Genomic DNA, 144,179 nt, shown 5'->3' with positions numbered 1-144,179 from the left:
TCCAACCAGCAAAACTTTGGTTCCTGGCCTAATGCTCTTAACCACTAGGCTACCTGCCTCATGGGTAACATAGTCTTAATGTTATTAACACATAACACACAACCCATGATGAGGAAACATTACGAGGAAACCCTGAACAGCTTCTACCCCCAAGCATTAAGACTGCTAAACAAGACTGCTAAATAGCTAATCAAATGGCTACCCACACTACCTGCATTGACCCTTTTTTGCACTAACTCTCTTGCACTGACTCTATGCACAAACACTGGACTCTGCCCACACACTCGCACAAGCTTACATTCACAACCCAACACACACACACTACATACACCCACACACACATAACAAGCACACACACACACACACACACACACACACACACACACACACACACACACACACACACACACACACACACACACACACACACACACACACACACACACACACTTTCACGCTCATCACATATGCTGCTGCTACTGTCTATAATCTATCCTGTTGCCTAGTCACTTTACCCCTACCTACAGTGCCTTCGGAAAGTCTTCAGACCCCTTGACTTTTTCCACATTTTGTTAGGTTACAGCCTTATTCTGAAATTGATTAAATCGTTTTTTCCCCTAATCAATCTACAAACAATACCCTATAATGACAACAACAAAAACAGGATTTTAGAAATGTTTGATAATTTATTACAAATAAAAAACTGAAATATAATATTTACATAAGTATTCAGACCCTTTACTCAGTACTTTCTTGAAGCACCTTTGGTAGTGATTACAGCCTTGAGTCTTCTTGGGTATGACGCCTTACAAGCTTGGCACACCTGTATTTGGGGGAGTTCTCCCATTCTTCCCTGCAGATCCTCTCAAGCTCTGTCAGGTTGGATGGGGAGCATTGCTGCACAGCTATTTTCAGGTCTCTAAAGGAGATGTTCGATCGGGTTCAAGTCCGGCTCTGGCTGGGCCACTCAAGGACATTCAGAGACTTGTCCCAAAGCCCCAACTGCGTTGTCTTGGCTGTGTTTAGGGTCGTTGTCCTGTTGGAAGTTGAACCTTCGCCCCAGTCTGAGGTTCTGAGTGCTCTGGAGCAGGTTTTCATCAAGGATCTCTGTACTTTGCTCCGTTCATCTTTCCCTCGATCCTGACTAGTCTCCCAGTCCCTGCTGCTGAAGAACATCCCCACAGCATGATACTGCCACCACCATGCTTCACCGTAGGGATGGTGCCAGGTTTCCTCCAGAAGTGAAGCTTGGCATTCAGGCCAAAGAGTTCAATCTTGGTTTCATCAGACCAGAGAATCTTGTTTCTCATGGTCTGAGAGTCTTTAGGTGCCTTTTGGCAAACTCCAAGCGGGCTGTCATGTGCGTTTTACTGAGGAGTGGCTTCCGTCTGGTCACTCTACCATAAAGGCCTGATTGGTGGAGTGCTGCAGAGATGGTTGTCCTTCTGGAATGTTCTCCCATCTCCACAGAGGAACTCTAGAGCTCTGTCAGCATGACCATCGGGTTCTTGGTCACCTCCCTGACCAAGGCCCTTCTCCCCCGATTGCTCAGTTTGGCCGGTCGGCCAGCTCTAGGAAGAGTCTTGGTGGTTCCAAACTGTGTTCTTGGGGACCTTCAATGCTACATAATTATTTTGGTGCCCTTCACCCAGATCTGTGCCTCGACACAATCCTGTCTCAGAGCTCTACAGACAATTCCTTTGACCTCATGGCTTGGTCTTTGCTCTGACATGCACTGTCAACTGTGGGACCTTATATAGACAGGTGTGTGCCTTTCCAAATCATGTCCAATCAATTTAATTTACCACAGGTGGACTACAATCAAGTTGTAGAAACATCTCATGGATGATCAATGAAAACAGGATGCACCTGCGCTCAGTATCGACTCTCATAGCAAAGGGTCTGAATACTTATGTAAATAATGTATTTCTGTTTTTTTCTTTTTAATAAATTAGCAACAATTTCTAAAACCTGTTTTTCGCTTTGTCATTCTGGTTTTTTTGTGTAGATTGCTGAGGATTTTTTATTTATTTAATCAATTTTAGAATAAGGCTGTAACGTAACAAAATATGGATACTTTCCGAAGGCACTGTATATGTACATAGCTACCTCAATTACCTTGTACCCCTGCACATTGACTCTGTACTGTTATACCCTGTATATAGCCATGTTATTTTTACTCGTTAATGTTATTAGTTTATTCATTGATTTGGATTATTTTGAGATGGGTGTAAGTGGGGTCACCACATAACAGCACAGTTTCCCACAATGAAACACAGAGACTGGTGTCTCAGAAGCTTCATCAAGCAATAGCGACCCGCACTGATTGGGACTAATATTGAACGTAAATAGAGGTCGAAAAGAAGCCATTTTAAAGTTTTGTGACACCTTCTAATGCTGCACTTCTTCTGTCATCACCAAGCACCAGTAAATTAGACCGTCTCCCGGTCAGGAAGCTGAGGTTGCGTAAAAGGTAATTGCATGGTTCAAAAACACGCGTCCATACAGGCTTGTTTACAGTGAGCCAGGAACAGCTGTATGGGGTTCACACGCACACATGCATGCACAGACTGTTTGTGTACAGTGGACCACAGGGCAACTGACACTATTTATCCTACAAACACAACAGCACCAGTGCCATCTCCAGCCCTCTGCATTCCTTCCAACTGTTAACTGTGCGCTTGTATGTGTGTGTGTGTGTGTGTGTTTGTGCAACTCAGTGAATGAGCCTTTCTTCTATGCAGACTGAACACAGAGGGACTGTTCGGGCCTGATGCTGGCTCCAGCCCTGATCCGACACACACTGCTGCAATCTTGACCTGAACATATGGCCCCTTGGTATCCTGAGACACAGCTAGACTCTGACAGCTGGCTTCAACTGTGACAGGCTACAGTATGTACTGGAGTCAAATAGAGAACATATTATACCATAATAAATAATATAATGAGATTGTTTTGGGGAAAAAATTGGGAATTGATTCAAGGAGGGATAATATGTGTATTTCCAAACCACAACTGGACCCAATCTCTGATTTTGTTCAACAATGTGCAAGTTTATATGATGGGAAATGTCCGGTTTGTTCCGTACACGACTCCAATATGAGCAAGGTCACAATATGAACCCTCTTGAAAACTTGATATAAAGTAAATAGAAAAATATTAATATTGATCATTGAGAAGCAAGAGGAGTAAGATAAAATAGATTATTTAATATGTACCCATGGGATAAGCACATTACAGTTCAGCACTGTAAATTAAAATACACTCTTATGCCCTGGATATATCTGCACACTATCACAACAATCCAGAGTCATTACATTTTTCAGGAGTCCACTGTAACTTGACTTACAGTGCCTTCAGAAAGTATTCATACCCGTTGACCTATTCCACATTTTGTTGTGTTACAGTCTGAATTCAAAATTGATTAAATATTTTTTTTCTCTCACCCGTCTACACACAATACCCCATAATGACAAAGTGAAAAAAAAAAAGTATAATTTTTTTGCAAATGTATTGAACATTACATTGAGTATTCACACCCCTTTGCTATGACACTCCAAATTGAGCTCAGGTGCATCCAATTTCCTTTGATCATCCTTGAGATGTCACTACATTTTAGTCATTTAGCAGATGCTCTTATCCAGAGCAACTTACAGTTAGTGAGTAAATACATTTTTCATACTGGCCCCCCGTGGGAATTGAACCCACAACCCTGGCATTGCAAGTGCCATGCTCTACCAACTGAGCTACACAGGGCCACTACAACTTGATTGGAGTCCACCTGTGGCCAATTCAGTTGTTTGGACATGATTTTTAAAGAAACACACCTGTCTATATATGTTCCCAAAGTTGACAGTGCACTTCAGAGCAGAAACGATGTTATGAAGTCCAAGGAACTGTCCGTAGATCTCCGAGATAGAATTGTGATGAGGCATATATCTGGGGAAGGGTATTGAAAGTTTCCAAGAGCACAGTGGTCTCCATCATTAGGAAAATGAAAGAATATGGAACTACCCAGACTCTGCCTAGAGCAGTCCGTCCGACCAAACTGAGCAACTGGGCAAGAAGGACCTTGGTCAGGGAGGTGACCAAGAACCCAATTACCACTCTGACAGAACTACAGAGTTCCTTGGCTAAGATGGGAGAACCTGCCAGAAGGACATCAGTCTCTACAACACTTCAACAATCTGGGCTTTATGGGAGAGTGGCCGGACGGAAGCCACTCCTGAGAAATAGACACATGACAGCACACCTGAAGTTTGCAAAAAAGGCACGTGAAAGACTTTGAGAGCATAAGGCAAAATATTATGTGGTTGTTTGGTCTGAATGCAAAGCGCTATGTCTGGACAAAACTCGGCACAGCTCATCACCCGTCTAACTCCATCCCTACCATGAAGCATAGTGGTGGCAGCATCATGCTATGGGGATGCTTTTTAGTGGCAGGGACTGGGAGACTGGTAAGGATAGATGGAACAATGAATGGAGCCGAATACAGGCAAATCCTTGATGAGAACGTGCTTCAGAGTGCAAATGACCTTAGACTGGGGCAAAGATTTACGTTCCAACAGGACAATGACCCCAAGCATACAGCCAAAGCAACGCTGGAATGTGAAAGTCCTTGAGTGGCCCAGCCAAAGCCCAGACTTGAATTCCATTGAAAATCTGTGGAAAGACTTAAATATTGCTGTTCACCGCGCTCCTCATCTAACCAACAGAGCTTGAGAAGATTTGCAAGGAAGAATAGGAGAAAATCCCCAAATCCAGATGTTCAAAGCTGATACAGACATACCCAAGACGGCTCAAAGCTGTAATCCCCACCCAAGGTGCTTCTACAAAGTATTGGGGTGGAGGTAGCCTAGAGGTTAATTGTGTTGGACCTAGTAACGAGAGTTGCTGGTTTGAATCCCTGAACTGACTAGGTGAAAAATCTGTTGATGTGCCCTTGAGCTAGGCATTTAACTCTAGTTACTCTGGATAAGAGCATCTGCTAAATTATGTAAATGTTTTGACTCAGGGGTTACATAATTTAGCAGACGCTCTTATCCAGAGCAACTAGAGTTAAATGCCTAGCTCAAGGGCACATCGACAGATCCTGCACCTAGTCAGCTCAGGGATTCAAACCAGCAACCTTGAGTGAATACTTATGTAAATAAGATATTTCTGTATTTCATAAAAATATATAAAAAAACGTTTCACTTTGTCATTATGGGGTATTGTGTGTAGATGGGTGAGAGAAAAAAAAAAGATTTAATACATTTTGAATTCAGGTTGCAACACAACAAAATGTGGAATAAGTCAAGGGCTATGAATACTTTCTGAAGGTACTGTAAGTGGGGTAATTACGTTTAGTGAATGTAAATTGGGGGAAAGTATACCTTCAGTAAATCCAGCCCAAACTCCAAAGGATTAAGCTGTCAGACATAATTTATGTAATGGTGAAATCAATCCCAATTAATCTCAGCAACCCAGAACCAACATCTCACGTAAACTACTCAATTAGTTTCTGGGGCAGAGGTATGAGATACGAAACTAGCACATATGCTGGAACCTCAGTAGCTCCACCCCGCTCTCTCCGCAAGTTTCAGGCAAGTCTATGGGCCAAATGCCCCCTCCCCTTCCGAAAATCGAGTCTGGTGTAGGTGAATTGTGATTCGTGTGATTGTGACTTGGAAAGTTTTCAACCCCACATTTTGTTGCGTTACAAAGTGGAATTAAAATGGATTTAATTGTCATTTTTTTGTACATGTATTGAAACATTTTTCAATACATGTTAGAAAGAACTTTGGCAGCAATTACAGCTGTGAGACTTTTTGGGGCCTCATTTATAAACCATGTGTAAGTACAAAATATACCCCAAAATGTGCGCGCTCTAGTTTTCACACAAAAGTTGGCATTTTACAGACACAGCATAAATGAATGCTAAAGATGAAAACATCCTGCCAACACAGTAAATAGACTAGTAGCTTACGTAAAATAGTTGACAGTATTGGGTCAAGACATTTCAGCTTTTCATTTTTTATTAATTTGTAAACGTAAAACATTCCCTTTGACGTTATGGGATATTGTGTATAGATTAGTGACACAAATTATTAATTTAATCAGTCAAGGGGGTTGCATACTTTCTGAAGGCACTGTATAAGAACGTTTTCACTTAGAACAATGTGGCAGAACCTGTTTTCAAACAATGTAACAGGGCGCATTTGGCCGTTTGCAAGAATAATCTGTGCCATTGTAGTCTTTGGAGGTTGCGTAAATCATACCCACTCTTCAACTCAACTCACTTCACATAACTCCACTGACTATTCTGTTCCTGTGGACATCCAACTGAAATGAAATAACAGATTATACACACAGGTAAATAGAGGGAGAGGAAGGCGGAGAGAGATAGAGAATAGAGAGGAAGAGAGGAGGGAGAGTTCTACTAATCCACACAGTATATTTGAAAATGAACTTCAAATGAAACTATTTTAGCTGTATCTTTTTTATTTATATTTCTGTTGACCACATTCTTGTTCATCGAAACCCCTACAAATGTGTGAAAATAATGATCTACTGATGCATCAACACAAGCAGTCAATATACTGTTCAATGATTACAGTGTGTAATCAGTGAGTGTGATTACAGTACAGTGATTAAAGCAATGCATGCCCAGGACACTTTATTAAAAACCCAACAACTGTAGATCTCAAAATCATCTTGCCTTCCAGATTAGGACTGTTTTGGAATCTAGGGGGGATTGTAGACATAACAACTATATCAAATAGTTGATTTGTTCTTCCTAGCTATGGCTGCACCCAGAAGTATCCTGTATGAATAGCAGTTCCTATGCTGTATCTGTCTGGATGTGTTCACTGATGTGTTCACATTATCTATTGTTGAACTGAGGGGGATGCAGCAGTATTCAGTGGATGTCATTCTAGACACCAATACAGCACAGCCCTATCTCATCCTGTCTGAAGATGGAAAACAATTGAGACTTGGAGATACAAAACAGCGTCTCCATGACAAACCAAACAGATTTGATCATGTAGTCTATGGACTAGGAAAGCAGAGCTTCTTCTCAGGGAGATTTTACTATGAGGTACAGGTGAAAGGGAAGACTGACTGGGTCTTAGGTGTGGCCATAGAGTCCATCAACATGAAGATCAACCGGGAAGGGAGAATATGATTTAACCCTGACAATGGATACTGGACTGTGAGGCTGTTGAATGGACTATACCAAACATTGGGAACACAGTTTTGTGTAGTTGTCTGGATGTCCTTTGGGTGGTGGACCATTCTTTATACACACGGGAAACTGTTGAGCGTGAAAAACCCAGCGGCGTTGCAGTTCTTGACACAAACTGGTGCGCCTAGCACCTACTACGATACCCTGTTCAAAGGCACTTACATATTTTGTCTTGCCTAGTCACCCTCTGAATGGCACACATACACAATCCATGTCTAAATTGCCTCAAGGCTTAAAAATCCTTCTTTAACCTGTCTCCTCCCCTTCAACTACACTGATTTAACAAGTGACATCAATAAGGGATCATAGCTTTCACCTGGATTCACCTGGTCAGTCTATGTCATGGAAAGAGCTGGTGTTCTTAATGTTTTGTATACTCAGTGTAGGTATGGAGGTCTTGGTTACCCCTCTGTCCTCTCTATTAATCAGAAGCCCCAGAAGGTGGGGGTGTTTGTGAATTATGAGAAGAGTTAGGTCTCTTTCTATGATGTGGAGGTCAGGTTTCATATCAACTCTATCACTGGCTACACCTTCACTGAGAAACTCGATTCTTCAGTCCAGGCCCTTATGAGACTGGTAGAAACCCAGCCCCATTGGTCATCACTCCTGTCAGTAAAACAGACTCAAACTTTTGTTGACACATGGAAAGGGTCAATATTTTTCTCATGTTTTATTTAGGTAATTTTCTCATCTGAAGTAGTTTAACCATGTTTTTGTGTCTCTTACACACTTTTCCTGCTATGCAATGATCTGTCTGTGAACATTTCCTGAAAAAGAGGGGGAAATAAATGACTACATGAAAAGTAAACAGAGGCATGTTATCCTTCAGAGTCAGCATGCACTCACACACGCACACAAACCTGGATATCCTTGATTATCCAGGTTATTGTACTATGTATACGTAAGCCTTGTACTTAAGAACCAATTGTGTTTAGATGCTGTCAGCAGACTTCTGAGCAAAGTAAACAGTCACATCCTTTGTACTTAAGCTGTCTGAGAATCAGACTTCAATGATAAACCCCAGAGTCAACAACACTGGGCTTTCAATGATATTAGAGGTTAATGACTCAACTCAATGGTCCTGAACCAACTTGATCTTACACAGTTTGGAAACAATACTAGGACACTGGAACCTGCTGAGTCTGCAAACTTTTGCCAGTCCATGGTTAATGAAATCTGATGCAATCTGTTATCTTCTTGTTCCTGAGAACAAATTGCCTCAAGGTCTCAACAGATGTGGATGGTCCAACCTGTTTTGTGAGTTGCAGAATCTAGATTAACCTAAGGCATCTAGCATAGAAAAATACTGAAAGAAGCTGCTACGCCAAAGAAGTTGTTTGCCAATTACAGTTGAAGTCGGAGGTTTACATACACCTTAGCCAAATACATTTAAACTCAGTTTTTCACAATTCCTGACATTTAATCCTAGTAGAAATTCCCTGTCTTATGTCAATTAGAATCACCACTTTATTTTAAGAATCACGTTTTTTATCACATTCCCAGTGGGTCAGAAATTGACATACACTCAATTAGTATTTGGTAGCATTGCCTTTAAATTGTTTAACTTGGGTCAAACGCACTTTTACACTCACCACATACGCTGCAGCTACTGCTCCACGTACTGTAAGCTGCTGCTACAGCTCAGTCTATTATCTATCCTGTTGCCTATTCACTTTAACCCTACCTATACAGTACCAGTCAAAAGTTTAGACACACCTACTCATTCAAGGGTTTTTCTTGATTTGTACTATTTTCTACATTGCAGAATAATAGTGAAGACATCAAAACTATAAAATAACACATATGTCATGTAGTAACCAAAAAAATAGTTCAACAAATAAAAATATATTTGAGATTTTAGAGTTTTAAAGTAGCTACCCTTTGCCTTGATGACAGCTTTGCACACTCTTGGGATTCTCTTAACCAGCTTCACCTGGAATGCTTTTCCAACAGTCTTGAAGGAGTTCCCACATATGCTGAGCACTTGGCTGCTTTTCCGTCACTCTGCGGTCCAACTCATCCCAAACCATCTCAATTGGGTTGAGTTCGGGGGATTGTGGAGGCCAGGTCATCTAATGCAGCACTCCATCACTCTCCTTCTTTGTCAAATAGCCCTTACACAGCCTGGAGGTGTGTTTTGGGTCATTGTCCTGTTGAAAAACAAATGATAGTCCCACTAAGCACAAACCAGATGGGATGGCATATCGCTGATGAATGATGTGGTAGCCATGCTGGTTAAGTGTGCCTTGAATTCTAAATAAATCACGGACAGTGTCACCAGCAAAGCACCCTCACACCATCACACCTCCTCCTCCATGCTTCACGGTAGGAACCACACATGCAGAGATCATCCGTTCACCTACTCTGCGTCTCACAAAGACACGGTGGTTGTAACCAAAAATCTCAAATTTGGACTCATCAGACCAAAGGACAGATTTCCACCGGTCTAATGTCCATTGCTCGTGTTTCTTGGCCCAAGCAAGTTTCTTCTTCTTATTGGTGTCCTTTGGTAGTGATTTCTTTGCAGCAATTTGACCATGAAGGCCTGATTCACACAGTCTCCTCTGAACAGTTGATGTTGAGATGTGTCTGTTACTTATTTGGGCTGCAATTTGAGGTGCAGTTAACTCTATTGAACATATCCTCTGCAGCAGAGGTAACTCTGGGTCTTCCTTTCCTGTGGCGGTCCTCATGAGAGCCAGTTTCGTCATAGCGCTTTTTTTGCGACTGCACTTGAAGAAACTTTCAAAGTTCTTGAAATGTTCCGGATTGACTGAGCTTCATGTCTTAAAGTAATGATGTACTGTCATTTTTCTTTGCTTATTTGAGCTGTTCTTCCCATAATATGGACTTGGTCTTTTACCAAATAGGGCTATCTTCTGTATACCAACCCTACCTTTTCACAACACAACTGATTGGCTCAAACGCATTAAGAAGGAAAGAAATTTCACAAATTAACTTTTAACAAGGCACACCTGTTAATTGAAATGCATTCCAGGTGACTACCTCATGAAGCTGGTTGAGAGAATGCCAAGCGTGTGCCAAGCTGTCATTAAGGCAAAGGGTGGCTACTTAAAATATAAAATATATTTTGATTTGTTTAACACTTTTTAGGTTACTACATGATTACATATGTGTTATTTCATAGTTTTGATGTCTTCACTATTATTCTACAATGTAGACCACTACTCTCCACCAAACCCTCGTCGGCCAAGGCGCCTTGCTCGAGCAACATGACCAAGCCCTGAAGACCCTTCTGGGACACATCAAGGAGTTTTCACAGAGCCTGTCTGACCTACAGGGCAGACCCTTTGCCCAGAGCTCACAACCAATTCCAAGTCCTTCTCCTCCGCTCCGGGAGCCGTTTGTTCCGACTCCCGAGCATTACGATGGCAACCTCGGAGCAACAGCCCTACTCTTATGCTAGCGAAAATGGCCAAGATTTCTGATTGGCTGCCTCCGTGGAGCAGCGCTTTCCTGGGCCACGCCGGTTTGGGAGAGACAGTCCCCCATCTGATTCTCCTACTCCAGATTCACGGAGGAGATTAAGAAAGTCTTCGACCACACGGTCTGCGGTAATGATGCCGCTAAACGACTCCTGTCCCTCCGTCAAGGCCCCCATAGTGTTGCTGAGATGGCATGTGAGTTCCGCACCCTCGCCGCTGAGAGCGGCTGGAATGAGGAGGCCCTTCAGGGAGCATTCCGGAACGCGCTCACTGAGAACCTCAAGGACGAGTTGGTGTCCAGGGATGAGCCTGATGGACTTGATGAACTCATCTCTCTCGCTATCCTCATCGACAACCGTCTCTGGGAGCGTCGGAGGGAGGGGGTAGGTAGGGTTGCATGTCCCATAACATCTGCTTCAGTGCCTTGTCCTCCTTCTCGGACTGCATCCCATCCCCAGGCTCGTCCAGATCCTGAACCCATGCAACTCGGCCGGGCCGTCTCTCTTCAGAGGAGAGGCAATGACGAATCGGCGCTAGGAGTGGCCAGGTTGGTCACTTTGTCTCCACTCGTTCCAGCCGCAGCCTCCACACCTGGTTTCCAGAATTTTCCCCTGACCTGCACTCCATCTCCCGCCTGTGTCTCAATAAATACCTTGGTTACTTCATCCCAGTCTCCTCGTCTGCTCTTGTGTTCCCCTGTTCCACTCCGTGTAACATTGGTGTGCTTGGACCATGTTAGTTTGTTGGTGATGTGGACACCAAGGAACTTGAAGCTCTCAACCTGCGCCACTACAGCCCCGTCGATGAGAATGGGGGCGTGTTTGGTCCTCTTCTTTTTCCTGTAGTCCACAATCATCTCCTTTGTCTTGATCACGTTGAGGGAGAGGTTGTTGTCCTGCCACCACACGGCCAGGTCTCTGACCTCCTCCCTATAGGCTGTCTCATAATTGTCGGTGATCAGGCCTACCACTGTTGTGTCGTCAGCAAACTCAATGATGGTGTTGGAGTTGTGCCTGGCCATGCAGTCATGAATGAACAGGGAGTACAGTAGGAGACTGAGCACGCACCCCTGAGGGGCCCCCGTGTTGAGGATCAGTGTGGCGGATGTGTTGTTACCTACCCTTACCACCTGGGGGCGGCCCGTCAGGAAGACCAGGATCCAGTTGCAGAGGGAGGTGATTAGTCCCAGGGTCCTTAGCTTAGTGATGAGCTTTGAGGGCACTATGGTGTTGAATGCTGAGCTGTAGTCAATGAATAGCATTCTCACATAGGTGTTCCTTTTGTCCAGGTGTGAAAGGGAAGTGTGGAGCACAATATATATTGCATCATCTGTGGATCTGTTGGGGCTGTATGCAAATTGGAGTGGTTCTAGGGTTTCTGGGATAATGGTGTTGATGTGAGCCATGACCAGCCTTTCAAAGCACTTCATGGCTACCGACATTAGTGCTACGGGTCGGTAGTCATTTAGGCAGGTTACCTTAGTGTTCTTGGGCACAGGGACTATGGTGGTCTGCTTGAAACATGTTGGTATTACAGACACAGATAGGGAGAGGTTGAAAATGTCAGTGAAGACACTTGCCAGTTGGTCAGCGCATGCTCGGAGTACACGTCCTGGTAATCCGTCTGGCCCTGCGGCCTTGTGAATATTGACCTGCTCTCCATCGGCTACGGAGAGCGTGATCACACAGTCGTCCGGAACAGCTGATGTTCTTATGCATGTTCCAGTGTTACTTGCAAGCATAGAAGTAATTTAGCTTGTCTGGTAGGCTTGTGTCACTGGGCAGCTCGTGGCTGTGCTTCCCTCTGTAGTCTGTAATAGTTTGCAAGCCCTGCCACATCCGACGAGCGTCGGAGCCGGTGTAGTACGGCAGCTCTACCATTTAGCTCAGTGCAGATGTTGCCTGTAATCCATGGCTTCTGGTTGGGGTATGTACATACGGTCACTGTGGGGACGATGTCATCGATGCACTTACTGATGAAGCCAGTGACTGATGTACTGTATACTCCTCAATGCCTTTGGAAGAATCCCGGAACATATTCCAGTCTGTTCTAGCAAAACAGTCCTGTAGCTTAGTATCTTCTTCATTTGACCACTTTTTTATTGACCGAGTCACTGGTGCTTCCTGCTTTAGGTTTTGCTTGTAATCAGGAATCAGGATTTGCCAAATGGAGGGCGAGGGAGAGCTTTGTACGTGTCTCTGTGTGTGGAGTAAAGGTGGTCTAGTGTTTTTTTCCCCTCTGGTTGCACATTTAACATGCTGGTAGAAATGAGGTAATGTAGCTGGTGATTTTGGACGGATTCAGGCGCAGGAGGGTAAATCACAAAATAATATGTTTTATTCGGCAATACAGCAGTACGCAGCAATGCGTAAAACACTACAGTGCGGTATAACGGCGCACTGGAGAAAACAAGGCACACGGGTGAAAATCCCGGCGATACAAAATACAATATAGCTCCACCGAGCTATAGTCACCTCCACAATAAACAATCACACACAAAGACATGGGGGGCAGAAGGAATACTTATACAGGTACTGATGACGGGATATGAGCCATGTGTGTGTAATAAACAAGACAAAACAAATGCAATGATGAGATGAGGAGCAGCAGTAGCTAGAAGGCCGGTGACGATGAACGCCGAAGCCTTCCCGAACAAGGAGAGGAGGCAGCTTCGGAGGAAGTCGTGACAGTAACCCCCTGCCCCCGACGCGCAGCTCCAGCAGCACGCCGACACCGGCTTCGGGGACGGCCAGGAGGACGCAGAGCAGGGCGAGCCGGATGGCGATGGTGGAAATCCTGCAACAGGGAGTGATCAAGGACATCCCTCACTGGGACCCAGCACCGCTCCTCCGAACCGTACCCCTCCCACTCCAGGTACTGAAGGCCCCCCAACCGACGCCTCGAATCCAGGATGGAACGGACAGAGTACGCCGGGGCCCCCTCGATGACCTCCCGCACCTCAGACTCCTGGAGCGGAACAGCCACCACCAGCCTGAGGAGAGACATGTGAAATGAGGGGTTAATACGGTAATCTGGAGGGAGTAGTAACCTATACGTAATCTTAGTTTACTCTCTTCAGGACATTCAACGGCTCCACAAACCGCGGGCTCTGCTTCCAGCAGAGCAGGCGGAGGGGCAGGTTCCGGGTCGAGAGCCAGACCCGATCACCCGGTACAACGACCGGGGCCTCACTGCGGTGGCGGTCAGCGTTGGCCTTCTGGCGACGCACGGCGCGCTGGAGGTGGACATGGGCAGCGTTCCACGTCTCCTCCACGCGCCGAAAGCAGTCATCCACCGCAGGAGCTTCGGTCTGGCTCTGATGCCACGGTGCCAGGACTGGCTGATAACCTAAAACACATTGAAATGGAGATATGTTAGTGGAAGAGTGGCAGAGAGAGTTCTGGGCATATTCGGCCCATGGCAAGAACACCGACCACTACCCCAGCTGGTCCTGGCAGTAGGACCGCAGGAACATTTACATTTACATTTTTTACATTTTAGTAATTTAACAGACGCTCTTATCCAGCGCGACTTACAGTTAGTGAGTGCATACATTTTCATTCTGACCCCCAGTGGGAAACGAACCCACAACCCTGGCATTGCAAACGCCATGCCATACCAACTGAGCTACAGGGGACTGATTCACCCTTTCCACCTGCCCATTAAACTTGGGGTGAAACCCAGAGGTCAGGCTGACCGAGATCCCCAGACGTTCCATGAATGCCTTCCAGACCCTGGATGTAAACTGGGGACCCCGGTCAGACACTATGTCCTCTGGCACCCCGTAGTGCCAGAAGACGTGAGTAAACAGGGCTTCCGCAGTTTGCAGGGCCGTGGGGAGACCGGGCAGAGGAAGGAGGCGGCAGGCTTTAGAAAAAGTCCACAACGACCAGGATGGTGGTGTTACCTTGAGAGAGGTGAAGATCAGTGAGGAAGTCAATTGATATGTGGGACCATGGCCGTTGTGGAACTGGTAAGGGATGTAACTTACCCGCTGGAAGGTGCCTAGGTGCCTTACTCTGGGCGCACACCTAGCAGGAGGAGACATACACCCTCATGTCCTTAGCCAAGGTAGGCCACCAGTACTTCCCGGTCAGGCAGCGCACTGTACGGCCGATACCTGGGTGACCAGAGGAGGGGGACATGTGTGCCCAATAGATAAGACGATCACGGATAAGAGACGGCACGTACCGCAGCACATCTGGGCACTGAGGTGGAGATGGCTCTGTGTGTGATGCCCGCTCTATGTCCGCGTCCACCGCCCACACTACCGGCACCACAATGCAGGAGGCCGGGAGTATGGGGGTGTTGTCTATGGGCCTCTTCTCTGTGTTGTACAGCCGTGACAGTGCGTCTGCCTTCACGTTCTTAGTGCCTAGGATGTATGACAACCGGGTGAAGAACAAGGCCCACCTGGCCTGGCGAGGGTTCAGCCTCCTCGCTGCCCGGATGTACTCCAGGTTACGGTGGTCAGTCCAGACGAGGAAAGGGTGTTTTGCCCCCTAGAGCCAGTGCCTCCATGTGGTCAGGTCTCTGAAAACAGCCAACAGCTCCCAATCACCAACGTCGTAGTTCTGCTCCACCGGGCTAAGCTTCTTAGAGAAGAAGGCTTAGGGGCGGAGCTTGGGTGGCGTACCCGAGCATTGGGAAAGGACAGTACCTATCCCTACCTCGGACGCATCCACCTCCACTACGAACAGTAATGATGGATTGGGATGTGCCAGTACTGGGGCTGAGGTGAACAAAGCCCTCAGGTTAGTGAAAGCCCTGTCAGCCTCAGCAGACCAGCGGACGGCCCACCCTTCAACAGAGATGTAATGGGAGCTGCGACCTTGCCAAAGCCCCGGATAAACCTCCGATAATAATTGCAAAGCCAATAAAGCGCTGCACCTCCTTTACCGTGGTTGGAGTCGGCCAATTACACTTGAGGTGGTGATGTAGTATCCGAGGAAAGAGACGGACTGCTGGAAGAACAAACACTTTTCTGCCTTGGCATAGAGGTCATTCTCCAACAATCGGCCCAGCACTCTACGAACCAGGGACACATGCTCGGCGCGCGTAGCGGAATACACCAGAATGTCATCGATGTAGACCACTACACCGCGACCAAGCATGTACTGAAACACCTTGTTCACAAAGGACTGGAAGACTCATGGAGCATTCATCAACCCGTACGGCATCACCAGGTATTCATAATGCCTCGCGGTTGTGCTGAATGCTGTCTTCCCCTCGGCCGGTGACGACGAACGTCGAAGCCTGCTCAAACAAGGAGAGGAGGCAGCTTCGGAGGAAGTCGTGACAGGTCAAACGGATTTAAGTTTCCCTGCATTAAAGTCCCCTGCCACTAGGAGCGCCGCCTCTGGATGAGCGTTTTCCTGTTTGCTTATGGCCGTATACAGTTTATTTAGTGCGGTCTTAGTGCCAGCATTGGTTTCTGGTGGTAAATAGACAGCTACGAAGAATATAGATGAAAACTCTCTTGGTAGATATTGTGGTCTACAGCTTATCATGAGATACTCTACCTCAGGCGAGCAAAACCTCGAGACTTCCTTAGATATCGTGCACTAGCTGTTGTTTACAAATATACATAGACCGCCACCCCTTGTCTTACCAGAGGCTGCTGTTCTATCCTGCCGACACAGTGTATAACCCGCCAGCTGTATGTTATTCATGTCTTCGTTCTGCCACGACTCGGTGAAACATAAGATATTACAGTTTTTAATGTCCCGTTGGTAGGATATACAGTGAGGGAAACAAGTATTTGATCCCCTGCTGATTTTGTACGTTTGCCCACTGACAAAGACATGATCAGTCTATAATTTTAATGGTAGGTTTATTTGAACAGTGAGAGACAGAATAACAACAACAAAATCCAGAAAAACGCATGTCAAAAATGTTATAAATTGATTTGCATTTTAATGAGGGAAATAAGTATTTGACCCCTCTGCAAAACATGATTTAGTACTTGGTGGCAAAACCCTTGTTAGCAATCACAGAGGTCAGACGTTTCTTGTAGTTGGCCACCAGGTTTGCACACTCCTCTTTGCAGATCTTCTCCAAGTCATTAAGGTTTCGAACCTGACGTTTGGCAACTCGAACCTTCAGCTCCCTCCACAAATGTTCTATGGGATTGTTTCTAAATACAAGATTCACTGGCACAAAAGGCACATCTCTCCTTCCATGGGCACTGTGCATCATGGCTGGATAGCTCTCAAAATCCATGTCATTATCAACTGCTTTACCGTTAATACCTGCTTTTTGTTGTCTTAAATCTTCCCATTAGCGCTGCACAGTGGTGTGGTGCTTTTTGTTTCGCTGAGGAAGCACAAAACAATTATGTAGTTTGTACTGACAGGTGTAGCCAATTGAATATCCTATCATTATAGAATATGCATAAAAAGCATCCTCCAATTGCAACGTCTGCCTGTGCCCACACATATTATCTCAGGAACATTGTCTATTTTCAATACCCTCAAACACCAAGTTAGGCATAGGCTACCTCATTTCTAAATAGGCCATCATCACTGTCAATCGTGAATGATAATTCTTCACGTTTTACCAGTGAAATGTCCAAACTTCATCTCCATGCCAATCATTTGATTGATCTCAATCAGTTTCATGGGAATATGCATTGAGATCTTCTTGAATGACTGTTTCGTGAGAGAGCAGATGGTGTTAACAAACTATTAGCCTTTCTTGTATATATTTTTTCAATCAAAGTATATATCCTGCCTAGTGGCATGCTCTGTTGAGTTTTGACGCATTATCATTTTTTTTGTGACTATTCTGCTTCAGCTAACCATCCTAAAATCTAATTAGAATATAATAATAACAAAGTATAAGCAATAGAATGGCAAAAGTCTTACCAGACTTGATACATATCAAACAGGGTTTATTAAAAAGTAGTCACTTACAAACAAATACAAGAACATGTTTCAGTTTAATACTATACACAAAATAATTGCTGTTGATGCCGAAAAGGCGTTTGACCGCCTTGAATGGGCTTTTCTATTCAAAACTTTGGAAGCGTTCAACTTTCCTGCTGAAGTAATAAATGTAATACAAAATATTATATAAATGGGCCTCCCAAGTGGCGCAACGATCTAAGGCACAGCATCGCAGTGCTTGAGGCGTCACTACAGACCCGGGTTCAATCCCAGCGGCGTGTGACCGGGAGTCCCATAGGGCGGCGCACAATTGGCCCAGCGTCGTCTGGGTTAGGGGAGGGTTTGGCCGGGGGGGCTTTACTTGGCTCATCGCGCTCTAGTGACTCCTTGTGGCGGGCCGGGCGCCTGCAGGCTGACTTCGGTCGTCAGTTGAATGGTGTGACTTCTGACACATTGGTGCGGGCGGGTGTTAAGGAGTCTGGTTTGGCGGGTCATGTTTCGGAGGATGCATGACTCGACTTTTGCCTCTCCCGAGCCCGTTGGGGAGTTGCAGCGATGAGACAAGATCGTAATTGGGGAGAAAAAGGGGGGTAAAAAACAAACCCCCCAAAATATATATATATGTCCTAAAGCAAAAATATACACAAATAATACATTATCTGATTAAATGACTTTAGAAAGGGGGACAGGGATGTCCTCTCTCCCCCCTCCTGTTAGCACTGGCAATTAAACCGCTTGCAGAAAGAATTAGACAGGACCTAAACGGAACAGGTATCAGTATTGGTAAACATGAATATAAACTACACTTATTTGCAGATGATCTCCTGATATACCTGACCAATATTGAAAACTCAATGCCCCCCTGGCTAAAAAATATTTTCAGAATACTCTAAAATCTCAGAATATAAAATGTACGTGGGAAAAAAATGAAATAATGGCAATAGGAAAAAGAAAAATAATAACTCACGATCTACAGCAATCCTTTAAGTGGACCACAGAAACATTTGAATAATAAGATTGCTTAATAAGTGACAACAAACAACACATACTGTATATTTCAGGAAATGCAATATGAGGGTGGAGTTATATACCCGATGGGTTGGACGATACTTTTCATGTCAATCATCTTGAAAAAATGTATACTTAAAAACTGGAAATCAACCAGTCCTCCATTGTAAACACAATGGGAAGATCTAATGCTTTATTATCTAAATGTTGAAAGTGTGTGGGCGACGGAGAGGGAAAAAATGATGCAGTTTGAGGCCATGTGGCGGAAAGTGATGCGGGCGCTGGAAATGGGGGAGTGAGCAGGTGGGTCTGGGCAGGGGTGATGTTGTGGATGTTTCTGAGTGTCTGTATGTTGTCGTTTGTATGTGTATGTTTTGTATTGTTTAATTCGAAATTATGTGTTTTTGGTGTAACAGTAACATTATAGGCATACTATGCTATGGTATTATATTTAGTTCTGTTATGTAAAATGAAAATTCATCATTATGTGATCTTATGAGACATTGGTTCAGATTTGTTCTAACTTTAGTAAACGAGCACAATTGTGAGAAAAGATAATCTTATATTTCTAATAAAAATAATAGTATGACTATTAGGCGTAGGCAACAGATCTTGTGTAGGCGTCATTGTAAATAAGAATTTGTTCTTAACTGACTTGCCTAGTTAAATAAAGGTAAAGAATGCATAGATTAAACATGCTATCAAATCAATAGACCAAGTAGTGAACATAAATCATTACTATGTAGAATTGCACGAAATTCATTTTAAAACAGCCATAAAATCAAGCTTTTGGTGTGGTGTATTCATGCAGCTCAATACACTATAACCTAAATGCATTATTACCTCCAACTTGGCCCAATTCAAATGTCCAATTGCCCACCCTGACATACCAAGCTAGAACAGGCCCTGCATCTCAACCAACAGCCAATGTAGGCTAAATATCTCTATCAGGACTACAGCAACGTCCAGAGAGGGTCAAGCTCCTTGGGCTTTGCAGTGGCCACTCTGGTTTGGGTGTTCTCAGCAGAATGGTGTCGCCGTATCCAAGTGGTCACAAACTGTATCGTTCTGGGTTCCACTCCGCAAGAGTAGAGAGGGGGTCCGTGGAGTTTTATTAACATCAAACCTCTGACGGGCCGCCGCAGTGCACACACATAGCCTATAGTTCTTCAGCATTCTTGCCACCGCCAGAGAGAAGACAGGGACCATTTACCTACCTCTAGGCTGCTATACATATTTATTTGGTTTGTCATTCTATTGTTTTTCATGGAATTTTAGTGGTAATTAAATATAATTTATTTAGAATTTATCAGAATACATTTTCCAGAAATAGTTTGACCAGCTCTGTGTATCCTCAAATTGAAAAACGTAAGGGAGCACCGCTCCTCTGCACTCCGGCAGCACTACACCCCTGGCGCTGCATGAAATTGTCACTTTTCAAATCAAATCAAATTTGATTTGTCACATGCGCCAAATACAAAAGGTGTAGACCTTACCATGAAATGCTTACTTACAAGCCCTTAACAATGCAGATAAGAAGAATAAGAGTTTAGAAAATATTTACTAAATAAACTAAAGTAAAAAAAAGTAACACTATAAACTTTGATGCTTGTTTTTAAGGACACACCTCAAATATTGCCACCCCTCCCACCTCAGCGCAAGCGAGATGATGTTAGACAGGTAAATTGCCGACCTGCCGTTAGGGCTGGTAATGCCATTGCGACAGTTTTTACATGACGAAATTGCAAACTAGCATGCGTTTGACACTTGCGCCTCCTTAGCGCCGGCCGAAAATAGAGCCCTTAGTGTAAGAATACTTTCATATGCACACAATAATACGATTATTGTGAATAATCCGATTAATATAATAGTTTGATTAAAACATTTACATGCTTTGCAAAAATAACTATTTCCCTAATAATCCTGTTTACCTGGACATATCTGATAGGACTTTGATAAATGCAGAACATCGCCAATCAAAATAAACATTTTACCACAGCGATCATGTTCTTTTTGGGAAGCCTATTTGATTCGTAGTTTGGACATATGAAGTTTGTATGTGAAAAATAAGATGCATACTTTCAGTTTTTCTTCACTCGGCAAAGAGTGAGACTTGCTCTGCTCGTGCTAGCACATATCAAATTGACCGCTGGAACTCTGATTAAGGAGTGATCTTACGCCGATTAAGATAAGCAGGGTAAGGTGTTTACATGACTAATGCCATACTAGGGCTACTGCCATAATCAGTTTAATATCGAATTATTAGTGTGCATGTAAACATACTCATTGTTTTCAGTGAAGTTCATTGGATGTCACCATCAAGCTCTTACTTTATTGTATTGTTTTAGACCATAATCAGCGTATTCTAAGGTCCCTGTCCCACTACCTCCACACTTTAAAAACAGTGACTACTGCTGTTAGTTTCTGTCTCATTTGCCTGTTTTCTCCCTGATGTTCTTTTGGGAGAAGTTAAGGGAGGAGCTGGTCTACTTGGAACAAAGACTGATTGGCTGATTCTAGCACAGCCAGCAATCAGCTGCTCCCTCTCTCTTTCTCGCTGTCTGTCTCTCTCATGGAGAAAGATAGAGGACTCTACTGCCCAAAAGCATGTATTATCATGGGCAGCGCCATTGAGGACATTCAACATTTTGAAGTAGTCAGCTGGGTGGGACTTCCTATGGGTTAAGGAAGGATCACATGATTTCCATCCAGGTAATCAGGAGGGGTCAGCCAATGAATTATACTTGTGAGCAAACATTCCAGAACTGCAGGTGGCAGTAAATTGTCAACCTTAGCTTTATACCTGTTCAAACAACACACTCTAGGTGGCAGTGTGCACCCTTTCAGTTGGTTTGCCAACTCATAGAAGCAGTAGAAGAAGAAAATGGACTACTTCAAAATGGAGATGACCTCAATGGCGCTGCCCCTGCTCTCACAGACGTCATAATGAGACAGATACAATGATGCGATGTCTATCTAAGTCTATGGTCCCTCTCTCCTCTCTCTCTTGCGGGTCCAACTGCTAACGAATAGAAGCAAAACAGACAACAAAGGAATGTAGGAGGAAGAAAAGCATTTCCTTCGATATAAAGACACAGTTTGGGGAGTGAAGTTGGTGTAGGGGTGTAACCAATTTACCATGACAATCTCACTGGAAACATACTGTACTGTTCCATCCAATTGTTTGTCCATGATGTAAGACATAAGCAAAGCAAACACACGCAGAAACAGCTGTGTCAATGTATGTTGGCCAAGGAAGTTATGAAACGCATAGAGCACATCCAGAACACAAGCAGGAAAGCATGAGGGCTGTTTTGACAAGACAGAAAAAGCAGGAAAAAGCAGAAATAAGCACTGAACGTAAAGGCCGTTCATAGGAAAAAATGATGTCTGAAGAGGGGCTTGTTAAATGCTGACGAATCCTGTACGTCGTTACTTGAATATTCCACTTTCACCCTTACGCCACCTGGTGTCAAATAGCACATATGACACCCCCCCAAAATTCATAGTTTCACTGAGGGAGTCTCAGTTACAGCAATTTCAATTATTTCAGATGTGTCTAAAAAATGTATGCAAGCTTCTGTGTGAAATAAAATGAAATATCACTCAACCAATGAGTCTTTGCAAGTAGAGCTACTCGTCACCAACCAACTGCTGTAATAGTAGAGCTAGACAAAGGCCTCTGTGTATAAATCATTTTATTTTCTATAGAACAGTCAAAAACAACCTGAAAGACATATTCCATGGGCATCTCTCTTTATTTGACTGAGGACTTTAATAACAATTTAAGGCACACGTTGTTGTTGGGTTACATTTACAAAGTAAATCTCTGACAAACCAAATAACCAAGTGTAAGTATGGCAGGAGTGACCAATATAAATAAATACAAGCACAAACATATTGGGGGTGATATGCAAAAACACCCTCAAGGGGGATAGAAAAGGAGAAACTGCAGATATAGAAAATATGGCATATAAGCATTGCAAATAAAATAAACTACTATTCAATTGTTTTTATTTTTATTCTATGAGGTATGCACAAGCAATGGTATTTAAAAAGACAACATTTACAAAATAGCCATCAAGGCATGGACTTAATCAAACAGAAATGAAACAAGGCTCCTTGTCTATAATAATACTGTAAAAGGAAACACAATCCAGACATTTCCTGAGCTATCTCCTGAATGGTGTATCTGATATCAATATTATACTGGAATATCATGGTCTGCAAAGAAAAAAAAATACAAAAATAGCAACAGCCTCTAAAAGTAACAAGGTAATGTGTAGCTATCTAAAGATACTGGTACATACAGTGCATTCGGAAAGTATTCAGACCCCTTCCCCTTTTCCACATTTTGTTACGTTACAGCCTCATTCTAAAATGGATTAAATTAAACAAAATCCTCATCAATCTACACACAATACCCCATAATGACAAAGCGAAAACAGGTTTTTAGATATTTATGCAAATTTATTAAACATAAAAAACAGAAATACTTGATTTACATAAGTATTCTGACCCTTCGCTATGACACTCGAAATTGAGCTCAGGTGAATCCTGTTTCCATTGTCATCCTTGAGATGTTTCTACAACTTGACTGGCGTCCACCTGTGGTAAATGCTATTGATTGGACATGATTTGGAAAGGCACACACCGGTCTATATAAGGTCCCACAGTTGACATGTCAGACCAAAAACCAAGCCATGAGGTCGAAGGAATTGTCCGTAGAACTCCGAGACAAGATTGCATCGAGGCACAGATCTGGGGAAGGGTATCCAACTTGACAGAGTTTGAGGGTATCTGCTGAGAAGAATGGGAGAAACTCCCCAAATAGAGGTGTGCCAAGCTTGTAGCGTCATACCCAAGAAGACTCAAGGCTGTAATCGCTGCCAAAGGTGCGTCAACAAAGTACTGAGTAAATTGTCTGAATACTAAATGTGATATTTCAGTTTTTTTCCTAATCAATCTAATCCATTTTAGAATAAGGCTGTAACGTAACAAAATGTGTAAAAAGTCAAGGGGTCTGAATACTTTCTGAATGCACTGTATATAGTCATTTCAAAGGAAAATAAATGTACAACTGTTGCCTAAATGTGTTATACTGTTAGATTTCGTAACGTTACTAACCTTCAGGACCATTTATTTTCATCAAATTATACAAATGCAACAAACAATATTCTTATATAATTGGGGATTATATTTCTATCTTTACCCTTTATATTGTCTAATTCCCAACTAATTAATTCCTCATTTGACAACTTCACAACAGTCGACAGCTAATTTAATTTAAAAGCAACAGAGTTTATACAAGGTAATAGGCACCGTTAAATTAAATTAAAGAGGACATTTGGTTAGTAAAATGTAGTAACAATATGAATCATGATCTTTATAAAAAAAAACAAATTCACCAATGTTGTAACTAAAAATAATAAACATTTCTGTAAATTGTGGTTGAAATGACTTACTACCTATTATTTTCTATCAGATAACTATAGCAAAAGAAAACATCCTGCAGTGCACAGACAGTAAATAACAGCTTTAATGTTTTTTTGATGGAGTTTCTTACTCAAACTATATTTGTCCATCAATGTCCATCTTGAAAATAATTTAGCTCATTTTCAGGCTTCTCTACAGGTTTAGTCTATATATAAACATTAACACCACCAGGATTTGATGCCAATTTGAATATTATTACTTATGGCATAAGGTACACTGTATCTCCTGAAATTGCAAGATTGTACTGTACCTTCATCTGGTCAACTTAAATATGGAATGCATAATGCTATGGGACACACAATCTTTTCAGCACAGACTACCTAGCCTGGCCCCAGATGTGTTTGTGCTGTCTTGCCAAATCCTATAAGTCACAACAACCATAGCAGTTGAAAAGACATCACAAACAGATCTGGGACCAAGCTACAGAATACCCTCTCACAGAATGTGTTATTCTACATGATCCAACCAGTGGAGCTTAGGTAAACACCTATCCTATCACAGAAATCACGTTTCTCTCAACTTCACATATAGAAATCAGAGCCTTTATTAAACCTTAATTGCAGGCCTGGAAAATAGAACTCTGGCAGTTCTAAAATGACCTCACCGCTGCCTGTTAGCCAATAGAGATGCTTTTAAGACAGCCACTCGTGAGTCACGTCCTGTCTGTGGTCTCGAAATGTTATACTATTTTGTGTCATCAGTGCCATAGGTCAGTCCAGTGAATCCAAGCAAGCGGTTCAGTTTTGAGTGACTCTTCAGCATTGAAAGGCTAATGGAAAGGATATGATTAAAAGCTGGTTGAAAGATTTAGGGTCAAACTCAATCATAACTGCCTTAGCAATGTTTAGTGAGCACTGCCCTGATACACTTGTGTCATCATCTGAAAAATTGAAGTATATACCTGTGAGGGTAGTCTATCTGGTATTGGAACAATACTCAAAACCAGAGCCATATATTTGGATTATATTTGTATATAAAGATATACAGTATCTCGTTATTAAAAGTAGTTAACCTACGCCCTGGTTTATCATTCATCAAGGATCAAACATAACGGGTTGGAAAACTATTGTTGTGTGTGTGTGCGTGCATGCATGTGTGTGAGTGTCTGAGGCTTTGCAGTGGGCTGGGCCAGACTACAAAGCCAGATACAGCCAAGGAAAACACAGCTCTCAGTCTAGCAGAACCCCATCCCCAAACCACGGAGGAGGCCAGAGGCTGGGGCAATGGCGGGAAATTGCCAGGGTGGACGCCCCGAAGGGAAACAGGGCTTGATTTGGCTTTTGATCTGGGCCATGTCGTCACTGTATGCCAGCCAATGGGATGGTGGGTGGTGGTCTTCAAACAAGTGAAGAGTGAAGGGGAGGAGAGGGCAAAAAAACTGGTATGCAGCCCGGCTGTGCAGTTATGTTAGGAGAGAACCTCTGGAAATACACTTAAGGCTGTCTACACAGTCACTTTAGGGGGACAGCCCAGCTGAGGACGAAGATAAGTCAAACTGTGGGATGTTGTTAGAAATGACAAACACCCGGGTAGCCATTTCTTGAACCACCAAATAAAGTTACAACAGTGAAGGTTGAACAGACATTATTCGTCATGCATCGATGTACTTGTGAACAGAGAGATTTACAATTATATTTCCAATAGCGCCAAATGGATCATTTCACAACCTAAACTCAATGGCAAAACTTAAGGATTCTTCTTAGTCCTAAATTCTAAGTTGAGATATTTCTAAACTTAGTGTGAAAAAACTGCAGGTGGCAATCTAAATGCTCTTTAATATCTGCTTTCAGTTTAGTGTTCTCCTCATCCGGACTGCCAGATGGTGAAGCATGATTCATCATTCCAGAGAACGCGTTTCCACTGCTCCAGAGTCCAATGACTGCGAGCTTTACACCACTCCAGCCGATGCTTGGCATTGCGCATGGTGATCTTAGGCTTGGTTGCAGCTGCTCGGCCATGGAAACCCATTTCATGAAGCTCCCGACGAACAATTATTGTGCGGATGTTGCTTCCAGAGGCAGTTTGGAACTTGTTAGTGAGAGTTGCAACCGAGGACAGACGATTTTTACGCGCCATGCACTTCAGCACTCGGCTGTCCCGTTCTGTGAGCTTGTGTGGCCTACCACTTCACGGCTAAGCTGTTGTTGCTCCTAGATGTGTACACGTCGCAATAACAGCACTTACAGTTGACCGGGGCAGCTCTAGCAGGGCAGAAATTTGATTTACTGACTTGTTGGAAAGGTGGCATCCTATGTCGGTGCCACGTTGAAAGTCACTGAGCTCTTCAGCACGGGGCATTCTACTGCCAATGTTTGTCTATGGAGATTGCATGGCTGTGTGCTCGGTTTTATGCACTTGTCAGCAACGGGTGTGGCTGAAATAGCAGAATCCTCTAATTTGAAGGTGCGTCCACATACTTTTGGTGATGTAGTGAATCTTATAACCAAATAGAAGGCTCTGCCCAAAACCACTCAGATTTGATTCTACAACAGGACAAATGTCGTATGTGGCTTTGTAATTACTGCAACCAAGTTCGATTGAATTGAGGCCTAACGACGAAGCAAAAAATATATATACATGGTCAATAATACATTTATAGAAGAATAATCAACCTTTTCCTTCATATAGCATAGATCTACCTTATGGAGTTGAATTATGTACACACTTGTCCACCTTTACTGTTGAAGCGAAACTACAATGACCAAAACTTCAAATCAATCTGCTTATGTAGTCAAATGAGTAATATTGGCCTATGATAGCATACTGAATATATTGTAGGAGCACACAAAAAACTTTTTGCGAACACAATATGTCCTCAGCAGTTGTCCTAAAAATAAATATACGTGTTAGGCAAAACCCTCTTTAGTTTAATGGTGACATTTTTATCAATGGAAATATTCAGTGTTTCTTGACCTGAGGATTGGCACAACGTTAGTATGTGATAGTGAAATGTCCAATGATATCAAAACATACACATTTCTTAATACTATCGTGGCAAAAAGGTCTAACACTGAAAAGGAATGATTCAAGAAGAAGGCCGCATTCAAAATGATAGAGGATCTACCTCTCTGTTTCCTATGTCTAAGCATTCAGTCAGCTCTCATACCCAGTACTGGTTCTTTTTTAACGCCGGGTTCGTTGTCCGACAGTGCTGCAGCAACTCCGGGTCGGCGTCTTTGGAGTCCATTTGGGACATGGGGATGTTATTGGCCGGGTCGGTTTTCCGGAAGGTCTCCTGGCTGACCTCTCCGTTTTTGGGCTTGGAGCCGGCCACCGTCTGCACATTGTGTTTGCCCGTCTTGTTGCGACGCACCAGGTAGAAAGCCAAGATGGCTGCCAGCAGGAGGAGGAGCAGGAGGACCAGAATGGGGATGAGGATGGACCACAGGTTGTTCCTCCTGGACACAACTGGTTTCCTATGGGAGTCTTTGTCAGTGGAGGCGGTGGTGGGGGCGTCTCCTCCATGAGGCCAGTCCATGTTTCCCCTCCAGCGGGGGCTGGCTGGGGTGATGCGTGGGGATCCCGCCCCTCCAGGGAGGTCGTTGCTATTGGACCATGCAGACCCGGCGGGGACTTTAAGGAGAGTGGCCGAGTAGACCCCTGAGGCGTTGTAAGGGGCCGTCTTGAAGGAGAGGACGCACTCAGCGGGAGGGACCCCATGGGCCTTGAGCAAGAAGCGAGCCACATCCTGGACTTGGCTGCCTCCTGTCCCATTCAGGATCTCCATGGCCACACGGCCCTCATCCAGTTCTTTCTGGGTGAATGTGTCCACGGGCTGGCCGTCTCCCTCTGGCCCTCTCCCGCCAGCCCTCACGAAGCGGGCGCCTTGTGGCTGCTGAATGACGCTGAAGGTGGGCGACGTCCGGGTCTTGTTGGCCAGCGGCGTGGCATCCAGCAGCTTCTTGTCCAGCAGCACAGTGGTGCCCCGTGGAAGCAGGGGTTCCTGTGCGATGTTGGCCAGAGGCTTGACCGTGATGTTGAGGACAGAGGAGACGTTGGCCGCCCGGCTCCGGGCCACGAAGGCCACGCTGTCCCGGGGCGAGGTGGACTTGATGAAGCGAACGCTCACCCGGCCCTCCCTGATCTGGGTCTGGGTGAAGGCCGACGTGGGCTGCCGGTCCACCATGACGGCGGCATACTTGGGCACGCTGGTGATCTTGTAGAGGACATCTTCCTCATTGGGGCCGCCCGTGGTGGCCCTCAACATCTCCTCTGTCACTAGGGTCTCGTCGTCCCCCTGCAGCACCTGGATCTCCGGGGCTTTGGCCAGCACCAGCGTCCGGGCCAGGACTCCTATGTGGAGCGTGTGCGGCTCGGTGTGGTGCTTACCGTCCGACACAGTGAACTCCATGAAGCCGTCTGACAGGCTTCCGTCACTGACAAACCCCACCTGGCCCTGGTTGACCGCCTCCTGGGTGAACGTGGAGATGTGGTCACCCTTGGTGGCGTCCACCAGCCGCCCGTTGGTGGGCGCCTTGGAGACGGTGAAGCGCACCTCGTCGGGCGTGCTGTCCTCATCGCGGGTGTTGAGATACTTCTGGGTGATCACCGTCATGGAGCCCTGGAGAACCTCCAGAAGAACGTCCAAGCTCACCAGCTCTGGAGGACTAGAGTCCCTTCTCCGGATCGAGATGTTGAAGACCTCCTCCAGGACCACGGCCTGGTCTGGGGAGGGGGGAGGTGTGCCGCGGCCCTGGGAGTTGAGCCGGGCTCGGAAGGAGAAGCTGTCCACGGAGGCTCCAGAGTCGTCGTGGAGGTACTCCAGCTCACCCTGCGCAATGTCCTGCTGCATGAAGTAGGGGGCACCCTGGGGCAGATCCAGGCCCCCCAGGGTGACTCTCCCATGGGCCGGGAAGCGGCGCAGCTCAAAGACCACATCCAGGAGACCTCGCTCCGCCTCGGGGAGGCTGGCCAGCAGGTTGGTGGCGTCCAGGATGGAACTGTCAATCACCTTCCTCTGACCTTGCACTATGTCCAGACCTGAGAAGAAGAAAGACAAATAATATACATTGACGGATAGGGCCACAGACTTCCTTTGTTTATATGACACTTGAAACAACTTTTTTTCCTTTTCTTGTAATGCTTCTTTGTAATTATGCCAACAACAGGCCTGATTCAATAAACCTTCTATAGCAATGTTTACAGAATATTTGTGTTTACAAACTGCTGCCTCTACACACATGCATATCTTAGATTGATAACAGGCAGCCAGACCTGGGTCAAATACATACTGTATGGCAAGTCAGCTTGATTTATCTTACTCAGTAGAATAGAACCAACGGAATAGTCACTAGTGCTAGCTAGTACACAGTTATCTGCATCTTCAGATGTTGTGAAACGTCTTGAATCCCATACAATGACTGACCTGGACACCATTTTCTTTGGTGTCCACCACTTTTGACATGACACCTGCCCAGATCCACGTGGCTCTACCTACCTTTGTTCTTCCAGAGCTGTGAGGAGACGTTGTGGCCAGCTGCGTAGTAGGACACGGTGATGGGGAGGACGTGATGCACAGCTGGGGCCGGAGGGGAGGAGAGCAGGAGCTCCACAGAGTCCCGGACCACCCAGAAGGGCTCCTCAGGCATCTGGTGCTCGTAGAAGACGGCCCCGGACTCCAGCTGTGGGGAAGAGCAGAGGATAGGACATTGTTCATTAAGGCAACGTTTGAAATGTTTAGCAACAAAAATGAGCGTTTCTCATTAGACAAGACCAGGTAGTCCCTCCTTGTTTCAGTATGTAATCTTCAGTTCGGCGCTTAATTAATGAACACGACCCAGGTAGCTGTGCGTTTGTGTGTGTGTGGGTGTGTGTGTGTTTGTGAGTGAGCATGTGTGTGTAAGTGTGTGCGTCAAATATCTCAATTACTTTCACATACAATGAGATCCAAAAGTATTGGGACAGTGACACATTTTTTGTTGTTGTGGCTCTGTACTCCAGCACTTTGGATTTGAAATTATCCAATGACTATGAGGTTAAAGTGCAGCCTGTCAGCTTTAATTTGAGGGTATTTTCATCCATATTGGGTAAACCGTGTAGAAATTACAGCACTTGGAAAGTATTTTACAGTATTTTCAAATACTTATTTCAAATACCTGGGTTAAATGCATGCGAGTGTATTTGAGTCAGTGCATTTTAGTATTTGAAATACGATTTAGCAGAATATTTGGTTTTTACAAATAACCATTCAAATTCTCAAATAAAGTACTTGTTTTGGGCTGTGTATTTCAAAAGAGGTTAAAGTGAAAATAGTGAAAAGTGTATTTTAAATATCAGATACACATGTATTTGAACCCAGGTCTGGTGTGCGTGTGTGTTACTTTCAACCCAGTCAACGTTAAGCTACATGATTACCCAGAAGCACTGTGTCAGTCTTGTCTTTTACACCCCTGTAGTTGGTGTCTGCGTGATGAGGAGGATGATAAACATAACCCTATGTGAGCCGGGAGATTAGAAGGAAAAATTAAGCTCAAAAACTTCTAAATAAACTTTTTATGAAGTGCTTTTCTGATCTAGCCTGTTTTGTAATCTGTTTTATTGATTTGTGTCATGACGATTTGTGTAATTGATTTTTCTTATTGGCTGGACATCTTCATGATCTTCATTTACCATCCTGTACTGTAAGATTAGATCACCACTGAGCACTGGAGGTTGATGGCACCTTAATTGGGGAGGACAGGCTCGTGGCTGGAGCGGAATCAGTGGAATTGGATAAAACACTGTACATCAAACACGTGTTTGATGTCATTCCATTAGCTCCTTTCCAGCCATTATTATGAGCTGTCCTCCCCTCACTGAGGTAGTGTAGAGTGCTGAAGATAGATCTGGGTAACTAGACTGGGAATGTGATGGAAGGTAGACTGGAATGTGCCTATGTGTGCTCGTTTGAGGTGACTGTGTCTTGAGCTGAACTTTTCAACACCACTAAAACGTGTCTGCAACACGCTAATCAACCACACATGGGAGCATATATTGCAGTATGCAGAGTCTATTTTGTATAATTATTTTGATATCCAAGGTAGCCTAGCGGTTAAGAACATTGGGCCAGTAACCGAAAGGTCACTGGTTCAAATACCGAGCCGACTAGGTGAAATCTGTCAATGTGCCTTGAGCAAGGCATTGAAAGTCGCTTTGGATAAGAGCATCTGCTAAAAGGTGAAACATGTTGTTTTGATATCCAAGATAGCTTTTTTTAGATGGAGATGAATTTTGTGATTTACTTAAATTCACTGAAAACCCGCACTAACACAGTTATATTAACAGTATTGCACTTTTCAAGTAGTCTAATTTTGGCCAGCTAATAGCCTTACCACCGATCAAGCAACATTATGGAGTAAACGTTCAAATCCTGTTGCTGCAGGATTATTTTGCTGTGTCAATACTGGTCAAATTAAGATCCTACATTGGATGCATGTATGTAATCTTTTCCCTATCTTTCCTTTTTCCCCCCATCAGCATATACATAAAATATGGACCATAGCCCCCTGGTGACATGATCAGAGGCATTGACATTGGCTTGTCTCATACAGCATTAGTTAAGTATTGGTTTCCAAGCTCATCATAAATTGAAAACCAGATGCACTGACTGGACACTTTTCCCACAGGCAAGGGAAGTAAATGTCTTATCCATTCTTTGGAATGTTCTTATAATGGAAGACGGCACAATGGAAATGACATTATAATATTCTCAGTCATCTGGAGATCCTCTGTCTTACCTCTGATTGAGAGAAGCGTGTGATCTCTTCAAACTGGTTCCTGTCGTTGGCTAAGATCAGTCTTCCCAGGCGAGGAGACCTGACCAATGAGAAGCTTATCTCATTTCCATCCTCATTGGTCACTGCCTTCAGAATGGCACTGGTGATGGCATGTCTTGTTCCTGAAAAATTGTAAAAATGGTACAGATTCACTATAAGAGCTCAAATGCAGGATATAAAACACATACCCTTTCATTGTTTCTCTTAGCTTCTTCTCATTGACACCTTTTAGGCCTTTAAGGCCAGACTTTTTAATAGCTCAGACACCGGTAGGATTGTCAAACGTTTGCCTGCCGACAGTACTTACTTAGCACCTCTGAACAGAGTGTCGGCAGTCAATCTCTTTTGTGTTCACACAGCAAAGACCTTGAAGTCGTCAGCCACTCAGCCTTGTTAAAATACACCAAACCAGAAAGTGGCAGTAGGGTTGTTTGGCAATGCATGTCCATGTGTGTTTCTTAGTTTATGGTGTAGATTCCCATGTTAGATAGCTAGCTGCGCTAATGTTGCTATTTTGTAGAAAGCCCTTGTTGATACTAGCCAGATGGCCACAGCTAGATAACTACCTAGCAAGATGACCAAGAAACAATTGAATTCACTCTCCATGATCCCATACTGCCAGCGCCAGCCCATAGCCAACTGTTTAGCTAGCTAATGTTAGCATATTCGCTAGCTAGCACAACTTAGCTTGCTAGCTAAGGACACGGCACTAACATTGCAGCTAACACAGGCAGCTGTTTCATGGAAACTAATCCATTGTAATTTAATTATGTCAATACTAGCTACAGTGGTTAGTTAGCTTGGAGGAAGTATTTAGTGTTGTGTGCATTGCTAGCTACCATCCCATAGCCTACATTGCATATGAAGTGTGACTGGCTCAAGACATTTAACTGAGGATGTACGGAGAAAATGCCCTATTTTTTCCATTTTGTTGTCACTCTTGCTGGCTCCCCCATCTGGGGGTTCCTGCGCTCAGATTGGCTCAAAGTCAAGTTGTTGGCCACTGACGAGCATTGCCAGGTTCGTTGCTACCGGGTTGGCAGCAGGTACTAGTGATGGGAAAATAAAACTTCATGATGCATTGAGCATTTCCCGCCAATTGTGTCAAAAATAGGTTCATTACCTGAGGCTTTAATCAACACAGTGTGTATTAGTGGCACCTGCTGGGCAAAATAGAACAGCCAAATTATTATAGATGACGTCGCATACGCTGTAGCACGTGTGCAGTGTAGTCTTTTTGTCTTCTACCAAAACCAATACCAGACCAATCAGGTGGTTGTTCGACGAAACGAAGCTTCGAACGTCATTGATCACGTGGTTCTGATAAAGCGGTACAAGCATCGGCATACTGCTTAGAAATAAACTGCTTAGCGATTTCGACACATGCCTCAGGGCTCCGGTTTCAAACGTAACTCGCAGGTACCACTTTTGTTCTAGCAAGAGAAGAAACGGCCTCCCACTGAGATAATACCTATTGGCAGTCTATAGGCAGTGAGATTCTCGGTGTGTTTCATGCTTAAGTGTGGAATGTCTACATGATGTGATTTAAAGAGGGGAAAAGGGATTAGAATGGAAAAGAACAGAAAACAAAGCTAAACATGACACATCCTGAATTGTATTTATTGTAGGCTACAAAATACCCATGGACCTATTTTAATCTGATGTTGAGGCCTATTTGTTATCCAATAAACGAAATGAAAAACAAAACCATGCTGAGACATAATTTGAAATGGCCATTATTTGTTAATCATAAATGTCTGGTCAAGTTGGGTTCACCACTTCATGACCCAGCATGCTTTCGGCAGCTCACCTGGAAAGATCATGAGCTCCTCCCCTGTTTCCATGGTGATGGTGAGCTGTCTAGCCATAACGACGAAGCGGTAGAGAGGAGAGGTGTGCTCCCCATCTGTCACGGTAAAACTGAAGCCTCCAGACTCCAGACCTGAAGGAACAGTTCAGAATAGTACGTGGCATAGGTTGACCAACAGAGTCAAAGATAAAGCTTACAAAGCCTAGGGAGCTAACACGGGGTTTTCCGGTCTCAGACAAGGTATACCAATTGCATCCTTAAAAAGAAAAGGAAAAGCTGCACACTCTAGTAGCTCCGATGAAATAATTGATTTACCAATGTTTCAACAGAAAGCTTTATTCATCCACCTGAAAGTAAATGTGTGGCCAGTGAGGTAGCTGAGGCTGTAGGTAGAAGCTCAAACAGCCTTACCTTCATGGATAAAGACGACTTCCCCATTGTTAATTTGTGCCTGTGTGAAGTTCTGGATTTCTTCGTCAGGTTCCACCTTTAGAGCCACCATCCCATTGATGGTTGACTCGATGGAATAAACCAACTCATTGATGGGGGTGTCTGCATCTTCTGTATTTAACATACTGGTGGTGATGTCCGATTCCTCTCCAGCTAAAACCTGAGAGAGAGAGGAGAGAGGAGAGGAGAGAGAGAGAGAGAGAGAGAGAGAGAGAGAGAGAGAGAGAGAGAGAGAGAGAGAGAGAGAGAGAGAGAGAGAGAGAGAGAGAGAGAGAGAGAGAGAGAGAGAGAGAGAGAGAGAGAGAGAGGTGTAAAAGTTAATTATTCCTCTACCAACAACAGCTCCTGTTATCTGAAGATTAAGCATGTGGGTCATTGGGAATTAGTCTCCCTGAGTTTAGTGCTGGCTAAAAGGAACATTAATTGAAAGAAATGGGCCAGATGTCCTGAAAGACAGTCTTACATAGGCAGAGTCAGAAGGGAGAAAGCTGGGAATTATACATATTGATTCGTTCAGGCTGGTTATTTTCTTCGCTCCATCCATCTCCAGTCTCCAGATAAAGAGCAAAGAAATATAGCAAATAAAGGAAAGAAATCAGAAAGTGGGAAAAATCTGAAAGACAGAAGCCCAAAGAACAGAGCTTGATCTTGATTAAGCAAAGGGATACATCTCTATTAACTTTTGGTGAGTCTATTTTCAAAAAAGCATATATGTAAAACAAGATGTGCATTATATTCAGCATTATATTCAAAGGTTTTAAGTTTAGAATGTTTATCATACCCATTGTGATATACTCAACCAGCAACTATGAGCATTTTCCAACTACTTTTAATAGATATGTATGAGCATACTATTTGAAGAGTTTTATATACCCCCAAAATTATATTATATGTAAGCCTTCATACAATTGAATGTACTCTATGTACAATGTAAATTGACGAATGCAGCCTGTTCTATGTCAAGCTTATTCTTTCCTACTGCTCGCTGGTGGCAATACTGTGTCGGGTGGCAGGTAGCCTAGCGGTTAGAGCGTTTGGCCAGTACAAGGTGAAAAATCTGTCCATTGCCCTTGAGCAAGGCACTTAACTAATTTGCTCCAGGGGCGCTGTACTACTATGGTTGACCCTGTAAAACAACACATTTTACTGCACCTATCCAGTGTATGTGACAATAACGTTAATATTTTTGGGGAGGGATGTGTACACCATATAATTAGTTATTCCATTAACTCTCCACTAGATGGCAACATTACCTCACTTTCACCCAAGAAATTGCCCTGAGTGATTTTGGCAAGTTAAATCTAAATTGTGCTGGAAATTGATTGTTTATATAACAATCAATGGATTTTACTCCTCAGGAAGATGGGTTGCAAATTAAATTTCATCTGACAAAACGGATGTCTTATTTCTTTTGAAGCCAAAAATATGATTCAATGTGTCAATGTTTTAATTGTATCCGTCCCCAAATCCCAGTAAGGAGAGAGGGAGAGAGAAAGCGAACAAAGAGAGAGAGAGAACGAGAGAGAGAGATGAAATGAGAGCAAGGGAGAGAGAGAAAGAGAGAGGGGGAGCGAGATTAGATCAAAAGAGAGGGAGAGAGAGAGAGAGAGAGAGAGAGAGAGAGAGAGAGAGAGAAGCGAGAGAGAGAGCGAGAGAGCGAGGAGAGAGCGAGAGAGAGAGAGCGAGAGAGCGAGAGAGAGAGAGAGAGAGAGAGAGAGAGAGAGAGAGAGAGAGAGAGAGAGAGAGAGAGAGAGAGAGAGATACAGAACATATGAGAGAGAGAGAGAAGGAGAGAGAGATAGACAGAGAGAGAGAGAGAATATCCTAATAGAAGCCAGCTGTGGCGAGGGCCTGGCCAAGCAGGATCTATGGTGATCAGAGAGTCACAACCGGACCATGTTGTGTGTCATGCCTGATCATCTGCTGTAGGTTACTATGCTCACATTACCTGCCCTAAATCAGAAGCAGTGCTAGGGAAGCTAAGGAGAGAACCCACAGGAGGAGCTGGAGCTGGTATGAATTAACACTAGGCCTGCATGCGGACAGAGACATATAATTATATTACATTTTGTGGCCGTGCGAGAGACGCTGCGATTGGCTGGTTCCCTGGCATCGCCAAAAGCCTGAAGTCTTGTCATCGTCTCAGTTTTCCCAAAATACGGGTTACCGTGGATACGCCGAACCACAGGCCAGAGTAAAAAAAGCTGAATGACACACTCGGTTTCCAGTTGTGTGTGAGATGATTTTAGCTTTTTCCAGCCATTTTTGGTCTCTACAGTAAAATCTGCATACTGAATTCTTGAAGCACTTAGGCCTTTTCCGAATACCCGTATTTCCGTTCAAAATAGTAGGCATTTTGGATAGGTGAAAAAGGAACATTTTATAGTATGCGACATTTTGAATTCACTGCACACTATTGAGGAAATAATTGTCTTTCAAGACCAACGTGTGTCTGACAACAGCTGATAATCAGCTGAGGGGACGCGCTGTGCCAAAATAAATGAATGGTAGGAATCAACGCAATTGCGCATTACATGACTCATTCTCAGTAAGATGTGCCTAGTATGTTGATATTTGTGGCATACTGCATTTGTTTTTACTAAACAGTAAGTTCTAAATAGTATGTAGTACGATTAGTACACAGTATGCAGTTTAAGTAAGTAGTAGGCAAGCCAGATTTCAGACACGGCTTTACTGTTTGCTTTCAAGAATTCACGGGTAATGCAATATATCCATGACTGAAATTGGAAATGAACCTCAGGTGTAAAATGGTTACTAATATAAAGTGTTGCCAGATGTGTCTAAGGTATTACTTAATTAAGGTATTCATTATCAAGTACAATAATTAGTAAGATGTTAACAAACCAATTATGTCCTTCATAACTAGTGGCACTCTGTAAATCACTTATGAATAGAGTTAATTAGCTATTAAGTTGTTTTCAGGCCACCCACAGAGAGGACTCGGTGATAGCACAGATGACCAATCAAAAAACAGACAAATAAACAAACAAACACTGTCAACTTCTGACAAGTATAACGGTTTTGGAGTGTCCTGAATGTGTGCCCTAAACTGGAGCATAAAACAAATGTTTTTGTCATGGTTCCGGTGAAATACAGTACATTGCAATTAAACAGAGTGTGCACTCATCAAATATACACTTATCAGTAGTCGATTGTAAACCGACAGCTCAGTACCTCCAGTCCCGTGTTGCGTGTCAATTTAGGCGGCTCATCGTTGACCGGGAAGACTGTGACAGTGAAGGTAACAGGGAGGCTGCGGCGCTCTATCTCATAGGCCGTGGCAGAGAGTGTGAAACTGTCCTCGCTGCTTTCCGTGCTGTCATGTAAGTAGTAGATGTGTCCAAGTTTCACCTGTAGAGGACAAAAGGAGCCGCGGGGGTCACACAGACTTGTCAGTTCTCCTGTCACACAATAGTGTTAGGCAAAGACAATTGGCACAATGGACACAGTGCTGTTGTATAATCCCTGTCTCAAGCAAAGCTATAATAGCAATTTGGCAACTTTTGGGCAAAACATTTTGGACTAAGGTGATAATTCATGATGTTGACCACCATCTTATCATGTTGTAAATGTGTTACACTCAAAAATAACAATATGTGAATGCAGTAGTAAATATGAATGTGTGTAAAATATATAATGCACATATTTTGGAGATGGATGGATCAACAATATTCTACCAGTATTTTGGATTGTGAAAGAATGTAGTCCAGAGGACAGACAGACAGACATACAATGGATTACTGTGTATTTCTCTCCTTCTACTGATCAATAACATAGGCTACATGTTAAAGTGTAGGCCACTTCGAACTTGATGTTCTGATATGCAAATACACAGGTGAGGTATAGTAAGACAATACTCTAACAAGCACTCCTGGGCCCGTATTCAGTCTCAGAGTAGGAGTGCTGATCCAGGATCAGTTTGGCCTTTTAAATCATAATACCTAAATAAGACAGGGGGACCTGATCCTAAATCAGCACTCCTACTCTAAGAATACAGTCCTACAGTCCTACTGTTTGTGAATACAGGCCCTGATTATTTGAGGAAATGCATACAGACGCATTGCAGGGGAGTATGACTTGGTGGTGAGAGGGGCCTGATGCGCCACAACTAGGGAGATTTGAATTGATCCAAGATGGAAGCCAACTGACTGGAAAAACACTCGGTTTCATTACTGATCGGAGAAAGTGAGTGGGAAAATCAGCCTCTGCTCAAGGACAATAAACAATTAATGGTTCTTGTTCGACATGTGGCCTTCACATTGTTCCATGGTGAGATACAATGTGGTGTTCTGATATTTTTATTGGGGACAGTCATTCAGCTTTACCACAGTATGTGAGAGAGCTTTGCTAATCCAGGATAGTGCTTGTACAGCATCAGACAGGTCAATGCTCGGCTGCTGTGTGTGTGTGCATGCATGCGTGCGTGATGGAGTGGTATGTTTGTGCATGCTTGCGTGGATGTGCTTTTAACAAGTGGTTTGGATCAGATGGAGGCTCCATGTTTCTAGAAGCAACACCATTCCAGATTAAACTCCTCTCTCTGCACCTGGTTGAGCTTGTTTATCGTACCTTTGGTAGTCTAGAATGTTCTACTTCCAAGTCAGTTTGTATTCAAATCTCTAAACATCACAACAAAAGTAAATAGTGGCTCTTCTAGAAAACGGTTTAAATTCGGACTTTTCTCACACACCTTTCATCATGTAATGTACTATGTTCCAATGTTACAGTACTATTTACTCTATGTTCTGTTCCTATGTTACATGTACAGTACATGCAAGTAGCTATTGACATTCTTGTGACCTCTTTAATTCCTGCTTATGATGACTACCAGTCTATAATGAGAAGTGCCAACCAATTTAGCTACAGGAGTAAAGCTCCCTCATTCTCCTTTTCTACACTGCATCTCCTACATGCAGTAAGCTACAGTACTCTGACATAACCTCACAAACGTCCCCTGCGTGACGGAGAGTTTATCACGAAAATGTATTTTCGCAGCAATTAAGCCAATATGAGTTTGGCGGAGCAGTGGGCCCGTCCAGTGGTGCTCAAGCATCGATGAGCATGAAAAGAACCACTGCTCCCACATGAGTGAGTCAAGAAATTCAAAATCATGTCCGAGCACATCCGTCTTTAATTTACGAACAATTACGCTCTGGTTCTAATCCCGCCTCAACCGAGTCAGTCTGCAGATTTACTTCTCAATGTTGAACTCATTTGGAGAAGTGTTGTGTTTTGTCGTCTAAACTTATTTTGTCATCCTTGCATAACAGGAAAAAAAACCAGACTGAGGATGTACAGAGAGAGTGCGTTCAAAAAATACACTGACCCAGAGAGAAAACGTGTCCAGGATGGCAGACGATTATGTGTAAGTTTCCCCCCCACATTTTCTCCCCTAAAACCAAAATCAGATTAAGCTGAATAATGGCTATGCGCTTGTCCCAGTTGAATTGAAACACATAGTGGGGTCTTTGAGAAAGTCTGTCTGGGAGCAAAGCGCGGGAGGGCTGTGTGCACATGCCTTATTATAGGAATATGCGGGCCAGTTTATTTTGGCTTTGGGCTTCCGAACGTCACCGTCAGTTTTTCCACAACCCTTTCAGCAGGAGGAGTAGTGTATGAGTGAGGATATGAGCTGAGCTATACACGTAGCAGGCAAGCCATAAGTGGAGTGACTAACAAGCTCCACTAGGCTCCCTAGTACATACAAAATTGCATGAGGCTTTTCCACCACAAGCAACCACTCATGTCTCCTTTTCATTCTTTCCAAGTGCTAGGCCTCCAGACCACCTGGTTGGAGACTAGACAACTCAGTGTCACATACTGTAGTTTCTCTCGATCTAATACTACGGACAGAATCATAAAACAGCAGAGAAGCATCGCACAGAATAGTGAGTAGCTGCTGTGGAAAGAATTACTAAGCAAACAACAGCAATGTGAACTTAGCGTGGCCTTGGTTGTCTTCGCGAACAACCAGCAAGATCAAAGTCAGGAAAGGTGGATATTATTCTGTGAGCGTCTTGTAATTAAGACACAGTAAAAGCTATGGTGCAGATAAATTATATGGCTTGTGGTCTGGTGGGACTCGGTTTGTCTCCAAACAAGCCAAAATGTCATGGGCCTCTCACTCCACCGGGTTACCACCTTAATTTTCTTCCACTCTGCTCACCACTCTCTCTACTCAGCCTAACTAGCTCCACCTGTCCCTGCTCTGCTCTGCTCTAATTACTCTGCCAGCTGCGCTGCATTACCCACTACCTCTCCCAGTATTTAAGGCCCTGTCTTTCAGCTCTCCGGTGTCAGATCGTCTGCAAAGCTCACACCCCGGAACCTGTTTGCTCGCGCTTCTGGCTCACCCTGGTTTTGTGACCCCCGGACCTGCCTGTTTTTGGATACTCTTCTGCCTCAGGAGATCCAGACCTGCTTCTGCCATTACGACTCCTGACTACTCTTCAATCCCGGTAACTCTGACCAGCCTTCTGCCTTGCTACTACGTATTTTGGATTTCCCTTGAACTGTACTGCTGCCTGGTTTCATTCCGCCCTGTTGTGTCTGTGTCTCCCCCAGGACTTCTGGACCACCCACCACCGCTTCATAGGACGTGCGCTGCCACTGGGGGCACAGACCCAGCGCGTGGGCCGGGATCCTGTTACCCCTGGAGCCTTCATTCACACCCTACTTCCCTTTTCCCTTAAGTTTATAAACTTTCTGGTGTGACGTAATTGTGGTCCTCTGGTCGTCTGTCTGAATCGTGACAGTACGATCTGACCATTATGGACTCAGCGCACACTTTCCCCGACATGGAAACCGATGAGCATGAGCAGCAGTTCCAGCAGCAGCAACAACAACTCGCCACGATCATTCAACTCCTCACCAACCTTACCCCAGCCAGTCTGCCCACCAGCCCAGCCCCGAGTTACCTGCCCGGTCATTGCAGCCGCTAGCTCGGAACCAAGATTGGAAACCCCGAGCGGTTCAACGGCGATTCAACCCAGGTCCGGCCATTCCTGACTAGCTGCCGACTTCAGTTCTCCTTGCAGCCAAGGACCTCGCCACGGAGGGGGCTAAAGTTGGGTATGCCATCACTCACCTGACGGGCCGAGCTCGACTCTGGGGGAACAGCAGAGTTCGAACGTCAAACCCCCGCATGTGCAACCTTCGACCTGTTTGCTGAGGAGATGCTGAAGGTGTTTGACCTGGATTCACCACCATAGGCGTCTCGTGAACTGTTCAGTATTCGACAAGGCAGACGTACAGTCGCAGACCATTCCATCGACTTCCGAACCCTGGCTAGGCGAAGTTCTTGGAACACACCATCGTTGGTGGACGCGTTCTTCCATGTTTGGCTGACTATATCAAGGGACGAAGTTGGTCTCCCATGAACTGCCTTCCACTCTTGATGAAGCCATCGCACTGACTGTCAGGATCGACAGAAGGATACAGACCCGTCGTTCCGTGAGAGGGGCGCCAAGGTCCACCTACTACCGGCATTCGGAGAGATCCGACTGGGCTCCTGTCATCTACTGCCACTCACCCAGGTCAGCTTGATCAGTCTGAGCCTATGGAGATTGGGCGAGCCTCCCTCACTCCTGCAGAGCGCCAGCGCACGCTCACCTCAAACCTCTGCCTCTATTGTGGAGGTGATGGACATCGTGTGGTAACCTGCCCTTTAAAGGGCCGAAGCTCACCGGGCGTAGGGGGAGTCCGGTTGAGTTCAATGACCATCCAGTCCTCCGACCGCAAACCCTGCTGCAAGTTCACCTCCGCCTCTCTGACTCAACTCACACCCTGGCTGCTCTGGTGGATTCTGGCGCCGAAGCCAACATAATGGACATCAAGCTGGCACGCCAACTGGGACTGGAGAACCTCCGTTTGACACCTCCTATTCCTGCCCGGGCACTGGACGGACACTTACCGGATCGGTCACTCATGTCACGGCCCCGGTCTCGATGGGTCTGTCCGGGAAACCATCAAGAAACTATCCAGTTTCACCTGCTCCCCCTCTCCAGGCCAACCCCTCATCCTGGGTTACCCATGGCTCCCGCCGGCACAACCCTCAGCTCGACTGGGTGACCGGGGTGATCAGGGAGTGGGGAGAGGACTGCCACCGTACCTGCCTGCTTGCTGCCGCATTCACCCCCTCGGCCAGTACCTACTAACTCCGCTCCTGACCTCTCCAATGTCCCAGAATGCTACCATGGTCTCAGAGAGGTGTTTAACAAAGCAAGAGCCACATCTCTGCCCCCTCACCGACCGATCCGACTGTGCCATCGACCTCCTCCCTGGAACAGCTCCTCCAAGGGGGTCGTCTTTATTCGTTGTCTGCTCCTGAAAGAAAGTCCATGAGGACTACATCAATGGCTCTCTGTCCGCAGGATTAATCCGTTCATCTTCATCTCCTGCTGGTGCTGGCTTCTTCTTTGTGGGGAAGAAGGACGGATCTCTTCGCCTCGCATCGAACTACAGGGGACTCAACGACATCACAGTGAAAAACCGTTTACCCTCTGCCTCTGCTCACCTCTGCTTTTGAGTTGCTCCAGGGAGCCACTGTTTCTACCAAGTTGGATCTCAAAACGCTTACCACCTAGTGCGGATCCGGGAGGGAGATGAATGGAAAACCGCATTCAATACACCAACAGGCCACTACGAGTATCTGGTTATGCCTTTTGGCCTCACCAATGCTCCTGCTGTGTTCCAGGCTCTAGTGAATGATGTACTGCGGGACATGTTAAACAAGTTTGTCTTCGTTTACCTGGATGACATCTTAATTTACTCCAGAAACCTGTCTGAACACACCCGCCATGTCCAGCAAGTCCTTCATCGTCTTCTGGAGAATTCCCTCTACGCCAAGGCAGAGAAATGTGAGTTTCACGTCAAGACAGTGGCCTTCCTGAGATTTTATAGTGGCAGAGGAAAGTATCCAAATGGATCCTGCCAAAGTATCAGCAGTCACTTCATGGCCAGTTCCGGAGAACAGAAAGAAGCTGCAACAGTTTCTGGGGGTTTGCTAACTTCTAGGGAAGTTTATCCGGAACTACAGTACCGAGTGCTGCCCCTCTCACTGCTCTAACCAGCACCAAGCAACCCTTCACCTGGACCCCAGCAGCCGACAAAGCCTTCAGTACCCTCAAGGTGAGGTTCACCTCCGCTCCCATCCTCCAGATGCCTGATGTGGACCGGCAATTCATTGTGGAGGTGGGCGCCTCGGATGTGGGAGATTGGTGCTGTGATTTCTCAGTGGGCTGCGGAGGATAGGAAGCTCCATCCCTGTGCCTTTTTCTCACGTCGGTTGTCCCCCTCTGAGTGCAATTACGACATAGGGAACCGTGAGCTGCTGGCTGTGAAGCTTGCCTTGGAGGAGTGGCGTCACTGGCTGGAGGGGTCCACCATTCCATTTCTCGTTTGGACCGATCATAAGAACTTGGAGTACATCCGACGGCCAAACGGTTGAACTCCAGGCAGTCCCGCTGGGCCCTGTTCTTCACCAGGTTTAATTTCACTCTGTCATACCCGGCCTGGATCACGCAACACCAAGCCAGACGCCTCTCCCGTCAATTCCAGAAGGATGACACCCCCTCCAAGGACCCTGTGTCGATTCTGCCAAGTCCCTGCATCGTTGCAGCTCTGACCTGGGCTGTTGAGGAACAGGTGCTGGAGGCTCTCTCGTAACCAGCCAGGTCCCAGCACTTGCCCAGCTGACCGCCTTTGTCGCAGCCTGAGGTCCCAGGTCATTCAGTGGGGACATGACTCCCCGCCTAGCTTGTCACCCTGGCTCCACCGCGCACTTACAACCTGCTCGCCCAGAGGTTCTGGTGGCCCCTCTCTGAGGAAGGATGTACGAAATGCCCAAGCCTGCCCCATCTGCAACCACAGTCGTCCTGCCAGCCCTCAGCCGGACGTTGCTCAGCCCCTGCCTGTGCCCAGACGTCCCTGGTCTCACATCGCCCTTTTTGTCACGGGGCTGCCCCCTTCAAGTGGCATGACCGTCTCATTCTCACCATCGTTGACGTTTCAGCAAGATGCCCTACTTTCCCCTCCCCAAGCTCCCAACCGCCAAGGAGACCGCCCAGGTGGTCCTGGAACACGTCTTCCGGATCCACGGGACTGCCAAAGATGTTGTTTCTGACCGTGGTCCACAATTCTCCTCCGCTTTTGGGAAGTTCTGTCACCTGCTGGGAGCCACAGTCAGTCTGACTTCCGATTCCATCCCCAATCCAATGGGCAGTCAGAGCGGCTAATCAGGAGCGGCAAAGGCGATGCATGACTTCACGAACCCCCTTGGTCGCAGCGACATGGGTGGAGTACGCACACAATTCTCTGACCTGCTCTGCCATCTCGGTATGTCCCCTTTTCCAATGTGTTTATGGATACCAGCCTCCTCTATTTGCCAGCCAGGAGGAGGAGGTTGCCCATCTGCACTTGCTTTTGCCCGTCGATGTCGCCGCACCTGGTCACAAGCCCGAGCCACACTCCTCAGGTCCGTTGCCAGCTACACTACCGGGGCCAACCGTCGGAGAATTCCTGCTCCCACCTACCATGTTGGTCAAAGGGTGTGGTTGTCATCGAAGAACCTGCCACTCAGGGTGGAGTCGCAGAAGCTGGCACCTCGGTTCATTGGCCCATTCCCTATCATAAGGGTGATTAGCCCAACTGCTGTCCGGCTCCAACTGCCTAATTCCCCTGAGGGTGCACCCCACTTTCCATGTGTCTAAGATTGAAGCCCATCCACGAGAGTCCGCTGGTCCCTGCTGCGCCTGGTCCTCCTCCCTCCACGGCTCGTCGATGGTGGTCTGGTTTACACCGTCCGCCGCCTGCTTCGGTCAGACGGAGGGGTAGGGGTCTCCAGTACCTCATTGACTGGGAGGGCTATGGACCTGAGGAAAGGACCTGGGTGCCAGCTAGTCGGATTGTGGATAGGACTCTCATCACCGCTTTCCACCAACGGCATCCTGATCAACCTGCAATCCGTGGGGCCGCCCCAGAGGGGTCCCTAACCGTCCGGCCCGCTCGGCTTCCTGTCCTGTGCCTGATCCTGTCTCGGGACCTGTCCCATCTCCCGACCACGGCCCTCCGGCTTCCTCCGAGGATGAGGACGTTCACTCGGACCGTTCGGAGGAGTTCTAGCCCCTCCTCCGGCTCCCCTCCTCGCCCGCGTGGTGTTGCTCTTGGGACTTCTGGGGCCGTCCCTTGGGGGGTTCTGTCATGGGCCTCTCACTCCACCGGGTTACCACCTTAATTTTCTTCCACTCTGCTCACCACTCTCTCTACTCAGCCTAACTAGCTCCACCTGTCCCTGCTCTGCTCTGCTCTAATTACTCTGCCAGCTGCGCTGCATTACCCACTACCTCTCCCAGTATTTAAGGCCCTGTCTTTCAGCTCTCCGGTGTCAGATCGTCTGCAAAGCTCACACCGGAACCTGTTTGCTCGCGCTTCTGGCTCACCCTGGTTTTGTGACCCCCGGACCTGCCTGTTTTTTGGATACTCTTCTGCCTCAGGAGATCCAGACCTGCTTCTGCCATTACGACTCCTGACTACTCTTCAATCCCGGTAACTCTGACCAGCCTTCTGCCTTGCTACTACGTATTTTGGATTTCCCTTGAACTGTACTGCTGCCTGGTTTCATTCCGCCTGTTGTGTCTGTGTCTCCCCAGGACTTCTGGACCACCCACCACCGGCTTCATAGGACGTATCGCTGCCACTGGGGGGCACAGACCCAGCGCGACGACGGGATCCCTGTTACCCCTGGAGCCTTCATTCACTCCCTACTTCCCTTTTCCCTTAAGTTTAATAAACTTTCTGGTGTGACGCAATTGTGGTCCTCTGGTCGTCTGTCTGAATCGTGACACAAAATGGATAAGTCAAGCTCCATTTTCAATGAAACGAACAAATCCCTTTTGTTGTTGTATTTTCTCATGGTTCCTTCTTTTCAGAAAGATGAACAAACAAATAACTCTTAAAATGTGGGGAGGGAGTAGCTCAATTCCTGGCATCTACATAGGAATGTTATGTTTTTAAAATCCTTGATCATTTGAATTTGAATAAATATACTGTCTTTATCACAGGGGGTGACACATACCAGAGTCCACCTCTTAACAGTTGATATGGATATATGTGTACTTTTAAATTATCTAATGATTTAGTAATGAATCAATCCATCAAACAACCACCCCCCCCACCTCCCTCCAAAACGAAACCTATGAAAAGCACTCACCTCCTCCCAGGTAAAGAAGGTGAGCGCTTGTTCGTCCCCATCCAAGTAGCGGATATCCCCATGCTGCGGTGGCTCCTCTACGATGAAGTCTACGTTGACCGCACTGTAGAAAGGGTGAGAGATATTCAGGAGCTCTGTGGTAAGGGCCATCCCACCGCCCTCCCTCACACTGAAGTTGAGGGCCTGGATGGGGATGAGGCGAGGCACGATGTCCACCGTCATCCGGAGGTCCTCCACGGTGGTGAACCCGTTGCTGACGTCGGCCGCGAAGCCGTCACTGCCCTGAATGGAGGCAGAGACATAGAGGATGCGGCCCCTGTTGACATCCTCCTGGGTGAAGGAGTGGATGTAGTCGAGGATGGGCGCAGCCGTACTGTCCGAGTGGTTGGTAAGCATGACCACGTGGCCCAGACGAGGAGGCTCCTTGATGGTGAACACCATCTCAGAGGGCAGGATGTCTGGTTGTTCCACCTGGGAGGAGAAAGTTGGGAGACCAGGTTCAGATTCACTTTTAATTCTTGAGTAATTAAATGGTCATACTTACATGGTTGTGTAATACCTATGTAATAGCTATGTATTTACATGGACAGGTGCAGTGTGTGACTACGATGTAAGTAGCCTACACATTGTTACATAGTACTTACAACTTACCATTTAAATACATATTTTAGGGACACTTATGTAAAGTTGGACCAGTTAATTCAGTCAGTACATTCCATATACATTCAGTCAATTTATTCCACCACCACTGTAAAAACCTATTGCTACTAAGATGAGCACATCAATGTATCGTAGGATTTACTATGTCTCCCCTTATGTTGTATGACAGAAGTAGGCCTATATTTACAATAACAGTATACTAAAAGTTTTTCCAACCTATAAATTCTGGTAATGGAATAAACAGACAGTCTCCACTGTCTTTGATTCATTGCATATGAATTACATTCGTTGCACAATAGTTTTTCATCTAAAGCCCTCAAACTTGGTAGATTTAAGAAGATTCAGGGCCTGGCACTTTTGTAGCCTGATTGAAGCGCTTCTGAAAACAAGCACCTTTCAAAATAGGCAAAAGCAGTGTTTCAAAGCTTGATGATTAGTTGATTATTTGAATCAGCTGTGTAGTCCTAGGGCAAAAAACTAAATGTGCACCCCTTGGGGTCCCGAGGACTGAGTTTGGGAAACCCTGGGCTAAAGGAAGATGCTTTGCCTCAGGGATAAATCCTTCCTGTAATAGTTGATTGTTCTACCATCTATAATCACAACATTAGTCACAAATACACATTTTTCCTATGTGAATTAGGCAAGGGGCACTTGCTATGACTCATAGCTATACGGTCTTAAAAAAAAAAACTATTTTTTGGTCACTTGGGAAAGCTTGGTATTGAAATCTAAAAGATCATATTATTTTACACTACTTTTTTGCCTTCACTAAATCTAAATGTTAATCAAACGTATGGCAATGGCACCTCATATTTGTATCAGTATAAATGTTTGGTTTGCAGAGAGCACACAGTAGGACTTTTGGTATTACACAGTAATTGCTAAGAGACTGAAGTAAAAATGTAGAACAGTAAACTGTTTTGCAACACTACATATACACTGAGTGTACAAAACATGAGGAACGCCTGCTCTTTCCATGACATAGACTGACCAGGTGAATCTAAGTGAAAGCGATGATCCCTTATTGATGTCACTTGTTAAATCCACTTCAAATCAGTGTAGATGAAGGGGAGGAGACAGGTTAAATAATGATTTTTAAGCCTTGAGACAATTGAGACATGGATTGTAAATGTGTGCCATTCAGAGGGTGGTTTTGACTGGAGCCGCTAATCGTTGTAATGTTAAGCAGTCATGCACCCACTACATCTTGTCAACAGTCAGAGATGGTTCTCCATCTAAAAGTGAGAATGCACTTCAAGTAAGCTCCAAAAAAGCCATGGTCAATAGGACCACATTTAAAGGCCATCCTGAGCTTTGTTTGACATTTCTCAATAATGCATTCATTGTCTGTACATCTTCGTCCTTCTTAAGTCAATACTGAGAAAAGAACAGAACAAGGCCGGCTGAGAAATTGAACTTTAAATAGCAAGCACTGTTCTCAATATGTTTCTTATTACTTCACAATTCAAGGTGAAAACAGGAATGCAATATGCATTGGAAAAAATGTAACTTCATCATTAGGCTCTCAAGATGAAGTGCACTCGTGTTCATCTTCGAGAGGACACAATTCCAGATATATCCTTAGGGTGTACTTAGTGAGTGTTTTCCACACTAAATATACTATAATTAAGTACATAAACGAGATTAAAACAGAGACGTTGAACAGTGATACTTATTCCTGCTTTCATGTGTGCCTAATTGCACATCACTTCTACACCATGTTAGTGTGATTACTGTATGTCGTGAAACTGACAGTCTGCTCCACAGAAACATAAACAAAAAGTGAACTTCTAAACACTGAACGAAGAAGAATTCTCCAATGAACAGGATGAATAAAAAAACACAATGTACAAGTGTACTAGGGCTGCACTATTAATCGAATTCAGATCGAAATTGCGATGTTAGAGGCTACGATGTTCTCCTTTCTTTGACACTCCGTTAATACAACAAAAACTAGCCTAAGGTACCTCTTCCAATGAGATGCACTAGACTCCGTTCATTCACTCTCTACATGCGCGGCAGGCAAACCGATGTCAACCAAATGCAAGTGTTGTGCAAAAAGTGCCTCAGAGTTATGGCAACAAGACGCAACACAACACATTTATTCAATCATTTGAAGAATAACCATACCCTACTTTACAACGATTGTATGGTACAAAAAAAGCGCCCGACAGCTGCAAAGCAACTCGGCCACAACCAGCCACCTACGTTTAACAGGCATTGATTGCGGATGGGTTTTCAAATGTAACGCCCTACGAAAAAACATCCCGCGCAGACACAGAAATCACGGAAGCTATCACATAGCCAAAGACATGGTTTCTATTTACACAGGCAGCAAAGACCGCTTCAAGAAGATTATAAACAAGTCAAGAAGATGATAAACAAGCTGGACAGGAGATACAAGATTCCATCTCGCACATATTTCTCCCAAGTCGTCATCTCTACATTGTATAACAAAATTAAGCGAGAAGTTGAAACATGTCACGTTGAATAACTGGACCAAACTCCAATGTTTTGGACACAGGCTGTACCCTGCAATCTGTAGGCTACATGTTACATGTTTTTAAGGCACTTTGAATTACAATTTCAATTATAATAATTATTGAGCCTACTTATACATAATTGCACAATCATAAGCTTCCTAATCCATCTGCAGCCTATGGCTGCCTGAATAAATAATTAACTTAGGTTATTTAGGAACTCATAATGATAAAATAGGAACTCATAATGTTATTAATTAATAAATTAATAAATGCACAATATATTTTGATGATCATGGTAAATTTTTTTGTTAATATGTAGGTGTAATAGTACTATCTATCATATTTGTTTCATTTGGTTTTGTATTCAGTTAGCACAGTATGTAGTCATTCATATGATCTCATTTTATTAGTGATGTTCTCTACCTGACACTTGTTTTAACTAAGTCTGATGGAATTACCAAGTTTTCACCCAAGTGTTTTGAAAACCGCAATTCATAATCGCAATTGCAATATCCCCCCCCCCCCAAAAAAAATTGTTATTAGATATTTTATCCAGATCCCTAAAGTGTACATACTGTTGAGGGTGCATGCTTGGGTACTTGCAACTCTAATGACTGCTTCATAAGCACAATTACAGTCTACTAAGTCACTTAGTTGGCGGTATTGTAATAGATTCAAGAACAACCAGTAGTCAAAGGTGGAAGTCAACAATTGGTAAACATAGAAGGGAATATAATGTAAACATACCTTAAGATGATCCTGGTTGATCACGGTGTGCTCTCCCTCATAGGAGATGATGACCTCATTGGTGATGACCTCAGGCTCGGACAGATAGCCTTGCTTGAAGATCTTTATCCTGAATGTGCCCTCCTCAGAAAATCCTTTTGCTTCCACAGTGAAGCCAAACGAGTCCTTGGAGCTCAGACTCTGGTCGTTATGCTCGTAGGACACCACACCCTTTTTCAGATCCTCCTGGGTGAACCGAGAGGCCTCAATCCCACTCACAATGATCTTCCCATCACTAGGGGGCGATGTCACTTGGAACCTAATGTCACTGGCATCTCTTATGTCCATGTTGGACTCGGCACTCAACAGACTGGTGTTGAGCGTCTTTGTGCTTCCATGGTCCATGACAACCATGGTGTTGTTCACCACCCGGAGGTAGGCCTCACCAGCCTGGATCTGCAGCAGGGCTGTGGTCTTGTGCAGGCCATCAGAAACCTGGAGCTGGAAGCGCTCGCGGTCTGCCCCATGGTGCACAAAGAGAACATTCTGGTCTCTCACGTCTGCTTGAGTGAAACGAAAGAGGGGCTGCGAGGGGTCTGAGGTGGAGACAATGTTTCCTGAGAGAATGCCTGTGCGAACAAAGACCAACTGGGTATCATTGAACCCTGAGTCATCGTCCCTGAAGAGGATGTCTTCTGTGGTCAGCAAACGTTGTCCGTTTCGGACCACATTGAAGGTTTTATCAACCACTCTCAGAGGCACGTGGTCGTTCTTGGACTGAATAGATATTCTAAACATGCCACTCATAGATTCTTGACCATCGATTCGGATGTTTTCACTTCCTGCTGCTTGCTCGAATACCAGGAAAGAGAACTCATCATCGCTAGACTCTGAGCCATCATGTTGGTAGATCAGCCTATCTAGATTCAGGTCCTCATTGCTGAACATTCTAATGGCCCCGTCGAACCTGGGCTGTCCAGGTGGGGACTCCCTGATGAGACGGCCATACTTTGGGTCTTGCGTCACCCTGTAAACAAAGTTTGTCGAGACGGATGTCTGAACCCATAGATAGTCTTTGTTCAGAATATTCTCCCCGCCCTCCAAGACAATGAGTCTCTCATTGGTCAAAACAGGGGCGTCTGAATCAGCCTGGATCTTGATTGGGTAGGTGTACATAGGGGAGTACTGATTCTCTGCAAAGACTCTGAACTGGAACTGGTCCTCGCTAGCCACAGCCCTTTGCACCCGGACTCTATAGCTGACCTGGGCATTCCAGAGGTCCTGTTGGGTGAAACTGTCTCCCTCAACTAGCTTCCTGCCGATCATTTGAAGAGTACCCAGTGTGGGGGCCTTCAGAAGGATGTATCTTATAGTTTCTGGGGCTACACTCTTTCCCTTCACTTCTGCCTCAAGTTCAGTGTGTTTTATTGCCTTTTGCTCTACCTCACTCTCAATCTCAAGGGGAACTACTTGGACCATTTTAACCTGGGAGGGTGTGATCTTGATCAAAAAAGTGTTGTTCCACAGGGAAAACTGTCCAAGATGGACATCAAATTGAAAATGATCTGACACAACGTCCTCCAGGTCACTTGAGTCTGTGCTAACATATATCAAGCGTTCTTGCTCCAAATCTGACTGATGAAAAGATGTCACCTGTTTGGGTAAACCATTGCTAGTGAGAACATGCAGTTCACCATATCTCAGAGCCTGTGTGACGTTATACACAATATCTCCATTACGAGGGGTGGCAATGACAGCCAGGTTCTGGATCCCAATGGAAGAGTTGCTTCCCTGAGACAACATAAGGCCAGTATTGGTCACAAGGCTCATTTGGGGCTGTGTAATGGACAGTTTAAAAGTGGTCGAATGACTTATGGATTGTCCGTCAGATACCTGTAGAGTTATCCCACCACTCCCAGTTCTGTGGACAAAATATATATTGCCGTCTTTCAACTGCCTGCATGTGAACTCTTTGATACTTCTCCCTGGTTGCTGGTCATTTTCTAAGTAGCCAACCCCTCTGGGAGGTTCTGAGGTCACAGTGACAATCAATTCGTCACAGCGAGTGTCCGAATCCACAATCTTGATAAGGTTGGGATTCAAGCGAGTGCGACCGCTTTCTGTGATGGAAATGTCTCCTCCGCTTAGTTGTGGTGTGTCATTGACAGGTATGATCTCCACTGGGAGGAGGTACTGGCGGGGATTTTTTAGACATTCTGGAAGGTAACTGTTACTATGGGTAACCACCTCCAACTGGATCTGATCGCCATACTTTTCATTGCCGTCATGGAGATACTTGATCTTCTTGTTGACCACATCCAGGAGTGTAAACTTTTTGGTACGTCTGGTTTTGATGTTCATATCTAGGAGTCCGTACCAAGGATCACTTTGTAGAGTGAAGATGATCTGGGATTGGCGGATTCCCACAGTGTTTAGGTCAAATGTAGGGCTAAGGTTGTAAATATCGAGAAAAGCTTCCTCACCTTCGGGCACAAGCAAAGGTTTGACTTCAAGAAGCTTTGTAATGTTCCGGAAGGCCTCTGGTGTGTCGTCAGTTGGGTAGCAATGTCTTTCATTAGGGTCAGCGTCAACATATCGGATCCGAACAGGAGCCGTAGTTGTGGTTGCCTCAAAATCATAGTAACTTGAGTAGTCATAGTCCTCTCCCTCGCACTTCACATGGACGTCTTTGGTGACCAAAGCGTCCTGCAGGCTTCTGTCCTTCTGGTTCACTTTGATTTCTCCCATGCATCCGATAAAAGACTCAGATGTTATTTCCTCCTCCATACGAGACAAGCTACTATCACGAAACACATCCTTCATCTTGCCCTGGATCCCCCCCATATACAGATTGCCAACTAGATCCAATCGCTCTGAGCCCCTTAGAGGGAGAGAGGCAGGCTGGCTGTCCACGTTAATCTCAAACACAGTCGCATCTACAGTGACTCTGATCCTATGCCACTGATCATCATCTAGCTGTACTCTGGGGTTGTCCAGTACCACCATCCCACTCCCAAGGTCCACCACACCTTTTAGGTAACCGCCCACAACGCCAACAGCGATAAAGTCTGACTCTCGTCCAGGGTGGAAGGTGAGTAGGGCATCCTCGATGGTGGTCTTCATGAGAAACTCCAAGGTCCTTTCACTACCACTAGCCCCGCTCCAAGTAGGGAAGGACACAAATGAGTCTGGGCTGATGAAGCTGGTCGCCTCTCCATCGCCAGCCTCAAACTCACTGCTACAGGACTCCTTTGTGTCATGGCAGTCGATGGGCTCGGAGTCGAGAATATCAAACTGATGGGACTCCAACTTGACATTGGTCATGCAGCCGCGGAATGGAGGTATGGTATTGCTGAGATATGGGGCGTCTAAGTCTCCGGTGCCCCCCAGGTAAACCCCCATGTCAATGTTGAGGTCCTCCTGGGTTTGAGGGACAGAGATGAAAGTGAAGAAGAGGTCATCGATCAGCATGGTCAGTTTGGCCTCCTGCATCGTGATGGACACCTTGTGCTCCACGATGTTGTTCAGTTGCAGCCCCAGAGATGATGACAGCACCATCTCACCGGCCCCAAGGTCCATTCGCACCTAGATGAAAAAAGAGAGAAGAGAAGTATCATTGCTATTTTATGAAGTGCAATAATTGTATATTCTTTTGACTGTCATTATATTCTTGAAAGGATTCCTTCCTCATAGCCTTTCTTTCCATGAATGATTATCTAAAAGGATTTGACAGGTGATATCAAAGAGGCATCAATCTAGCCTAGACTTGTGATTGTCTTTTTTGGAGCATATCTCGTTCACCTATCTCGTCCTTACAAACATTTTAAGAATTTTGTGAGCAGAGCTTTCTTGTGCTTCCATCATCTTCAAATGTTATTAATAGCAAATGCACCAGACCTCTAAAAACAGTAAACCTTTTTTGTTTATTCTACACAATTTAGGGAATGTTTATGACAGCACATCTGATGCTAATTCAGTTCCTCACAGACTCTGCCAAGCAATTCATTATGGAATTAAAATGTCAGGAATCCCATTTTAAAGTGACAGCCAGTAAAGCAATGTAGAATGATTTCAGAGTACCATCTAATTGAAACTGTCACAGACATGCTTCTTTAATGAGCACACACCACCAGCCTGCTTTCACTTCTGTTATAATCTTTAAATGTATTAGGTAGAAGTCAATGTCAGTTTTTGGTTTGGAAAGAGGAAAGTGACAGTACAGATGCTGTTGTCACTCTTCCAATTACAATATAGGACATTTATAGGACGTTTTAAGACAGTTCTTTCAGGTGTCCTTTTTCTAATACTTTTAGTGGAGACAGGATCGAACCAGAGGTGGAATTGGGGGGCAGGGGAATGTGTGGGAACAGAGTTCCCAAAGTGAAAGCATTTTTGTAAAGCTGTGTTTAATGAACATTTCTAGGATTTGACATGGTCAGTCCCCAGAGTGACTTTTTTCAATTCCAACCCTGACAAAACATGTATGCCATCTAGGATTCACAATCTGTCATCCACCCCAATAACCATGCCTTGCACATTTCTGGGTGGTCTAACATCATAAAGCTTGTGTAAAATACACTTTGTGACAGCTTGCTAGGTTGCCTTGAGTTAAGCCGGTCTGATAGTACATTGCAATTAGAATCCTTTCCGACAGACAGGTGTTGATACTAACCTGTAATTTCCCGTTTTGGAGTTCCAGAAATAGGTAGTCCTGCATCCCTGCAGCCAGGAGGAGGAGTCCACTTCGTCGGCTGGTCTTGAACTGCAGCGACAGGTGAAAGGAGGAGACATCTTGGATCGACGTTATCTTGCAGAAACTGTCCCCAAAGTAGGATGCTGTAGAGACAAAAATGAGGAGCATTAAAAAATATAAATACAATTCTGACATACAGTATTCTTTGAACAGTCAATAAATATGGTTAGATATATTTTTGTTGAGTATACAGTCACTTATTATTTCATATAGTGGCCAATCTTATTGACAAAGGTGTGGTGTTGGGGTGATTCGATACCAAATGGCATAGGGATATAGACAGAAAAATAGCTTGGTACCCTTTCATAGAGCTGGGCGATACGGACAAAAATCCATATTGTGATAAATTGACCCATTTTTTTTTTTGCGATAACGATAAATCAGTGATAAATTATTTTGGGGGGAGGTGCTACAGCTGGATGATATGGACAAGAAGACATATGGAGATAAATGTAACTATTTGGCTGGATAACAAAAAACACATTTATATTTTTTTATGGACGGTTAATTTACATTAGCGGCAGGGCTCTAGACATTTTTGTCCAGTGCCAAGTAAGACAACTGAGATGGTAGCCTCCCACTGGGCAAAAACTGGTTGAATCAACATTGTTTCCACGTCATTTCAACAACAAAAAATATATGTGATTACATTGATTCGACGTGGAAAACTGATTTGATTTGAAATAAGTAATCAACGTAAGGGGATTTCACCCAACTTTTAACCTAAATCCAATGACATGGTGAACTTTTTTGGTAATTTCACGTTGAATTCAGGTTAGATGACAACTAAACCAAATGTAATATCTGTTATATTGCCTTGCTGCCATTGTTCTCGCTCTTTTTCTTGTCCCGACAGGGAGTTGAGTAGCTGTGATTGTTTTATCTGATTTATTTGGCGTAGGCTACCTGTGAGTTTGGAGTCAGAAAACCGTCAATTCGAGAACTCGAGAACTGTAGTGGACATTCTCTCATTTATGATCTATCGCGGTCATTACAATATGATATTGTTGCTATATAGCCATGTAGGCTAATTGATTAATCTATCAGTAAATGTAGGCTAATGTCCTAGAAATATTTTCCAGCACTAGGACTAGGCTACTTGATGTAGGCCCATTCACTGCAAATGGCGCACTCTGCTCACTCCGGGGGCGAATCAAAACCATACTACAGCTTACTCCGGTTGTAAAATGGTGTCATGAACTCAATATTGTTAAGAGGTGAAAAATACATGATATACTCATAGAAAACTGTGATTCTCCTCTCTGTAACTGGAACAGTAGTTGCTTTGAAAACTGTATTTTTCCCGCAAATTGCATTTTGAGCAATGGTCGAATGCTTGTGCTTCTCAGAATGCATCTCTCTCTCTCTCCTCTGTGCGCACAGTGGGGAGAGGGAGTGAGAGTGGCCCGCTCACACAGCAGCCGACAGGGAAAAAGGGACAGGCAGATACCTTCATAGCAGGAATCAACATAATGTATAGGCTATTACTGTTGACCAAATAATGGTTTTAGAACAATCTACAGGAAAAATGTGTAGCAAAATCACCAACGTAGGCCTATGCAAAAGGATTTGGTAAGAGGAAGGCGGTGTCGGTAATTTTCGGTTTATCGTCCCAGCTCTAAACTGTCATCATTTTTTACTTTCTTTCTTTGTATCATGGTCCAGCTGCAACTCTGTTCTAATGCATCTCTGCTGTACTGACCAACACGAAAAAGCTCTTTGGACGAACTAAAACATTATCAGGCCTGGCACAGCTGTTGCTCTCTGAAGAGGTGTTCTCATTGCTTCAAAAGGATTCTCTCACTGAGACCTCAGTCATGATCATTAGAGAGGGTTTCTGGGAGCCAACTCTGGGCTGTAGGGTTTCCCAGGCTTTTTGGCTGTCACCTTTCCAGCGATATGCAAATTCAGCCATCTGCCTTGGACCACGTTCTCCGGAGCCCCTCTCCAACAGTAAACCACTCAGGAAGCCAAAAATGTCCCAATAAATTGTGCTCCTAAATAACAATAGCTTGACCTCCAAGGCCCTGTTTCCAAGCCAGGGTTTTCCAAAGCCCGAGCCAAGAGACATAGAAGGGGGCTTTCCACAAGCCGCACACTCGCCTTCTGGGGATTATAGGTCAAGCCAGAGTGCCTTTCTGGAAGACATTGAAGTGGAACTCTGACATTGTTCCGAACGACAGAAAATGCAGATGCTTTGGGGACCGGGAGGAAAAGACAGACATCGCTACATCTCACCCAGAGCATTCCAAAGAGGTCACAGTGGCACCGAATGTCCCCTCAAAAACTAACAGAGCACCCAGCAAGCCAGCAGCTGAGCACTCTTGCCAAGAGTAGAAGGTGCAATGCCACCACAAGAGACAGATCTAATTGCAATACTTTGTGCTGTATAAAGTGCATGTGGGCAGTTATTCTGACTCATTATTGTAACTATAAAAGGTAAAAATATGTTTTCAAGACTTGTTCAGTGTGTGTTTCCATGTGTGTGTGTGTTTAGATGGTTGAGTGGTAGTCAGTGTCTGTGTTTTATCAACATTAACGGCCATAGGCCTACTGCCAAACGCAACCAGGGTCCTGTGCTTTCTCATCCTGGAAAATGATCCCTTTCCAACCAGATATGCAACAAAAATTGGAAACCAAAACACTGCATTAGAGAGCCCCCAAACACATGTATACAGAACTAAAATAAGACAGTCGGTTTGATGTCAGGGAAGACTTTTATCGTCTCGCCCAGGGCCTTTGTGATCTCACTGTGTGCATTTGAAGGTGCAAAGATTGCTCTTTCATGAACAAAGACAGTTGTGATTAACTGTCCCAGTATAGAGCCAAATGCACACAATGACCTTTAGTGGCACACAGCACAGTGCTGCTCTCCTGCCAAAGATACACAATGTAGGCAACTCCCAATGTTGAATGATACAATTATTCTAACTGTTATCACATGTACAAACATACACAGCAGATGATTACTATATTATACATACTATATTTACAAACCATGGCAAAGTGAAATAAACAAGCCGCAAAAAACTTTCCCTCTAAAATGATCATAAGAACATTATAGTTAAGGCAGAAATCTGTTATTGGTGGCAGCGGTGGGATTTGAACCTGTGCCTCCGAAGAGACTGGAGCCTAAATGTAAATAAATATTTTGACTATATGCAAATACTAAAGATAGTCTGGAAGCTATGTCTATAAGTTTCTGATTGTGTCCAAGCTTTATATGCTACAGTTCAGAGAACTCTGGGGCCATGGTCCAAATAAGGTCTTCCAAATGCAAGACTTCTGCTAATAGAACAGGAGCCTGCGGCTTAGAACCAGAAAGAAAAATTATTCAATTGACTTTTAGAGAACAGTTTAACAAAGCAAATCACGATGAGCTTTATGGTCCTTAAGCTGGAGCTTTAGCTGGATTGTTCACAGAGAAAAGGGGATAAAATACTGAAGAAGAGGGTGATGCCAAACAATTCTGCTTGGGGAGTTTCTGGTCTGTGCCAAGCTCACTGCTACAGCCTGTGGGGAAGAAGCACCATTTTGTAACGAGATACAATGGCCCTAGTCTCAGCAGAGTACCTGGAATTAATTACCTCCCCTAGAGCGCTGTGAATAGAATACATGTGTAAAGAAATGGGCAATTTTTAAAGGGTTTGCATGGGGTTTTAATGTAAGATGCTTTGTTTCGAGGCATTTCTCAACCTTTATTGGCTGACAGCCCTCACTACAATCAGCCCACTCACAGCATGGGCAGAGGTGTTCCATCTCTGTATGATACACAAACCTAGACCACAATCTAGAGATAGTCATGCTGTGGCCAAAGAAGACAATATCTAGAAAATAAGACTGATGTTGATTTCACAAAAATGCAGGAACTTCCTTTGTCAAAGTGCAGGTGAAGTCCAGGCCCAGTTGGATAGCATTCGTAAAACATGTGGTGCTAACTCTGAAAAGAAATGGCCTTCAGCGAGCGGATAGCCTAGGTGAAATCTAGCCTTGTTGATCCATGGTAAAGCATCATTAAGTTTGAGTTATGGCTAACATTCTACCAGAGGAGACAGAAGACCCAGGTTGTAAAACAGCTGAGAGGTCTGGTCTCACATGTCTGTCTGAGTATGTGAGAGTCATCACAGCTCCTCTGTGAATGCACTAGAACTGATCTGAAGACAGCTCGTATCCCCCTTAGCCGCCACACCCAGGCTAACACTGCTGTATTGTCCATGGGCAGTGTCCTGGGCAGATGGCTATAATTTGATGACTGACTGAGGTTGTATTTATAGTGCTCAGAGGAAACTGAAAGTGTCTTCTATTTCTCAGACCAGTGAATTCATTTCCCTCATATTTTATCCCCTCCTCTCTTCCCAGCTAACAACAAACATTCCCACAACTTTAGAGAACGTTCCCTTAAGAGTCTCATTAGGTCATTAACTAACGTTTTCATAGGAATGTTCCAGTGATGTGCAAGGACTGTTTCCAAGAGACCGTTCCCTTAATGTCAAACAGAACTTACCCAGAACGTGGTTACCATGTTCTCAGAATATTCAATATTAATGTTCTAGACATGTTTCATTGGAACATTGCAAGACTGTTCCAGTGTCCATTTTTCTGAGGGTTAGGAGAATATTCTATCAACGTCACACCAAACATACACAGAACATGGTTGCCATGTTCTCAGAATATAAAATATGAGGTTCTAGACACGTTTCATGGGAACGTTTCAGGAACATTCCTCTGTCCAATGACGTTTAAAACATAGGACGTTTTGTCATGGTCCCCTGGAGGATTTTGTGTAGTTCCCAGCTTGTTCCTGGGATGTCCCTAAAGACGTTTTTAGGACGTTACCTGATGGTCCCAAAGAAACATTCTCCCCCCAAAATGTTTGGTTTCTTTATACACCACCCCTTGTTACTGTTGTCAAGCCTATGATTGGTGAACCACTGATCCATTCACAGCTCTTTGTCTGTTGGCAAGGGACACCCTCACACACAAACAGTGCTTTTAACATACAAAGTTTTCAACTTACATATTTGATTTCATTGTGCATGTTCATTTATACAGTAGTTATTATTCAACATGTGCTCACCTGGGATTTGAACTCACAACCTCTTGGTTCACGGCATTCTGATCTTCCTGCTACGGCAACCATGTCTGTGCCAGTTATCAGTTCATCTCACTATTCTCTCATTGATTTGATTTACTTATTTCAGCAATTTTGGGGTTTTCTGTATAGTCTAAGGATGCTGGGGCATATTGCTTGGTTTTAATGTTACTCCTTAAACACAATGATAAATAAAAGTTTGTATTGAGTGTACTTTTAACAGAGCTGAGATTTACTTTGAAGTGCAAGGTGTAGCAATACAGGTGAAGTCAGTCATTGACACAGACGTGCTGGTGTAGCAGGAAGATCGGAATGCTGTGAACCAAGAGGTTGTGAGTTCAAATCCCCAGTGAGGACATATTAAATAATAATTACTGTATAAATAAACATGCCCAATGTAATTATGTGTGTCAAATATGTAGGTTGAAAGCACTGTGTTTGGGTGTCCCTAACTTTGCCAACAGACAAGAGTTGTAAATGGATCAGTGGTTCAATGATGGACTCCGCAATAGTAACAAGGGGTGATGTGTAATGAAATTCATTTTTTTGGGAGAGCGTTTCTTTGGGACCATCAGGCGACGTCCTTTAGGGACGTCCCCAGAACAAGCCGGGAACTAGACAAAATCCTCCAGGGGACCATGACAGAATGTCCTATGTTTAAAACATCCTTGGACACAGGAATGTTCTTGCAACGTTCCCATGAAACGTGTCTAGAACATTAATATCTTATATTCTGAAAGTATAGCAAACACATTCGTGTATGTTTGGTGTAATGTTGATGAAATATTCTCGTAACCCTCAGAAAACTGGACACATGAATGTTCTTGCAACGTCCCATGAAATGTGCATAGAACATTACTATTGGATATTCTGAGAACATGGTAACTACATTCTGGGTAAGTTCTGTTTGACATGAATGTTCTCCTAACTAACGCCAAAACATGCTAAAGAGGTTATAGGAGGTTTTTGCTAACATACATAGAACGTCCCCCCCTAACTAACAGGTAACTGGACAGTCAAACATCAAGGTAACATTACGGGTAACATTACAAAAATGTTTTCTCTCCCTAGAAACCCTAGCTGGGTTTTTTCTTTCGAGCTCCTGACACATGTCCGGAAAAACACATGTGGAAGGAAGCTATGCGTTGTTTGGACTGCTTCTTTTTGGCCTTGTGACTTGGCAGAGTGATGAGTCAGATTCCTCTGGCTATAGACGCGGTAAAGAGGTCAATGGAACTCAGACCATGGGGGATAGAAGGACGCCGGCTTGGCACACATTCAACAAATCTGATCTAACAAAGTGGATATTCTTTAAATCCGTCGTGATTTATGTATTGTAACAGGCCCACAATGTGGTTACTAATATCCAATTTGGATATATTTGGCTGTTTTCGCTGCATAACATTTAGAAGTTGTCCCTTTTCAAGTTTAGGAGAAGTGACTGCTAAATGCTAACTCCTGTTCTTATAAGCTAGTAGCATAGCTAGCGTACAGAAATCGGTGGTGGTAGTCAAAGTTGTTTTTAACTGTAATGCAGTTGATTGGTGACGATGACATGAACATGTATTGGGGTTGACATCCATACAAGCATTATACTCCGATTGTTTACCTCAACATAGTGTTAAATACACATATAAACAACAGCCTAAAGGTAGGCTAGTTTTGCTGGGAGGCCATGGGGAGATTCGGGATCTTTCCCCGATGCGTTTCCATGGCATTTCCATTGTTTTGGTCAACTTCGATTAAAGTCTTTACCGCATGTATTCAATGTGGTTTATGTGACTCTCTAGAGATGAAGACACCATCCAGATCAGATCAGATGAACGGCCCTTGAGTCAAAGCTGTACCTTATCCCTCCCACTTCATCTTTAGCCTGAGAAAACACTTACAGGTTACAGCGCACTGTACTTCCATCATGTTTTAGACACAGATGTGCAGGCTTTCTGTACATAGCCATACCCTTGTACACCAAACATGAGCTTTATTCCAAAATGATTTTTTATTAATACTGATGTGGTCCCATTGTCATATTTGTAGATTCCTTGTGTCACAGTCCCTATCATAATGCAGGTCGCATCAGCATGTTTATCTGTGGAAACCATTTTTCCATGTGTGCCGCCATAGCAACAGCCACTGATTCACCAAACAAACCATCTACTCGCGTAGCAGTGGTAAAACTCTGGTCAACTTGCCTGTAAATAGCAGTCATGTTGGTAATTTGTTTTCCTTACTGGGTTGTGCCTACTATACTAGCCAGCGAAGGGTGATGTTCTGGATATTAATACATGAGGGACAGGGAGCTGCTGCTATTCAGCGATAGAGTAGATCTATTGATGGATATGATGACATTTACTGTACGAGACCATTATAATTAACATGACAGTGATATGAATGAATCCATTCAAAGTTTCATGATAATCATGTACAGGGGTTAAATTGGGCCGGGTCCCACTATGATCCAAATTAGACCTGGTAGGTAGGCCGCCTACCTTTGGTTATTTGAATTATCTAATGAAAAATGGTTGTCCACAGAACATTTTCCACAGCCAACAACACGAGTAAGCAACAGCAAAATCAGACATCCCCATAGTACAATAGTTGACCTATTGTTGTTCAGTCTGTTGGATTCTATGCGAGAAAATAATATTCCTCTAGACGGGCAATCAAATTCTGAGTGCTGCACAGAGCGAAATATACATGCCCAGTCATTGTACAACATTCTTAGTGCAGTCACGGTAAAACACACCTTTTAAAGCAATTTTGATGGCGACTGTTAAAAGGAGGTTCCCAGAGTTTTCTATTGTTACTAGGCTACACTTATTTCTCCAATCCAAGAAATTTGTAAAAAAATAAATAATAATATGAGCCCTTTTCAACTAGATGTTGTTGTTTTTTCAACCACTTCATTGCAACACCTACAGTGTTAGTCACATGCAAAACTCAGCACGCTAGCTGCACTTTAAAGGAACCAAACACTCACTGTAAAAATGAAGTGCTTTGTAAGACAAACTAGTGGCAACTGAGCTGCCACCACCACCTTAAAGGAGACGATATCTTAACTTTGCTAGAGTATTGAAACACAAATGGTTGTGAGGGTATTGGGACCGATTTAAGGTGTCCTGAAACGTTCATCCTGAGGTGTTCTGACATGGTGTGTTGTAACACCACATAATCAAGAGTTGTGCTACACATTGCCAGAGACTGGGAGTCCTAACCCAGAAAATCTTGAAAACACTATTATGGTGTTTCGAGTCCTGTGTAGAGCAAAATGAGATCCCTTCTCTTTTGGTGTTGTTTCCTTTCTCTAAAGCTCTTAACCACTATGATGGTGTTTCGAATCCTGTCTAGTGCAGAATTTGATCCCTTTTTCTGGAGTTTCCAAATATTGTAAATGGGAGTCTCTCCTCTTATTGTATATTCCCTGCTCTTATAAGGTGTGTTTACAAACTCCTCATCGGTAATTACAAATGGCCAAATGTACAGTAGTATGCTCAAACAAAGGACACGAGAAAAAAATAATTTTGTGAAAATACAAATGAATACGTTTGTACAGGATAATAATGAATGAGTACAAAATTACTTTTTCAAGACATGACTGAATCAAATTATTTGCAAATTATCAAATGACAACAAAAATGTAAAGGTCTTAAAAATGTTATATTGATATAGACCGTTCAAAGATCGAAGATATTTATCATATTCTTCTAATGCAACAGAAATGTGGCATATTTCACATTCATGAAAAAGAATAGGGCCATTGACTGCTAATGTTAGCAGTAGCACACATACAAAACTTGTAAAAAACTTCAGCCCAGGGCTCAATGCGATTCACCAGTCAGTCATCCATTATTCTAATGTCCTGACCTGAGTCTATATATTCAGATGAAGGTTCATGGCATGGAAGGTTGTTCAGATTCATTTAATCACAGTACAGTAAAGATAGGACTTTTACTTGGACTATTAGCATTAGCGTCCGAAATGCTACACAAAACAAATGTTTTTATTGAGTGAATTCCTTTTCTATCTCCTTCTTCACATTGTGTAGTCACGTTTCATTGACACATACTTTCTTGGATTGTTTTGGAGAGTTTTATCTGAGCGTTTGGCATTCTCTCACCTGTCTGAGTTTGTGAAGGACCGGAATACAGGGAAGGCGCCTGCAAACTTGCCTGTTTTTATACTTTACCATAGAGTTTACTAGAGGGCACACCTGCCCACAAATGCCCTCCCTTCACCTCTATGCCTCTGACTGGGGGAATTCTGAAGAGTACAAAGCACAATGTTTGTAGTTCACATTTTGCCTTCAATCTAAACATTTGTCTTCTGATATGAAGATATAAAAAAATAAAGGTGGAATTTCACCCAAAAACCTTATCCCTAGGCCCTATTCAGATTTGAGATAAGTTGATTTAACGTGGACTGTAGTCCATTACTGAGTCCATGTTGTCTTCTTATCTCAAGTCTGAATCGGGCCCCATGTGATCAGTGTAACAAGGGTGGTTCATCACAACAGTTTTCTCCTGAAGACTGGCTGAGTGGACTATGGCAGTGATTTGACAAGCAGGAGATTCACATCCACCTTCTCACATAAATACCAGTAATGAAGGTTCATGTTGTACATGTAATCTCTGCTATAACATACATTGCCCTAAACATTTTGACTGTAACATTATTTATAATCTCACAAAGTTGCCAGGCAACTGTACCCTATAATTAGTGCCAAAGTCTACCCTAGGAAAAGTATTCAACTTCCCAGTGTCTTCTTTAAAATTGTAATTAAAATATTGACTGAAAATTCAATCAATATTTATAATCAATCAATATTTATGCTTTAAATCATTTGCTATTTTAAAACATTTGATTATATGAGAGACACATTCTGCCAAAACATTTTGTGTTTGGATGCTGACTTCTACATGCACTGAAACACCAAAAAGTGTTTTCACAACACTCTCTTAAAAACACAATTATTCAGATTGAAGAACCACTTTGGGTGGCTCAGAGTACTTCCATTCTGTTTTGAAATACATTCAGTGTATCATAACACTTACATTCGGTTTACATGCAAACACCCTCCACTAGATCTCAGCTTAGGTGCACTACTTTTCATGGTTTTACTACACAGTGATGGTGTTTTGAGTATTTCTATTTTAATAGTGCTGTAGCACAACACAGTTACAGACCTAATGGTGCCAGGCCAGCTCCAGAACATTATTGGCTTTGGTCTGTGAATGCAGGAGTTGTAGGAAACCGCTGCTACCCCCAACCAGTCTGTTGTAAGGGGCAGAATCTGAGGCACAACTCAGCATACCTCTGGCTATGGTGTTTCATAGAGCTCATTCATTGCGGCTCTCTTTTGAGCGCTCACCAGGGACACACATTTACAGTCATTGTGGAGCCATTTCTCACACAGGACCCAGGCATTGTGAAGGCAAGCACAACATAATTTTAGCCTCCTTTCAGATTCTCATCTACCTCCGCGTCCCCTCAAGATTCCCCAAAGCCGCCGGGGCAAAGAGAAATAAAAGATACAATATGGTGGCCGTTGGTGATGACTCAGCGGGTGGCCTCCTCCCTGCGAATAATTACAACGGTTCTGCTCCTTCGTAAAAACACACCGCGCTTACACGTGGAGTGGATTTTTTTTTTGCAAAGTTGAGGAGTTTGAGAAATTACGGCCCCTTCCATCTGAGAGAGAAGCATGACAAAGTGGTGCAAGTTCAGCTGTGAAAATTGACAAGAGAAATGAGGGAGAAAACATGGGAAAGTTGAGGTGGAGAATAACTTTGATTTAAAGGGATACTTTGAGATTTTAGCAATGAAGCCCTTTATCTACTTCCCTAGAGTCAGATGAACTCTGTTGTCTGGGCTTGGTCCACAAAGGGGACATTTGGGAAAAAGTGTCTCATCAAAACGAAATTCTAGCTTGATAAATCAAATGCATCAAAGGAATGTTGTCTATTCTCATGTTCATTCAACAGTAGCCTAAGCCGCAAATTGCAAAAGAAAATGCATTTAGGCCATCCTTTTCAGTGAGGGAAAAAGGAATTAGATCCCCTGCTGATTTTGTACGTTTGCCCACTGACAAAGAAATGATCAGTCTATAATATTAATGGTAGGTTTATTTGAACAGTGAGAGACAAAATAACAACAAAATAATCCAGAAAAACACATGTCAAAAATTGTATCAATTGATTTGCATTTTAATGAGGAAAATAGGTATTTGGCCCCCTCTCAATCAGAAAGATTTCTGGCTCCCAGGTGTATTTTATACAGGTAACAAGCTGAGATTAGGAGCACACTCTTGAAGGGAGTGCTCCTAATCTCAGTTTGTTACCTGTATAAAAGACACCTGTCCACAGAAGCAATCAATCAATCAGATTCCAAACTCTCCAACATGGCCAAGACCAAAGAGCTCTCCAAGGATGTCAGGGACAAGATTGTAGACCTACACAAGGCTGGAATGGGCTACAAGAACATCGCCAAGCAGCTTGGTGAGAAGGTGACAACAGATGGTGCGATTATTCACAAATGGAAGAAACACAAAAGACCTGTCAGTCTCCCTCGGCCTGGGGCTCCATGCAAGATCTCACCTCATGGAGTTGCAATGATCATGAGAACGGTGAGGAATCAGCCCAGAACTACACGGGAGAATCTTGTCAATGATCTCAAGGCAGCTGGGACAATAGTCACCAAGAAAACAATTGGTAATACACTACGCCGTGAAGGACTGAAATCCTGCAGCGCCCGCAAGGTCCCCCTGCTCAAGAAAGCACATATACATGCCCGTCTGAAGTTTACCAATGAACATCTGAATGATTCAGAGGAGAACTGGGTGAACGTGTTGTGGTCAGATGAGACCAAAATGGAGCTCTTTGGCATCAACTCACCTCGCCGTGTTTGGAGGAGGAGGAATGCTGCCTATGACCCCAAGAACACCATCCCCACCGTCAAACATGGAGGTGGCAACATTATGCTTTGGGGGTGTTTTTCTGCTAAGGGGACAGGACAACTTCACCGCATCAAAGGGACGATGGACGGGGCCATGTACCGTCAAATCTTGGGTGAGAACCTCCTTCCCTTAGCCAGGGCATTGAAAATGGGTTGTGGGTGGGTATTCCAGCATGAAAATGACCCAAAACACACGGCCAAGGCAACAAAGGAGTGGCTCAAGAAGAAGCACATTAAGGTCCTGGAGTGGCCTAGCCAGTCTCCAGACCTTAATCCCATAGAAAATCTGTGGAGGGAGCTGAAGGTTCGAGTTGCCAAACATCAGCCTCGAAACCTTAATGACTTGGAGAAGATCTGCAAAGAGGAGTGGGACAAAATCCCTCCTGAGATGTGTGCAAACCTGGTGGCCAACTACAAGAAAACGTCTGACCTCTGTGATTGCCAACAAGGCTTTTGCCACCAAGTACTAAGTCATGTTTAGCAGAGGGGTCAAATACTTATTTCCCTCATTAAAATGCAAATCAATTTATAACATTTTTGACATGCGTTTTTGTGGATTTTTTTGATGTTATTCTGTCTCTCACTGTTCAAATAAACCTACCATTAAAATTATAGACTGATCATTTCTTTGTCAGTGGGCAAACGTACAAAATCAGCAGGGGATCAAATTCTTTTTTCCCTCACTGTACTTGTAAAGTTGCAAACATTAGCTAGTAGCACAGTTCTCCCACGCAGCACACAGGTAGGCAGCTCCATCCATTAGGGCAGGGATGGGCAACTCCAGTCCTCGTGGGCCTGATTGGTGTCACACTTTTGCCCCAGCTAACATACCTGACTCCAATAATCAACTAATCATGATCTTAATTTAGAATGCAATTAGTTTCATCAGCTGTATTTGCTAGGGATGGGAAAAAAGTGTGACACCACTCTGGCCCCCGAGGACTGGAGTTGCCCATCCCTGCATTAGAGCAGCCAGCTGGTCGGAGAGCAGAATTGAGTGCGCCCCATGCATCCACGCATATAGAATCGGTGTACTTAGTCGCATCCATCTTGTAGAAGTCAAGGCTCTGGCCTACATTAAGTGGCGGGAAAAGCCCCATTCCCTTTATGTCCACAAAAAAAAAGTTAATGTCCAAGACGTGTAAAGGTCTGGGTAAAAAGTATTCATTGGTAATGACAGTAGTGTACAGTCCAGCATTCACTGTTCGCCTGCCTGACAGATAGCAGTGATGGAGATATCGCTAGAGCTCCTGTCTGCTGCCTCTGTCTGGTCTTAACTTTCATTCCACTCTTCGAACCCTGCAAACGGCACGTTACATTATTCCAACTTGGAAAATTGTTTGAGGTGCAGTATAATGTCAATTTCTCAGGTTGTTTTTGCTAGCTAGCTAGCTTCGTTCAGTTCAAGGCTACATTTTGTAGACACTGACACATTTTCAGAGCTTATCCCAGGTTTACCCAAACAACATGTTTAGGCAATACGCATGCGCAAAATATGAAATTGGCTCAATACAACGAATGAAGCTACAGTACTTCAAGCTAGGCAAAGCAGCAAAGCCTATGCTGACCCTGTCCATTAACAGTGACTGGAGTCAGGAACGGCCGTGCACGTCAATGATTTGAATTAATGGAAAGGAAGGCATGTATACCCTGGCGCCTTTCCTGAGGTTTTGATTCAGTTTTAGCAAATGTTGAGATTTTGAGCAAAAAAACACCAGAATCATTGAGAAAAAACATTTAGATAACAAAAAAGAATTACAATTTTTTATATGATTTTAATTTGGCTTTTCATAACAGCTTTTTAAAAATTAGATTATCACAGGGTAAGCACTGCCTACCGTGCCTACCCTGCCTGCACGTCACTGGTGGGTGTGCAGTTTTGGACCACACAGTTTCCTGTAGCTACCCTACCATGGGAACCAAATCACAGAGCAATTATTTATGTGAAATGTATGTCTAGAAAACTCACAAGAATCCCCTATATGCCAGTGAAAATACTGTTTGTTAGAGCTTGGCTGCATTTCAGTGTCATGTTAAATTTGCGATAGCTCACTGCACAAATCTACCAAGCGATATCATACAATCCTTCATTCTTTCCCATTTAGACACCTCAAAAAGACACCTCAGCCTGAAATCCCAACATTGTTTACCTTGTATGTAATTGTATGTGTTCTATTCTAGCAAGCAGGACAACAACTTCGCTATTTGGTTTAGAGTTCATCACACCCAAATGAAAAGACTAATAGCAGTCGTCACAAATGGCCTGGACGGATAATCTCACTCACCTAACAGCATTTGAACAAAAACAGAAATCTCAACAGGAGCATTGTACCAGGCCTGAGCCCGGCCTGGTTTATAGCCAGGCAGCACAAAGGACGCCTCTGTCAGGCCCAGGCGAGCTACGGAAGCCATCAACATCCAAGGTCCCTGCGGGTGGGTTCTGTTTAAATAATCCCCCCCGTGACATCAGATGATTGACCAGACCAGGTTATTACACTGTAGTTACTCTGATATCAGACCAGTAGCATATAATTCAACCATAGCCTCATGTCACTATATTAGTAAGGGATGATTGATGTGTATATACTCGTATTTTTCCTTTTTTCCTTTCCATATACCCACTACCAGTGTAACCTTACAAATATTCCATACAGAGTTTTTATCACCTTTACCTACACGTCTGTAGTCCTGCCGCTATAACATATTCCACTGTTCCTGACATTTCAAAAGCATAATAATTCACTAGTATTCACATTTTCTCCCTTACGACTCCGGTTATGAGCACTAGAGAGCAGCCATCAGTCACGCCACCGCTAATTATCCGCATGACATTGGCTTTTCAATGTAGCGGAAAACAATTTGGCAAATAGCAGATCTCTGTCATAAATCACCTGTGAATGTCAGCAAAGGAGGAGATTTGAGGACTGATTCAAAAGAATCTTCTCTTTAACTGGTTCCTTTGTGTGCTGTGTGCTGTGCAGGGAATCGGGTATATGGGGAAGCTGAATGGGGTATAGAAAGGGGGAAAGTAAAGGGTCCCTTAGTCTGAGACAGAGCCCAGATCAGTGCTCTCTCTATGGGCTGTGAGCCCCTAGCCAAGCAGGCCTGGTTGTATGTATAGTCTGTGGAGGGGAAACTGTGATACAGAAGCAGAAAGCTTCCTATCTGGCTTACAACTCTGGTGTGTAAGTCAGTGTGTGTGTGAGATCAGAGCACGACATTAGCCGCTTAATGCAGACCAGCTGAAGGCACACGCCACTCGTCTGACCCCGCAGGGCTCAGGTTACACCCCCACCTCTCCCCCTTCCATTCCCATAAGACAACTCACCGTCCACCCCTCCCTACCCCATCTCAGTCCACTGCATTTAGGCTCCCCATAAATGTTTTTCCAGAAGCTGTCTAGCTACCCCTCCACCCCTCCTTGCCCACTCCACCTCTTCCTTGCGTCGCTCACTTTTTCCCCCAACAACTAGGTTTTCCACAACCCCTCAATCATTTTATTCAGTCTCCTTGTTGGTCTGGTCACTCCACCCTTAGCTGGTGCTCTCCCGCCACTCGCGGCACCATTTCCACAACACCACCACTCAGGGGCCCCACCCTGTTTTTACTGACTGACTGCCTCCCATTTGGGAGAAATTAGGAGCAAGCCACCCCACACCAACCCACCTCTCACCCCCCTCCACCCCGCCTCCCTCCCTCGCCCTACCACCACTCTCCACAGACCCAAAATAAACACGGGCGCTAGGAAATCCCGGGAACACTGCAAAACAACTTAAACGCTACTCTAATCTTCCATCTCTGACTTTTCATCCATCTATTCATCCATTTTCTTTTCCTACGCCATGACAATTTGTTTCGTGAAGTTTCTGGATGTCTAACTTAAAGATTGATAGCATCGTTGGCCATGGAAAATGTAGGTCGGGAGTCATTCAGAGACAGAGAGAAAACCCACTCAGCCGGAGGATTGATCCGAAACAGCCACATTCTCACTCTCTGGCATGGCCGTCCGTGGTACACTCTCTCTAACCAACTGTACAGAAATAGATAAGTCCAAGATATTATTTCATATAGGGAAATGGAGAACCCTAAGGGCCAATTCAATCTATCCAAGTAGGTTTTCAGGATAAACTGAAATAAGTCTGAAATGTGTTTGTGAAATACTGTATTGTACTTCTACTGTTGATTTATACTGTAGAAGTAAGATCAAAGTCCAGATCCCGGACGAGCCCCCAAATATGTTACGATATAGGATACACAAACTCTACAAAACAAAGTTTACATTGAAACCCAGTAATCACTGTTTATTGACTGTGGGTTACTTAATAGCCTCTGCAATCACTGAATGGACCAGTCTCAATCAAGATGCAATCTAAACTTGGCTCAAAGGCGGGTATTGTTCAAGAGGTCTAGCACATTATGAGGTCTAGACACATTATATAGGTCAGGAACAGGCATGGATTGGTGGTGGGCTCAAGGTTCAATGGGAAACAGCACAGTGAATAGAATTGTCTTCAAATCACAAAAACATACAACACATTTGGCAACTGTTTCATCACTTTCAAACCCCACTTTTAACCCCACTTAAAAGCATATGAGGTAAGAATGTCGCTTGACCCTTTATTTATCAAGTCCCATTTTTTTTCTTCTGTTGAGGTTGTGGACCACAAAACGCCCGTATTCCCATCCCAATGGCCACATCCATGTTAATGGTTTAAACATGTACTGTTTCAGTGAGAAGTCCCCCTGAGGGGAAGACTCCGACTCTCAGCCTCCTAGTAATCATTCATTAGCCGCCACTCCATCTGCCACAGTGGGCCAGGAGGTACAGTGCATTCAGACTCCTTCCCCTTTTCCACATTTTGTTATGTTACAGCCTTATTATAAAATTGATTAAATAAAACATTTTCCTCATCAATCTACGCACAATACCCCATAATGACAAAGTACATTTTTGGGACATTTTTGCAAATTTATATTTTTTAAACAGAAATACCTTATTTACATAAGTATTCAGACCTAGGGGTGTTGCGGTGACCGTATTACCGCCACACCGGCGGTCATCAGTCATGAAGGCAGTCAAATTCCACGTGACCGTTTAGTCAAGGTAATTAGGCTTCTCCAAGCTCCGATGCTGCTGATGGTCCTTAGTAGTCTACCAAACTTGTTAACTGCCTGGTACTCAGCACTCTATTGTCCCTCTAATCACTCTGACATCAATGCAAATGTCTTTGGAAATCGAATCAAACACTTCATGAGAGCCCATGAGCTCATGTTGCGCAACATTTCAATAGGCTGTGCAATTGCGCGAGAAAACAGAGTGATGGCCTCTACAAAAAAGAGGAGAATCAGATTTCTATAGGCTAGGCCTACTATATTTATTTTTAAACTTTCCTAATAATAAGCACATTGCTTATATTTACAACAGGAGTATAGCCTACCTGGCTGACATGAAAATAAACCACGGGGAAAAGTGTCCTCCATATGCTATTTAAGTGCATAGACATGTATTTTTTCCCGCTGCCCCTGTTTCGATACAGGTGCATGATAATGGTCCATTCTAAATCAAAACAAATTTCACACATATATTATTTAGTATATGTAAAGACAAGATTAAATCAAGAATAGTCAGATGGGTGACAATATTAGCCTTTCACTTGTGTATTATATTTTATCACTTGTGAATGATGCCCAGCATAAGAAACAATGCCTTTTTTTTGTCAACTTTTTCGAATCATAGTCACACACCTCATGTAGCCTAGCCCATAGGCCTATATGTTTTAATAAGGTTTGTATCACAACTAAAGTGGCCAAATAACTTCTTAAAATCAAGCACATTCATCTGCTTTACAAGGGGTGTAGAGCCAAACTGGCATACATAAGCAGCGCGTGAGTTTCAGGTTTTGGGAAGATAATTTTCACCATAAAAATGCACCTTTTTAATAAAAGCATTACATGCATAATTGCATTTGCAGTCACTTTTGATAATGGAGATTTCCGCTAATGGAACATTTGCGCTTATAGCTTACTACCATGTGCACATTGCTGCACTTATAAGGTGAGCCCACTCCCTTGGCTGAGAAGCAACCTCACACATGAATGGTCTCAGGATGCTTTACTGTTGGCATGACACAGGACTGATGGTAGCATTCACCTTGTCTTCTCTGGATGCACCAAACAATCGGAAAGGGGATTCATCAGAGAAAATGACTTTACCCCAGTCCTCAGCAGTCCAATCCCTGTACATTTACATTACATTTTACATTTTAGTCATTTAGCAGACGCTCTTATCCAGAGCGACTTACAGTTAGTGCATACATTATTTTTTTATCGAACCCACAACCCTGGCATTGCAAACGCCATGCTCTACCAACTGAGCTTCATCACCTACCGGCCATTCCCTCCCCTACCCTGGACGACGCTGGGCCAATTGTGCGCGCCGCCCCATGGGTCTCCTGGTCGCGGCCGGCTACGACAGAGCCTGGATTCGAACCAGGATCTCTAGTGGCACAGCTAACACTGCGATGCAGTGCCTTAGACCACTGCCTTAGACCACTGCGCCACTCGGGAGTACCTCTCGGAAGTACCACTCTGTACCTTTTGCAGAATATCAGTCTGTCCCTGATGTTTTTCCTGGAGAGAAGTGGCTTCTTTGCTGCCCTTCTTGACACCAGGCCATCCTCCAAAAGTCTTCGCCTCACTGTGCGTGCAGATGCACTCACACCTGCCTGCTGACAATCCTGAGCAAGCTCTGCACTGGTGGTGCCCCGATCCCGCAGCTGAATCAACTTTAGGAGACGGTCCTGGCGCTTGCTGGACTTTCTTGGGCGCCCTGACGCCTTCTTCACAACAATTGAACCTCTCTCCTTGAAGTTCTTGATGAGCCGATAAATGGTTGATTTAGGTGCAATCTTACTAGCAGCAATATCCTTGCCTGTGAAGCCCTTTTTGTGCAAAGCAATGATGACGGCATGTGTTTCCTTGCAGGTAACCATGGTTAACAGAGGAAGAACAATGAAATAAAGCACCACCCTCCTTTTAAAGCTTCCAGTCTGTTATTCTAACTCAATCAGCATGACAGAGTGATCTCCAGCCTTGTCCTCGTCAACACTCTCACCTGTGTTAACGAGAGAATCACTGACATGAAGGCAGCTGGTCCTTTTGTGGCAGGGCTGAAATGCATTGGAAATGTTTCTTTGGGATTAAGTTCATTTTTATGGCAAAGAGGGACTTTGCAATTAATTGCAATTCATCTGATCACTCTTCATGACATTCTGGAGTATATGCAAATTGCCATCATCGAAACTGAGGCAGCAGACTTTGTGAAAATTAGTATTTGTGTCATTCTCAAAACTTTTGACCACGACTGTACTACTCAGTGTCTGATCGGAGAGCTATGTACAGGTACTTGAGAAGTGTTCTCCCTGTTTCGTTATTTGTTTCAGTCTTAGGTAGTATTTCGTATTTTGGCTGTCAGCCGGTTTTTGGAGACTTATTTGCTCCGCATTTCTTTTATCGTGATAAGACCATTATTTTGTATTCTGGCTTTGGGACCACCAGTAAATATCCTTGTTTCACCATCTCTGCCTACTGCCTACTGTATATCCTGCACCGCACCTGGGTCACAGCTCACCCCAACCCTTACACATCTGTGTCCCTTCTCACATCTCCCTCTGAGACTCTCTGTCAGAGAGAAATAGATTTGTTTCAAAAGAGGGAGATTCTGAGAGAGAGAGAGATAGAGAGAGAGAGAGAGAGAGAGAGAGAGAGAGAGAGAGAGAGAGAGAGAGAGAGAGAGAGAGAGAGTACTATACTAAGGAAGTCTCAAGGTTTCGGTCGCCTGAGGTAGAGTATCTCATGATAAGCTGTAGACCACACTATTTACCAAGAGAGTTTTCTTCTATATTTTTCGTAGCTGTCTATATACCACCACAAACCAATGCTGGCACTAAGACTGCACTCAATGAGCTGTATAAGGCCATAAGTAAACAGGAAAACGCTCATCCAGAGGCAGCGCTCCTAGTGGCCGGGGACTTTAATGCAGGGAAACTTAAATCCGTTCTACCTAATATCTACCAGCATGTTAAATGTGCAACCAGAGGAAAAAAACTCTAGACCACCTTTACTCCACACACAGTGACGCATACAAAGCTCTCCCTCGCCCTCCATTCGGCAAATCTGACCATAACTCTATCCTCCTGATTCCTGCTTATAAGCAAAAACTAAAGCAGGAAGCACCAGTGACTCGATTAATAAAAAAGTGGTCAGATAACGTAGATGCTAAGCTACAGGACTGTTTTGCTAGCACAGACTGGAATATGTTCCAGGATTATTCCGATGGCATTGAGGAGTACACCACATCAGTCACTAGCTACATCAATAAGTGCATCGATGACTTCGTCCCCACAGTGACTGTACGTACATACCCCAACCAGAAGCCATCGATTACAGGCAACATCCGCACTGAGCTAAAGGCTAGAGCTGCCGCTTTCAAGGAGCGGGACTCTAACCCGGACGCTTATAAGAAATACCGCTATTCCCTCCGACGAACCATCAAACAGGCAAAGCGTCAATACAGGACTAAGATTGAATCGTACTACACCGGCTCTGACGCTCGTCGGATGTGGCAGGGCTTGCAAACTATTACAGACTACAAAGGGAAGCACAGCCGCGAGCTGCCCAGTGACACAAGCCTACCAGACGAGCTAAATAACTTCTATGCTCGCTTCGAGGCAAGCAACACTGAAGCATGCATGAGAGCACCAGCTTTTCCGGATGACTATGTGATCACGCTCTCCGTAGCCGATGTGAGTAAGACTTTTAAGCAGGTCAACATTCACAAGACCGCAGGGCCAGATGGATTACCAGGACGTGTACTCCGATCATGCACTGACCAACTGGCAAGTGTCTTCACTGACATTTTCAACATGTCCCTGACTGAGTCTGTAATACCAACATGTTTCAAGCAGACCACCATAGTCCTTGTGCCCAAGGACACTAAGATAACCTGCCTAAATGACTACAGACCCGTAGCACTCACGTCTGTAGCCATGAAGTGCTTTGAAAGGCTGGTCATGGCTCACATCAACACCATTATCCCAGAAACCCTAGACCCACTCCAATTTGCATACCACCCCAACAGATCCACAGATGATGCAATCTCTATTGCACTCCACACTGCCCTTTCCCACCTGGACAAGAGGAACACCTACGTGAGAATGCTATTCATTGACTATAGCTGAGCGTTCAACACCATAGTGCCCTCAAAGCTCATCACTAAGATAAGGATCCTGGGACTAAACACCTCCCTCTGCAACTGGATGCTGGACTTCCTGACAGTGCGCCCCCAGGTGGTAATGGTAGGTAACAACACATCTGCCACGCTGATCCTCAACACGGGGGCCCCTCAGGGGTGCGTGCTCAGTCCCCTCCTATACTCCCTGTTCTCCCATGACTGCATGGCCAGGCACAACTCCAACACCTTCATTAAGTTTGCCGATGACACAGCAGTGGTAGGCCTGATCACCGACAACGATGAGACAGCCTATAGGGAGGAGGTCAGAGACCTGGCCGTGTGGTGCCAGGATAACATCCTCTCCCTCAACGTGATCAAGACAAAGGAGATGATTGTGGACTACAGGAAAAAAAAGAGGCTTGAGCACGCCACCATTCTCATCGACGGGGCTGTAGTGGAACAGGTTGAGAGCTTCAAGTTCCTTGGTGTCCACCAACGAACTATCATGGTCCAAACACACCAAGACAGTCGTGAAGAGGGCACGACAAAGCCTATTCCCCCTCAGGAGACTGAAAATATTTGGCATGGGTCCTCAGATCCTCAAAACGTTCTACAGCTGCACCATCGAGAGCATCCTGACTGGTTGCATCACCGCCTGGTATGGCAACTGCTCGGCCACCGACCACAAGGCACTACAGAGGGTAGTGCGTACGGCCCAGTACATCACTGGGGCCAAGCTTCCTGCCATCCAGGACCTCTATACCAGGCAATGTCAGAGGAAGGCCCTCAAAATTGTCAAAGACTCCAGCCACCCTAGTCATAGACTGTTCTCTCTGCTACCGCACGGCAAGCGATACCGGAGCGCCAAGTCTAGGTCCAAAATTCTTCTCAACAGCTTCTACCCTCAAGCCATAAGACTCCTGAACAGCCAATCATGGCTACCTGGACAATTTGCACCCCCATCCCCACCGACCCCTTTTTTACTCTGCTGCTACTCTGTTAATTATTTATGCATAGTCACTTTAACTCTACCCACATAAATATTACCTCAATTACCTCGACTAGCCGGTGCCCCCGCACATTGACTCTGCACCGGTACCCCCCTGTATATAGCCTCCCTACTGTTATTTTATTTTACTGCTGCTCTTTAATTATTTGCTTTTATTTTTTTTGCTTAACACTTTTTTGTTGTTGTTTTACTTTGCATTGTTGGTTAAGGGCTTGTAAATAAGCATTTCACTGTAATGTCTACACCTGTTGTATTCGGCGCATGTGGCAAATACAATTTGATTTGATTTGATTTGATGTGAGAGAGTTGCTTCTATGCTGCTGATTGTGTAATTGTTGTGTAATTGTTGAGACGCAAGGTTCCTTGCAAAAGAGACCTTGGTCTCAATGGGACTCCCTGCTAAAATAAAGGTTACAAATATATGTATACAGTGAGCTCCAAAAGTATTGGGACAGTGATACATTTTTTGTTGTTTTGGCTCTGTACTCCAGCACTTTGGATTTGAAATGATACAATCACTATGAGGTTAAAGTGCAGACTGTCAGCTTTAATTTGTGTGTATTTTCATCCATATCGGGTTTAGAAATTACAGCACTTTTTGTACATAGTCCCCCCATTTTAGGGGACCAAAAGTATTGGGACAAATTCACTAATACATTATGTGTATTAAAGTAGTCAAAAGTTTAGCATTTGGTCCCATATTCCTAGCACACAATGATTACATCAAGCTTGTGACTCTACAAACTTCATGGATGCATTTGCTGTTTGCTTTGGTTGTGTTTTAGATTATTTTGTGCCCAATAGAAATGAATGGTAAATAAAGTATTGTGTAATTTTGGAGTCACTTTCATTGTAAATAAGAATAGAATATGTTTCTAAACAGTTCTACATTAATGTGGATGCTATGCTACCATGATTACGGATAGTCCTGAATGAATCATGAATAATGATGAGTGAGAAATATACAGACGCAGAAATATCATACCCCCAAGACCTCTCACAATTAGAATAACAGGGGAGGTTTGCATTTTTTGGGGGTATGATATTTGTGCGTCTGTAACTTTCTCACTCATCATTATTAACGATTCATTCAGGACTATCCGTAATCATGGTAGCATCCACATTAATGTAGAACTGTTTAGAAACATATTCATTTTAGGGGACCAATACTTTCGGTCCCCTAATATGGGGGGACTATGTACAGTACAAAAAGTGCTGTAATTTCAAAACAGTTCACCCGATATGGATAAAATTACCTTTCAAATTAAAGCTGACAGTCTGCACTTGACTAACCTCATAGTCACTGTATCATTTCAAATCCAACGTTTTGGAGTACAGAGCCAAACAACACAACAATTGTCACTGTCCCAATACGTTTGGAGCTCACTGCATATAGAGACAGAGATTTGTTTCAACAGAAAATGAGAGACGCTAAGAGAGTGGAATGAGAAACAGAGACAGATAGAGAGTGGAAAGAGAAAGAGATTTATTAAAAGACAGAGTGGACCAAACAGAGAGAGAAAGAGAGAGAAGAGAAAGAGAGAGAGAAAGGAACTTCGTACATCATTATTGTACGTGAACAACGTGGCAAAGAGCTGGCAAGACGATGGAGAAAAAAAAGTACTTATTCCCTCCATTTGCATTTAGATTATAACAATCGTGAGGCAATTTCTATACGCTGTTGTTCAAACAGCTTTCCCAGTGGTTAAACCAATGTAATTACAAGCAATTGCACCTCATTGCCTGCAATTGATTTCTGTTATCTCTTCATTCCATTTGAATGAATTGGCTTCTACTCCTAATCCCAAACTACCCTCTTTGTAATACATAGTGCGTAACATGCTCAATATCCCGGGCAGTATGCTAGTTGCTAGTCATTGTGCATGAAATTAGCATTAGCTTTCCAAGACAACCATAGAGCATAATGCATTAGGCCTACTCCAACACTTATTATCTTTTAGCTTCACCATCATCAGCCCAGACCCAGTTTAGCTAAGCAGATAATGAGTCTATATGCAGATGTAGGATCTTAATTTGAGCCTGTTTGCCACAGCAGGAAAATAATCCTGCAGCAACAGGAAATGCAAATTATTATGTGGATTATAATTAATGGCCATTTTTGTAGGGGTTAATAAAAAATGTGTAAGGGAAAACCAAGTCTGAAATTTCAAAGTGGAATTTACAAACTTCAGAAACTTTTTTAATGTTCTGCTGGAACAGGGTGATACAATTAAGATCCTACATCTGTAGGGCGAAGCAACAGTGTGAAGAGTTCGGCTTTATCCCAATTATTTATGTCCACACCGCGTCTTCCTGTATGAAGTCTGCTGCGATAGGCTAACACATACATCTCGGTTTTGGCCTACCCACGCCAAAACAATCGTCCATCATGAGCTACAGATATCTTTGATACTTGTCACAGTGTAATTATGTTGATTAAAGCACTATATAGGCTCCTGTGTGAATCATTCTACAGAATAAAATATGCTCTACCAAGCACAGATTTCTTGCATAAAACACACATCTACCAACATAGTTTTACATACAATGGAGACAGCTCAACGGCTTTATCTAGATTTACGACCACATTCTTCGCCTCTATATGTTTTTTTTTTGCACACTTCAGGCGAACAATATTGATATTGGTGTCAAGTTGTGATGAATACGGGTTTGGCTGACACACAGTAAATGGGAGGGAGAAGAAGAGAAGATTATTATCATGGTTGAGAGACTGGGTCGCTGAGGAAAAAAGGGAAAGTGAAGGATGTCTGCTCTATCCACAGCTGGAGGTGGCTCTAAAGAGACTGTACCACAGGGGACTTTTTGACAAAGCACTTGACTAAAATCAATGCTGCATTTCTGTGCGTGAATGCGTTAGTTACTCTATCATGTTGGTCCATGCAAAGGGGGCATGGGTGACTATCTTCGATGTGGGTTATCGATAACTACATGATGTATTACTGTAGCTCGCATCCTTAGCTAACTCTATAATGGCCTCTATTCCTGACGAACAAATAGCCCTCATATTTAGTACCTTGTGCTTACATAATGTATACCTAGAACAGGATGCACTACGCTCGATGCCTTACGGTCCCAGGACCTAGCAAAGATGCACTATGCTCCCAGGAGTGAGATGAATATCTAATGTAAATTAACTACCTGTGATAATATGTAACATATTACATATTGAATGAAGATATATTATAACCATGATCTAAGTCTTTAGACTTGTTTCATACTCAACAAATGTAAAGTTCTGATGATCTGACATTATCCACAATGGATGCATTGTTCGATAGCCAGCTTTCTGAAGCAATGATTTGGAAACTCTTGACTGTTCTTGATTCAAATCAAGTAGATTCACTCCCCCATATTCCATGTCTACAGCAGCCAGGCACAAAGGCATTGTCTTCTATCTCTGTAGTTGCAGGCTGATAGTACGTCATTATGATGATTCTGTGACAGGCCCCTGGTGGGCATTTGTTTATTCGTTCACCTGTTTTTCTTCCCATTTCACTCCTAATGTATTAACCACACTCACTGTATGTATACCAGATCTCTATACCCTTCAGTTCTCCTACTAAGAGACCTTGGACAAGTCACATGGTTAGCTATATCACTTCACTACAAGGGTATATCACAGAACTGTGGTATAACATATAAATGCCAAAGGCATTACCCATCTACCAAGACAGAATGAAACCCATATATAACACATTGCTTGAGAAATCTATATCCATGTATGTGGCAATGACAATGCCTGCACACAGGGTTTTGTTGAACAATTTTCAGGTTAAAAAGAAGTTGGTTAACCAGTGCCTGATGGGACTAGCGGAGAGAGGTTTAGCCATGTTCAGAAGCAATCACATTCAATCATGTCCCTGAAATATGTCTTAAAGGACACTCGGAACGTTATGCAATGTTCGGTTAACCACTGCATTCACAGAATGTTTGGCCTTAAAAAATAATCTGACCTTATTTGAAAGAGGATGTTCCTCTATTTTTCAGACTGCCTGTTAGTTATTAGGGAGGATAACCTATAAACTGCAAAGATTAACCTTTCTGTTCTTCTTTTTGCCCCATTAAACTGAAAAGAATACACTGCATCTGCACAACAAATGAAGAGAACACCAAAATGGGGGACTCCTACAGTACGAACCAAACCAAAACGATCTGCAGATGTGCTCACTGGTGCTTACCCTCTAAGTAAGCAAACCATCCTCGCAGAATGCTGAAAAGTCAATATGTGTGAGAATATACAGTGCCTTCACACCCCTTGACATTTTCCACATTTTGATGAGTTACAGCCTGATTTTAAAATAGATTAAATTCAAATTTTGTTTTACTGGCCTACACAAAATACCCCTTACTGTCAAAGTGGAAATATGTTTTTATACAGTTTGACAAAAAAAATAAAAATGTATGCTGAAATGCCTTGCGTCAATAAGTATTCAACCACTTTTTTTATGACATGCCTAAATGTTTTCATGAGTTAAAATTTGCTTAACAAGTCACATAATAAGTTGCATGGACTCACTCAGTGAGCAATAATAGTGTTTAACATGATTTTTCAATGATTACCTCATCTCTGTACCCCATACATACAAATATCTGTAAGGTCCCTCGGTCAAGCAGTGAATTTCAAACACAGATTCAACCACAAAGACCAGGGAGGTTTTCCAATGCCTCGCAAAGAAGGGCACCTGTTGGTAGATGGGTAAAGAAAACAGACATTGAATATCCCTTTGAGCATGGTGAAGTTATTAATTACACTTTAGATGGTGTATTAATACACCCAGTCACAACAAAGATACAGGTTTATTCCTAACTCAGTTGCAGGAGAGGAAGGAAACCGTTCAGGGATTTCACCATGAGGCCAATGGTGACTTTAAAACAGTTACAGAGTTTAAAGGCTGTGATAAGAGAAAACTCAGGATGGATCAACAACATTGTAGTTAGTCCAAAATATTAACCTAATTGACAGAGTAAAAATAAGGAAGCCTGTACAGAATAAAAGTAAAACTGCAAAAAATGTTGTACAATCCAGGTGTACAAAGCTCTTAGAGAGTTACCCAGAAAGACTCACAGCTGTAATCGATGCCAAAGCTGATTCTAACATGTATTGACTCAGGGGTGTGAATACTTATGTAAATGAAATATTGATGTATTTCATTTTCAATACATTTGCTTAAATTTCTAAAAACATGTTTTCACTTTGTCATTATGGAGTATTGTGTGTAGATGGGTGATAAAAAAAAGAAAATTCAGGCTGTAACTAAATGTGGAATAAGTCAAGGGGTATGAATACTTTCTGAAGGCACTGTATGTGCCACATGTTCTACACATGCACAATCTAATACCTCACAAGGGAATCGACTTCCGATAGATGGGAATATGGTAATCATGGGGTTTAGGTTTTACAATTCAAAATAGTTCACGGCTCTGGAGAATCTTTCAGGGTGGCATGTTCCTGGACACGTCTCAGGTTTACACACACTATTCCTCCGTCGTTGAAATCAAATTGTACAAATTGTGTTTGAAAAGAATTGACAACGTCCCTTCACTGTCTGGTATTCTAATAGGTGAAAGAGATTCTGCGAGTGGAGTATGAAATAGCCCTCTGTTCTGGTTAGTGAAAGTTTGACCTGTACCAAGCCTATACCATATCCTTGATTTCAGTTATGCCTTGTTAACAGAGATGGACCAATGGTCCCTCCAACTTAATTGTATGGGCTTTCACTATTCCACATCTTTACTCTAATAGCTGATGTGTGGAAGACATCTGGACACAAAATAGCTACCAGTTAGGTGAGATGAGTTTCTAGTTAATATAATGGAATAATATCATGGAATACACCACTGATGCAATTCATGAATACAAAAAAAAGTTGAAATGGTTTATAATCTGTTCATATGACGAGAGATTTGCAACGGATCTGCTTGTATTCGAAATGTAAAGTCAGATTTCTGTTTCAACTTGTTTCTTTTTCTTTTTTTTTTCAACAGAAATCCCCCATATCTTGGGTGTGTTGTTGTCAACATACCTTGAGGTTTGGCTTGGGTGCGCAGCAACATTCTTGAAATGGTTTTCCTCACAAGAGGTAAAAAAAACATCTGACTTAAGCATCACCATTTTACCAACAAACAACACAAGCAACCAATTTGCAAGCTATCCTAATATTGTTAAAATTCCAATAGATTTTAATGCCTTCATTGAGTTTCATGGGGGTTGTTAGAAAGACTTTAGCTATGCTTAAATTCTCTCGAATGTGCGAACATTGGATTTCATAGTACTCAACGCAATGATCCCTTTTTAGATATGAAGAGAGTGAAGAACCAAATTGCACATGACAGACACTCATGAAGACTCATTAGCACTCATTGAGCCTTTCACACCACGCCAGTGGTTGATGGTACATCTGCTCAGTCCTTTTTTTTTCTTCTTCCCGTTCCTAAACGTACTTTACTTTGAAAACATTCTCTGCACTCTCTGGACCAATGGCGACCCGTCATTCAGGGCAGGTGGGGCAGTAAGGCAGCTCCAAAATGCAGGTGTTTCAGCCTAGCTCAGTGCTTTATGTGGTGGTGGGGCAGCCAGCGGAAAATACGGAGTGTAGGGGTTGGTAATCTAGTTGCGCCTTGATTGGGTAATGTTCTCTAGTTGCGCCATGATTGGCTCAGTGTTCTGTCACTCATGGGGACACTACGTCACCTCCAAATCTAAGGGTAAAGCTCGAAAATTCAAGCCCCTTGGGTGCTGCCATAGAGTTACATTAGAAGTGCCCATCCAAGAAGGCTCAAGGTCATTGGTCACAGATAAAATGATGTCAAATCACGTTATATCTACTGTAGCTTTGATTGGACTGATCATGTCAACATCATACTTTCAAAATCTTAGCTAGCAAGCTAGCAGTCATCATCATGAATCAAGTCAACAATCTACTGGCAAATGCTTTTTAATCCTTGTCATATGAAGATAAATAGTGAAAAGAAATTATAGATAAAACGTTTTGGTGCTCATCGGCCATTGGACATAAACATTACACAACAAGATGGAAATCGCAAATTCAACAATGAGTGGTTTGGAAGGAATTAGTGGCTAACTGCAAGCATTGCAAAGCAATCACTAGCCTGCTATTCAGTGGCGTGGCTGTGTGGTCAGAAGTCTGGGTTTAAGGGTCTCTTTTCCAAGCTTAAAATGATAAACATTCAACATTGGCCATGCTGTCAATCCAGCATGATTTCCGCCACGCTCAAAACAACAGTTAACTCTGAACTAGGAAATCTGACATCAGTGAGTTCAAGACAACTGGGAACCTGGGAAAAAACGAACTCCAACTGGGAAAATACGTTTTGAACGGTCATCCAACTCGGAATTGTATGTCGGGAACTCAGGCTTCTTTCTAGAGCTACGACTTGAAGATCACTGACGTCATTAGTATTTTTTTTCCCGAGTTCCCAGTTTTTCCCGAGTTCCCAGTTGTCTTGAAAGTGCCATAAATCCCGAGAATACCAGACTTTGATGACAAAGTTTGATGATAAAATTTGCCAATGAAGGACTGCAGCGCCACCTTCCTGTTCAAGTGAGCACAGCACAACAAGGTGAGTCCAAAAATGTTTTGTATGCTGCTGCATAAATTATGTAATATGCCAGGGAGATATGTATACTGTAGCTAAGAAAGTAATACTAAGTGTTTGTTGTGTAGTAAGCTGTTAGTAGCCCATGGGCCTCACCCTAATAAATTGGTATATTTTCCCCTCTTAATTTCGCCTACTGTTCTGACTTGGTGGTGCACATGTAGCCTATAACCTGTTTTAGAGAAATGTAATCATCGAATATTCTAAGAGCTCTGCTTTTATGCCCCTTTTATTTATCCTACAGTTCTGACTTGGTGTACAGGAAGAACGCTGTAATAACGGCCCATGTTCTGAATTCTGTCGGTGTACATTTCAAAAGTGCTGAACAAATGGTTAAATTGACAACGTCCGTCCTAGCTCGCTCATTAATGTCTTAATCGAAATTACGGATTGCCTCTTATCCGCTTGTCATCCCCTTATGCCATAGTTTGTACATGTCAATTGTCAGTAGAAACCACATCTGTTTAAGCAAGTCAGCCATATCAGCTATGTTTTTTTAAAAGGCAGTAAATGAGCCTGAAGTAACTGTTTCGCTGCCAGACAAGGCTCCGCTGATAGCCATGTGTAGTTGTGGTAAGGTGTTGGGACTGCTGTTGGGACTCTGCTGTTGGGACAGCTTTATGTTGGCCCTAACAGTTTGTGTGCACCGTTTGTCACCGTTATAGTGCAATTCATGTATTGTTTAGTTTTGTGTTGTGTTGTGTAGTGGCTTTGCTGGCATGCATCCCCCAATTTTATTTTTAGTTTGCCCAACCAAGATTTACATGCTAAAATCGTCACTACTGTGGACCAACATTTGAATGTTTCCAACAAGCCTAAACTATTCACAGATTGTCATCATGTTAGGACTTTAGCTTTTCTATGAAGCTAAATCTACACATTCTTAGTACTGATGCGCAGGACATTCAGAATGTATCACTAATGTCCCAGAATTTCTAACACTATTGTTTGAGCGTAATATATAAAATGTCAGAACAGTGCATGGTGGGAGCAAATCTTCAGCTGCAGATAGACGCGTTGGTCCTTATTTGGAACTTTGGTGCTATTTGGGGATTATTGGCGAGAGGGAGACATTGGACACAGTACAGGATAAGGTCAAATAGACCCCAGACTACACAATGTTTGAAGCACGGGAGCTTTTGAGCACCACGTCACCGCCCTTTTAGTCTGGGAAAATAGGGCATTTATTCAACTATTACCATTATTTATGATGACATCAGTGAAATCCCCCCTCACCCAGAATGAATTACAGAGGTTTCAAGACGCTGTTCACAGCAAACTGTTGCTCTGCGCACATGGGATGTGCTTATATGGGGCAAACTTGTTAAGGGGGGTGAGTGTTGGTGGATTGTGCAGATAGGTGCATGGGGATGGATAGATGGATGTTCGGGTCAGGAGATGCTATGGACTACTGCTGTACTGGGAATGCAGATCCCAGCTGCAAAGGATTATGGGAGATTAGAGTTAGTCTTATCTCTTGTGAACAGTACCAGGTCTGTACATCTATGTCAATAACTTGAAATACTTTGTGAATGGAAAAATGAGTTTTTTGGGACTAATTATTTATGGTTTGGGTTGGAAATATTGCACAATCTGTGAGAATGAGTAACAAGGGCAAAGAGGCTTGTATTATTGGCTAGCATGGACTGATTTGTAATCAACCATATCCCTTCTTTCCCTATGCCCTCGTTGATTTCCCCTCATGGATTAGAAAGGGCTAGGTGGAAGCAGTAAGGTAATAGCTCCTCAATAGCTTGCCCTCTAATGTACTATGTATATTTTGGGACACCCTCTGGTTCAAGGAGGGGTGATGCTTGAGACTGAGGGTGTCCTAAAATGCACATCGTACTGTTAGACTGTGTGTACAGTTTCTGCCATATTTCTTGTACCTATCCTGTCCTTTCAGATGGATCCAGAAATAACAAGGTCAACATGGATGGAGGTACAGGATAAAGGAACAAGCTTGGATTCCACTCTGATGGAAACTTATGCTAAACTTTGTGTGACATGGCTAATGTCTTCATCACTCCAAAATTCTGCTGTTCAGCTCGACAACCCCAGAACTGTCATCGCAAACAACAGTACACAAAAGCGCTGTGGCTTGCCTCAAAAGCCACAAAAACGATACAACATTACCTCATATTTTCGCTGGGTAATAATTAGGTCTGAATAAGGCAGGAATACATTCCCACTGTTTGTGCTGCACTAGATTGATTGCTTTGGTCTGCTCCGCAGCTGTTGTTTAATCCAGCTATCTTCTTTGAACATCAGCAACACTGTATCCAATACGGGATTAGAGAAATTAATGTCAGATGAGACATTTCCAATTTAATCAAATTAACAATAGAGCTTAGTTAATCTTTAAAAAGAGCAATACCACTGGGCACAAACTGGTTGAATCAATGTTGTTTCAACGCAATTTGTCAACGTATTGTGATGTGGAATCTACGTGGAAAATACATAGGATTTGAAAAAAGCCTCAATTTAAGATGCTATTTTGAGGGTGAAATTTCAACCACAGGATTATGTCATCATTGTAACAAATTTTCAACATAGACAAACCTTGTAAAAAATATGTTGAATTTGTACCTTAGAAACGTCAGATCTTCAATGTTATATGCACTATCAGAAAAAAAGCAATAGGCTGGGCAGCACCTCCCACTGGAGAGTTGATCTATCTACAGCTACAGTGTTCATTTGGTCTCCAATCCAGGGTTTTAACCAAGCCCAGCCCAGCTTCGATATGTGTCACTGACTACTACCAATGTGCTATCATGAGAATGATTATTGAGAGATCTCTTAATAACCAAATATATTCAATTATACAATTTAGGCCTATATGGCATTTGCAAAGTCATCAACTGTTTCAATTCAGCCCAGGGTTCAACTAAAAATAGATAATACATACACTGAGTGTACAAATATTAGCAACATCTTCCTAATATTGAGTTGCACCCCCTTTTGCCCTCAGAACAACCTCTATTTGTTGGGGGTATGGACTCTACAAGGTGTTGAAAGCGTTCCATAGGGATGCTGGCCCATGTTGGCTCCAATGCTTCCCACAGTGGTGTCAAATTGGCTGGATGTCCTTTGGGTGGTGGACCATTCTTGATACACACAGGAAACTGTTGAGCGTGAAAATCCCAGCAGCATTACAGTTCTTGACACACTCGAACCAGTGCACCTACCATACTCCGTTCAAAGTCACTTAAATAATTTGTCTTGGCCATTTACCCTCTGAATGGCACACATACAAAATCCATGTCTCAATTGTTTCAAGGCTATAAACTGTCTCCTCCCCTTCATCTACACTGACTGAAGTGGATTTAACAAGTGACATCAATAAGGAATCATAGCTTTCACCTGGATTTACCTGGTCAGTCTATGTCATAGAAAGAGCAGGTGTTCCTAATGTTTTGTACACTCAGTGTATAGGCCTGGGGTTTCAAACTTTGGTTGATTTCAAATTTAATCATTTAATGTTGGATTCACATCGCCATCTCAAACAAAAATGTTAGTTAAAGAATAGGACTAAATCAAATCAAACTTATTTAAAGTACATTTAAAGTTTGATTTAATTTGATTTAGTCCTATTCTTTAACTTTTTGGTTGAGATGGAGACTGGAATCCAACATATCAATTATTAATTTGTAGACAAACTGGATATTGAATTGTGTTTGGTTGTCAATGCAACCAAATATCAACATTTGAAGGCGATGTATGTTCTGCTTGGATAGTTCCATCTATGCCACTGATTTGCTTTAATTCCAGTTTGTCTACCAATTAAAAATTAATATGTTGGATTCACGTCTCCATCTCAACCAAAAATCGAAGTTAAAGAATATGACTAAATCAAATAAAATCAAACTTTAAATGCACTTTAAATAAAGTTTGATTTGATTTAGTCCTATTCTTTAACTTTGATTTTTGGTTTAAAAAATAAAAAAAAATAAAAAAAAGATGGAGACGTGAATCCAACATATAAATTGTTAATTTGTAGACAAACTGGAATTAAAGCCAGACTAAGACAGTGGCTCAGATTTAACTATCCAAGCATTAGATTTCCTTTAAATGTTGATATTTAGTTGTGTTGTCAACCAAACACGATTCAATTTTGCTATACAGTAAATAGCATAAAGTTAAGGCTTTCTTACAAACTAATGTAGACCTAACAGTATTTATTAAACCTTAAAATTAGTAACACATCCATTGCCACATATTGATGTTAGCCTACTGTAGCCTAACTATAAATGTCTTCTTATGTAATCATAGAAAGTGTGCATGTTCAACATAACATGCAAAGGTCGCAGGTCTATGGAGATCTTCACAATTGCTGTAATAATCTGTGCAGAATCTCGAACAGCATTGATTACTTGCATTATGCACTTTTAATGTAGCCTAATCTCAACTCTAATCCAGGTCACTTGCTTGTGCTATTATATGAAGCACAGTGATAACACATTAAATGGTTGTATAAATACAAAATATCTTACATTGTATTCCTGTTTGAACTTTGTTGTGCTTTTAAATGGTTGAAAGCGCAATGATAACACATTTAGATTAAAACTAAACCAAAAATTAGACATTGTTTTTCCATTGGAATCTGGTTGTGCTTTTAGATGGTTGAAAGTATAGTGATAACACATTGGGAATTCAACTCACTTCTGTCTGTCTTTTTGAGTGGGTGAACAAATGTTTAAATCTCATTGATCAACGCCTCAACCAAACATTACCCACATTTCCACGTTGAAATGATGTGGTGTGCCCAGTGGGATATTATACAGAAGATTTTCCAATGGGATCATATTAAGCTTTGTACTCTCAAAGAGACCACATCACACATCTGACCACCAAGAACTTAACAGAGTTGTATTCAATTCTTCAAACCATAACAGTTCTCTTAACAGTCATTCTATTCTCTGCAGAAACAATATATCTTACTTTCCTCAATAGTTTCAATGTCATTATATGCACAAATTATTGTTTACAGATTGTGCCAATGCATCATGGGATGGGTGACATCAGAGGTCATGGGAACAACAACAACAACAACAACAACAGGGGAAATCAATCTTTTAACCCTATCAGTCCCGGGAACCCAGGAAAAAAAGGCTTTTCATTTTTATGACTTTCATTTATCTGCATGTCCAGCCTGTGTTTTACCATTTTCTTTTCAGGACAACCAGGGCTACAAGTAGAACACAAAACAATTTCACATAAACAGTTGCATTTACAGTGGGGGAAAAAAGTATTTAGTCAGCCACCAATTGTGCAAGTTCTCCCACTTAAAAAGATGAGAGAGGCCTGTAATTTTCATCATAGGTACACGTCAACTATGACAGACAAAATGAGAAAAAAAATTCCAGAAAATCACATTGTAGGATTTTTAATGAATTTATTTGCAAATTATGGTGGAAAATAAGTATTTGGTCAATAACAAAAGTTTTTCAATACTTTGTTATATACCTGTTGTTGGCAATGACACAGGTCAAACGTTTTCTGTAAGTCTTCACAAGGTTTTCACACACTGTTGCTGGTATTTTGGCCCATTCCTCCATGCAGATCTCCCCTAGAGCAGTGATGTTTTGGGGCTGTCACTGGGCAACACGGACTTTCAACTCCCCTCCAAAGATTTTCTATGGGGTTGAGATCTGGAGACTGGCTAGGCCACTCCAGGACCTTGAAATGCTTCTTACGAAGCCACTCCTTTGTTGCCCAGGCGGTGTGTTTGGGATCATTGTCATGCTGAAAGACCCAGCCACGTTTCATCTTCAATGCCCTTGCTGATGGAAGGAGGTTTTCACTCAAAATCTCACGATACATGGCCCCATTCATTCTTTCCTTTACACGGATCAGTCGTCCTGGTCCCTTTGCAGAAAAACAGCCCCAAAGCATGATGTTTCCACCCCCATGCTTCACAGTAGGTATGGTGTTCTTTGGATGCAACTCAGCATTCTTTGTCCTCCAAACACGACGAGTTGAGTTTTTACCAAAAAGTTATATTTTGGTTTCATCTGACCATATGACATTCTCCCAATCCTCTTCTGGATCATCCAAATGCACTCTATCAAACTTCAGACGGGCCTGGACATGTACTGCCTTAAGCAGGGGGACACGTCTGGCACTGCAGGATTTGAGTCCCTGGCGGCGTAGTGTGTTACTGATGGTAGGCTTTGTTACTTTGGTCCCAGCTATCAGCAGGTCATTCACTAGGTCCCCCTGTGTGGTTCTAGGATTTTTGCTCACCGTTCTTGTGATCATTTTGACCCCACGGGGTGAGATCTTGCGTGGAGCCCCAGATCGAGGGAGATTATCAGTGGTCTTGTATGTCTTCCATTTCCTAATAATTGCTCCCACAGTTGATTTCTTCAAACCAAGCTGCTTACCTATTGCAGATTCAGTCTTCCCAGCCTGGTGCAGGTCTACAATTTTGTTTCTGTTGTCCTTTGACAGCTCTTTGGTCTTGGCCATAGTGGAGTTTGGAGTGTGACTGTTTGAGGTTGTGGACAGGTGTATTTTATACTGATAACAAGTTCAAACAGGTGCCATTAATACAGGTAACGAGTGGAGGACAGAGGAGCCTCTTAAAGAAGAAGTTACAGGTCTGTGAGAGCCAGAAATCTTGCTTGTTTGTAGGTGACCAAATACTTATTTTCCACCATAATTTGCAAATAAATTCATTAAAAATCCTACAATGTGATTTTCTGGATTTTCTTTTCTCAATTTGTCTGTCATAGTTGACGTGTATCTATGATGAAAATTACAGGCCTCTCTCATCTTTTTAAGTGGGAGAACTTGCACAATTGGTGGTTGACTAAATACTTTTTTTCCCCACTGTATGTGTTTTATTGACAAATGTCAATAAAAAAACAAGGGCAGCCAAAGCAAAAACCTGATAAAAATGAATTTATGTGAATGCTGTAAGTACATAAATTGTTTTCTCAGTGGCAAATTAATATCCAACTAGTCAGTGACAACTGTGTGGAGTTTGGAGTTTGTGACAGCAACTATGTGAGCTTATTACAGTATTATAGAAACTATGTCCTTGGATTCCCTATGATCTTCTATGTAGAAGAACCCTTTACCTTCTAACGACTCTTGTGTAGCTTGTGAGTGTCATAGAGCAAAACTGTTTGTGAGAGTCTCAGCTTTTCATAGATAGCTTTGAATAGTTGGTAGCTCAAACCATTCAGACCCGGCCCCGGGTCTAGCTTAGCCCCCGTTAAGAAAGTCTGTAGCTCAAACACACAATGTTTAAAAGAGGTTAGAAGTCCAAATCGAGCAGGTGACGTGGTGGGACTTATTGGGTTAACCAAGATCATTGTAAATTATCTAATGGGGTGTGGGTGAGTGCTTGTATCCAATTTAGATTGACTGTAGGATGTCAGACTAGGCCCAGGTTCCTTTATTCAACTCATTGGTCAGGGTGTGGTATTCATTACTGCATTATACACTAGTTTCATGCATCCACTTGGGCATGATGCACCTAACAAGGTAAGTAGCTAGCCTATGTGTACGACACCAGTGGAAATGCACCACTCCTATTGGGTTCTTTTGAACCATAAGGTGTGGCAGTGTTTACTCTCCTGGCTATAAATGCAGATCTGATAATAAAATCCACAAATGCTGATTTAAAAAAAAAGTTTTACATTGATCAGCGTCAATGCACTCTATGATGTTATGGGTGAAAGCACAAGTTGTTTTGCGCTATTTGGCAACTGAATGACAGCCCACCTTTCACTTTGGGCACATTATATAAATTGTTATGACATTCATGAATTTATCATGGTGGTAAACGTCATGTAAAATGTCACTAGTCTGACACTATAACGGGTAAACTATGCTCTTAATGTGTTTCGAAACGTATCCATTTGTGATCATGACAAGCAACGTGCGAGCTGGTGTCGCTGTGGCACGACCCTTTCTCCCCCCACGCCGAGCCCTTTGTGAACAGAATCCGCCCAGTAAGCCACAGCCACACTCCAGGGGAACCACAGATCCACAGTCCCACACCTACTGCCTCCAGCCCACTGGAAGACAGCCATGGAGTCACATAGCATGATATGCAGGGCTCACAGAGACACAAACAATTACAACAACAACTGCTGTACTGTGGGACTCTTCTTGATGCACTTCAGTTGCCAATAACCAGCCAGGTGTGCGCGTGTGTGTGGCGGAGTCAATTAACTCATTAGCGCATACTGGCTAAACTAAGCAAACACAGACTCTGTCAGCAAAAGCAAGGGATGAGAAAAACGCTGTGCCTCGGCAGCCGTGCAGGCCTGAAGACATGAAAAGCGTGTGCTGTTTTTTTTTGACTGCGTAGCTTCCCTCCAGACTCCAGCATACCAAGCTTTGAGGTGGTTTTGGAGCCAAGGGAAGAGGGCCCTTTTTTTAAACGGTTTACGAGGTACAGGGCGAATCCATTCGCAGATGGGAGGGCCCTACTAGAGGGTGTAATAGGGGAAACTGTCCCGAAAAAAGAAAAGCAAATAAACAGCATTTTTTTTCATGTTGATTACTGTAAAAGGAGCCTTTGTGTCTCCAATGGTTGATGTCCACCGGACACTCAATGCTATGTCAGAGCAGAGGAAAGGACAGCAGGAAATAAATACTCAACAGAAGGGTACAAAATGTACCAAAAGGGAGGGATTTTTGGTGAACTGTAAAATATGTATTTTGGGAGGAAAGAGATCCTTCTTTCAGTTTGAAATCCGCGTTTCGCCAGCAGGTCTTGGCTTCAGGTTCTGGGGCGTTGATTCTAGTTTCCAGAGGCGTCACTTACTTTCATTGCAACAGCACCGCTGCTTCATAAGACATTTATAACATGTTTTATTTTTACCCTATCATCTGACGTGGCAGAACAAACAGCATCTGTCAAGTTCAGTGAGCAGACCTGGTTTGAATAAGGCTGCACATATGAAATATAATCATGCATTCAGTTTGGCAGACGACCACTCAAGGGAGCTATGAATAGCTAATGTCAGAACATAATGTTTACTCAACAGAGAGGAATTATATAAGTCTACATCATATTCATAGACCTGTTGAATGGTATGAGCGCATCGTCCCTTTTCATATATCTGTTGCTGGGTAACTTGTTACCCTTTCAACCTCAAACTCCACTCTCTGTTGGATGTTAAAGGGGGGCTGAACTTTCTGATTTAGCCTCGGTTTCAATTCTCCTCATTAGGATATGCGACTGAGAATGAGATTTGGGTTTTGGAGAGGTGCTCTGATGTGGGCGTCTCTTGTGTGTGTGTTCGAACGTGGGAAGCGTTTGTATTTTCACTCTGCCAAAACAGTACACAGTTACAGTCACTCACCCTTCTAGATAACTTGAAACAGTCTAACCAGGTCTTGTGTCTGGAAGTAGCCTAGACTAGCTAACAAGCAAGCCAACTTATTTCGCCAATTAGCTTCAGCCTGCAGGTGTGCGACCATGGTAAAGTTGGTTTAACTTTGGATAGCCTGTCTGTGGGCCTAGTTAGGGACCATCAATAAACTACACAATGTAAATGGGACAATATTTTTATGTTGCACACCTTTTAGTTGTCTCATTAAATGCTTTCAATATGTGTATATGCATTTCTACAATTTACAGTTGGTGTTACACCCTGATCTGTTTCACCTGTCTTTGTGCTTGTCTCCACCCCCCACCAGGAGTCTCCCATCTCCCCTCATTATCCCCTGTGTATTTATACCTGCGTTTTCTGTTTGTCTGTTGCCAGTTTGTCTTGTCCCGTCAAGTCCTACCAGCGTGTTCCCGTGTTTCCTGTGCTCTAGTTTTGGTTTTTCTTAGTCTTCCCAGTTCTGACCTTTTTGTCTGTCTTGACCTACCTGCCTGCCGTCCTGTACCTGCCTGACTCTGATTTGGATTACAACTCTTTGCCAGCCTTGATTTACCTTTTGCCTGCCCCTTGAACTATAATAAACTCTGAGACTCGTACTATCTGCCTCATGTGTCTGCATCTGGGTCTTAGCCTGAGCCGTGATAGTTGGTTTGAGGTTTTTAAGTCACTGAAATTTGGAGGTATTGACATTTTAAAATATTGTCCCATGTACATTGTGTAATTTACTGTTGGTCGCTAACTAGCCCCATAGGGATATCAAATGTCAAACCAAATTGACCATGGTCATTAGGATCAGGTCGCGTGCAGCTGCGCTCCGAATTGATGATTACTTGCTGCCAGTTATGGGCAGAATTGAAACAAACCCAACCAAAGATTTTCTATTATATTGACAATATAGTCGAGTGACCGCTTTAACAATGGAAATACATGTCCTCAAATATAGAAGGCAGGCAAGATCAGGTGAGACCATTCTAGCCAATGAGAGGGCAGATAGCCGTGTGAACAACTCTGATATAAAGTCGTTTTTTTCAAAGTTGACGAAATGCCACGTGCATCCACTTATATCAGTGCATTCGTAACAACCTAACCATTACTTAACTTATATTCAAATTAGCCTCAAGTAGCAAATTAGCAATAAAGAAAATGTTGGACCATATTCAACACTCTCATTGACCTCCATATAAAAATTCCTCACTTCGTGGACATATTTTAGGCAGAGTAAACCCTCTCACTTCGCCTCTTCCCCTCTGACCCAACCCAAGGCAAACTGTTACGCTACCCTTCATTCCGTGACATAATTCTTTCCCTAATTATCTCGCAAATCTCTGTTGTTGACGAGACTGAATTTATGACCAAAATGATCCTATTTACACTTTGTAGTCAATTTTGACATTTGAGTAAATGTCTCTGACTCATATTGATGCCACATAGGCCGTTTTCAAAAGGAGAATTAGCTTTTGTGGTTCAGTCGCACTTTAACATCTGGATGTCACACCACTGTAAGACACACAAGTCATAACATACATTCTTTACTGTAGATACTTGTGTGGGGTATGTTGGGAAATATCTTGAAAGTCTTTACTACTGTATGAGTTGTAGAAGTCATAACATACATAACAGAAATTCTTTATTGTAGCTATTTGTGTGGAATATGAATGATGTACAGTCGTGGTCAAAAGTATTGAGAATGATACAAATACTAAATTTCACAAAGTCTGCTGCCTCAATTTTGATGATGGCAATTTGCATATACTCCAGAATGTCATGAAGAGTGATCAGATGAATTGCAATTAATTGCCAAGTCCCTCTTTGCCATGAAAATGAACTTAATCCAAAAAAATAACATTTCCACTGCATTTCAGCCCTGCCACAAAAGGACAGTGATTCTCTCGTTAACACAGGTGAGAGTGTTGACCTGGACAAGGCTGGAGATCACTCTGTCATGCTGATTGAGTTAGAATAACAGGCCGGAAGCTTTAAAAGGAGGGTGGTGCTTGAAATAATTGTTCTTCCTCTGTTAACCATGGTTACCTGCAAGGAAACACGTGCCGTCATCATTGCTTTGCACAAAAAGTGCTTCACAGGCAAGGATATTGCTGCTAGTAAGATTGCACCTAAATCAACCATTTATCGGATCATCAAGAACTTCAAGGAGAGAGATTCAATTGTTGTGAAGAAGGCATCAGTGGAAGCCACTTCTCTCCAGGAAAAACATCAGGGACAGACTGATACTCTGCAAAAAGGTACAGGGATTGGACTGCTGAGGACTGGGGTAAAGTCATTTTCTCTGATGAATCCCCTTTCCGATTGTTTGGGGTATCCGGAAAACACCTTGTCCGGAGAAGACAAGGTTAGCGCTACCATCAGTCCTGTGTCATGCCAACAGTAAAGCATCCTGAGGCTATTCATGTGTGGGGTTGCTTCTCAGCCAAGGGAGTGGGCTCACTCACAATTTTGCCTAAGAACACAGCCATGAATAAAGAATGGTACCAACACATCCTCTGAGAGCAACTTCTCCCAACCATCCAAGAACAGTTTGGTCAATGCCTTTTCCAGCATGATGGAGCACCTTGCCATAAGGCAAAAGTGATAACTAAGTGGTTCTGGGAACAAAACATCGACATTTTGGGTCCATGGCCAGGAAACTCCCCAGACCTTAATCCCATTGAGAACTTGTGGTCGATCCTCAAGAGGTGGGTGGACAAACAAAAACCCACAAATTCTGACAAACTCCAAGCATTGATTATGCAAGAATGGGCTGCCATCAGTCAGGATGTGGCCCAGAAGTTAATTGACAGCATGCTAGGGTGGATTGCAGAGGTCTTGAAAAAGAAGGGTCAACACTGCAAATATTGACTCTTTGCATAAACTTAATGTCATTGTCAATAAAAGCCTTTGGCACTTATGGAATGCTTGTAATTATACTTCAGTATACCATAGTAACATCTGACAAAAATATCTAAAAACACTGAAGCAGCAAACTTTGTAAAGACCAATACTTTACCAATACTAATTCCACCACTCCAAATTAACCATTCCATATTGTTGACTGCAAGTGAATGTTGTTAATGGATGCACTTAATTGGTGATTACATTACTTGGTCTGAATACTGCCAAACACTAACCAGCTGGTACTCACATCTGCTGAACAAATAGTAGCATATCCATAAGGCCAATGGAAATGAATGACTGATTTACACAATTGTCCATGCTGTATAATAGACATGAAATGGTTATAATACAATCATATCATTGGAGCTAGCATGCCACTTCTTACGAAGCCACTTAAACTTAAAGGTGCAATATGCAGAAATCAATTTCCTAGTTGCTAAAATTCGAATAGTTCACAGAATTTCAGTTTATGTGATAAAACAAACAAGTATAGTGTAGAGAATCATTGTACCATCTAAACTGCTGTGAAAAATATTTTCCATAACCAAAAATATTGTATTTTCAGCTGTTTGAAGCTGGTGTACACAACTGAAAGAAAAAGACGCAAAAACCATATCCCAACCACCCTCCCTCCCTTCCTTCCTCCCTCCACATACTCCCTCCCTCAGTTCGGTCCTAGAAAAATATATTCTACAGAGATATCACAATAAATAAACAAACAAACAGGAATACAGGAAAAAAATACAGATTCAAAATACAAAAAGTGGAGCAACAAAAACATAAATAAATAAGTAAATAAATTATCAGTAAACCTTAGACAAACTTGCTTGGACTGGATAGCATTATATTGATGACTGTACCTATTATGTAATGACTACTGGGAATACCTACTGGGAAAACTTAAAGCATCTCATCAGAGGGGAGCCTCTGTAAGCCAATGAAGTATGATATAAATGGTTGCCATTTTCTAACAAATTTGATCATTGGAACCCCTAAGAGAAAATATCATTTTCTCAAGCTTTAGGAAGAACATTACATCATTGAGCCATTGAGAAATACAGGGGGCTGAGCAGACTTCCACTGGAAAATAAGGATGTAAAAGCAACAATATCGGCATGTTTGGGGTTCAAGGAGAACAAGTCTTCTGGAATACCAAAAACAGCTATCAAGGGACATTGCTGCAGGTTAATTTCAAGCACCTCAGATACAATTTTAAAAATAGACTCCCAGTCATTTTGTAGTTTAGAGCATTGAATGAACATGTGACTAAGGTCACATGGTGAGACATGACATCTATCACACTCATCATTTACATTTGGATATATTTCAAACAATCTGGATTTGGAAAAATGCACTCTATGTAAAACCTTAAATTGTATGAGACCAAGACGAGCACAGGATGCAGTGGAGAGTACTCTATCAATCGCCTCATCCCACCACTCCTGTGTAAATTTAACACCCATTTCCCGTTCCCAAGCATATTTAGTTTTGTTGGTGGAGTGTATGTCCAATGACATAATACACAGACAGAAATGACTGCTTTCTGTCAAGGTAATAGTGTCAATAAACCAATTCAATGGTTGGCAAGGGGGTGGAGCAGGGAAGCCAGAAAATTGGGTGGAGGCACAATACCTAATTTAAAGGTAATGGAAAAAGTGAGATGGAGGCAGAGTATTTAGAGGCCAGGTTGGGAAAGCTAGAAAAAATTGCCATTTACATATACGTTTTGGAAGGCCTTAATACCTTTCCTTGTCCAGTAAGAGAAAGCATTATCTATTAGGGAAGCGGGGAATAAGTGATTCTTATCAATAGGATCCATAGGAGAATTTAAAATGCTGTCGAAACTGGTACCAAATCTTAAGTGTGGAAAGCACTTCAGGATTGCCAGTATAGCGAGAGGGGCATGCTGGGAGAGAAGAGCAGAGTAAAGCAGGAAGAGAAGCAGAAATACAAGAATGTGCCTCTAGGTGGCACCATGTGGTATCTGGAGCATGGAACCAGAATGGCAATTTCTGAAAGTTGGCTGCCCAGTAATAGTATAAAAAGTTGGGTAGTGCAAGCCCTCCACTAAACTTGCATCTCTGAAGTAAAGATCTACTGACTCTGGGTACCTTTCCTCCCAAGATAAATGTGGTAAAATCCTGATTGATTGACCTTCTTAAAAACGTTGGTAAAAACAATGAGATAGATTGAAATAGATAAAGGAATTTGGGTAAACTGTTAATTTTTACATAATAGTGGTAAACTACCCCATCTCTGAAAATCAGATTTTATTTGCGTAAGGAGGCAAGAAAAGTTTGCAGAAAAAAGAGCATGTAATGAATGCGTTACGTTCACTCCAAGGTATTTGAAACCAGAGCAGCTAAGCTGAAAAGGCAAGTCTGTCTGCTGGAGCTGTAGCGCTGCTGGATTGATTGGGAAGCACTCACTTTTCTGGAGATTCAGCTTGTAACCGGAGAAGGAGCCAAAGTTCTCCAGAATAGAAAGGATAGAAGGTAAACAGATTACAGGGTTATTTACATAGAGTAACAAATCATCTGCATATAATGATAACCTACGTTCAACTCCTTCCCGTGTTTCACCTTGGAAAGAGGAGGATGCCCGTAAAGCTATTGAAAGGGGCTCAATGGCGACGCTAAATAATAAAGGGGACAGTGGGCAGCCTTGGCGTGTCCCACGTTCCAGGGCAAAATAATCAGAACGGGTGTCATTGGTACAGACACTGGCCTGGGGAGACGTATATAAGAGATGGATCCATGAGCTAAATTTGTCCCCAAATCAAAAAATGTTAAGAACAGCAGATAGGTACTCCCATTCAATTCTGTCGAATACCTTCTCTGCGTCTACGGAGATTACCACCTCAGGAGAGTTCTAGAATTGTTTAGAATAAATCATGTAAAAATTTTAAAATTTGTCCTTTATAAAGCAGGTTTGTTCCTCTGATATGAGTCCTGGTAAGACTACTTCCAGACACCTCACTATCACCTTCGCCAGCACCTTTACATCCACATTAAGGAGGCTTAGGGGCCTAAATGAAGAACAGGAAGTGAGGTCTTTCCCCTTCTTAAGGTGAAGCGCTATTGAAGCCTGTGTTAAGGTAGGTGGCAGCGAGCCATGTTCAAGTGACTCATTATACATAGATAAAAGTAAAGGAGCTAACTTGGTATGGAATTTCTTAAAGAACTCAGTTGGAAACTCATCAGGCCCTGGAGCTTTGCTGCTCTGCATTGACTTGATAGACTGAATAACTTCTTCAAGGCTGAGTGGTGCATCAAGGTCATCTGCAGTTTCAGCCTCAACAGTGGGAGTCTCCAGTTCACCCAAAAATTGATTCATATTGGCAGTATCTGATGGAAATTCAGATGTATACCGGGAGGTATAGAAAGATTTTAACGTGTCATTGATTCCCGCAGGGTCAGAAATCAAACTATGAGAGGAATCTTTAATTTGGGGAATCAGATGGGTAGCAGCGCTGCGTTTCAATTGGTGTGAGAGCAGATGACTTGCCATGTCGCCATGTTCATAGTAGGTACCACGTGAATGCAATAGTAATCATTCTGCATCTGTAGTGGTCAAGAGATTGAATTCAGATTGTAAGTTCAAGCGTTGCTTATATGACTCTGGAGATGGCGTCAAGGCATATTGGTGGTCTAAGTCAAGGATGGCTTTAGAGAGTTCTTCTAGTTTAGCTTTCCGAGTTTTGTTTAAATAAGAATAAGAAATAATGTATCCTCTAAGATAGGCCTTAAGGGATTTTCAAAAGAGAGAATGAGAGGTTGAGCTTGTCTGATTTGAAAAAAGAAAATGATCAGTAGAAGTGGAGATAGCGTTACAGAAGTCTGCATCAGACAGGAGAAGAGAATTGAATCTCCAACAGAGAGGAGTACAAGGGCTAAAGGTCCATGGTCAGAAATTACAATGGGTAAATATTCAGAAGAGGTGACATTTGGAAGTAACTCATGATCAATAAAGAAATAGTCAATACGAGAAAAATAATTTTGTACATGTGAAAAGCAAGAATACTCTCTTGCCTGGGGATTCTGAAATCTCCAGGGATCTGTACACCCATTCTGAACCATAAAATCTGAAAATAACTTTGACATAGCAGAAGGAGACCTAGTTCTGGGGTTGGAGCAGTCTAAAGCCGGGCTAATAACACAATTCAGATCCCGACAAATATCAAAAGATGGGTGTTCAGAGAAGGGATTTTCCCCAGCAAACCATTGGCAAATTCAACATCATCAAAATCGGGAGCATATACATTGACCAATACTACAGGTGTGTGCCAAATGGTGCCAGTTATGATAAAATATCTCCCGTTACTGTCTGAAATAACATTTGTAGTAGAAATGTATTATTTTACTGACCAAAATTGCAGCCCCTCTGGCTTTGGAGTTAAAGTCTGAATGGAAAATCTGACTGAACCTGGAGTTTTGTAGCCTTGAGTGATCTTAAATGCGTAAATGGGTCTCTTGTAGAAATACCACATCTGCTTTTAGCTTTTTCAAATGGGAGAAGACCCTAGACCTCTTGATAGGATTATTAATTGTCTTAGTATTCCAAAACTTTATAGGATTTGGCCTACCTATTCCAATATTACTATTATTAGCATTGTTAGCAAACTAACATTTTGAAAGGAAAAAGGTGTGAAAACAGACCAAGCATTTGCAAAGATAACAGAGAAAAAACAAAAACAGTTAGAAAAAAGAGTACCATAAAAGGTCAATCCCCCTACCCTAACCCCCCAACCCAAACCCAAAGACTCCTTCCACAGCAAATGGAGAAAGCAGGTTGACATTTACGCAGCTTCGGTGCATATAAACAGAAACCCTTCCTATCCTAACGTGGAGAGGCTCCATAGCATGAGCAGTGAAATACATTTGAAAAGGCATTCACAAAATGGTAAAGTAGGTCAACAGATAACCAAAACAATGACAGAAAACCCCATAGCAGTAAAATGGAACTGTCCTGACTCAGGGAGTCTTCAATCAGTGCAACATGTGCAATGTGTCTTAAGGATGGCCAAATAAGTGTCCCGCAGTATGTTACCCTGTTACAAAAAAGAAAAGGGGCCCTGTGTCTTTACATGTACGAATGATGAATGGAGCATAATAAAGGTGAAAGGTCATTCGGTAAGTATTTAGATGAAAAAACAAAAAAGGAAAGCTCTGCAAAAGCCTGGAATTGTAGCCATGCATTACTACGCTAGCCATCTAGCCAAATAAAAAAGACCTCCCAAACGTGTAGCTTAAATAACAACCACACAAGACAGTATTAGTCATTTTTATCAGAGTTCAATAGTGTTTCTGCAGAGTAGAAAAGGAATGGCAACAGGGGGAAAAAGGCCCTGCCGTAAAAATCTAAACATACCATCGACTTGGTGGGTAGGCTAGGCCATGCATGCTACCTGGCAAAATAGTAGGTCATAGATCCAAGATACAGCTCAGAAGTGACTGTCGAACCAACACTGGGCGTCCTCGCGGGGGTCGAACTGTATCTTCCCCCTTGCATGTTCAACGTGGAGACGAGCAGGGAAGCGAAGTGCGAATTTCACTTTCTTCTAATGAAGGTTGCATTTCACATCGAGGAATTTAGTGCTCTTCTTGGCGACACTCGAACTGAGGTCAGGAAAGATTAACACCTTGCGTCCGCAGAAGTGTAGCTGGTCTCTGCCCTGCCTCTGGAGGATGCGCTCCTTGTCACGGTAATAGTGAAAATGGACGATAAACACTCTAGGCTTGGCGTTGTCGTCTCTGCCCGTTGGGGAAGGGCCAATGCGGTGGGCTCTGTCCAGCTTCGGGGGTGATGGAACGATGGCCGGACCCAGCACCTCCGCGAAGAAGTCTGACATGAACTTAACTGAGTCCCCTCCTTCAAGTTTCTCTGGTATACCAACAACACGAAGATTGCAACGGTGAGAACGGGATTCCAGGTCATCGGTCTTGTCAATCAGCTTTTGGTTTTCGGAGCTCAGACGGGCAACCGTTTTCTCAAGGGCTAGTATGTGGTCACTGTAGTCACACAGGTCATGTTCAAAGCCGTCAAGTCGGCGGCCTTGTTCATCCACAGCGGCTCGGACACCATCCAGGATGGCGGAGAAGGGGGCCCAAGCAGCATCGATCGCAGCTTTGAGCTGAGTGGCAATGGTGGCTGCAATTTCCGAGATCAGAACCGTACAGAGGTTCTGAAGATCGATGGGGAGTGTGACAACATGAGACTCCATAACGGTTGGACTGGAGTCGGCGCCATTACCATTCACGTTTGCCATCGCGGTTGAAACGTTAGTTACAGGTCTTCTGCTCCTCAGATCGTGTGACATTTGAATCAAAAAGGTAACTTACGAACTCATCAATCAAATCTGATATGTAAGGAAGTGGAATGCAAAGTAAAAATGTGGCTAAATTAACTAATGCGTAGGAGCCTCGTCCACAAGCTTCTTCTCCATTCACATGCTCAACATTCCATATTCTAAATAAGGTTTTACCACAATTATGCATGTGGTGGTAACACGTGTGCCAGACCAATGCTCTCACTTATCAGTGGTGGCGTCGAGGTATTTCGCTCAATCTTTCACTACAAGCCTTGAGCTATTTTCTTCAACCGTTGATTATTGTATCATTTTATACCCACATGAAGTCTAAGGGACCGGGAATATCTCTATAACAATAAGCAAGTTTTATCAGAAAGCACAGGTATAACATAAACTCAGGAAAAAAAGAAACTCAGGAAAAAAAGAAACGTCCCTTTTTCAGTACCCTTTCTTTCAAAGATAATTCGTAAAAATCCAAATAACTTCACAGATCTTCATTGTAAAGGGTTTAAACACTGTTCCCCATGCTTGTTCAATGAACCATAAACAATTAATGAACATGCACCTGTGGAACGGTCATTAAGACACTAACAGCTTACAGACGGTAGGCAATTAAGGTCACAGTTATCAAAACTTAGGACACAACAGAGGCCTTTCTACTGACTCTGAAAAACACCAAAAGAAAGATGCCCAGGGTCCCTGCTCATCTGCGTGAACGTGCCTTAGGCATGCTGCAAGGAGGCATGAGGACTGCAGATGTGGCCAGTATGAGAAGCCTAAGCCAGCGCTACAGGGAGACAGGACGGACAGCTGATCGTCCTTGCAGTGGCAGACCACGTGTAACAATACCTGCACAGGATCGGTACATCCGAACATCACACCTGCGGGACAGGTACAGGATGGCAACAACATTTACATCATTTAGCAGACGCTCTTATCCAGAGCGACTTACAAATTGGACAACTGCCCGAGTTACACCAGGAACGCACAATCCCTCCATCAGTGCTCAGACTGTCCGCAATAGGCTGAGAGAGGCTGGACTGAGGGCTTGTAGGCCTGTTGTAAGGCAGGTCCTCACCAGACATCACCGGCAACAACGTCGCCTATGGGCACAAACCCACTGTTGCTGGACCAGACAGGACTGGCAAAAAGTGCTCTTCACTGACGAGTCGCGGTTTTGTCTCACCAGGGGTGATGGTTGGATTCATGTTTATCATCGAAGGAATGAGCGTTACACCGAGGCCTGAACTCTGGAGCGGGATCGATTTGGATGTGGAGGGTCCGTCATGGTCTGGGGCGGTGTGTCACAGCATCATCGGACTGAGCTTGTTGTCATTGCAGGCAATCTCAACGCTGTGCGTTACAGGGAAGACATCCTCCTCCCTCATAAGGTACCCTTCCTGCAGGCTCATCCTGACATGACCCTCCAGCATGACAATGCCACCAGCCATACTGCTCATTCTGTGCGTGATTTCCTGCAAGACAGGAATGTCAGTGTTCTGCCATGGCCAGCGAAGAGCCTGGATCTCAATCCCATTGAGCACGTCTAGGACCTGTTGGATCGGAGGGCTAGGGCCATTCCCCCAAGAAATGTCCTGGAACTTGCAGGTGCCTTGGTGGAAGAGTGGGATATCATCTCACAGCAAGAACTGGCAAATCTGGTGCGGTCCATGAGGAGGAGATGCACTGTTGTACTTAATGCAGCTGGTGGCCACACCAGATACTGACTGTTACTTTTGACCACCCCTTTGTTCAGGGACACATTATTCCATTTCTCTTAGTCACATGTCTGTGGAACTTGTTCAGTTTATGTGTCAGTTGTTGAATCTTGCTATATTCATACAGATATTTACACATGTTAAGTTTGCTGAAAATAAACGCAGTTGACAGTGAGAGGACGTTTCTTTTTTTGCTGAGTTTACTATGGGGAGTCAACGACCAATCATGCACAACGGGCCAATGGATGCTGAGCCTGCCCTCGGAAGCCTCACCTTCCTGGTTATAATACCAGGGCTCGCTTTAATTTCCTGAATTCATTACCGCTCTTCAGCGATCCCAAACCCACTGATGCCGCTGGTCAAAATATGTTATACCTCATTCCCTCATTTAAGGAGCAGTAGTTATATTCATAACTATGTGTTTCCTTTCAGTCGATCACTCGGTATAACATACTATGGGGACATACAATCACGCCCCAAGCTGGCTTAATGGGTACCAAACTAAGAGGCAGCCCAAGCACACACAGGTTTCACCGGGTCCAAAAAGGGCTTACAGAAGCCACCCTTTTCCCTAATACCTACCTGAGAAGCCTGAACTGTCAGAGCCTCATGAGCCCCATATAGGGAACCAGAACCTGCTGCACCTTGGTAAAGCACACACGCGTTTTGCATAGCATCGACCAGAGTCGATTAACCATGGCAGCCCAAGGCTCAAACCCACAGGAAACGGTGGTAACCCTTGTAATGCACACTTTACGCGCTGCCGCACCCCAAGGCAGCCTAAGGCTCAAACCCACAGCGAACTGTGGTAACGGATAAATGCCCAACCTGCGTGTTTCCTACCACCCACTCCCAGACTCAGCCATAAGAACACTATGAGCCACACTGGGAGCAGTTACAGCCAAGTGATAAAACCTTAAAGATACAGTTGAAGTTGGAAGTTTACATACACCTTAGCCAAATACATTTAAACTCAGTTTTTCACAATTCCTGACATTTAATCCTAGTAAAAATTCCCTGTTTTAGGTCAGTTAGGATCACCACTTTATTTTAAGAATGTGAAATGTCAGAATAATAGTAGAGAGAATGATTTATTTCAGCTTTTATTTCTTTCATCACATTCCCAGTGGGTCAGAAGTTTACATACACTCAATTAGTGTTTGGTAGCATTGCCTTTAAATTGTTTAACTTGGGTCAAACGTTTCGGGTAGCCTTCCACAAGCTTCCCACAATAAGTTGGGTGAATTTTGGCCCATTCCTCCTGACAGAGCTGGTGTAACTGAGTCAGGTTTGTAAGCCTCCTTGCTCGCACACGCTCTTTCAGTTCTGCCCACAAATTGTCTATAGGATTGAGGTCAGGGCTTTGTGATGGCCTCTCCAATACCCTGACTTTGTTGTCCTTAAGCCATTTTGCCACAACTTTGGAAGTATGCTTGGGGTCGTTGTTCATATGGAAGACCCATTTGCGACCAAGCTTTAACTTCCTGACTGATGTCTTGAGATGTTGCTTCAATATATCCACATAATTTTCCTTCCTCATGATGCCATCTATTTTGCGAAGTGCACCAGTCCCTCCTGCAGCAAAGCACCCCCACAGCATGATGCTGCCACCCCCGTGCTTCACGGTTGGGATGGTGTTCTTCAGCTTGCAAGCGTCCCCCCCTTTTCCTCCAAACATAACAATGGTCATTATGGCCAAACAGTTCTATTTGTGTTTCATCACACCAGAGGACATTTCTCCAAAAAGTACGATTTTTGTCCCCATGTGCAGTTGCAAACCGTAGTGTGGCTTTGTTATGACGGTTTTGGAGCAGTGACTTTTTCCTTGCTGAGCGGCCTTTCAGGTTATGTCAATATAGGACTCATTTTACTGTGGATATAGATACTTTTGTCCTTGCTGTTGTTCTGGGATTGATTTGCACTTTTCGCACCAAAGTACGTTAATCTCTAGGAGACAGAATGCGAATCCTTCCTGAGCGGTATGACGGCTGTGTGGTCCCATGGTGTTTACGCTTGTGTACTATTGTTTGTACAGATGAACGTGGTACCTTCAGGCGTTTGGAAATTGCTCCCAAGGATGAACCAGACTTGTGGAGGTCTACAAATTTTTTCTGAGGTCTTGGCTGATTTCTTTTGATTTTCCCATGATGTCAAGCAAAGAGGCACTGAGTTTGAAGGTAGGCCTTGAAATACTTCCACAGGTACACCTCCAATTGACTCAAATAATGTCAATTAGCCTATCAGAAGCTTCTAAAGCCATGACATAATTTTCTGGACTTTTCCAAGCTGTTTAAAGGCACAGTCAACTTAGTATATGTAAACTTCTGACCCACTGGAATTGTGATACAGTGAATTATAAGTGAAACAATCTGTCTGTAAACAATTGTTGGAAAAATTACTTGTGTCATGCACAAAGTAGATGTCCTAACCGACTTGCCAAAACTATTGTTTGTTAACAAGAAATTTGTGGAGTGGTTGAAAAACGAGTTTTAATGACTCCAACCTAAGTGTATGTAAACTTCCAACTGTATGTGGGGAACACCAACTCTGCTGCACAGATATCACCAATCATCATGCCCCTGAACAATGCCCAAGTAACCGCCACACCCCTAGTGGAGTGAGCAAGCACACCACTAGGAAACCCTTGTCTTTTGCTGTCACATGCTAGGTAGATAGCCTCCACAATCAAATGAGAAAGTGCCATACCTGAGCTGGATTAGCGAAACAGACAAAATACTGGTCACAAAGGCGGAAATCCTTGGTCCTATCCATATACCTGCGTAAAGCGCACACCAGACACGGGCCATGCAACCTCCTCCGTTTGCTTCCTTGTTCACTGGAAGCAAATGGAGGAGGTGAGAAAGGGAACAGCTCGAAATCCAGGGACCTGGGAGCAAAAGCTACATTAGGATGTAACATCACTTTGGAGTCGCCAGCCGCAAACTCCAAACAGGAAGGGTGTACTGATAGCGCGTGAAGATCCCCAACGCACTTGGCTGACTCCAAGGCCATGAGAAGGGCAGTCTTGTAGGAAAGGACCTTCAGGTCCACAAACTCCAATGGTTGAAATAGAGGTTCACACAGAGCATCCAGGACCAAAGCCAGGTCTCAGGTCAGTGCCATATGTTCAGACACTGGTCTGAGCCGAGACACGCCTTTCAGGAACCGCACCACCAGAAGATGAGATCCAGGTGTGGGGCCGTCAATCCCTACATGACACGCCGAGACGGCTGCCATATAAACCTTCAATGTGAAAAAAGGCCCAGCTCAAAAAGCTCTTGCAAGAATATCAAAATGTCCACCAAAGAGCTCTGAAAAGGAGAAACTCCTTTAACTTGTCACCAACCCTCAAATGCATACCACTTGTATATGTATACAACCATCTCATAGAATCAGTTCCACCGGAGGAAACACAAAGACCAGGGTCCGAGGCCACTGATACACCAAAGCATCCATTCCCAACGGAGTGTCCAGATCCCTCATTGAAAAAACAGACGACAATGCAGATTTTTTCGCAATGCGTAAAGATATACATCGGCCCTGCCGAACCGGTCCAATATCTAGGCAACCACTTAGGGGTGCAGCCTCCACTCCGTAGAGATAGGATGACCCCCTGGAAAGATCCACACCCACGTTGAGAGATCCATGAAGATATGTAAACCTGAGCGACAGGAAATGCGCACTGCTCTATATGAGCAAATAACGGGCCAGGTTTATGAGAGGGAGATATCACGTCCCCCCCTGCCTTTTGATGTACGCCGTCCTGTCTGACCTTACCAACATTTACATTTACATTTACCAACACATGCTGGCCTGTCCAAGGAGTCAACGCACTTATGCATGACGGGGATAACTTGAGCAACCGATGGAGGGGGCGAGATGCGTCCAGACGCATAGCATTCACCCAGCGCTGAAACAAAAGCATCAACAGAAGTCCCAGAGGCACCAAAGTTATCCTAGAGTCCATCAGACCCAATAACCGCAGGCACAAGCGAAACCGTGCCAGACAGAGCCGGAATGCGACCCCTTCGGTAATGCTTCGCTGAGCAGCCCGGGTGAAGGATTTCCGTTGGGAAAAGCACCCGTAGAGCTGTGTCCTGTTTTTGTTTCTCCTCGACTCTGAACACTGTTAGAGAAACCGGAATGAGCCTCACTCGGCTGGGATGACACCCTTATCAACTCTGACCACCGCTGCTGCTCTCTCCCGTCCTCAGACAACCCCATTCCTGAGGTCTCTTCACCAGAAGACCCTTCGCCAACAGCCCTAATCTTTCTCACAAAGTCAGCTCGATGCCTAATGGAAGTTGAACACAGCCGGAAACAATGGTCACACTAACTGGTCCAAGCCAAAGCCTGTTGAGCATGTTTCCACCCCAGGCAAACAGGACAGCACTCGTGAGTATCTTTTTATTGGGCACGGTCAGAGGCTCAAACTCGGCTGGTAAGCCTTTTTGAACTTACTCTTACCACTGGCCATCTTACTCAAGCAAGGAAGCACTGGCTACACAAGCAGAGTAGAAAGTAGTGGGTTTTTAGCAAACACAAATCCTACCCAAGCAAGGAAGCATTAGATACACAAGCAGAGCAGAGAGTAGTTAGCTTTTAGCACACAAACATTGATAACATGACCCAAAACTCTTAATATCTAGGGGGAAAAGAACTCTCTCTACTAACAGACACCTAAGTCAGAGCCAAATATTGTAGTCTTCGTGTGCTTGAAAAGATGATAAATTGCGTGACATGTTCTTCCTTCATGTGAGCTGAAGAGCAAAGAATTAAGGAAATTATTGCGAGCCCCGATATTATAGCCAGGAAGGTGGGGCTTCCAAGGACGGGCTCGGCATCCATTGGCCCGTTGGGCGTAAATACTGCATGATTGGTAGTTGACGCCCAATAGTATGTCAAACTGAGTGACTGACTGAAAGGGAACAGCCCTTTATATATTATCCAACCCCCTCCCTCCATGAACAGAGTAAAATTGTTTCTGGATAACGTTTCCGTTGTTTCAACTAGCCACATTCTTGAATGATGTGATGCTGAAGTCATGAATGGGTCAGACACAGAACACCGTCAGAATTTTACACCATGTTGTAAAATTGACTACGCCAAAAGTATGTGGACACCTACTCGTTGAACATCTCATTCCAAAATCATGGGCATTAATATGGAGTTGCCCCCCCCTTTGCTGCTATAACAGCCTCTATTCTTTTGTGAAGGCTTTCCTCTAGATGTTGGAATATTGCTGCGGGGAATTGCTTCCATTCAGCCACAAGAGCATTAGTGAGGTCAGGCACTGATGTTGGCGTTCCAATTCATCCCAAAGGTGTTTGAAGGGGTTGAGGTCAGGGCTCTGTGCAGGCCAGTCAAGTTCTTCCACACCGATCTCGACAAACCAAGCACAGAATCATCTAGAATGTCATTGTATGCGTTAAGATTTCTCTTCACTGGAACTAAGGGGCCTAGCCCAAACCATGAAAAACAGCCCCAGACCATTTTTCCTCCTCTACCAAACTTTACAGTTGGCACTATGCATTGAGGCAGGTTGCATTCTCCTGGCGTCCGCCAAACCCAGATTCTTCCATCGGACTGCCAGACGGTGAAGACGATTTTTACGCGCTACGTGCTTCAGCACTCGGTGGTCCCGTTCTGTGAGCTTGTGTGGCCTACCACTTTGCGGCTGAGCCGTTGTTTCTCCTAGATGTTTCCACTTCACAATAACAGCACTTACCGTTGACCGTAGCAGCTCTAGCAAGGCAACAAAACTGACTTGTTGGAAAGGTGGCATCCTATGACGGTGCCACGTTGAAAGTCACTGAGCTCTTCAGTTATGACTATTCAACTGCCAATGTTTGTCTTTGGAGATTGCATGGCTGTGTCCTCAATTTTATACACCTGTCAGCAACGGGTGTGGGTGAAATAGCCGATTCCACTAATTTGAAGGGGTGTCCACATACTTTTGGCCATGTAGTGTACATCCCACATTTAGAGATCAGATGTTATATGGTTTGCAACCATATGGTTTGGAAAATGGCCACCATTTGGACAGAATGTTCTGAACTCCAATGTAAACAGACTTTGACTCTCTAGACAAGTGAAAAATGTACAGACACATTTTCCTTGCTTGGGTTGGTGGTAAACATATCAGAATATGCAGTAGATATGCAGCTTAACCCTAAATAATTACTGGGTTGGCTTGAATCTTGCAAATTCTTGCCGTAATAAAGGAAGGCATACATGTATAAAAACCTACACTAAAATGTTTTTTTCAGCCAGTGATTCTCCCTTGGGATCCTAAATGCTGAGCAGACACTGTGAGAAAACTTAAGTGCTCCATAGTTGGGTTGCTTCCTTGACTTGACAGTTAAACAAAGCTCTCCCAGTATCGGCTCCCAAACTGTATCCATTTGTCGGCCGCAGAATGTCTCTGGAATGCTAACTATAGTTTATACAAAGACAGATGGCAGGTAAAACCTGAACGTTTCACTCCAATAATGTGCTCTTGACTTTTCTGTGAGAGTATTAGGAATATAAAAACATGTTCCATTCAAATGTGGACCGAATCTCACTTATCTTTGACTTTCTGAAGTGTATGTTTGCACTTGAAAAACATATGTGGAATTGCATTGTGTTCTGGGCATCTATTCAATAAACAATTAAAAATACATTTTGGATGACAAAGAATGCAAAGCGGTTTCAGGGCGGTATTTGCTAAAGAATGCTTCGATGCGATTAGGACTGCAAGCCTTCCTGCCTTGCTCCTGTCTCCATCTTCAAGTAGCAACCAGATGACATGCTACAGGATTCATGACTACAATGTTCTCCTTCCATAGAGGTCATGTGTATGTTCTGAATTAAGGTGAAGACAGCAAGTGATGTGTTTTGAGCTGAGATCTATGGAATGGACATGGCCAGTGAACTATACATCTAAGATGTCCATTTGAAGGGACAGGAACATACCTCCTACTGGGCACACACTGGTTGAATCAACATGGTTTCAACGTAATTTGTCATTGGATTTGAAAAATGTCATCAATCAGTACTGTTTTCATCTAATTTCAACCAGCATTATAAGCATTGAAATTAGAAAAAACTTCATCTTAAATACATTGACATAACCTGACTAACAGGTTGTTATATCAATATAATTTCAATATAATCATCAGAACTATGTATACGTTGAAATTGTGTTAAATTCCACATAAAAACGTTAATCTTTTTCATCTTATATTCAATATATATTGGGTGGTTGAAATTATGTTCAATTTTATATTTGATTAGACATTTTATTTGACCTTGTTTCAATGTTGATTGTAAAATGGTATGTTTGAATCAACGTCATGCCATCAAACTAAATAAAGAGGTATATTGAAATAAAATGTGAATCCACAGTCCAATGTTTCCTGCCTGAACAGTGACTCCTAATGGTAATGCACTTCAGTGAGAACACCATCCAGTTGCCTACCTCTATGTACCCTGCTTAGCTTTGGAAACAAGCTGCAGTTCAGTTGAGTTAACACATTCAGACATTGATCAGCTTCCATACTCATTTGTGTAGACTACCTAAATAAGATGTAATAGTTGAAAGTAACTAACTTTTCTTACACAAGCTGTATGTGAAATTACATTTAAAGTGATGTTGGGTTTATGTAGGCTATATTGACATCTGATTTGCCCAACAAAGGACAACATAATTTCAACGTGTAACTAGGTATATTATAATTAATCTATGGTTGATTGGATCTTTGGAAGTTTCGAAGTAGTTACCATTAGCCCTACAAACAGGCTATTCATGATATTTATAATACATTTTCACCTTGGGTTGCTAAAATTCCAATAACGCGCCTAATTTCAGTTCATGTGACAAAACAAGCATATAGTGTAGGGGATTCATTGTACCATCTAAACTGCTTGAAATATATTTTCAATAACCAAAAATATTGTATTTTCAGCTGTTTGAAGCTGGTGTACAAAACCCGAAAGATAAAAAACAAAATGTAAGAACGGGAAGCATAGAAATAACGCACATAGAACAGAGCTACCATTTCTTAGATTTGCTTTCAATGAGAATAACTCATATATCTATGTGAATTTCGTCGGGTCGCCCAAAAAGTTACATATTGCAGCTTTAACTGTAAGGTTTCTCTTATCAAATCAAATCAAATTTGTCATAGGTGTAGACTAACCAAGCCCCCAGTGTCCAGTCTGGAAAAATGAAGTCACAAGCTCTGCTGGTCGGCTACTGCGTAGAACCAAGCGGTGCCAAAAGCCATGATCTACCCTAGAAAGCTTATGGAAATTATGATCGCCAGAACAGAAATAGCAACAAAAAAAATACGACCTTTTTGGGGCGATCAAGTTCGATCCCCACTGTGAATTATTTTCAAGTTTGCTACAAATCAAGATATTTAATTAAATAGTGATCAATTCTGACTACCATTCTGGTTTTGTTATATTTCAGTCCTCTCAAGCTCTGTCAGGTTGGATGGGGAGCTTCGCTGCACAGCTATTTTCAGGTCTCTCCAGAGATGTTCGATCAGGTTCAAGTCCGGGCTCTGGCTGGGCCACTCAAGGACATTTGGAGACTTGTCCCGAAGCCAGTCCTGCGTTGTCTTAGCTGTGTGCTTAGGGTCAATGTCCTGATGGAAGGGGAACCTTCGCCCCAGTCTGAGGTCCTGAGCGCTCTGGATCAGATTTTCATCAAGGATCTCTCTATACTTTGCTCCGTTCATCTTTCCCTCGATCCTGACTAGTCTCCCAGTCCCTGCTGCTGAAAAACATCTCCACAGTATGATGTTGCCAGCACCATGCTTCACCGTAGGGATGGTATTGGCCAGGGGATGAGCGGTGCCTGATTTCCTCCAGGCGAGACGCTTGGCATTCGGGCCAAAGAGTTCAATCTTGGTTTCATCAGACCAAAGAATCTTGTTTCTCATGGTCTGAGAGTCCTTTAGGTGCCTTTTGGCAAACTCATGGCCATTAATATGGAGTTGGTCCCCCCTTTGCTGCTATAACAGTCTCCACTCTTCTGGGAAGGCTTTCCACTAGATGTTGGAACATTGCTGCGGGGAATTGCTTCCATTCAGCCACAAGAGCATTAGTGCGGTCGGGCACTGATGTTAGGCGATTAGGCCTGGCTCGCAGTCGGTGTTCCAATTCATCCCAAAGGTGTTCGTTGGGGTTGAGGTCAGGGCTCTGTGCAGGCCAGTCAAGTTCTTCCACACCGATCTCGACAAACCATTTCTGTATGGACCTCGCTTTATGCATGGGGGCATTGTCATCCTGAAACAGGAAAGGGCCTTCCACAAACTGTTGCCACAAAGTTGGAAGCACAGAATCGTGTAGAATGTAATTTGTCTGTCGGAGATGACGAAGCGTCACACCGAGGACACATTTCCACTGCTCCAGAGTCCAATGGCAGCAAGCTTTACACCCCTCCAGCCAATGCTTGGCATTGTGCATGGTGATCTTAGGCTTGTGTACGGCCACTCGGCCATGGAAACCCACTTCATGAAGCTCCCGACGAGCAGTTCCTGTGCTGACGTTGCTTCCAGAGGCAGTTTGGAACTCGGTTTTCTGCGCTTCACGCTTCAGCACTCAGCGGTCCCGTTCCGTGAGCTTGTGTGACCTACCACTTCGCGGCTGAGCCGTTGTTGCTCCTAGACATTTCCACTTCACAATAACAGCACTTACATTTGACCGGGGCAGCTAAATCAGGGCATACATTTTACGAACTGACTTATTGGAAAGGTGGCATCTTATGCCATGTTGAAAGTCACTGAGCTCTTCAGTAAGGCCACTCTACTGCCTGTGTTTGTCTATGGAGATTGCATGGCTGTGTGCTCGATTTTATACACCTGTCAGCAATGGGTGTAGCTGAAATAGCCAAATCCACTAATTTGAAGGGGTGTCCACATACTTTTGTATATATTGTGTATGTGACCTGATGTACTGGTTATGTGGCTGTGGGAGCAAATTCCAATATTACCAATCTTTTTGCAGCATTGGGACACCATGCGCTTCACTGCAAAATACTGTGTAGCTCTTGCCATTGTATGTTGATTCTGCTGCCATCTGATAGTGTTTTTCTGTTTGACCTATGATTTGTCTACTTTGCGAGTTGGACTGGTTTGCCAAAACCGATAATCCAGCTAGGATTATGGTTAACCATTTTATTGTTATTGAGCAACATAGGACAACAATTTGTTATACAATAACATTTTATTGAGACTTGCTGTCTTATTACATTCAGTATGCATCCCTATGTACCAAAGAAACATAACTCAAGGGCTACAGAATGTTCTGTAAGACAGCACCCATTTGTTAGCTATATAATGTGCGTTAAACAGCAATAATGTCAAGTGCTGTAAATAAACACACAATAAAGACATAACTGTACTAGCCTTGGCTATTATCAGCTCAGACAAGGGATCGGTCGCCTGGCAGGCTGACCCAACCCCCCCCCCCCAGTCCCCTCAGCCCCCGAGGCAGCTACTGAAGAAGAGGTTAGTCAGTCAGGCCCAGCTCCAGGGGACAAACCATTTCCTCTGTCTATTTCAAGCTGCCGTGACTGGGGGATGACGCCATGCTCTAGCCCCTGAACACTGGAATCTGTGTGAACCACCACACTGCACCCCTTCCCTCCTCTCCGCTCCCCTGAGCTGCCAAGCAGCCCCTCTCACACCCCCTCTCCTCTCCGCAACATGTGAAGCAATACACTATAGTGTCGGGCGGGCCGCACCCGGCTATATTTATCCAGCACAATTTAGTCAGGTCTTGCCAGCTGCAAGAGCAGAACCAAGCTACCCCAGCAGGCCCCTTGATTCTGTCCCGTAGGAACCAGCCTCTGACGAGACTGGCGGGCTGCAAATTACCCAGAAACACTTCAGGGTTTTCATCAGGCCTGAAGAAGATTTCAGCAGGACAGAAGTTGGCATTGATATGCCTCTGTGTCAGCACACTGTAAATACTCACCCTCCTTGCATATTGCCGTCTGCCTGCCAAAGCCATGTTGCGAAAGTCAAATGGCAGGAGATATTCAAACTGCATATTGAGGTCGACAGATGACTGAGAGTAATTTCATGCATCAACAGACAATCATGTTATATTTTCTGGGTTGGGTTGCTGGAAAGAAGGGATTTTGCTCTCTCGATAGAACATACAAGGATGTTCCTGTCGGGTTTCCATTGGTTGCAGGATATTGTTATAAGGGAGAGTTTTCACAAAAACTTTACCACAACATTTCTAACAAGCACCATTGAGAGGACTCAAAATGTGTTAGTTGTATTAGTGTAAGATACACTATCCCATGATTTAACCACAGTGGCCTCATGAGTGTATGACTCAGACTCAGACATTCTGTGGACCTGAGGGAACTCCCACAGACCAGCAGCACTAGACTGGTGTCTCCTACATTTAATCAAGGTTGCCATTTTGGACGTAGCCGATGACTCATTAAAACATGTGAGCTACCATCAAGGCTGTCTGTGTTTGTTTTATTAACAGAAGGAAAGTCCCATGGAGGGTTTAAATTACAAAGCCTCACAAGTATGTCTTCAAAGATATACTGTAGGTTGACATATTTTCAAAATAGATATTGAATCATTTTAAGGAATGTATTTTCCCTAGTATTCCCTTGTATGATCATTAATGTAGATTTGGCCATAGCTGATGTAAAGCTTGGCTCCAAGCCGGTAAATTGTTACAAAGGTTCCTATGGGTTCAGCAGTAAAATAACAATAACGTTTTCTTGGTATAACAGTTAATTGCTCTCTAACAAGTCCTTTTTATTTACATTTACATTTTAGTCATTTAGCAGACGCTCTTATCCAGAGCAACTTACAGTTAGTGAGTGCATACATTTTCATACTGGCCCCCCGTGGGAATCAAACCCACAACCCTGACGTTCCAAGCGCCATGCTCTACTAACTGAGCTACACGGGACCAGTTTCCATCACAATCTCTACCTAATCGAAAGAACAAAGAAATAAGAGCAAACAGTAGGCATTCTTGAAATCAGGAACTAGTGCGATGGCAATCGGAACATTTTTTAAGCCTCTCACAGAAGCAGTTTTGTCTATATTAGGATGGGGAAGCTACAGGGATATTTTAATTAAGGCTTATGGGGTTGCCATGTTGCTAACCATCAGACCAGACTCTTTTCTCACACTTCCCCCAATGAATCATCCCAACACTGGAGACTATTTATATGAAAATGGTATTTTCTCAGTGTGAACTCTCGGTCCCATCCCTCGTCAGTGAGTCAGCACACGATGGAGTAGTGGATGGATAGTTCATTTATTACCAAGCTGCAATGATGGGACACAGTATAGATGAATGTTCAGTCATAAAAGCGATATTAACAGCACTCCAACAACAATTCTCCATAGATCTGCTGTATAATGTACTAGTAAAAAGAAAATCTGAATGTCTATAAAGGTCCTGGTGATCGTATAGTAGATACTTTTTTTAAATAATAATTTCTTATTTCTAATAATACAAATAAATAAATAGTCTCATGTCTACAACATTACAATAAACTACTATCATCCATTTTAGTATTCAAAATATATCAAATGAACCTGAAAAGTGACTCGATGTCACATTAGTGGCGAAGAAATAGAACGCACAACATAGTATTTCTGAGCTAACAACCACACTAACAAGCTAGCTGGTGCTCATGAGCTTATAAAACATTTATACTTTGTACAATCGTCAACAATAAATTACCTGCAATGATGGGACACAGTATAGATGAACGTTCAGTTATAAAAGGGATATTATCAGCACTCATAAAGAAGATGCATTTTCGAGTTACAAAGGGCAACCTTAGCTAGCAATAAACTCACATGGAAACAATATTCTTAGATTAGGAAATTAACATATAAAGAGTGGCTTATTTGAAGCCAAATAAACAACAGTAGTTACTGATAACATCAATCGGTAATGTATGATACAAAATGTGAATTTTATGACAACATAATGACAGTTTTTATCCCAGGACATTCAACTCTCAACTCACCCACAACAATGGCGAAGGTGCATAAAGATGTCGGAATTCAGATATGACATCATTGTTTTAGCCCTATCCACAGAGTTTTGAAACTACAGCGTACAGCATGGTTCAATGCACAATTACAATTTTTCCGTTTTTAAAATTGCCGGTGTCTTGGAGTAAAAATTTTGATAACGTATACAGTGTTAATGATGAGACAAAAAAAGAGTAACGGAGAGGAATGTACAATACGGGCAAACAAGGCATTTGTGGTAAATTCATGGGGGCCGCTATATTTGTGATCGGACCATAACATAATTTGCATATACATTACTCTTACAGAATTTCCACGTGGGCTAGGATATTGGAAATGTAATCAAAGCCTAATGGATGATAACTTGTTTTTAACTAGGACAGAAGAATTTATAACTGACTTTTTCGACATAGGGACAGCAGATCCCCTTATTGTATGGGACACTTTTAAATGTGCCTTTAGAGAACATGCAATTCAGTACTCATCTCTAAAACAAAAGCAATTTAGGTAAAAAGAGTCCATATTAACAAAGGAAATGGAAGGACTAACAGTACAGATAGATACCAATAAAAACTGTACCATAGAGGCTAAGAATAAGTTAGAGGAAAAACAAAAATAAATTGAGGAATTTATTCAAGAAAGATCATGTGTAATATATTATAAAAATAAAGCGAACTGGATGGAATATGGGGGAAAATGCACCAAAAGAATATACTGAATCTTGTTACAAATGATGGAGTCACCCATGAGTCAACAAACAATATTTTGAAAAAGGAAGTAAAGTACTTCAAGCATATCTTTTCGTTTCAGTCTCTTCCATCTCCAGTAACCGAAGCTAATTGTATGGCTTTTTCTTCTAATAATAATGTAAAATTAACAGCTGTACAGAAAGACTCATGTGAAGACCACATTACAGAGGAGGAACTTCTTGATGCAATTAAAGCCTTTAAGTCCGGGAAAACTCCATGGATGGATGGCATACTAGTGGAGGTATTCCCCAAAATTTTGGATATACTCAGAGGACCATTATTAGCATGTTTTAACCACTCCTATATAAGTGGTAGATTATCAGACACTCAATAAGAAGGTCTGATTTCATTACTACTGAAACAGGATTCAAGTGGTAAATATAAAGATCCAGTCCATTTAAAAAAGTGTAGGCCTTTTACACTTCAGTGTTTTGATGCAAGAATTTGAGCAAAATGCTTAACACATAGAATTAAAAAGGTATTTGTCAGATATTTTTCATCCTAATCAGACAGGTTTTTTACATGGAATATATAATGGAGATAATATAAGACAAGTACTGGAAACAATAGAACACTATGAAAAATCTGGGAAAACAAACCTGGTATTCATACCTGACTTTGAAAAGGCCTTTGATAAAGTATGACTGTAGTAAAATGGGTTAAAGGTATGTACAGTGAGGGAAAAAAGTATTTGATCCCCTGCTGATTTTGTACGTTTGCCCACTGACAAAGAAATGATCAGTCTATAATTTTAATGGTAGGTTTACTTGATCAGTGAGAGACAGAATAACAACAAGAAAATCAAGAAAAATGCATGTCAAAAATGTTATGAATTAATTTGCATTTTAATGAGGGAAATAAGTATTTGACCCCTCTGCAAAACATGACTTAGTACTTGGTGGCAAAACCCTTGTTGGCAATCACAGAGGTCAGACGTTTCTTGTAGTTGGCCACCAGGTTTGCACACATCTCAGGAGGTATTTTGTCCCACTCCTCTTTGCAGATCTTCTCTAAGTCATTAAGGTTTCGAGGCTGACGTTTGGCAACTCGAACCTTCAGATCCCTCCACAGATTTTCTATGGGATTAAGGTCTGGAGACTGGCTAGGCCACATCAGGACCTTAATGTGCTTCTTCTTGAGCCACTCCTTTGTTGCCTTGGCCGTGTGTTTTGGGTCATTGTCATTCTGGAATACCCATTCACAACCCATTTTCAATGCCCTGGCTGAGGGAAGGAGGTTCTCACCCAAGATTTGATGGTACTTGGCCCCGTCCATCGTCCCTTTGATGCAGTGAAGTTGTCCTGTCCCCTTAGCAGAAAAACCCCCCTAAAGCATAATGTTTCCACCTCCATGTTTGACGGTGGGGATGGTGTTCTTGGGGTCATAGGCAGCATTCCTCCTCCTCCAAACACGGCGAGTTGAGTTAATGCCAAAGAGCTCCATTTTGGTCTCATCTGACCACAACACTTTCAACCATTTCTCCTCTGAATCATTCAGATGTTCATTGGCAAACTTCAGACGGGCATGTATATGTGCTTTCTTGAGCAGGGGGACCTTGCGGGCGCTGCAGGATTTCAGTCCTTCACGGCGTAGTGTGTTACCAATTGTTTTCTTGGTGACTATGGTCCCAGCTGCCTTGAGATCATTGACAAGATCCTCCCGTGTAGTTCTGGGCTGATTCCTCACCGTTCTCATGATCACTGCAACTCCACGAGGTGAGATCTTGCATTGAGCCCCAGGCCGAGGGAGATTGACAGTTATTTTGTGTTTCTTCCATTTGCGAATAATCGCACCAACTGTTGTCACCTTCTCACCAAGCTGCTTGGCGATGGTCTTGTAGCCCATTCCAGCCTTGTGTAGGTCTACAATCTTGTCCCTGACATCCTTGGAGAGCTCTTTGGTCTTGGCCATGGTGGAGAGTTTGGAATCTGATTGATTGCTTCTGTGGACAGGTGTCTTTTATACAGGTAACAAGCTGAGATTAGGAGCACTCCCTTTAAGAATGTGATCCTTATCTCAGCTCGTTACCTGTATAAAAGACACCTGGGAGCCATAAATCTTTCTGATTGAGAGGGGGTCAAATACTTATTTCCCTCATTAAAATGCAAATCAATTTATAACATTTTGACATGCTTTTTTCTGGATTTTGTTGTTGTTATTCTGTCTCTCACTGTTCAAATAAACCTACCATTAAAATTATAGACAGATAATTTCCTTGTCAGTGGGCAAACGTACAAAATCAGCAGGGGCTCAAATACTTTTTTCCCTCACTCTATAGTAACCCTAGGTGTAAAATAGTAAATAATGGCTACTTTTCAGAAAGTTTTAAACTGTCAAGAGGAGTAAAACAAGGTTGTCCACTATTGGCATATCTATTTCTTATTGGCATTGAAATGTTAGCTTTTAAAATCAGATCCAACAATAATATTAAGGGGTTAGAAATCCAGGGCTTAAAAACAAAGGTGTCATTGTATGCTGATGATTAATGTTTTCTTTTAAATCCACAATTTGGATCCCTCAACAGCCTCAAAGAGGATCTAGATACTTTTTCTAACCTCTCTCGATTCAAATCAAATTATGATTAGTGTACTACAGTGCCGTGCAAAAGTATTCCTCCCTCTTGCCGTTTTTTCCTATTTTGTTGCATTACAACCTGTAATTTAAATTGCTTTTTATTTGGATTTCATGTAATGGACATACACAAAATAGTCCAAATTGGTGAAGTGAAGTGAAAAAAATAACTTGTTTCAAAGAATTCTAAAAAATTAATAACGGAAAAGTGGTGCGTGCATGTCACGACTTCCGCCGAGGCTGCCTCCCCTCCTTGTTTGGGAAGGCTACGGCATTCGTCGTCACCGGCTTACTAGCCACTGCCGCTCCATAATTCATCATTCCATTTGTCTTGTCTTATGTATTACACACACCTGGTTCTGTATAAGTGTTCCCTCTGCCCCCCTTGTCCTTGTGGGTGATTGTTTATTTGTGGAAGTAGTGTAGCTCGGTGGAGCTACTATTACCTTGTTATTGCCGGGGTATATATTTCCCCTGTGCCTGTTATTGTTGGAGCTACCGTTACCTTCAATGAATAGTTATGCACGCTCCAGATTTCTGTTTGTTTGTCTTATTTCTTGTTTGTTTCACGTAAAAAAATATTTGGCATCTTCAAAGTGGTGGGCATGTTGTGTAAATGAAATGATACAAACCCCCCAAAAATCCATTTTAATTCCAGATTGTAAGGCAACAAAATAGGAAAAATGCCAAGGGGGTGAAAACTTTTGCAAGCCACTGTATATTATGCATTGGATAATGAAAAAATACAAGTTTTACATTACCATGTAGTTTACCAATAAAATGGTCTGACGGGGTGAGGACATACTCGGTATACATTTCCCGAAAGAAAGAAATGATCTCACTCCAATAAATGTTTATAGAAAGTCAGCAAAAATAGATAAGCTCTTGCTACCATGGAAAGGAAAATACTTGTCCATTTGTGCAAAAATCAACCTTATTAACTCTTTAGTCATATCCCAGTTTACCTTTTTGCTTATGGTCTTGCCTATATCTAGCGACCTGTTTTTAAATTACACTACCAGTCAAAAGTTTTAACTATTTTTTACAGTGTAGAGTAATAGTGAAGACATCACAACTACACTGCTCAAAAAAATAAAGGGAACACTAAAATAACACATCCTAGATCTGAATGAATGAAATAATCTCATTAAATACTTTTTTCTTTACATAGTTGAATGTGCTGACAACAAAATCACACAAAAATTATCAATGGAAATCAAATGTATCAACCCATGGAGGTCTGGATTTGGAGTCACCCTCAAAATTAAAGTGGAAAACCACACTACAGGCTGATCCAACTTTGATGTAATGTCCTTAAAACAAGTCAAAATGAGGCTCAGTAGTGTGTGTGGCCTCCAAGTGCCTTTATGACCTCCCTACAATGCCTGGGCATGCTCCTGATGAGGTGGCAGATGGTCTCCTGAGGGATCTCCTCCCAGACCTGGACTAAAGCATCCGCCAAATCCTGGACAGTCTGTGGTGCAACGTGGCGTTGGTGGATGGAGCGAGACATGATGTCCCAGATGTGCTCAATTGGATTCAGGTCTGGGGAACGGGCGGGCCAGTCCATAGCATCAATGCCTTCCTCTTGCAGGAACTGCTGACACACTCCAGCCACATGAGGTCTAGCATTGTCTTGCATTAGGAGGAACCCAGGGCCAACCGCACCAGCATATGGTCTCACAAGGGGTCAGAGGATCTCATCTCGGTACCTAATGGCAGTCAGGCTACCTCTGGCGAGCACATGGAGGGCTGTGCGGCCCCCTAAAGAAATGCCACCCCACACCATGACTGACCCACCGCCAAACCGGTCATGCTGGAGGATGTTGCAGGCAGCAGAGCGTTCTCCACGGCGTCTCCAGACTCTGTCACGTCTGTCACATGTGCTCAGTGTGAACCTGCTTTCATCTGTGAAGAGCACAGGGCGCCAGTGGCGAATTTGCCAATATTGGTGTTCTCTGGCAAATGCCAAACGTCCTGCACGGTGTTGGGCTGTAAGCACAACCCCCACCTGTGGACGTCGGGCCCTCATACCACCCTCATGGAGTCTGTTTCTGACCGTTTGAGCAGACACATGCACATTTGTGGCCTGCTGGAGGTCATTTTGCAGGGCTCTGGCAGTGCTCCTCCTGCTCCTCCTTGCACAAAGGCGGAGGTAGCAGTCCTGCTGCTGGGTTGGTGCCCTCCTACGGCCTCCTCCACGTCTCCTGATGTACTGGCCTGTCTCTTGGTAGCGCCTCCATGCTCTGGACACTACGCTGACAGACACAGCAAACCTTCTTGCCACAGCTCGCATTGATGTGCCATCCTGGATGAGCTGCAATACCTGAGCCACTTGTGTGGGTTGTAGACTCCGTCTCATGCTACCACTAGAGTGAAAGCACCGCCAGCATTCAAAAGTGACCAAAACATCAGCCAGGAAGCATAGGAACTGAGAAGTGGTCTGTGGTCACCACCTTCAAAACCAGTCCTTTATTGGGGGTGTCTTGCTAATTGCCTATAATTTCCACCTGTTGTCTATTCCATTTGTACAACAGCATGTGACATTTATTGTCAATCAGTGTTGCTTCCTAAGTGGACAGTTTGATTTCACAGAAGTGTGATTGACTTGGAGTTACATTGTGTTGTTTAAGTGTTCCCTTAATTTTTTTGAGCAGTGTATATAATAACACATATGGAATCATGTAGTAAATAAAAAAGTGTTAAACAAATCAAAATATATTTTATATTTGAGATTCTTCAAATAGCCACCCTTTGCCTTGCTGACAGCTTGGCACACTCTTGGCATTGTCTCAACCAGCTTCACCTGGAATGCTTTTCCAACACTCTTGAAGGAGTTCCCACATATGTTGAGCACTTGTTGGCTGTTTTTCCTTCACTCTGCGGTCCGACTCATCCCAAACCATCTCAATTGGGTTGAGGTCGGGGGATTCTGGAGGCCAGGTCATCTGATGCAGCACTCCATCACTCTCCTTCTTGGTAAAATAGCCCTTACACAGCCTGGAGGTGTGTTGGGTCACTGTCCTGTTGAAAAACAAATGATAGTCCCACTAAGCCCAAACCAGATGGGATGGCGTATCGCTGCAGAATGCTGTGGTAGCCATGCTGGTTAAGTGTGCCTTGAATTCTAAATAAATCACAGACAGTTTCATTAGCAAAGCACCCCCACCCCCACACCTTAACACCTCCTCCTCCATGCTTTACGGTGGGAACTACACATGCGGAGATCATCCGTTCAACCACACCACACGGCGGTTGGAACCAAAAATCTCCAATTAATGTCCATTGCTCGTGTTTCTTGGCCCAAGCAGGTCTCTTCTTCTTATTGGTGTCCTTTAGTAGTGGTTTTGTTGCAGCAATTCGACAATGAAGGCCTGATTCACACAGCCCCCTCTGAACAGTTAATGTTCAGATGTGTCTGTGACTTGAACTTGAGCATTTATTTGGGCTACGATTTCTGAGGCTGGTAACTCTATTGAACTTCTCCTCTGCAGCAGAGGTAACTCTGGGTCTTCCATTCCTATGGCTGTCCTCATGAGAGCCAGTTTCATTTACATTTTACGTCATTTAGCAGACGCTCTTATCCAGAGCGACTTACAGTTAGTGAATACATATTATTATTTTTTTATACTGGCCCCCCGTGGGAAACGAACCCACAACCCTGGCGTTGCAAACTCCATGCTCTATCAACTGAGCTACATCCCTGCCGGCCATTCCCTCCCCTACCCTGGACGACGCTGGGCCAATTGTGCTTCGCCCATGAGTCTCCCGGTCGCGGCCGGCTGCGACAGAGCCTGGATTCGAACCAGGATCTCTAGTGGCACAGTTAGCACTGCGATGCAGTGCCTTAGACCACTGCGCCACTCAGGAGACAATAGCGCTTCATAGCGCTTGATGGTTTTTGCGACTGCACTTGAAGAAACTTTCAAAGTTCTTGAATTTTCCGTATTGACTGACCTTCATGTCTTAAAGTAATGATGAACTGTCGTTTCTCTTTGCTTAAAAGAGCTGTTCTTGCCATAATATGGACTTGGTCTTTTACCAAATAGGGCTATCTTCTGTATACCCCCCTACATTTTCACAACACAACTGATTGGCTCAAATGCATTAAGAAGGTAATAAATTCCACAAATTAACCTTCAAGAAGGCACACCTGTTAATTGAAATGCATTCCAGGTGACTACCTCATGAAGCTGGTTGAGAGAATGCCAAGTGTGCAAAGCTGTCATCAAGGCAAAGGGTGGCTATTTGAAGAATTTCAAATATAAAATATACTTCGATTTGTTTAACACATTTTTGGTTACTACATGATTCCATATGTGTTATTTCATAGTTTTGATGTCTTCACTATTATTCTACAATTTAGAAAATAGTAAAAATAAAGAAAAACCCTTGAATGAGTAGGTGTGTCCAAAGTTTTGACTGGTACTGTATATAAAATATAGGACAAAACACAACACCACAACACTACATAAAGAGAGACCTAAGACAACAACATAGCATGGCAGCAACACACGACAACACAGCAAGGTAGCAACCCAACATGAAAACAACATGGCAGCAGCACAACATGGTAGCAGCACAAGACAAGGTACAAACATTATTGGGCACAGACAACAGCACAAAGGGCAAGAAGGTAGACACAACAATACATCAAGCGAAGCAGCCACAACTCTCAGTAAGAGTGTCCATGATTGAGTCTTTGAATGAAGAGATGGAGATAAAACTGTCCAGTTTGAGTGTTTTTTGTAGTTCGTTCCAGTCGCTAGCTGCAGCAAACTGGAAAGAGGAGCGACCCAGGGATGTGTGTGCTTTGGGGACCTTTAGCAGAATGTGACTGGTAGAACGGGTGTTGTATGTGGAGGATGAGGGCTGCAGTAGGTATCTCAGATAGGGGGGAGTGAGGCCTAAGAGGGTTTTGTAAATAAGCATCAACCAATGGGTCTTGCTATGGGTATACAGAGATTACCAGTTTACAGAGGAGTATAGAGGGCAGTGATGTGTCCTATAAGGAGCATTGGTGGCAAATCCGATGGCCGAATGGTAAAGAACATCTAGCCGCTCTAGAGCACCCTTACCTGCCAATCTATAAATTACGTCTCCGTAATCTAGCATGGGTAGGATGGTCATCTGAATCAGGGTTAGTTTGGCAGCTGGGGTGAAAGATGAGCGATTACGATATAGGAAACCAAGTCTAGATTTAACCTCAGCCTGCTGATTTGATATGTGCTGAGAGAACGACAGTGTACCGTCTAGCCATACTCCCAAGTACTTGTATGAGGTGACTACCTCAAGCTCTAAACCTTCAGAGGTAGTAATAACACCGGTGGGGAGAGGGGCATTCTTTTAACAAACCACATGACCTTTGTTTTGGAGGTGTTCAGAACAAGGTTAAGGGCAGAGAAAGCTTGTTGGACACTAAGAAAGCTTTGTTGTAGGGCGTTGAACAAAAAATCCGGGGAGGGGCCAGCTGAGTATAAGACTATCATATGCATATAAATGGATGAGAGAGCTTCCTTCTGCCTGCGCTACAGTGGGGAAAAAAGTATTTAGTCAGCCACCAATTGTGCAAGTTCTCCCACTTAAAAAGATGAGAGAGGCCTGTAATTTTCATCATAGGTACACGTCAACTATGACAGACAAATTGAGAAAAAAAAATCCAGACAATCACATTGTAGGATTTTTAATGAATTTATTTGCAAATTATGGTGGAAAATAAGTATTTGGTCACCTACAAACAAGCAAGATTTCTGGCTCTCACAGACCTGTAACTTCTTCTTTAAGAGGCTCCTCTGTCCTCCACTCGTTACCTGTATTAATGGCACCTGTTTGAACTTGTTATCAGTATAAAAGACACCGGTCCACAACCTCAAACAGTCACACTCCAAACTCCACTATGGCCAAGACCAAAGAGCTGTCAAAGGACACCAGAAACAAAATTGTAGACCTGCACCAGGCTGGGAAGACTGAATCTGCAATAGGTAAGCAGCTTGGTTTGAAGAAATCAACTGTGGGAGCAATTATTAGGAAATGGAAGACATACAAGACCACTGATAATCTCCCTCGATCTGGGGCTCCACGCAAGATCTCACCCTGTGGGGTCAAAATGATCACAAGAACGGTGAGCAAAAATCCCAGAACCACACGGGGGGACCTAGTGAATGACCTGCAGAGAGCTGGGACCAAAGTAACAAAACCTACCATCAGTAACACACTACGCCGCCAGGGACTCAAATCCTGCAGTGCCAGATGTGTCCCCCTGCTTAAGCCAGTACATGTCCAGGCCCGTCTGAAGTTTGCTAGAGTGCATTTGGATGATCCAGAAGAGGATTGGGAGAATGTCATATGGTCAGATGAAACCAAAATAGAACTTTTTTGGTAAAAACTCAACTCGTCGTGTTTGGAGGACAAAGAATGCTGAGTTGCATCCAAAGAACACCATACCTACTGTGAAGCATGGGGGTGAAACATCCTGCTTTGGGGCTGTTTTTCTGCAAAGGGACCAGGACGACTGATCCGTGTAAAGGAAAGAATGAATGGGGCCATGTATCGTGCGATTTTGAGTGAAAACCTCCTTCCATCAGCAAGGGCATTGAAGATGAAACGTGGCTGGGTCTTTCAGCATGACAATGATCCCAAACACACCGCCCGGGCAACGAAGGAGTGGCTTCGTAAGAAGCATTTCAAGGTCCTGGAGTAGCCTAGCCAGTCTCCCGATCTCAACCCTATAGAAAATCTTTGGAGGGAGTTGAAAGTCCGTGTTTCCCAGCGACAGCCCCAAAACATCACTGCTCTAGAGGAGATCTGCATGGAGGAATGGGCCAAAATACCAGCAACAGTGTGTGAAAACCTTGTGAAGACTTACAGAAAACGTTTGACCTGTGCCGGGGCGGCAGGTAGCTTAGTGGGTAAGAGCGTTGTGCCAGTAACCGAAAGGTCGCTGGTTCTAATCCCCGAGCCGACTAGGTGAAAAATCTGTCGATGTGCCCTTAAGCAAGGCACTTAACCCTAATTGCTCCTGTAAGTCGCTCTGGATAAGAGCGTCTACTAAAATGTAAATGTCATTGCCAACAAAGGGTATATAACAAAGTATTGAGAAACTTTTGTTATTGACCAAATACTTATTTTCCACCATAATTTGCAAATAAATTCATAAAAAATCCTACAATGTGATTTTCTGGATTTTTTTTCCTCAATTTGTCTGTGATAGTTGACGTGTACCTATGATGAAAATTACAGACCTCTCTCATCTTTTTAAGTGGGAGAACTTGCACAATTGGTGGCTGACTAAATACTTTTTTCCCCCACTGTATATTGTTGATGTAAATTGAGAAGAGCGTTGGGCCTAGGATCGAGCCTTGGGGTAGTCCCTTGGTGACAGGCAGTGGCTGAGATAGCAGATGTTCTGACTTCATGCACTGCACTCTTTGAGAGAGGTAGATTAGCAAACCAGGCCAAAGACACCTCATAGACACCAATACTCCTTAGCCGGCCAACAAGGATGGAATGGTCATCATTTAGGACCTTTAAGGTTGCAGTGACACATCCATAACCTTAGTGGAAACCAGATTGCATACCAGAGAGAATACTATAGACATCAAGAAAGCCAGTCAGCTGAATATTGACAAGTTTTGCCAACACTTTTGATAAACAGGGCAAAATAGAGCATGTGTCTGCACAGTTTCTTCGAGCCATAGACTGTAAAAAGAAGCCTTGAGCACACAGTAAAGTTGATCTGCTCACTCAGCTGTACCTCAAAAGTAATACAACACATGATCTATTACAATTGTGATCATTTCATTTAAAAAATATATAATTTCAAAATGGCCTGAGAAGAACAACATTTGCAGGGCAATTATAGCGTAGCCAATATGCAGTGATAATGTATTGGGCATAATAGCCTACTACAAACCTCATTGCTACAGAACTGTTTTGAATAGGTTAATGTTGCGTAGGCTTAATTTTTTTAAGTGCATTTTGACTCAGAAAGTGATCTTGACTCAGTAAAGGTTGGTGACTGCTAAACTATATCTAAACTAATTTCAAACATATAATAATAGAGTTAGCCTAAAGACAATATTAAAATGACTATAGTCTGATGGGTGAGAATATTATCAATTGTTAAATTGTATATGAAGAACCTGATGAACAGCGCAGCTTGGAATTGAGAGGCAGGGAAATGAAACTGAGTGCCAAAAAGTGACTTTAGCAAATTATCCTACAGAGTTACAAGCAGGTAAGATGTTTTGATGTCTATATAGTATCAGAAAGAGACAATTCTGCAGTTTCCAAATCACCTATCCTTGCTAAACTCTTAAAAATTACCCCTTGAGCTCTATTTCAAAATAGAACACATTTTTTTCGGGCTGAACTACCGCTATTACATGCGCTCCCCACGTGCACTCGCAACACTCAAAGCACAGTAATATATTTACATTTACATTTACGTCATTTAGCAGACGCTCTTATCCAGAGCGACTTACAAATTGGTGCATTCACCTTATGATAGCCAGTGGGACAACCACTTGACAATTTAAAAAAAAATATATTTCAACTTTTTTATTTTTAGAGTATATTTTTTAATTTTAAATTGTTTTATATATATATTGTTTATTTTGTAAAATATTTTTGTAAAATATTTTTGGTTTGTTTGTTTTTGTGGGGGTGGGGGGGGTGGGGGGCGGTAGAAGGATTACTATATACTATTCCAGGTATTCCTTAAAGAGGTAGGGTTTCAAGTGTCTCCGGAAGGTGGTCAGTGACTCCGCTGTCCTGGCGTCGTGAGGGAGCTTGTTCCACCATTGGGGTGCCAGAGCAGCGAACAGTTTTGACTGGGCTGAGCGGGAACTGTGCTTCCGCAGAGGTAGGGGGACCAGCAGGCCAGAGGTGGAAGAACCCAATGCCCTCGTTTGGGTGTAGGGACTGATCAGAGCCTGAAGGTAAGGAGGTGCCGTTCCCCTCACAGCTCCGTAGGCAAGCACCATGGTCTTGTAGCAGATGCGAGCTTCAACTAGAAGCCAGTGGAGTGTGCGGAGGAGCGGTTTTTATTTGAACTGAAAATATCCCACTGTTCTTTTGAAATACATATTTTTTCATAAATTAATTCCTTAAGAACTGCCCTTAACTAATGAATGATTTATGATCTTTGTGATGGTGTTTATTTTATTATTATTTTATTTATATATTTTTTGTACATATAGCCTGCAGTTACATAAACTAATGAAAATGCTATTGTGTTCTATGAAGTACATGATCTTTTGTATAATGTTACCTAAGACCTTCATAAACACAACGAAATGATTATTCTTCCGATAGCATATATGACATTTATTTATTAGACTGTTAGAATGTTGACTTTCAAAAGACACGTCATTGGCCCGAAGGGGTCCAAGGAGGCCAGGCTTTTCTAGTGTTAATCACTAGCATGGAGGCCAATCAAAGTAGATCAGGTTTGCATTAGACACCATCAAAGCGAACATGCATTTTTGCCTAACAGAATGCTAATACACATAATAATAGTCCGTAGCCTATATAGACTAGAACAGTGGTCCACAACCTTTTCTTTGTTGAGATCACTTTATGAGTCATAATGCAAGCAGAGTGCTTTTCTCTGTGGGCGCGGGAGATCAAGTGTGCCTACAATGTATTGTGTGATATCAGTTAAATGATCAATAGCCTATAGGGCCTAACTACAGAGCATGGGCGGAGAAGCACAGGACAAAGTTCTATTTCCAATTAAATGAAATTCCAAAAAATTATAGGCTATTTACACTGACTGGAAATAAATATTGTTTCATGCATTTGCCTATTTTCATATATAAATAACATAGAGTCCCTTATATTTCAAAACTCGAGTCTCAAGCTAGGCTATATGATAACAATGGTAATAGGTCAGTTGTTGTAGCCTATTACTTGCAAGGCACATCAGAGCATACATTTAAATAACTACATTTTATATGGTGGCAGTGTGGTTATGGAATGGGCAGGCATAAGCTATGGACAACGTACACAATTGCATTTTATCGATGGCAATTTGAATGCACAGAGATACCGTGACGAGATCCTGAGGCCCATAGTCGTGCCATTAATCCGCCTCCATCACCTCATGTTTCAGCATGATAATGCAAGGCCCCATGTCGCAAGGATCTGTACACAATTCCTGGAAGCTGAAAATGTCCCAGTTCTTCCATGGCCTGCATACTCAACAGACATGTTACCCATTGAGCATGTTTGGGATGCTCTGGATTGATGTGTACGACAGCATGTTCCTGTTCCCGCCAATATCCAGCAACTTCGCACAGCCATTAAAGAGGAGTGGGACAACATTCCACAGGCCACAATCAACAGCCTGATCAACTCTATGTGAAGGAGATGTGTCGCGCCGCATGAGGCCAATGGTGGTCACATCAGATACTGACTGGTTTTCTGATCCACGCCCCTACCTTTTTTTTAAAGGTTTCTGTCACCAACAGATGCATATCTGTATTCCCAGTCATGTCAAATCCATAGATTAGGGCCTAATGAATTTCAATTTACTGATTTCCTTATGTGAACGGTAACTCAGTAAAATATTTTAAATTGCTGCATGTTGTGTTTATACTTTTGTTCACAGGGAATAGGGTACCATTTGGGATGCAACCTTTGTGATTATGTGGGATGCGAAACCACATGTCTCTAACATGGATGTCTGTACATTGATGTCTGTACTACATACTTACATGTATACTGTTGCCATCCTATTCTATGATGAAGTCCAAAAGGCCGAAAATAAGTCCTGTGTGATTTGCGCAGTATTTATACACTGTCGGATTTGCAAAGCCCGTATGTTTAGATCTACATAATGTGCATTTACAATTAACCATAACATTACAGTTAGTAAACTGTTTAAATTGGGGGGTGAATTCAGGGTCGCTGGCTGCATTAGTCTCCAGCCACCAATGGATTAATCTCGTCAATTCCCGAAAACAAATATTGGATTTATTAATCTAATGCGCAGCCATAGTGCAGTTTACTCTTCTGCCAACTCGCACAGAACACATGGGCTCCTTGTATAGAAGCTCCAAGAAGCCCAGTGTCAAAATCCATATTTGTTTAACCCTGTTACCATACCAACATAATACACAGCGGTGGAGAGGGAAATGTAGTAGTTTTGACTAGAAAGGATAGAGCTTTTGTCAGATTTGACTTTTTGTAGCAGGTTAGGAGAATTATTGTAGCAGGTTAGGATAATTAGGTTAAAGTTAGGAAAAGGGTTAGGGTTAGCTAAAATGCAAAAAAAGTACAAACTCATTATGGAACGAGCCATTTAGTAACACCTCCAACGACCAGAGTGACTTTTCTATAGCATTCTGCTGTTGTACAATATCGTACAACTTCGTCCAGTTCCAGCTGGGAGCAATGTGGCACCCCGTGACACAGGAACACGATGTAAACATAGAGGAGGTGAGGTCAGAGATGCACATTCCAGGTAGTTTGTGAGGTGTTCCTGACAGCTTGTGGTCAGAAGGGTGAGGGGAAGGGGGAAGGGGGAGAGAGAGAAAGGCACAGACTCTGGAACATCTGTTTAGCATTAGCGCTATCGGGTCAGCAGTTTAACACTACAGACTGTGGTGCCGATAGATATCAATGCTATCACCTGATAACATCGCATTACAGTGCTAACGCTACAGATGAGATTCACTACACAGGCTTTGAAGTTTGAAATTATTCCCTAAACTAGACTTATCAATCAATACGCACATTTGTAAGATGATCCCATGGAATTATACAATGGCATAGCCATGAAGTGGTAAGTTGATACATTCATGAGCATGGATATTATGGATGGAAACACAGCGACCACAGACCACCACGATAAAGTGGATTGCGGAAACCAAATCTTCTTTAGCTTTGATTCTATGCCACTGAGATTATGTAACAAGCGGTTTTTGACTCAGATCATGTGGCATTCCCAACCCCAGACTGAGGCTCATCACTGTTTGCCCATTGGAGTTTAATCTGAGTTAAATTTCCAATGTGATTTGAAAGATCTAAGAGCCTGGGACAAACAATAAACTAAACATCTGCGCAAAGGGGCCGGGGCTACTCCTGCCAAATTGCCATGTGTACAGATTTCTGTAGGATCCAGTGACCTTTTGAAAGGCATCGTTTCATTCCCTCACCGGATTCAGGGCAAACACCAGATTTGCCTTCCCCCAACCAGTGCACACATGCACACGCATGCACGGACGTGATCGCACAAACACACACTTCTGAGGTGCTGCTGCAGCTGATTCAAACAAACTCAGAACTGTGGGGCCATTGTATAGACCATGCTACACATCCAAGTAAGGAGAAGGGAGAGAGGGCGGAGAATGGAGGGAGGGAGGCAGCCGGCTCTCTCCTGACCCTCCACCCCCTCAAGCTCACTTCCCTGGATGGGTGAAATCAAACCTCGCCTACCCTGCCCCTGGTCTGCTTCTGAAAGAGCCTTTCAGAGCCCGAGGAGGGGACCTCAACTCACCTCCCTGTAAAGTCAGCTACCTAACCACTGACTGCAACACACTGCTCCCACAAAACTGTTCCTGAGCAAACATTACACTGACACACATAAACTTCAACATCTGCTTTCTGAGACGTATAGCACTGCACAAGACCTACAGCAGATCTCTCCAGGCGTATCTAGTTTTATGCAAAACAGTGGAGAGCAGTAAAAGGTGTTTGAAAGTTTGAAAGAAACCTGACTGAGCGATATCAAATGGTGTGGGATGAAGTCACCCCTATGCCCGGGTCCAACGTCAGTTTTTCTTTTTTCCTCCCAAAAGTGAGGAGGGTGAAGGATCGATTAGGGTAATGATTTGGTTAGGTTTAGCTGAACCTAAATCTGCGATTAGGAGCAACTTCAACCCAGAAACCCAACTGATTATGATTATGATTGTGATTTATATGTATAGGAGGGAAGCCCCTGAAAGTGAGAGTTGACTTGAATGACCCCCATAGCTACAGCTGTGACTTTCTGACATAACAGGGGGTCGGTCGGCTGGGAGACTAATAGCTTGACGACCTAATTTGGCTTGTTGCACTTACCTCCATGGCTGGGGCTGGGCAGACAGAGCAGAGGCAAGAAGGCACTCAGCAGGACCAAACGCAGGGCTCTCATGTTACCGGTGTAGTCCTCTGCAACTCACTCTCCATTCAAAGGGAACTGTCTTCCAGTTAATTTTGGGAGCCGAGTTGCTTCTGCAGCCTCTACTCTATGAAAGGGGCTGGGCCCCCGAAGTAGACGCCCTTCTTCCTGCAACCCCCCGAAAAGCCACAAGAGCCCTGCCTACGCCTTCCTCCAGCCCTTTGCCTAGCACACTCCCAGAGAGAGCCACGCCGACCCTGGTGGAAAAAAGTACACAACTCTCCCTCGCCCCTTTCTCCCCCTCTCACTCTCTCTCGCTCCCTCTCTCTCAAATTACTGAGTCTGGTCACTTAAATTTGAAGGGCTCTTTTTGTATTCTGCCAGTAATTGGAATGGCCCTTAGAGACTGCAGGCTATTGCTGCAGGGATAAAACTTTTGGTTTTAATTAAAGATGAAAATCAAGGTTGTTTCACTCTCTGTTGCTTTTGTCTCTTAAATCTGGAGGCAGTGTCTTTGTTACTACTTGGTAGTAATAATGGTATGCACATACAAATCCTACACTTGAATTCAATGGAATAACTTCTGAAAAGTGTACACAGTAAATCAAGGAGAGTTTAAATCAGTGTTAACATTTTAGGGTTAAATTGACTCTACTGGAGTTATCTTAACACTCAACAGTGATAAGCTCAATGGAGTTAGCGCTGATAATTGTGTACTTTTAACCCTACTAGAGACAGGGAGTTAAATCTATGGAACATTCACATATGTGGGAGGGGCCTCATTGTCATATTTCCCAGCATGCTCTGTTGTAGGTAGATTTCTTAAATTGGTTGTTTCAATATCTATGATTTCGCATTGATTGTTTTGATCTTATACTACACAAATATAAGTAACACTTTTTTAAAAACTTATCCAATCTGTAAGTGGTTGGATTTATTGCAACCATTACTGAGATGGTTGTTCCAGTTTCCATGACGTACTGTACGTAGTGTTCAACAGCACTATTTCCCCCTACTTTGGCAGGTATTCTGATTGCAATGGGTGATGTACCTCCTGTAGCTCAGTTGGTAGAGCATGGTGCTTGCAATGCCAGAGTTGTGGGTTCGTTTCCCACAGGGGGCCAGTATAAAAAATGTATGCACTCACTAACTGTATGTTGCTCTGGATAAGAGCATCTGCTAAAATGACTAAAATGTCAATTTAAAATTGGTGGAGTTCCTCCTGCTAGTTGGAATCCAACAGAAATTGGGTTACACATTGCAAGCCACCATAATGTGACACTTTTAGAAATATGCAAATAAGACGTTACACCCTTATAACTCAAAGGAAGTAAATTGACAGAGAAAATGTTTACTCTGACGGAGTTGATCGTTAATGAAAAACAACACAGAAAAGTGTAAAATGGCAAGAGAGTTATGTGTCTCCTGAGTTGTGTCTCCTCAGTGACGCAGTGGTCTAAGGCGCCGCATTGCTGTGCTAACTGTGCCACTAGAGATCCTGGTTCGAATCCAGGCTCTGTCGCAGCCGGCCGCGACCGGGAGACTCATGGGCGGCGCACAATTGGCCCAGGGTAGGGGAGGGAATGGCCGGCAGGGATGTAGCTCAGTTGATAGAGCATGGCGTTTGCAACGCCAGGGTTGTGGGTTTGATTCCCACGGGGGGCCAGTATAAAAAAATATATATATATGTATTCACTAACTGTAAGTTGCTCTGGATAAGAGCGTCTGCTAAATGACTAAAATGTAGTTAATTAAAAACAACCCTGAAAAGAATAATATGCCAATTGGAGTTACATTTAGTGTTGGATATTCACTCCATTTAGTGTTGTTTTAACTCCAAAAATATAAACACCATGACCAGAGTAGTTTTACCTCAAAATGGGGGTGGAACCATGTAAACCTCAAAATAGTGTTGAATTTGACTACATAGGAGACATTTTTACTGTGTATATAAATTAAAGGAATGGATCAATGGGTCTTATTCAAGAACGGTATTTTAAGTGACTTTAGGGACAGAAGTTACGAGACTAATCTTTTTGACTCTGCTCCCTTGATAATTTCATGGAAGCTTGTGCTGCATCAATAATGTCTTTATGAATCATAGCACACCACATGGTCCCATGACACAGAGGCTCGTTCCCCTGGGCGTGGTAATTTGCCTGGAGGGATGCCACTCACAGATATGAGTGGGTTCTCTCAGCATGGGAGGGCACAGAGCCACAGACATTCATTAAAATAAGGTTCACCTCACAGTCACGACAGCTTCAAACCACTTCACATGCTGTGTGGTGAGTCAATTGTATGGCAGTTTATAAAACAGATTCACAACAAACAGTTTGTTGTTGTGTGTCTATGTCTCAAACCCAGACAATTTTCTGTAAACTCAATAAAAAACTGCAGTTATTGAATTAAAATATTCAATCTGCAATATTGGTTGCTTATATAACTAAACCTCTGTACGCTGGATACAGTCACATATGAAGTATAATATATACTATAATAATATAAGTAAGGGATAAACACAGACGTTCTGTACATTACCTTGGAAATACCTTGGAAATGTACCTTGGAATACCTTGGAAACCTTGGAAATTTTCCAAGGTAATGTACAGAACGGAGGCGTTTATCCTTCTTATACCACAGTTGCCAAAGAAAACAATATGAATGTTTATAAGCAAATTCATACTTTCTCACCTTTTGGTTGCTAGAGACGCACACAACCCAGTTGTTTGTTTGATTAGTTCGATATTTACGGACGCGACCCAGTCGTCCGTTCTTTATGTTCCGTTGCCATGCTCAGTGGCAATGTTCTTATCCCTTGCTTGCTAGCCAGCCAGCTAGCTACGGCTAACACAGTCACTACCTCTGCAGCCAGAATAACAGCAAAGTAGCTGTTTCTATTGACACATTCAGTTGGATACATCTATAACAATGAGCTGATAATGCCCAATTTTGCCTGGCATAGCTAGAAAGGTTTTGCCTTCTCGTCAGGACACTCGTCAACACTGACTGTTAATTACGAGGAGATCGCATTACATATCAAACACTAGGCTAAAAGCTAGCTAAATAGTTTGTTGCTAGCAAACCTGCCAATATCACAACCAACTAACGCAGAGATGCCTGGATACAGCCCTTAGCTGTGGTATATTGGCCATATACCACAACCCCCCGAGGTGTCTTATTGCTATTATAAACCTGTTACCAATGTAATTAGAGCAGTAAATACAGTCTGATATACCACGGCTGTCAGCCAATCAGCCTTCAGGACTCGAACCACCCAGTTTATAATAATATAATATATGCCATTTAGCAGACACTTTTATCCAAAGCGACTTACAGTCATGCGTGCATAAATTTTTCCTATGGAAATCAAACCTACTATCCTGGCATTGCAAGTGCCATGGTATACTGACTGAGCCACAAAATGTCTAATGGACTTATTTACTAAATTATCTGAGGAAGGCCTAAATACTAGCTGAACGGTATCAGCAGACATGCTCACATTGAATAAATGGAAATTATGTTCTGCCATTGAATTTCTTGTTGTTGCTACTGGACCACTTTTTGGGCCCAAGCACCCAGCCAAAGCGCACAATGCTGAAAACCTCACACCTACCACTCCCTTTTGCACTGGACTCGTTCCTCTGTTTGGCTTTGTTTGAACATCAATAACAAGGAGCCAAGTCAAGCAGACTAAACAACACTACTCATTTTCCTCACAGTTGATGTGTGTAATCCCTAAACACACACACTCTAACATGCAGAATCCTGGGATAGTTATCCAAAGGAATACTTGGGAATACCTCACAAGTCTCCTCAGGAAAGAGCAGTACGGCTCAGTTTTCACCACAAACGAGCTAGAATATAATCTCTCTGTGTTGCTGCTTCTGTCACACCAGGCCCAGACCACCTCTTCACTCTCAAAGCTAAAGACTTGATTAACTGCAGCTTTGGGTGTGTCAATGTTATTCTAGACATTTTTCCACTGTCGGGTAATAACCCAGCACCAATTGCCAGATAATCACAAAAGGTAAATAATCATCAATGTATTTATTTTCTGTGTTCAATTATACATTCAAGTGCCCCCTTGAACAAGTTCTAAGACAGTGTACTGTGCACATTTGCTGCAGTTGTGCACCCAAATGGAAGAGAGCAGCGAAAAAAATTAAGATACCCATACAATGTGTTTAAGTTTGATTTTGTGACGAAAATGTGTTTAAGTTAGATTTTGTGACTAAAATGTGTTTAAGTTTGATTTTGTGACTAAAATGTGTTTAAGTTTGATTGTGTGACTAAAATGTGTTTAAGTTTGATTTTGTGACTCGGTGTACCAGATTCCAGACACCATAAATAAGATATAAAATCAGATGGTTTTGAATTTTCCATACTGCATTTGAGATAATATTTTGCAAATGGACTGAGCGTTGCATTTACTTTCACTTTAATGTCTTAACTCTGTTTCCATCCTTGCTCTACATTTTTCTGGCTTTGGGCATGATTCAAAAGTCCCACATCATAACAACCCAAATGTTGGGTGATAATGATTCAAAACTCATGCCCAAATCCTCTAGAGAAGTATCACTTTATGACCTCATGCCAGCTTCTCTCCATAAGCAGGCATTGAGAAAAGCAAGTTACCTCCAAGCCACTTCTGTACCTTCACTCCTCGCCACGCCTCCAGTGTAGAGGGCAGATTTTTATAGAGGGAAAGTTATTTGGAGGTGGTCACACCCTTGTCAGTGAAACGGCTAGAGCTCACACTTTCATGAGTCTCGGTGAGACAAAGCAGTAGTGTTGAGAAACAGAGTTCATGGGTGCCTGGAGTCATCCAGATGGCTTGGCAATGCCTTAGAATAGTTCCTATCATCTAGAGACAAGTGGCTACTCAGACAGGCCACTGGAATATGTGACATACTTCGATAAGATTCCCAGCCCAACCGGAATATACTACCCATAATGGGTGGGACTATGACACTGTTCCCATAGAACGCATGTCATAAGATGTCAGAGTAACTGTCAACAGCCTTTACACTTCTGACAACAAACACATTGTTTTTGTGACACCTGAAATGCATGACCAATATTTGGTAACACTTTATATGAAGGGTGTATACATAAGGTATGCATAACACCTTTATGAAACAGTCATGACATCTTTATGAAACAGTCATGACATCTTTATGAATGTTACAGTGACATGGAACAACATTCGTAACACATTGATTCAACATCATTCATCAGGTGTCTTCAAAATAAAAGTCAATTTTCATTATATTACAAAAAGTTATTTTAGTAGAAAAATCTGGTGGGAGTGAAGCAGATGGTTGCTGGTGTTACTGACGGGGTGGGTGGGGTCAAGCCCGGGTCTCCTGCGCACATCACACTAGGCATTACTTTGCGTAGCTAATACAAGTCTTCAGGTCTCACCTTAGATTGTTTACTACCACATTACAATGGAAAACAATTGCTCAGGTGCCATCCAGACCTGGATTCAAATAGTATTTGAAATCTTTAAAATACTTTGACTGTTTGCTTGAACCTGCCTGGAGTGCCAGATGGGCAGGTGTGGTTTGCACTTTTAGGACTATTCCATTGATTCCACTGCAATAGGCAAGTTCAATCCAGCACAGCTATCTTATGTATTTGAAAGATACTACACACAGGGCTGGGGCCATCCCCTACTGCCATTGTGGCCTTGAGCAATACATGTTATGTATTACCCCTTCGGTAACACATTACTTGACACCCAGCGTCATAACATGTTGTTATTAACGATGTAATAATATGTTATAACAGCTGAAAAAATTGTCATAACCTGTTATAATATGGTCATAACACTGTCATGACCCACTGTCACAAATATTGTGTTATTTTATTGCTGGTTATGAAACTTACATAAGAGTGTCAAAACCCACAAAACGCACCACACAACATTTTAATTACATCATAGCCTATGTGTCAACAGTATGTTTATGTTGTATATATATATATATATATATATATATTTTTTTTTTATTGACCATATTAAATGATCATTGTAATTGCTCACACATTGATGTAAGACATGCACCTACCCGAATGCTCTGCTGCTGATGACTGGGATGAATGCAGGAGCAGATTTCAGGCGCAGGACAAGACACCCTCTTTTGACTGATGACTGATATAAGGGCATGTACGTGATATGCTTGTCTGGCTTATATGATTATGATGGTCATAATTGTAAGGGATCGGGGGTTGGCTGGGTCTAGACAGAGTCTGACACTTCCCCGATCTACAGAGAGACAGAGAGGGGGAGTCATCAGACTCGATCTGGTTCACCTGAGTTCTGAGCACACCTGTCCGTAATTAGGGCAGGATATAAGGTGTGCTCAGAGGTTCAGTCGGTGCGAGGTATTGTTCCTTTGTGACTTGCTAAGCGTTTTGTTCCGAGAGAGAGAGAGAGTTTGTTGTTTTTGATTACCCGTGTATCCGACCTGTGCCTTGTTGTTTGACTCCCCGAATTGCTTAATCCTCTGCTTGTCTACCCCAGTGATTACCGTCCTCTGATCCTGTGCCTGTGCCCTCGACTACGAATAAGCCCGCTCCCTTGGTACCTCTGCCTGTCTATGCCTGGCCCGGTTTTGACCACAGCCCGCCCGACCACGATTAAGCTATTCCGTTGTCTGTACTCTAATAAAGCATCGCAATTCTGCGATTGGATCTTACCACTCTGTCCGAGTATTCATTACAGAATACCTCGCCAATACCATGGATCCAGCGGAATTACAGAGGCGATGGGAGATACAGGAGAAACGGATGGATGAACTCCTGCAACTACTCAACGCTGGTGCGGCTGAAGGCACCACCCCAAGCACGGTCAGTCCTCGTCATGCACCTCCGATTTCTCTACCGACAAGTTACGACGGGGAACCTGGCAAATGTCAAGGGTTTCGACTCCAGACGTCCCTGTATATGTCGTATAATCGTACTATGTTTCCCGATGACCGTAGCAGGGTGGATTTCATGATTTCTCTGCTAACGGGAAGAGCACTGGATTGGGCTACTGCGCTTTGGGCAGCTGAGGTCCCCGAGTTGAATGCGGAAGTTCAGTTCAAAAGACTGTTCCAAGAGGTGTTCGACCACCCAGTATCTGGGCATAGTGTGGGAGACCAACTATGCGAACTTCAGCAGGGCCGTCGCACAGTAGCCGACTACGCTTTGGAGTTCCGTACTATAGCAGCTGGTAGCGGATGGAGCGAGACTGCTTTGCTCACCGTTTTCCGAAGAGGGCTGCGCAAAGACGTACAGACTGAGTTGGCTTGTCGAGGAGATATCACTGTGCTACATGAGTTTATCAAAATAGCCATCTCTATTGATAATCTGATAGTGCAACATAAGGTATCCACAGTCCGGGAGCCCTCGGTCACTGGTCCTACGCAATCGACAGAGCGGAGGAGAGAATCTGAGGAGGAACCTATGCAACTGGGACAGTCACCCCTACAAGATTCGGTGAGACAACAACGTCGGCAAGACGGACTATGCCTGTATTGTGGTCAGTCGGGTCATTTCGTTCGTCAATGTCCGGTACGCCCAAACCGTAACCCAGAATATCGCCTCGGAACTGCCAAACCGGTGAGTGAGACTCAAGTGTTCAACATTACCTCTAAACAAATGTATGTGCCAGTTACCTTATCGGTCGGAGAGAAAGTGCGCAGGTTGGAGGGTCTTATTGATTCCGGAGCGGCTGCCAGTTTTCTGGATATGGGTCTCGCTGAGGAATTGGGAGTTCAACTTATCCCAATTCAACCTCCCCTGCGAGTCAACGCGCTAGACGGTGAGCCCATGGGCACGGGGTTCATTACGCACCATACTGAGGTAATCAAGTTACAAGTGGGCTCCATACACCATGAGGACATCATTTTGTTCGTCATCTCCGCTCCACGGGAGCCGCTAGTTCTCGGCCACCCCTGGCTCGTCACCCATGATCCGGTCATCTCCTGGAAATCTGCCGATATCACAGCTTGGAGTGAGGTATGTAGGGCCGAGTGCCTCAAGTTACCTTGCAAAACGTCTACTGTGGAGGATGCGCAGGGTGCGGTGTCTACTGTTGTGCCAACAGAATACCAGGATTACGCGCAGGTGTTCTCCAAGGAGAGGGCTACCGTATTACCACCTCATCGGGCCTGGGACTGTGCGATTGATCTGCTATCCGGGGCTACACCTCCTCGTGGAAGAATCTACCCGTTGTCACAGCCGGAACGAGAATCGATGAGCAAGTATGTTGATGAGGCGCTACAGCAAGGGGCCATTCGTCCATCTACGTCTCCCGCCGCATCCAGTTTTTTCTTTGTGAAGAAAAAGGATGGCGGACTGCGTCCTTGTATAGACTATCGAGGTTTGAACGATATTACCATAAAAAATCGTTACCCTCTTCCTTTGATCCCAGCAGCCCTCGAGCAGGTGGGGCAGGCCTCTATCTACAGTAAACTGGACCTCAGGAGTGCGTACAATCTGGTGCGCATTAGAGAAGGGGATGAATGGAAGACCGCCTTCATCACCCATCGAGGACACTATGAATATTGTGTCATGCCCTATGGACTTACCAACGCGCCCTCATTATTCCAGGCGTTCATGAATGACATTTTCAGGGACGTGATTGATCGCTTTGTGAAAGTGTACATTGATGACATCCTAATCTATTCTAACTCTCTGAGAGAACATGTGGCCCATGTACGACAGGTTCTGGATCGGCTCCTACACCACTCTCTGTTCGTGAAGGCAGAAAAGAGTGAATTCCATGTCACCACGATTTCCTTCCTTGGGGCCATACTCACTCCCGACGGGGTTAAACTGGATGCATCCAAGGTACAAGCGGTACAAGATTGGCCTCAACCCCAGACGGTGAAAGAGCTCCAGAGATTCTTGGGGTTTGCCAATTACTATAGACGGTTCGTGCGTAATTTCAGCACCACCGCAGCTCCCCTGTCGGCGATGACCAGCTACAAGGGTCGCGGTCTGAACTGGACGGAGGGGGCAGTGCGTGCGTTTGAAACGTTGAAGCAACGCTTTACCACCGCTCCCATTCTATGTCAGCCGGACCCTACCTTGCCGTTTATCGTGGAAGTGGACGCCTCGGAGGTCGGAGTGGGAGCCGTGTTATCCCAACGCCAAGGTGAGCCGCCTAAATCACGACCCTGTGCTTTCTTTTCAAAGAAACTGAATTCGGCCGAGCAGAACTACGACGTGGGTAATCGTGAACTACTGGCGGTGAAGTTAGCACTGGAGGAGTGGAGACATTGGTTGGAGGGAGCAGAGCATCCGTTCCAAGTGCTCACGGACCACCGCAACCTGGAGTATCTTCACAGTGCTAAACGACTGAACTCCCCGACAGGCAAGGTGGTCTTTATTCTTCAACCGTTTCCGATTCACTGTCTCTTATATCCCCGGGTCCAAGAATGGTAAGGCGGACGCGCTTTCCCGACGGTTCGAGCGCGCGGAAAGACCCGTGGAACCAGAACCTATCCTCCCCAGGAGTTGCCGTGCTGGTCCTGTGAGGTGGGCTATCGATGACACTATTCAGGAGAGCCTACAATCGGAACCAGCCCCTCCAGAAACCCCGGAGTCA

The 144,179-nt window shown here is 43.3% G+C and overlaps 1 protein-coding gene across 1 annotated transcript; it reads right to left on the bottom strand.

Moving 5' to 3' along the window:
* Positions 1 to 26,424: 26,424 nt before the first annotated feature.
* cspg4 (chondroitin sulfate proteoglycan 4) lies at positions 26,425 to 134,643 on the bottom strand. Its single transcript, XM_041837657.2, has 10 exons — positions 134,536 to 134,643; positions 54,850 to 55,013; positions 50,199 to 53,762; positions 46,309 to 46,779; positions 37,275 to 37,451; positions 34,041 to 34,239; positions 33,630 to 33,761; positions 31,781 to 31,941; positions 29,503 to 29,686; positions 26,425 to 29,045 (listed from the first exon to the last, which is right to left on the bottom strand). The coding sequence occupies exons 1-10, from the start codon at positions 134,606 to 134,608 to the stop codon at positions 27,166 to 27,168; spliced, it is 7,005 nt and encodes a 2,334-aa protein (XP_041693591.2). The 5' UTR covers positions 134,609 to 134,643; the 3' UTR covers positions 26,425 to 27,165.
* Positions 134,644 to 144,179: the final 9,536 nt, after the last annotated feature.

This window comes from Coregonus clupeaformis, chromosome 19 (genome assembly GCF_020615455.1).
Source record: "Coregonus clupeaformis isolate EN_2021a chromosome 19, ASM2061545v1, whole genome shotgun sequence".
NCBI classification, from domain to species: Eukaryota; Metazoa; Chordata; class Actinopteri; order Salmoniformes; family Salmonidae; genus Coregonus; species Coregonus clupeaformis.
The sequence above is the reverse complement of the archived record's forward strand: the minus strand, read 5'-3'. Positions and strand labels throughout refer to the sequence as shown.

Excerpts from the sequence above, each read along its gene's own strand:
- cspg4 (XM_041837657.2), bottom strand. The coding sequence starts at position 134,608 with ATGAGAGCCCTGCGTTTGGTCCTGCTGAGTGCCTTCTTGCCTCTGCTC. Across the intron at positions 53,763-54,849 it reads TCCAAAACGGGAAATTACAG|GTGCGAATGGACCTTGGGGC; the intron begins GTTAGTATCAAC and ends TTTTTCATCTAG. Across the intron at positions 29,687-31,780 it reads CACGCTTCTCTCAATCAGAG|CTGGAGTCCGGGGCCGTCTT; the intron begins GTAAGACAGAGG and ends TCTTCCCCACAG.